We start from the raw sequence: 144179 nt of genomic DNA on the forward strand, positions 1-144179 counted from the left end.
TCGTCAATTTTACGGACGCCATCACGAGTTGGTTGGCCATTATGGAATAACCGTTTCATAGAGCATAAGGTTTTGATAGCCACAAAACCAGATTCAATCCACCATGTTTTTGTAAAATGTCCTGTACTTAGTCAGGAATATGGCAGTCGTTATCTTATAGTTCGTTTTTATGTATGTTACATTGTCGTTTATTTTTTTTGTTGCACTTCAGTGTTCGTTGTATTCCTCTTATAGATGGTGATTTTTACTCGGTTACAGTTTGTTAACTGGATATGTTTTCTCTCAATCAATTTATATGACTTTTGAATAGTGGTATACTACTTTTGTTTTTTTCAGGAATAAGAAAAACAAAAAAAATCATGCAGGGTGTACTTTTAATTTTGAGAGTCTATGAAAAAGTTCTGAGGCCGAAACGTAAAACTTGATAATTGTGAATTGTCGGTAAAATTATTGATATCACGTCAATTCATTGTCCTTTCAATTATAAGTGATTATCTATTTGATCGGTCTGCATAACTAGGTGATATTCAAAAACATTATCTTATGCTGAGCCATGGAATAAATTATTTCCCTCGTCTGAGCCAATCAGAATCTGGCATTTTGATATGAACTGTAATGATTAAATAATATGTCATCTGAATTGCATGAAAATAGTACTTGTTTATTACGAATGAAAACCTTTGATATGATAAGTGATAATCCTTTAAAGTGATATCGACTTAAAGGTTATGTTCATATTTGGTCTATTATATACCATACCTTTTATAACATACAAATTTGATACGTTTTGCAAATGTCTTTCACAGATTCATTTTTCATGTAAGCAAACAAACAATTTCAAATAAAACAGAAAAATCTTAAAAATTGTCCTTACTGGGCAATAAATCCCATTGGAAATCAAATGACGATTTTAGTCGTTTTACTTCTTGTGTTGATCTTATTCATATACTTTATGCTTATCAAAGTCTCTCTCTTTCTTTTAAACTTGTCTAGATAATAATAAAAGAAAACTAATAAAATTCTTCATTTTATGGCATAAACTCATATTAAAAGTTCTCTGACAGTCTTGAGGTAAATAGTAGACATATCGATATCCCATTATGCGTTTTTTTGCACTTGCTTGCTTTACTTTTTCTAGTTTTTATCTACATCGGGTTAAAAGATAATAGATTGTTTGTCTGTTTGTCATTCATTTTAAGCCATGGCGTTGTCAGTTTATTTTCGATTTATGAGTTTCACTGTCCCTCTGGTATCTTTCGTCCCTCTTTTTCAACTACTATCAGTTTTTATAATCTTCCGTATTAGTTGTTTTATCGTTCCAAACTCATTTTAAGCCTTAAAACTTGAGAAGCTGCTTATCTTCTAGGTTGCACTTTGTAAATACAGCTGTTTCTCAAACGACGCCTCTTTTGTGGAGATTAAGAATATTCATAGAAAATTAATTTTCTTTACATACTGGTTCCCAGTTATGCTCTCTGTGTTCCATCTCATAAAGACATAACTTGGGATTGTTACCAGTAAATATACATGTGCATATTGTTTACATTGAAATCTTTGGTAACCCTTCATTCGAGGTAGAGGTAGTTAAGAAAATTAGTGTAAGTTTAAACTCTGAAAAGTTCAGGGCATATAAACGTTGAAAATATGCCGCACAACGCTATATTTTGACCTTTGAAAAATATTGTAGTGCATATGAACTTTCAATTCTAGGATAAGATTTTTTTCAAAACTTCATAGTAAAAGTGGTACAGTTTTAGCCGTAAAAGGAGTTCCTATGGGAAATTGCATTGTCAATACATAGAGAAATGCAACCTCTAGACGCACTGTATACAATTGTACCAGAAATGGTGGTCAGTATAATAATCGTTATGCTCTCATAAGTAATATAAAAAAGAAGATGTGGTATGATTGCCAATGAGACAACTTTCCACAAAAGACCAAAATGACACAGACATAAACAACCATAGGTCACCGTACGGCCTTCAACAATGAGCAAAGCCCATACCGCATAGTCAGCTATAATATGCCCCGATAAGACAACGTAAAACAACTCAAACGAGAAAACCAACGGCCTTATTTATGTAAAACTAGAGGCTCTAAAGAGCCTGTGTCGCTAACCTTGGTCTCTGTGAATATTAAACATAGCAAAAGATGGATTCATGACAAAATTGTGTTATGGTGATGGTGATGTGTTTGTAGATCTTACTTTACTAAACATTATTGCTGCTTACAATTATCTCTATCTATAATAAACTTGGCCCAGTAGTTTCAGTGGAAAATTTTACTGAAAATTTACAAATTTTATGAAAATTGTTAAAAATTGACTATAAAGGGCAATAACTCCTTAGGGGATCAATTGACCATTTCGATCATGTTGACTTATTTGTAAATATTACTTTGTTGAACATTATTGCTGTTTACAGTTTATCTTCATCTATAATAATATTCAAGATAATAACCAAAAACGGAAAAATTTCCTTAAAATTACCAATTCAGGGACAGCAACCCAACAAAGGGTTGTCCCATTCATCTGAAAATTTCAGGGCAGATAGATCTTGACCTGATAAACAATTTTACCGCGTATCAGATTTGCTCTAAATGCTTTGGTTTTTGAGTTATAAGCCAAAAACTGCATTTTACCCCTATGTTCTATTTTTAGCCGTGGCGGCCATCTTGGTTGGATGGCTGGGTCGCCGGACACATTTTTTAATTTAGATACCCCAAAGATGATTGTGGCCAAGTTTGGATTAATTTGGCCAAGTAGTTTCAGAGAAAAAGATTTTTGTAAAAGTTAACGACGACGGACGACGGACGACAGACGACAGACGACGACGGATGACGGACGACGGACGCCAAATGATGAGAAAAGCTCACTTGGCCCTTTGAGCCAGGTGAGCTAAAAATGAACGAAAAACAAATCTGTAACACATAAACAAACGACAACCACTGAATTACAGGCTCCTGACTTGGGACAGGCACATACATAAATAATGTGGCGGGGTAATCATAAGTAATGCCTAGTTTGACGCTAAAGTTGAAATGGAATTTCTAGTACAACTAAGTAATAATGAGCAAGTACAACATCAATGTATCTGTAAAAGGAGAATTCCCCGCGGTTATCATCAGCTCATTAGTTAGTGCTTCAAAAATGACATGATATATAAAAAGTAAAACTCCTTTGGAAAACTTGATCTGAGATCAATGTAGCTACTTTTTTGTTAGGTCCCTTTAGGTTATATATACATAGATTATTAAGTATTCAAGTTCTAGTATTTATTCTATACCGACTTTTTGTTTTATTTGATGTTCATATTAAAAGCATTCCAGAGACAGCAAATGTGTACGTGTTCACCATCTGAGGTTCAATTAACTCTCTTGCACCAATTGTGAATATTTACATTGCATTGTGCACTTTAATCAAATAACCAGCAGCTGTGTAAATTTAATGCATCGCGATGATTAGAAAACAATTGAACAATTTCATGTTTGCCTAAAACGTAAAATGAAAGAATTAAACTGTTTAACGAGTAAAATTTGTAAATGCCAAGACATCATACAATCTCGTATTGGGAATATTATATGTGTACCTTACCGATTCCCACATTATATTAACCGATTTACGGGTTCGATAAAAGCAAGGCTTAGCCCTTAATTCATCACAATTCGAATTTAGTAAAGACTGATTGGATATACTCTATTGTATTATGTTATGTTTTTATAATATAACCCGATCAAATTTGTTGAGAGGCCATGTGTTCAAAGCATGTTACATAATAAATGACGAGTATCAAATACAGTACCTTTATCAAATATCAATGTTATGTATATTAACATTCAAACTTTAAGTACACTTTATCGATGGATGTATCCTTAAATATTCACTGATAGCTTATAATGTAACTGCAATCGTGAATTGTAAAATAGCAGTTAAACATAGGTTCAGCTCTTTGTAAAAATATACAATTTTTTAGACTGATTGGCAAATAATGGATTTGATTGTTTATTGAAATAATCAAAACTAAGTGATTTGTTGTATTATTAAGACTGATTTATCCTATACAGCATGATTGTGTTTGGTGGAATCAAATTGTTCACTAAGTAATTGTAGGGGAGATAACTTTTAAAATACATAAATTTTTATTAAGGAATTAATAATAGTGAAATTCTTATTATTTTTGCTTCTGGCAAGAGGCTAGACTGGTATTTGTTTAACGAATATTTAATTTTTTTTTTACACATATCTTATTTCAAAATTCTTTCTTTTAGACTTTTATTAGCAGGATTGTTTTGGAACTTTTGGTACGACTGGTAAATTGAAACATAGCCGGTGACCCAACATTTGTTTTTTACTAACTAAAAAAAAAAGAATAGACAAAAATACATTGTGCCAAAAATTCTGCTGAAGGAAATATATACCAAAGCTCATCAACAGAAAATCAATAAAACAAAGCATATACAGTTAATGGGTGGTTCAGCATCCCTTACTTAACTGAATAGTTTTAAAGAAGCTTCATATAAAGTTTACATCTAGCTAATCCTAAATTGACTTATATCTATAAATTGACAATGAGGGTCGGTTGAAGAACAAGACTTTACGACAAAAGCGATGATTTCAGCTTCACAATTGTGAACCTTCCATTTATATGTAGCAACATTCCAGCAGTCCTTACATACGGAGTATACATCTCTCACTTGATACGATATTCTGGGGCTTTTTTCTTATAATGATTTCCTAGTTATATTTTTGCTACTCACAAGGAAGCTATTAAACCAAGAGTTCCAAATGGTGGAGATGAAATCATCCCTTCGTAAATTTTAAGGACGCCATCACGAGTTGGTTGACCGTCATGGAATAAGCGTTTCACAGATGATATCGGATATGTTCCTTATGTCGCAACTACAATATCCTTCCCTTTGCATGAATGTGACCTACCTAATTAGACTATTTTACCGGATTTTAATAACATTAAAAACGCGACGGGTGCCACATGTGGAGCAGGATCTGCTTACCTTTCCGGAGCACCTGAGATCAACCCCAGTTTATGGTGGGGTTCGTGTTGCTTAGTCTTATTTTTTTTAAGTTGTGTCTTCCGTACTATTATGTGTCTGTTTGTCTTTTTAGTTTAGCCATGGCGTTGTCAGTTTATTATTAATCGATGTGTTTGACTGTCTCTGTTGTATCTTTCGTCCCTCTTTTAAACTAATTTTTGAGACCACAAATCTCCCTTTGGCATGCCTTTTTGACGTTTTTTGTGCGGTATTTGTTTGTGGCCTAACACAGCAAAGAATGCTACGCTCCGATATAAAGGAAAAGCCAGATAAGAATGAATTAAAACAAAATCCGTTGTAAATCTTATCTATAAAGAAGGCGAAATATACCAAAGGGACATTCGAGTCCTTATGTTGACATCAAACTGACTTATAAAATCACCAGCTAGAAAACTGAGGAATAACCAACACGATCAAAACCAAAGACAAGAAGTTTTCTCAGGTTCTCCTAATAATTTAAAATTTAGATAAGCAAATTATTTTATAGTTATATATTAATTGTTAACTGGATTTCTTTGACTTTAAATAAAGTACACACATGTTGTTGCCTAGAATTATTGTCTACAAGTTTGGGAAGTCATGCATTTCAGTTAATGAGGGCAACTACTATGATTTTTTTTATATTCTTCCGTATTATTTTTTTATCGTTCCGAACTCATTTTATACCGTAAAACTTGAGTAAGCTGATTATCTTCTAGACGCACTTTATAAAATTGTAATAAAAATGATGGTCAGTATAATATTCATTTGCTTTCTTTATTAATGCCTTGTTTGACACTAAAGTTCGAAAGAAATGTCTTACACAATTAAGTAAGAAAGAGAAGCAAGTACAACATACATCTATCTGTAAAATGAGAATTCCCCGCGGTTATCATCAGTTCATTAGTAAGTGCTTCAAAAATGACATTGTATATAAAAATTAAAACTCTAGCTTTTGAAAACTTGACCTGAGATCGATTTAGCTTCATTTTTGTTATGTCCCTTTTGGTGATATATAAGGTCGTTTTTTCAATAAAAGCGTTCCTTTCAGACCTAAAAAAAATGGAAAATCAACTAGTCTAAAAAAAATTTTTTTGAATACCTCTATTATAGCCATGTTTGTAAACAAAAGGTGCAATCTTAAATACTCTTTAAAATGATATTATTTTCATAATGTGTGTACTGTTTCGTAAAAGTCCCCTACGAATCTGCTTCTAAACACACATATTTTTGCAATTTTAAATGTTTCCTAGAGACATTCCTGTTTGTTAACTTTATATACTAGAAAAATCTCATTTTTTTCTGAATTGGAGAACCATTTTTTATCGATAAAGATTAGACAGTACTTCACATATGAAGGTACAACTCATGTTACGTACTGGACATTTTGATGCGTTTCGTAGTTGACAAAACCGTTTCGTAGTGGACAAAAAGTTTCGTAGTTGACATCAACCCTATTCTATGTTAATAAAAACATAATAAAAATTACATGAAACTAACCTTTGTTATTTGCTTTGCACGAATATAATTGAAAAAAGAGTTAAAAAGACTGCATGGTAGTGGTAGTGTCCACTACGAAACGTTTTTCTCCCAAACTTGTTTCGTAGGTGACCGTTTCGTAGGGGACATATTCACATGTTTTATTTTTTTCTCACAACCCCTATATTGCAATAGTAACAAGACTGACTGTATTCATCAAAGCATTATTAAGCTGTACACTGATATTTTTTTTCATAATTTTAAAACCAGTTACTGAAGGAGATTTGACCCGTTTCGTAGTGGAAATTTACAAAAATACGATATCACTCTGGTCCATTTGATGTGCTCAATTTTTCTTACCAACAATTTAATTGCCGTTATAAAAGCATCACTTCTTTTGTAAGACCCTAATGTTTATATCTCTTGCAAACAAAAAATTACATTGATTTTATAAAACTGTTTATTAGCAAGTTTTAATGACTTCGTTTCGTAGTGGACATTGTGTTAGGGACACACCTTCTGAAATAAAAAATTCTATGTTAAAAGCTGTTTATTAAAATATGTTGGCTCTAAACATACTTTTTAATTATTAAAGAACTTATATTAAGTAAAACTAATATTTATTTCTACATTTTTTTACGATATTTTAGAGTATGAATGTTGAACAGGCGGTCTAGGGACATGCCATTTTGGTTGTTTTGGACCATTCAGGGTTTAATATCTTATCAATCCCTCTAAAAAATAAACTGTTTCTTTGCTTAAAAATTTTATATCTAATTCAATGTACTGACTGCACAAAAAATTACTTGCAAAGATCAAACACATTTTTTTTAAAAAGTGGTTCGGTCAAGAAAGTACGTTTTTATTGAAAAACGCCCATAAATAGATTATCAAGTATTCAAGTTCTAGTATTTATACAATACCGGCTTTTTGTTTTATTTGATCGTTCATATTTAAAGCATTTCAGACACAGCAAATGTGTAAGTGTTCATCATCTTAGGTTCAGTTAACCATCTTTCGTCAATTTTGAATTATATATTAAAAGTGTAAAGGCAAGTAATTAGTTTTTCTTTGTTAACGATATTCAGTGTGTATCCAATGTTAAAAGTGTGTCTGTATCAAATACTTGTTACTTCGTTTATTCTATTTTTTTACCTTTCAGATATGTTCATCCTTGGCATATTAAAATAATCAATTTTGTGACTCTTTGATTTGGATTTTCTTGATTACATTGCATTGTGCACTTTAATCAAATAACCAGCAGCTGTGTAAATTGAATGCATCGCGATGAATAGAAAACAATTGAAACATTTCATATTTGCCTAAAACGCACAATGAAAGATTTAAACTCTTTATAAATAAAATTGGTAAATGCCAAGACATCATACAATCCGGTATTGGGAATATGATCTGTGCAGTCTACCGATTCTCACACTATATGTACCAACTCACGGGCTTGAAAAAAGCAAGTCCTTAAGTCATAACAATTCAAACTCAGTAAACACTGATTGGATATACTAGTTTAATATTGTATTACGTTATGTTTTTATAATTAAACCCGATCAAATTTGTTGACAGGCCACGTGTTCAAATTATGTTACATAATAAAGGACGAGTATTAAATCTAGTATATTTTTTTTTTATTAAATATTGATATTATGTATATGAACATCCAATATGTTATGCCATAATTTTAGTTTTTGATGAAGCCGTTTTTTTCTTCATTTATCTTTAAGTATTTACTGTTTTAAAGGAAGATTACATTGTAAATGTATATTGCAATCTTGAATTGTAAAACAGCAGTTCATAATACATGTAGGTCCAGTTCTCAAATCTCCAAATTTTGAGATAGATTGGCAAACATTGGTTACTAAAATGTTTATTGAAATAAACAAAAACAAGTGTTTTTTGTATGATTCAGACTGATTTAATTTTGTTAAACTTGGTACCTTTTGTTAGCTATTATTCGTGTGTTTCTCTGTCCTATCTATATGTTCTCCCATTTATTTGTATTGTAGTCCTGTCATGTAATGTGGTCAATTTAATTTTATATATTTAACATTGCCATAAAAGCGACAGGTTTGACATGCCACAAAAACAGGTTCAACCCACCATTTTAAGATTTTTTTCTTAAAATGTCCTGTACCAAGTCAGGAAAATGGCCATTGTTATATTATAGTTCGTTTCTGAGTGTGTAACATTTTAATGTTGTGTTTCTGTTGTGTCGTTGTTCTCCTGTTATATTTGATGGATTTCCCTCAGTTTTAGTTTTGTAACCCGGATTTGTTGTTTTTTTCAATCGATTTATGAGTTTAGAATAGCGGTGTACTACTGGTGTCTTTATTTATATATGATTGCGTTTGTTCGAATCAAATTTACAACTTAGTAATTTCAGGGGAGATACCTTAAGGAGCAATTTTTTATGAAGGAATGATAGTGAAATTTTTAACTGTTTGCTTCTGGCAAAAAGACAAGTTCACATATCTTATTTCAAATTTTTTTGTTTCTTTTAGCGAATATGTGGGTTTTTTTTATGAGCAATCTTTGTATATTTGAACTGATCACACGACTTGTAACTTAAAAAAAATAGCGCTATGACCAAGACATTTTTATTAATTTTTTTTAGAAAAAAAGTATGGAAAAAAACTTCATTTTGGCCAAGTATAAGATAATAATAATTTTATCTAGGGAAATATAAATCAAGATTCACCTCAAACTGAAGATTAGTAGAAAAAAAGGATGTACAAAATGTACAGTAAATGGGTGGATCGGCATCCCTCACTTAAATTAATAGTTTTAAAGAAGCTTCATATGGAGTTTACAGTTTAACTTTTCCCTGAAAAGCCCTGACAAGCAAGTTTTCTTTGGGTTATTTTGTTGGTATCTTTAACGAAACATTTTGGAAAAGTCTTGAAATGAAAAAAAACTTTTGTCATCTACGTAATTTATAGCTATAATTATACATAAGTTTGTTTCATCATTCATCAGCTCGTGTTATAATTATTTCGGTGAGGCATACGAATACACAATTAAAGGCAGATGCATGGCTGTATTGATGTCACAAGCGGTAATCACCATGTAAGCATAATTAAAGACAATCAGATATGTTCAGTTTCCCCGCAAATTTAAGAATACTACTTGTAGTGCTTTAAAACTATTTGTAGTATTCACTAAAGCACATGTGTTTTCTAAAAGTCTTTGTTCTGTTGTCAAGCATTGGCGATCAGAGGACCTGAGAGTTTTATTATATATAATTGATGATGATTTGTGTAAAAGTTTAACTCGAGATCTTTTGTTGATTAATATCCTGCAGTTAAATATTAAATCTCGAAGAATCTTTTGTAAATCAAGAGAACATTGTTTACATTCAAACAAACTCACAATTTACATGGTCGACGATAGATTTTGAATAGGACTTGCGCAATTCTACATAGGAAGTGCCATTTGATGAAATTATTTGTTTCTAACAGCAAGACGATTAGCGAAAATTGTTGTCAGAATAATTTCTTGTATGACTATAGTTTATGTAACATTTGCAGAATCCTGAGTATAAATACATGCATGATGATGTTTATTCTAACTAGTCTTTTTTTGTGGAATAAAGGAATATTAATTTTCTAAAATTAACATGAAATTGTTTGTTTTTTTTTGTTGTTGTTTTTTTTATAAAATAATGGTCGCTTATTACATTGAAAACAGATCGTACTTGCCTGACAAAATAGATTATAGACAAACTACATACGCTAGCAAATATATTTAGTACTTTTTTTGTTCATTAGTAAAAATAAATTATGTGACAATCAGAACAACGGTAAAATCATCCAAGTCCATGGCATAGTTTCTATTGAGGCAACTTTCTAAATCGGTGTTTGACCACTAAAAAATGGAAAGATAAAGAAATATGAAATGTGACATTAAAACAAAATTGAGAATAAAAATGGGGAATTCGTCAAAAATACAACAACCCGACTTAAGATCAGAAAACAGCACACGGTCTGCAACAAAGCAACAAAATCCCGCACCCGGAGGCGGACTTCAGATGGCCCCATGTAGATGGTTCAATACATTTAGTCGATCATTACCTTTAATCACGTATTCTCTATTATAAACTGCGTGAGGTCAGATTAAAACATTAGTCAAACTTTGTTTCATAAGAATTGTCAACGTTGATACAACTACTTTTTTTATTTAGAAACGTTATAAATTAGTAAAACATTCTTTGGTTACATCTTCTGACATCAGACTCGGACTTCTCTTGAACTGAATTTTAATGTGCGTATTGTTATGCGTTTACTTTTCTACATTGGCTAGAGGTATAGGGGGAGGGTTGAGATCTCACAAACATGTTCAACCCCGCCGCATTTTTGCGCCTGTCTCAAGTCAGGAGCCTCTGGCCTTTGTTAGTCTTGTATTATTTTAATTTTAGTTTCTTGTGTACAATTTGGAAATTAGTATGGCGTTCATTATCACTGAACTAGTATATAGTTGTTTAGGGGCCAGTTGAAGGACGCCTCCGGGTGCGGGAATTTCTCGCTACATTGAAGAACTGTTGGTGACCTTCTGCTGTTGTTTTTTTCTATGGTCGGAATGTTGTCTCTTTGGCACATTCCCCATTTCCATTCTCAATTTTATTTATTCATCTGTATGATACGAAATCCCTTCATCAACTCTTTGATGAATCTTTGATGGGTTGGTATGTATACATGGATAGTTCAAAATTTTGACTTATCATTCGAAATCACTTGGTTCAAGAAATATAATCACAAATGAACGACCCACATCCAATTTGCAGATAAAACTGTCAGTTTGTAATTAGTTTATCTATGTAAGATGTATGAATACACAGCTACGTCCGGTTCAAGCGGAAGTAATACATCCTAAATCTGGCGCAGAGAAAGGTCATGATCTCTAGACGTACGAGATAAACTTTTAACTCCAAGAGGTCCGGAAGTTGGATGTTGCTTGACACAATTTCTGTTCTATATCCTCGGTGATCAACTTTAAATAACCTTTCTATTTAAATGTTGTTATTCTCGTCCTGAATTTGTACATATGTATGAAATATTTGGCACTGGACGTTAATCAAACAGCCTTGCGGTTTTGCCCTAAAACCATCTACTTTTGGCAACATTTGGTCTTTTAACGATTGTAAGGCTTTGACTTAAAGTTCTAAAATCTTATAACGGTCAATAATTTGTGCGTATGTACGAAATATTTGTCCCTCGGCGTTTACAGCCTTGTCGGTTTTGAATAACCAACTACTTAGCTATATCGCGTCTTTGAACGGCAGTGAGGCCTTGACTTCAAAATACTTCAAATACTAGATTCTAATAAATAGGTCAAACAATTGTACATATGTACGAAATATTTGTCTCTGGACGTTTATCAACTACTACTTAGCTATATCTTGTCCTTGAACGGCAGTGAGTCCTTGACTCAACGCATTTAAATATTATAAAGGTTAAGATATCGCCCGCATGAATTCTTAATTACAAAATATAGTAATTGACATTATTTATTTTTGTTTGATTCGACATTTCCTTGATTCATACACGTGAGATAACCTTGCCGAATTAGTACTGCAACCAGAGTTCATTTTTTAAAACTTTAATGGTCCGGAAGAACACACACCTAAATTATATATCGATGGAAAGAGGAAAACGTGTACAATAAGAAAAGTTCGGTCGTAAAAATCCAGAGTGGTCACAATTTTGTGAAATTGAGGTCAAAGGTCAGACCTAAAAATATCAATATTTCAACCACACGGACAAAAAGGAGAAATATTCTGATATTTTTTCAATAGAATGCTACAAAAACGATTCAATCATAAGCATATGATATAAACGATGTTAAAACGACAAATTTGACTACTTATATGAAGAGCTGCCATTACAAAATGGCGTTGATTTGAAACCTTCTGATTTTTTTCCTTTTAAGACATGTATAACAAAAGAAGAAGTGGCCTTGACCTTTTCACATCCATAAACTTTTACATTGTGTATAGTATTTCACTATAGTATATTACAGAATTATTTTCTAAAGTTTAAAACACCACTTTATCAAATTATTTCAATATTTTTTCTATCTTTGAAAAAAACTAAATTCAAGCGCTGAAACAGTGTTTTTAATTTTGCATCTTAAAGGTTGTGTATTTTGTGAAAATTAGTATCTAGTTATAGATAAATACATATTGTGTGTTTGCAAAGTCTGGACAGAGCAGTTATAACACAAAATATACTATAGTCACCCGAGGCGAATGCGAGGTCCCTTTTTTATAAGAACAAGTTAGGCGCAGGACAGAGTTTGTTCAAAGCAAACACAGTTTTTTAGTACAAATGCTATCTGGAGCGTAAATACCGTCATGATTCGGTCAAACTCGTCAGATATAGTCTTACCTTTGCATAGGAAACACAAAAGAAATGTGAGTACAAAGTTTTGATCAATGTTCGTGACCCATATTCCCATATGCACATGCATGATGTATCTGCACTGCCAATCCCAAATGTAATGGGGCGAATGTTGCTACAGAAACGATTGATTTTGTAATAGCCATACGTTTACGAATTTTTGTTATCTTTAGGGACAATATACGGTTCAGAAGCGCCTTTGTGTTATTTTTCATCAATTAACTAACAAATGAATTTTTGAGCCTAGGCTCCGTGTTGAAGACCGGACCGTGACCTTTAATGGTAGCATTGGCACACATATCACATCTTCCTATATCTATTAACAAGCTATGCGGGCATCATTTCCATAGAAATACCAAAACAAGGACAAAGCTCATAAGAGCACTGGTGGCAGGGTGAAGTAATTGTTCTTCTTTTAATGTATCCTTGATATTTTTAGACACATCTTGGTGTAATTCTGAAAGTCTTAACATAGACTTCAATTTTCCTGCAGCAGATATGGCATCTCCTAAATTGAGTTCAGAGCTAAACTCTATATTTCATATCCCTTGGCCCCACTGTGTCTGAATTGTAAGGTGTCACAATATCTAGTTAGTTCTGGAGTTTGGCAGTTTGGTAAGCATCAGAGACAATCTTGGATAAAATTGATCGGTATATATAGAGGATGTGCTACATGAGAAAGGCTTTTTCTTATGGAAGAACAAATCACATCACTAACAATCGTTATTAATGAACTGACAGCAAGTTCAAATTCTAATTTTTCAGTAACTGTTTTACTTAATTGCACAGGTGTTGACTTCAATAAGTACTTGGTTATGCATGGATAAATGATTACTCACATTAATAAGCACAACTTAAAAGACTGTCAACACGTTTAAAGGACTCAGTTTTGCGTAGTTTTCTGGGTTTTTTTTTAAAAGGTTTTTCTTTTACACAAAAACCCTGTTTTCATATCCAAACTACAAGGAAGAAACTGAGCGAGAGATCGTATAAAAGTTTCAGGTTGTGAGGATATATGTCGATTAGTTTGATCACATATATGGATTTCTGTTGTTTCTAATTTAAAATTCCCCAAGGGTGACTGGGGAAACGAAATATGGTCACTTGGTCTTCCCACGACCGGCAGTAAAACGAAGTGGGGCGTCCGTTTTGCTGTGCGGGATGTATCAAGTTCGCATTCACGTCCGGTCAGAATGGGGACGTTAACTCCGATGCCTCGTATAAAGGGAGTGTCACGTTCTTTGCACGTTAAAAACCCTTGCATCAACTCTTTGAGGGGTCCGTATAGGTGGCAATTTTCCATTGGCAGTCTAAATTTTCCCGATCATCATCCCGAATGGCCTCTATTATGACAAAACCTACCTATTGTTTTTATTGTTAACTTGTTCTCATCCTGAACATGCATGAAATATTTGCCACTGGACGTTAAGCAACCAACAATCAATCAATCAATCTAATCTAAAGATGCACACAAAGTTTGCCTTCTGGTGCAAGTCTCATAACATCACTGATGATTCGCCCACGGAAAGCAGAATATCAAGAGAAGTTAGTTTTAGCATCACCTTGTCACACACCAAATCTCTGCGAAACTTCAATAGTACTTTTCCCCGACCACTTGCATGCATATTAATTGCTCTGAGGTTAAACATTGACATACAATGTATTTTCACACAATGTCAACTATAGTCATTATCCGGAAAAACCTCTTATCCGAAGGATTTGGTTAACTTTTATATAAAGTCAAAATTTTATTAACAAAAATATAACTTTTTTACAGAAAATACACGAAAGAACTACTATATATATTCAAATCACTCAAAAATAAATTAACTTCTCCTACAAAATCTACATAATCACATAGAAACTATCAAATTGATTGTGAAGGAAAAAATAAATGGCGGAGCTGATTGACGGATAGGAAATTTCCGTAATTAAAAAAGGTACAATGATGTTTTTATTTTTGAGTTTTTGACAAAATTGTTTGGAATTTGCCCAACAAAATTTGCATGCAGTATCGCAATAATATGTTTTGTCGTCTCAAATGTCAAATACTGTTTTTGAATCATATGTTTTCTCGTTTTCAAAGAAAAACGCGTTAAATTACTATCTAAAAAATCAGCCAACTTTAAGTTTGAAAGTTTTACTTGGAGATGGTATTATATTTATGTTTTCATCATTCCGATGATCCTTGATGATATGTGCATAGAAAATATTTAAGAAAAAAGCGGAAAATTTAACCAAAAAATATACTTTTGGATTTTAAGGTAACTACCCAAAACCGTAAATTGAGAGGTACCCCCATTAAAGGGATAAAAAACAAAAATGTGACCATAGAAAATTTTTACGACCCGACGGAAATTAAAATATAGATATTATTCTATCATTTAAAACAATTTGCAGCCGTGTGTTATTCCGGACCATTAAACTCGTTAACTAAGCGTCTTTTTCGATGTCAGTTGCAGTACTAAATTTAAACAATAGGTATAAAATATGTTTCTTTTTATTGTGCTAGTGACTTTGAACTGTGCATAAGCACGGCCGACACTCGGCTAACCGAGAGATTGGTCGGTTAATCTATATTGAGTATGCGGCTATATGGGCGATTGGTTTGATAATCGGGTTGGTTAAATACGTCTGTTAAGAGTAAAACGCTTAATTTAATGTTAAACTCTATTAAATATACAGATTTTTGGCATGTTATAAGAACCAAATCAAAAAAAGAAAAGTGTCTGACAAAATGATATCTATTATAGAACATTTTGCACTTGTAAAAACATTTCTTAGTCTGCGCAGTTTTCAGTAAAACCAAAAGGCGTCGCGCAAGTATGTAGTATTGATGCTTGTACGCATAGCAATTAAAAAAAAAAAAGGCAAAACAAACAAATTAAGATATCATTTAAAGGACAAAAAATAGTACTGTGGTTCTAATAAATAAATTGACATTAGTAAATATTTCATAATTGTAAAAGAACGTGAATAATACCACGTTTTAGTGAAAATTATGGGAATAAAGTCTTACTCTGTTAATGGGTTGGACAATTGAAATTGTGTCAGTTAAGAGTTATTTAGCCACGACAATAATATTGCTACCTTTATATTTTCCCCTTGAAAAATTTAAGAATGAGATGTTCCTGCGTAAACAAAATGACAATACGGTGCCAAAGTATCGTAGAAAGAGCATTTTTATTTTGACTTTCTTTGCATTTTATTGAAGGGTGTGTCACCGCAATATAGCGTGATATGGATTGGCCGCTAGAATATGCATGATTTTTTTAATGACGTTTTCAATCAGCCTTAATTTTTGTGTCTGTTCGAAGTACATGTAGCACGTTCTCAATTCCGACTGAAAGTGTCTTTCTAATAAAACACAAGGTACATATAACGTGTTCTCGTTCACATATGAACATGATATTTGTCACTGGACGTTAAACTCTAATTCGACAGCATCATTCACTTGGTTCTTTTCTTCTATTACTTAATCATATGTTGTTTACAAATCACTCTAAAGAAGTAAACGGAAAGGAGCGAATGCAGCTACATTTGGTTATTTTAAGTTTCAATTCATTTTATTCTGTTTAGTTCCTTTCTACATAAGTGCATAGGAGAACAGTTGTCTATGGTGGCCGGTGAAGTCCATTTTGCGTTTTTGCGATTTCGCCTTTCATATTCTATAGGGCGAAAAGGCGAAATCGCGAAAAGGCGAAATCGCGAAAAGGCGAAATCGCGAAAAGGCGAAATCGCGAAGTCGAAAACGCGAAAACGCGAATTCGAAAACGAGAAAACGCGAAGTCTAAAACGAGAAATCGGTTTCGCGTTTTCGCGTTTTCGCCATATATAGAATATGTAAGGCGAAAACGCTAAAGCGATAAAACGCAAAATAACAATAGCCTGCCACCATAGTTGTCCGCATGTAAATTTCTAGAATTTGTCACCAATATAAGTACATCGCAATCCGTTACTGTTTCAACAGCCATCGGTGTTTCATGTGTGTATTCTTATACAAGTATTATTTTTCTCCCGTTTTTAGCAATGTATCACTCTTTACTGTCCTTAAATATTATTCTATATTCTGTGTTTCCATCCAGATTCTCGTCTATACCATGAGGGTCCGGATTGGGGGTATTGTTTATTTCTGTATTCTTTAAATTATTATGTCATTTTTTTCTACATTTTATTTAATTTAGTTTTTAAGTTTAAACATATTTATTTATAGTGGATTGGGAAACAAGTTTTGCAACTTATATTAATCCCTTTCCACTTTACATTTTATTTATTTTACTCATTATTCTTTCTTTATTTTTCATATTTTGTCATCCCAATATGTATTACTTACTGATGTTTTAATAAGTAACATTACGACGTTTATCTCTGATTTATATACTGATTACCAAATTGAATGTATATGACAAATTTGTGTCATTTATGACAATTAAACAGAATCAACATGATATATGCGATCATTCTTGGATGAAATAAATATTACTTTAGTATTACACTTTTTGGAACCATTTTTATCAATTTTCAATTTCATGTGTTGTTTCCGTATATGTTATGTTTCATTGCTCATGTGTTGTTTTCGTGTATTTTAGCCGCTCGTCTTGAGCCTACTCATTTGATCAGATAACACCCTATATAGCAATAAAATTATACTTGTATTATACTTTTATTGCCATTCATAACTCTTAACAGACCAATTAACAGACCGGGTTTTATACATCCGACCCATTAACAGACCAAGTTTTAAATAAAGATTGATTTATGTCACCAAAATACAAATTTTCGTGTAGATTTTTCACACAATGATATCAATATGGTTAACAAACATAATGCCTTTCTTTTTTCGATGTTCAAAATATCGAATGCAACTAAATCTAACTAATATGTCATTTTGTGTACATTTTATGTGTGTAGAATGTGTATAAGTTTACTGATGAGTAACCCGCCTTTTCATTTTATAGATCGTACATCGAAGCTAGAAAAATAATAATTACACCACTGAACTCAGTACATTGAATTGTTTTGTTAGACATGAATACTTTTTATGATGAAAATATATTTAGAAAGTTATACAACAAAACATGCTGAACTTTCAATGATTTTCCCGATAAAACCTGATTAACAGACTTTAGCCAACCCGATTAACAGACCAACCGCCGATATAGCCGCATACTCAATATAGATTAACCGACCAATCTCTCGGTTAGTCGAGTGTCGGCTGTGATACGCATGTGCATTCTACTGGCATGGGTTCAACTATTTGGACGTTTAAATTGTAAAGTTAATTAGCAGGTCAATAGAACATCTTTCTGCCTGCAAAGATAAGCAATAGGCCAAGTTCGCATCTGTCAACATGTAAAGGTAATTAGCATGCTAATTTTATATCTTGCTACCTCAATTTCTACCTGCAAAGATAAAAAAAAAACAAAAAACAGGCCTACATGTAGTTCACACCTGTCTACCCGTTAACTTCATAATCAGTTGAATTTCACATGTGTTTTCCTTGTAATGGTGGACTTTCTAAATCTTGCTAAAACAGAGGTCGTCACCTTTTAACCTATCATAGGTTGATTATTGAGCGATCAAAGGTTTATGATCTACTTTTAATGTTCATTGCAAGTCTTATGGGCTCTGCTCATTGTTGAAGGCCTTATGGTTACATATTGCTGTACATTTTTGTTTCAGTGAGTCTCTTGTGGAGAGTTGTCTCATTGCAATTCATATCACATCTTCTTTTTTTATAAAAAAAAAAAAAAAAAGGCTAGATTTCAGGACCTGAGTTTTTCTTCTGATGAACATTTTCAATAATAATTGAGTATTTGTTTGATTGCGTCCAGTGGCAAATATTTCGTGCATTTATCGTACAGTCAGCAAATATTTTTCAAATTTTAATTAATATCGTACAGTTAGCAAAAGCAAACATATTTTAAATTTTTCAACTCTTTAGTGATCAAATAATTGTTTATGTGCTTTACTGAAAGTAAACAAAAAACGTATGATAGAAATAGACAATCAGATGAGAATAGGAGCGTAAATTGAACATTCGTTGCATTTGAATATAGGAGACAGAACTTAAATATCATTAACGTCTTTAAACAAGAACACCAATTACGTCTGAAATTCTCAAAAAAAAAAAAAGTTTTCCATAATTATGATGACTTGAATTGTTAGTGCTAAAATACACCGGCTTTTGTAAACTTACACTTATCAAAGCTTCCAATGGTTTTTTTTCCACAATTAGTATCTCCATAGATTAAAAAAAAAGTAGGAAACCTGATGTTTATGGACAGAACAACGTTAAAAAGTATTTGTATTTGTAGGACGAAATCAGACCCGTTTTAGTGACCAAGATGCATAAATTTATCAAACATTTCTGTGAATTCCAATGAGTGTATATGTAGCAATTACTTTGATTCGTAAAAGCAAAACATGCGTTAACTTGTGTCAATTTGACAAGTCTTATACCATAACAAGAGTGTTACTTTTGAAGATATGCAGCCAATAAGGAGATGTTGATAAGGGGAAAATCATCATACAGCTCATCATAACAGAATATCAGAAAATAACTGAATGCACACGGTTACTGGAATTTTAATATATCTATCAAAATACGATAACATTAACGAAATTTTACACAGCAGGTCATATGTAACTAGATATTTGAGCTTGTAAGCTTGTATTTGATTACAAAACTATTTTTGCCTCACTGATTGGTGTGTCTCATCTGTAAGACAGTTTGCTATGTCAACCTACTGGTAACATATGTTAGCTTTTTCGCAGAGATATTCCATTATGTTAAACCTGGATGCGATATTAAATACTCCTCAGTTTTAATTATTGCTTTTTTGTTTTTATCAGAAAAATAATAAAATTTAGCACAATATGAAAACCACGAGGTAAAAAAATGGTCATAAATTTAGAACATTTACCTTTAAATTTTTTCATTGAACGGATCAAAATCACATTTTTGTTTTATTCTTATTATACGATCTACCGCAACGGCTACCTCAACGGAATAAGCAATATTGTGTACACTTTACAGACAAACGTTATAGTAATAGATTACTATTATAAATTTATTTCATGTAAGTAATGAACAATGTTTTTCATTTGTATTTATATCCCAATAGTCTTTGTGTACATTTAAGATACAAGTTTTGACATTACAAACAGAAAGATATTTCCATCTATACTTCAAAAACTGTTCTATACATATTGTCCATGACGATGTTTCATATTGCTTGAGCGTATAAAACTTGTTTTTGCAATATCATCTTTAACGTTCTTGTCACTGTTCCATGAAGATACGCGCTTCATGTGATGTGTATTATGTTGTGATCGTTCGTTTTCATTTGCTGTAGACCAAGTGGTGTTGCATGGAATGAAAATTTTTACAAACTGTTGTCTGAACCTCTGTCCGGTTACGAAATACAACATAAAATTTACAGTATGATTGGTATACATGAGTAATTCTGTTATCGTTCTGATTAAGGAAAATGTCCAGTTTTCTTCTGGTGAGTGGTTTTCTTTATTCCAGAACACTACAGCTATCATCATTATGTTCATTGGCAATGTTAAGAAGAGGAAGGAAAATGATAGTGATAACAGCATCAATGTTAGTTTACTATTAGCTCTACGAGTTTCTATTTTCTTTTGTTTAGACGATAATAACAGTTTTTCTCGCCTGCGCCTCGCTTTACAAACTGTATTGATAATCATAAAATTAACAGCACTTATGATCACGAAAGGAAGGAAAGAATAAATAATTGCATCAACCCAGGGCCACACCGTGTTGATAAGCGTTGCATATGCCGGTGAAGGTGCGCATTCATATTTTATAGATGTTCCTGTACCGTTGGTTGCTTGTATGCCAACTGACCACAAGAAATGTGAATTTAATGAGGCAATGACTGCCAGCACAAGAATAACCGACAATTTTGTTCGCCGAGGAGTACATATCATAGAGGTCTTTAAAGGCATCTGGACGGCAATCCAGCGTTCAACCGTGACGGCAATTATCAACCAAACGCTTGCATCACTACTGAAAAATCCGACGAAGACGAACAATTTGCACAACCAATCAGCCTCGTCTTGAATTAATATACCAGTTAATTGCTTAATCCAAACTTGTAATAAGTTAGTCATCAACAAAAGTATATCCATTACAGCTAGCACATACAGATAGTGGTACGTTGACACTTTATGTGAATTTTTCACCAAGACGACGAAAGCAAGTATATTACCAATGGTTCCTAGCACAAGTAATAGTGGTGATATGTACAGTTTCAACATGTCGTCAGTTGCATCCAATTCACCTGAAGATGTGTTCGACTCGTTATAATGCAGATTTTTGATAAGGCTGATAAGATCATTTTGATTTTCAACCGAATAGTTCTGCTCTTTGAGAAAGTCCAGTATATAGGCTGCTTTCTCCGGCGATGTAATATATTTCAACAATATATTTGTTAAATTAGTCATGTTTCCTGCAAAAGATATTTAGATATATAAAAAATGTGCATGGCATGATGATTTATAATCTTGAGTCATTTCTCAATACAAAAATATCTGTTGAGCATATAGACGTCAAGTTCGCATTCGTTTTTTAACAACAAGGTAGCGATATGTACGTGTAATCTGAATATGCAAACGAAATGAATAATATGCACGAAAACTGTGGTTATCAGAAAATGGTTACATAATCTTAGAAAAATGACAAGCACGTGCAATTGATTTTAATATCAATAATATTACGTCAAAACGCCTTTATCAATGCATTCATTACTTTAGGAATATTTATCAAAAAGTAGTATTTCAATATTCAGCCCCATTCTACTATTTAATACTGATAGCGTTTGACATTTTTAGCCGAACAAATTTATCCATTTTATATACTTCAATTATTGTATGCTGGTTCATATTCTGGACGCCAATCTTTGTTCCTTTATTATATAATTCACTAACAAAACAATTATGAAGCTTAGAAATGGAAAATTACTAAATACTAAACTTGTTCAAAGGGTATCCACACGTCTCAATCTTCAAAATCGGTTATCTAAAAATACTACCATCGCTAACATTTTTAACAATAAAAATCGTGGTTACCCTTCTATCGATAAGTGTCATGCCAAAAAATGACTTACATGTCCCCGTCTTTCCACCAACAATACGGTAAGGTCCACGTTTAATGGTCGCACATTTTCTTTAAATTTTGAAACTGATATAACTTGAAGAACAAACAGTATTATTTATTTACTCACATGAAACAAACCGGGGTGTGGTATTCAGTACGTAGGAGAAACTGGACGATATTTATCTAAACGCACTCAAGAACATCTGTATCGTTTTAAAAGACCCAATAAATTCAAAAGTATCATTTACCAACACCTTAAGAAGCACAACCATCCTTTTAAATATTTAGCAGTTCAACCTTTAGAAGTAGTAAATAAGCAGCCTGGTGAATCGCATTCAAAGTTTGTACGATCACGGAAAATAATTGAATTAAATTGGATTAAAAAATTACAGACAGTTTACCCTCTCGGTCTAAATGATAATATCATGGGAATTGGTAATATATCTAGAACCAATTCCGTTAACATTTTGGATATAGTTTCTAAAACTGTTCGTAAAAAACGTTCTCACGGTCGTAGAACAAATCGCAATCAAAGAAAATTTCGGGCCAATCATACCAATATTTCGGACCTAATTTCTATTTCAAAAAACAACGGCAGACATTATCTGTTAACAAAACTCTGTTCGTTACCGGTTAATAAGTTAAATAAAATTTTGGAGGATTGCAACACAATTTCATATAGCAGTCCTAAGTATGAAATTGTTCAAATTATTATGGCATATTGTTATTCTAAATTATTTCCCAAAATTGATCGCCCTGAAGATCATAAAAAACATTTTATTAAAATTAAGTATGTCAATAAAGGCTTTGATTTTGTAAATATTGCCGGTATATTTAACGACCATTCTGTTAAAGAACAAATTCCTGGATATTTTGACAATACTGAGCTACCTCTTATTTGTTATATTTACAAGAAATCTACCCGGAAATTTGTGTTTAACTATAGTCAATTGTGTAAAGATGTTAATATCAGTGAAAATACACCTACTTCATGTAATTGCAGTAATTCCGAACATATTTATGGACCCATTTCCCATGTTATAACAGGAGATCTTAACATCGTTCAAGACCGAGAGTTAAAATCATTCCTCAGTAAAGGACCTAAATATCGTCCCCCGTCAATTATTAATTGGAATGAGTGTCGTAATATCATCCACGACTCACTCCATACTTACTGTATGAAATGGATAAAACGGGAAAAAGCTGACAAAAAATCTTTGGACTCTTTTTTTTAATTCAGTAATGAAGATAGTTGATATACGTATTCAACATTTTAAAGAACATTTTACTATAAACAATAACAACAATAAACCTATTTCTCGTATCAAACATAAACTAAAAGAACTAGCCAAGGAATTTGTTTTTGTCCCGGCAGATAAAGCTGCTAATAATATTATTATTGTTTGACGTAAATTTTACATTGAGGTTCTGAAAAAGGAAATCACCAATTCACCAACATTCCAACTTACTCCATTTTCAGAAAACGAAATCTGTGACAAACATAAACTTTTAGGCACCGCTTTACAAGCAGAGCCAAATACAATGAAAGTCCCAACTATGTATTGGCTTCCGAAGCTACACAAAACCCCTTACAAATATAGATTTATTTCGTCTTCAAGCCATTGTTCAACTACTAAATTGTCTATTCTTCTTACTTCTTCACACTTGGTACAATTAAAAACCTGATAATAAATTGTTCAAATAAGGCCTTCGAAAATAGTAGAATAAATAACGTTTGGAGTGTCAAGAACTCGTTGGAAGTACTTGATAAATTGCATGCTTATATTGGTGATTTTGAATCTGTTCAGAGTTTTGATTTTTCTACCCTGTATACCACATTGCCTCACATTCTCATTAAGAAAAAATTCACACACCTAATTAAATGGGCATTCAAAAAATCAGAATGTGAATATATATGTTCAAACTCTTTTAGGTCATTTTTTAGTAGCAATAAACAAAAAAACTATGTTAATTGGACATGCTTTGATACTATATATGCCCTTGAATTTTTACTAGATAACATTTTTGTTCGCTTTGGGGATTCCGTATATCGTCAGATTATCGGAATTCCAATGGGGACTAACTGTGCACCACTTATTGCGGACCTGTTTTTGTATTGTTATGAGTTACAATTTATGACAAAAATAAGCAAAGACCCATCGAAACAACATCTGATAAACAAATTTAATAATACTTTTAGATATTTGGATGATATTTTGGCTCTCAATAATGACGACTTCAGTATGTATATTAATGAAATTTATCCTGTTGAACTTACTTTAAATAAAGCTAATACTAACAATGACCACTGCCCTTTTCTCGATCTTGATATCTATATCACTAATGGAAAGCTGAATACTAAAATTTATGATAAAAGGGATGATTTTTCATTTCCTATCGTTAATTATCCGTTTTTAGATGGTGACGTTCCCTTGTCACCATCTTACGGTGTTTATATATCTCAACTTGTACGATTCGCTCGTGTATGTAACAATGTTTTAGATTTTAACGAGAGAAATTTATGTATTACTGAAAAATTATTACAAAACATTTACTAAATTTTATCATCGGTATAAAGACATCATTCGTAAATATAGCTCAACATGCAGACTTCTAATACGTTCAGGTATTTCACATCCAATTTTTTATGGTAATATTCTTTATAAAGCACAAAGGTGTCAGTATTCACCTCAGAAACTTACAAAACCTTTGAATAGACGTATTAAGAAGGGATATAATTACGATACTGTTGTCAAGTCATTAAAGATTGCATATTTTGGCGTTAATATTGAGTCACTGATAAGGTCTTTGCATCGGAACTAAACACATTTATTCTAAAAACAGTTGTTGGCATGACACGGGTTATGTTCTTCTCATATATGTTATGATGGTATGATACTAAACCCCTAACGGGAAGGATTTTGCCTGATGTTCATATGATGAAATCATAATCTTTCAGTCAGTTTAGTTGAAGTCTGGAGCTGGCATGTCAGTTAACTGCTAGTAGTCTGTTGTTATTTATGTATTATTGTCATTTTGTTTATTTTCTTTGGTTACATCTTCTGACATCAGACTCGGATTTCTCTTGAACTGAATTTTAATGTGCGTATTGTTATGCGTTTACTTTACTACATTGGTTAGAGGTATAGGGGGAGGGTTGAGATCTCACAAACATGTTTAACCCCGCCGCATTTTTGCGCCTGTCCCAAGTCAGGAGCCTCTGGCCTTTGTTAGTCTTGTATTATTTTAATTTTAGTTTCTTGTGTACAATTTGGAAATTAGTATGGCGTTCATTATCACTGGACTAGTATATATTTGTTTAGGGGCCAGCTGAAGAACGCCTCCGGGTGCGGGAATTTCTCGCTACATTGAAGACCTGTTGGTGACCCTCTGCTGTTGTTTTTTATTTGGGCGGGTTGTTGTCTCTTTGACACATTCCCCATTTCCATTCTCAATTTTATTGCAATATTTTATTGCTTTTAAATTGATAGTATGATCGTAAGTTTTTTTTCCTTGTCTTTTTCTGAATTTTTCATTGTTCAGTACGTCGTCTTAAATAGTTTCGATGTTATGTTATCTGTTAACAACGGTTTATGTTTGCTTTGTAATAGCTTCATACATTGTTTAGATGGCATTAAACAAGAGAGGAAGGTGAATTCTAGCCCAGCCATATACACATGTATTGATGTTGATCATGTCTTGATGTTTTCGAGTGTCGCATATATGTAATGTTCTTAGTTTTTTATGTGTCGTATATGTTATGTCCTAATGTTTTTTATGTGTCATATATATCATGTCCGAATGTTTTTCATGTGTCGTATTTTTCACGTTCTAAAGTTTTTCATGTGTCATATATGTCATGTTTAGATGATTTGAATGTTTTTCATGTGTCGTATTTTTCACGTTCTAAAGTTTTTCATGTGTCATATATGTCATGTTCATATGATTTTCATTTGTCACGTATATGTCATGTCCTAATGTTTTTCATTTGTCGTATATGTCATGTCATAATGTTTAAATTATGTGTCGTATATGTGACCACCGGAGACGACATCCGCCGCTTTCTACAGGAGTTCGTTTTGTTCAGTCATTTGCATTGTAGACTGTTGTTTGTTTATTTTTGTGTTTTGGGGTTTTTCCATGAGATTGTCAGTTTGTTTTCGACTTACAAATGTATACGTTGACTTTCCATCTTGATCTCTTACGCCTCTCTTTTATAGTATTGGAAGGTTTTAGAACGTGACATATTATATAGACAACTGGCGATTAAAAATTGTACATGTCATGTATTTTGTCCCATGTGTCTTTTTGTTTAATTTGACATTTGGTTGCTGTCTCATTAAAAGATAATGACTATCTCCCTAATTTAATGATGCATAAAGTACAATGTAGCAATATCACTCATATTGTAATATAATAGTAACTTTACTCACATTAAAATACCCCTGACGTTGTCAGCTCATCTTTTTACCATAAAGTTTTTGGGTGAAATACCATCTGAAAAAAACAAGAACCATATAGATTGTTTTCCTTTTTTTGTTTTCAATTTATCAAACCAGCTTGAATACTAGACTTGTTGACTAGGTCAAGTGATTGTACTAGACGCTACCAGTACTAATACTCAAGCTTTTAATTCTTTTAAATGATACCAATAAGATCGTTTTCGGTTTCTGTTAAGTGCTTGTTTACTGGACTCGTGTACGAATAATGTCTGCAATTTCGATATATATATTGTTTAGTTAATTTGTCTAACAAGTTTAAGACGCGGACCATCGATCATTGTCCAAATATAACAAGACAGAATTACTTTTTTGTGTATTCTGATTCCTTATACAGATGCTTAGTCTGGCTCTAGATAATTAACTGTTTTTCAATAGACAGCACAACTTGTCCTCGTAGATATGTCATTAATTACCATTGACAGATGTTTGTTTCACATGGTTAGAAGATTTGATTTTACAAAACGGACTTTGAAATGAATAATTATACTAATCTATCAAAATGTAACTTGAAAGGTCAGTCTGGTCATTAGAAGCATTGTTGGACAGGGTTAAATGCTGGACATTCAAAAGTGTACTCATGTATGTACTTTAACGAACCTGCTGCTTAAATGTGTGCTCAATTTATCAGGAGGAAAACATTCTGATGCAAATTATTTATGAAATAAATCAAAATCAAAACAAAACAGACATAAAAGCATTGCTGAAAGCGATGAAATTCTGGACATTCAATAGTGTACTCATATATTTACTATAATGTATATGCTACTGAATTGAGTGCTCAGTACATGCGGAACAAAAGTTTGGGAAGAAAAATATATATATGAAATAAATTTAAATCAAAACAAAACAAAACACACATAAAAGCACAGACAAATATGTCTTAGATGTTTACTTTTTGACAGAAAAATTGCAACCATTGTCAAAAACAACAAAAATAGTATTCATCAATTGAAACTGAACTGTTAAAAATGGTATAATTTAAGTCAAGTTATTACAGAAAAAAATATCTTGTATTCATCAGTTGAAACTGAACTGTTAAAAATGGTATAATTCAAGTCAAGTTATTACAGAAAAAAATATCTTACTGTTGCACTTGGTAACATGAACATATTCCTAATCCATATATTTAACTTAAGATAATTACTGATGGAACTAATTTACTAATGTAGATAAAGTCCATATATTCAAAATACAGAAAGACTTTCCTGAGTTATAAAACACATCCATGAATGACCACATGTCAATGTTTAATATGTCCAGTTTTTCTGATCATTTGTTTTGAAAAGTGAATGAAAAACTAATAGGGGAACAATAATCAATAAATTAACTGCTGTGTTCGTTACTAAATAATTACAATTTAAAAAAAAAGGTCACGATTTGTTTAATTAAATAATTAATAATTAAATGAGTGATAAACTCTTATTTTGATTGATGCTAGTCTTCTGTTTGCTTTCATAATCAGTGACGGTGTACTGCAATAACGTTAAATGTCGTAATTACGTTCAATGTCGTAACAGTGTAGTGTGTTTATGACATATGTCATATCAAAATTTCATAATATCTTTTGCGTAGAAATGGTGATTAAACGTGGATCTGATTTGACGAGTAACCATGTTTGCATCAAAAGAGTTTATGATCGAACACTATATTTTTTATACACTTAAAGAACTTAATGCAAATAGTATTGCTTTGTCGTGGTTGTCAATCAAATAATTGTCAACAAACGATAATCTTATAGAAAAGCAATTATTTACAACGTAAAGGTACTTCTGACTTATGTTTTCAAATACACGTGGTAAGAATGTCAAGTTAAACACGTTTTTCTATTACATAAAGGCAAATAAAGCGTATCAAAAGAGCGCAACAAACTCCCAGCTAAGAAAATGAGGGATGATGTTAGTTGTTTTTGCAAGGAATCAGGAGTTGAGATAGCTTACATTTTGACAATTTGTAAATACGTTATAGATGCAAATGAACATATCCAGTGGTAAAATCAATGCCAAAAAAATAAAATGTATCTGCCTTATCCTTAGGCATTACTAAATTCATAAACTATCAGTTCTTGAAAATTCTATAACTGAAATATCCACCATACGTTAAACGACATTAAATTGACAACGAGATCATATGACAAATGATGTACCATTCTGTCATCCAAAGAAACCACACATCATAGGAAATGAAAATATAATATGAACTACTTGCACCGTACGATGATGTTCAATCTAAGAAGGATACTATACGACAAGTATTATAAATTTTTCTTTGGAAATTAAAATGTAAAATAAAGCCAAATAAAACAAAATGGACAACAAATATTCTAATTCTATAATAAATAACGATGATATATCATTTTTTTACTTTTTTTTCACATAAATCCCTCTGGAGGTTGTTTTTTGTTTGATATTATTTTACTATTAAACAATTGGTATCCGTATTCATTGATAACCATAGAAGGGAAAACACAAATACAATCCAAATGTGAACGTTTTCTTGAGGCAATGCTGTTGAAAGAATTATTGTAGGAAAGTTTTTTTTCAACTAGTTTACTGAATTGAAAATTAGTTCTAACAGCAATTATGCATGGATCGCCAGTTTTGATTGGACGACGTTTGCCATCAATGCCATGGTTGACTGTCGGGGAGTCGTTAGCAACAACGTTCCACAGTCTTAGTCATCATTTACGGGAATATGTATACACGTATTATTATAGTTGAAGAGTCAAATCCACAATTACCAGTGGTAACTCATCAAAGAGAATGAATGTACTGTTACTCCTTAAACTTTTCGCATGTTTAAAAAAAGATATTAGCATTTATATTATACTAATGTTTCTGTAATCTGTATTAAAGGAAATTAAAGCAGTGAAGCGAAACTTTTTGTATCATTAATTATTTACTTCACAGGGCTTTTTAGAAAGATTTAATGCTATGCAAATGTCATCTTGTAATTATTTTTTCCGAAACACTGAACTTTTATAATATAAAGACATTGATATCTATTAAATCTTATTCTTAGGACATTAGGATATTTGTTTTTATTCGCCTCATGTTAACACGATACCTTGAAATTAATATCTTTTGTCAAGAAATTAAACAAACTTTCGTGTTCAACATGTTCAATGTGATTTTTGTATAATGATTAACACTGTTTTGGACTATTGAAGTTTTTTTTAATGTAAATTTGAAATTCTACAAAAGAAAGAGATTATTTTTATAAAATATTCACAAGTTGAAGAAATCCTTGTATCAACTGAAATTAATTGTGTTTATAACGAAACGTGCACGAATATTTTGATACGTGTCTCTAAATTGATTCATAGTTGATATTCCAGCATCCAACATTTCTGGTTGTTTTGCAATACTATTATTGGGGTCGTTGAAACTCAAAAGTCTGCTCATGTCTAACCTGCCTATAGTCACCCGTTTTCATATGTGAATGTTTTTTTAACCCTTTACCCATATCAAAGAAAAGTTTTGTGTAATTACCAATGAGACCATGAGATAAATGATCAATGGACAAGGATGTAAAGAGATACAAGTCACCATATGACCTTCAACAATGATCAAAATTCAGTACATTATAGAAAGTCATAAAATTGGTAAGCGATAACGAAATATAAAACTATACAAGACCAAACAACCAACCACCTCATTGATTTAATATAACAAAGTCATACGAAAAAAGGTATGGCTGACAATAATCAAGAATATCATGGACTTAATTTCTGTTAAACCTTTCAAATTTGGATAAATATTGTTTTTACTAAATAAACATGATATAACATATTTATTCACAGTCAACCCCCTAGTTTCGATGTGCATAAACTGATAGAAATCCATGAACAAAAAGAATAAAATAATGTGTAAATGTATTTATCCAACCTTTATTATAGATGCTATAAGATTATTTTCCCAATTTGATATGACCAAGAAACCATATGCCATTTAGGACTAGCTCCTCATGTAGCTGTATCAAAGAACTTAAATTATCTACAAGTGTATCAAGCCAAAATATTAATATAACAATAAGATGATCAAGGATTATATCCATATCAGGCCTTGCTTGTGGCGTATATAATGTTTCCTTTTTCTCTTCAAAAGAACACAGGATTGGTAAGTTATAAACGTCTGTGTGATGCAGTGTAAAATTATTCACAAATGATTAAAGCTATATAAAGGCAAACACAAGCTTAAACTATTCTTCGTTGATGAACATGCCAAGAAATAAATCTACATTTAGTTAAAAGTCAAGTTTCAAGTTGAATATATCGTCGTATTTGTCATGGTGATTTATTTTGCCTTCAATGAATACTATAGAGTTTCATAGAAGATTATTCAACACAGCACGCACAATTTCAGGACCGATATAGAAAGACAAATTAAATAATCTGTATGTTCATATATCACTGGAAAATTATATTACATGCTTTTAATTTTCTGTAATCAGAGATTAACATTGGCAACAACCGTCTTTATAAAAGTGAAAAAGTGTTGAATACTTTCATAAACGATAGAAAAGAGGGGGGGGATATACCAGAGGAACATTCAAACTCCTAAGTCGATAATACACCGACAAGAACATGGCTAACATAGAAAAAGATACCAACAAACAAAAGTACAAAAAACGCAACATAGAAAACTAACGCCTGAGCAACATGTATCGCACTAAAAACTGGGGGTGACATCAGGGGCTCCGAAAGTGTAAGCAGATAGAAAAATTGCAATATACATGTACATGACTTTGTACTCTCTCGCTTAGTTTTCTCGTTGCATTGAAGACCCATTAGTGGCCTTCGTCTGTTAACTGCTCTTTTAAGTCGGGTTGTTGTCTCAAACACATTCCCAATTTCCACATCAATTTTACAAGACTGCCTAACAAAAATATTTATAATTGAAACTGTGCTTCTTGTACAGAAATCATCTTGTGTGAATATATATTGACGTCCCTACGTTTTATGATGCTACATACAGGTCAATATATGTATCCCTGGTGTCGAACTTTGTAATACCCCGAGGTACAACAAAAATTAAGTACTAAACGCCCTAAAGATATGATAACGACGGTCGGCGTAATGCTTCACTTTATATTCTCATTTTGCTCCCCATAACTTTTAAGTGGCAGTCTACATAATAGTTGTTTATTTACGAAACGTGTTTTCTTTGCAATAAACTGTGTTTATTTCCGGTAGTTAATGCTCTCAATGTTTCTACTTTAGTTTGTATTGGTTAATGATGAACTAGCATAACAAACACATTGTTATGTCAAAGCATACGTTTGATTTCATTAAATGCAAACTATATAATCTATATATACTTTCTATTTTTACATGTGCCAAGTTCTTTGAAATAAAAATTGTATTTGACAAATAATGATTTTCTATTGGATATAGGTATTTGTACATTTTAGGGAGAAAGCACCAATTTCGGTCCATACATAAACATTTTTTCAAATATTTATGTGAATGCATGAAAATATGGTTTGTAGCAAAATCTATCTTTAGTGTGCATAAAAAGACAATTAACAAATTTTTCAAATTTTATTACTTTTTTTATTTTTTTTATTAAAAAAGACCTAATTAAACATTTTCCACTAATTACATTGTTAATCTGGGTATTCATGTCACGAGTTACTGGACTTGCAGGGATTAAATGTCAGAAAACAAATACACTATGTTTATTTTACAATTTTTTACGTTATTTTATTCACAAGTAATGTTTTAAAAAACAACTAAAAATATCAGTTATGACTTCGTATCATATGTTTGCTGACCATGACAACAATATATATTGTTTAGGGAGTATATTGTTTAGGGAGAAATGTCGAAAGCTATCTTGTCCAATAGTCTGTATATGTACATTATATTTTCTAAATTAAATTGCATTATGCTATTTTTGCTGAACCGTTTTATTCGACCAAGATCTTTGAATACTAGTTAAAGGATGGTTGATCATATACAAAAGAGAGGCGGAAGATATACAATAGTTCATTTATAACTAGTATTTGATGTTTTCCTGAAGACAATTTGTAGTTATTATCAGACACAATCCCGTCATATCTATAATGGTGGTAATTCCGTATACAAATTGCCTTTTCAAGGCCACAAGAACCGCGAGCAAATGGTATGTTTGAATACAACCAAGATAACCGGTGGCGGATTTCCTAGTCTATGCTGTTTTGAAAACGTTCAAATATGCAATTATCAGAATAAAGCTACAGAATTGTGTTGAATCAGCAGTACACAAATGCGTTTTTAACAGTTCAATGACTCTTCCTTACAATAATAAAATTCTAAAAACTAGAAGATGTGGCATAATAGCCATTGATACAGCTATCTACAAAATGCAAATGAGAAGATGAAAACCGTTGTAATTTTAGTGCACCAACTGCACTTTGGACAAATATTGTATTTTCAGTGATGTGCTGTGGTATGTTGCGGAGAGAATAAATTCCGTCCATGTCTCGGTAATAGAATTGTGAAGAAAAATTTGCTTAAAATTTTCTTTTATTTTTCATTGAAAGAATTTATTAATGAACACAAAAAAAAGTTGATGTACTGGGAAACACAAGAGTTTTCAAAAATCATTTGATAACGATGAAGAACTACTTAAAGCAATTTCAAAATCGTTCTAGAATGAAATTTCATAAGGTTTTTAAACAGTAATTAGGAAGCAGACCGTGTATGAACATCTTTTATCACCATAAGGAACTTGTCGTTAGGACTGTCATTTAAGTGAAAGAAAAATAATAGTTTCCTAAACATTTGTTTGTATTGAAAAAAATATAAGAATTCTACGCTGATAATTGATTGTGTACTACCATGACCCATCCGTTATTTACAGTACAGATGATGCAGTTTAAATAAACTCATACTGGGAAGAAAGTCATAATCATTTCAGTATCAAATTTGTTCGTTACAGATTTTTTTTTTTAGAAAAGAACACCATATATTTATTCATTTAACCAATAGATGCGAGATAAACATTATTGGGACAGCAAACTTACAACTCATTGACCAAAACATATCTGGATATAAATACTCGATTTTCAAATATATGCAATGTTTGATAGGCAAATAACGTGATCAGCCTGTTAAATATTTATACTTTTGTAATGGAGTATTATGATTACTTTCTAGTATATAGAAATCACTGATTTAAAACAATGAGTTTATTTATGTATGTTTCTAGTATGGTTTCGATTGTTAAATGTGTTATGTTTTATCGTTTGTTGTCCAAGTGGTTATGAAATTGACTTACTATACAATCATTGTCATATAACCGAATATGCCTGTTATACCGAGTGTGAATTTGCATTACTATACGACGTGTCTCGGTATTTAGTAAATCCAATTTAAAACTAGTGTGTCTGCTACGGTTTCGGTTAAATACTCTGTTATGTATTATCATTTGAAGTTCAAATATTCTATAATTGCCTTTTCATAACATCATTGTCATGAAAATTGTTCGGACGAGTATTGTGAAAGTAATTACATCTGCACGTCAGTTGATATCTTGTGGTGTTTGTCGTTGATGGATTATGTTCGTTGTTGTTCTGTTTGTGTTTGTTTTTGTTGCACTTCAGTGTTCCTGTTGTTCATTTGTTTTCTTCTTATAGTTGATGTGTTTTCCTCGGCGTTATAAACCGAATTTGTTTTCTCTAAATTGATTTATGAATTTTAAACAACAGTATACCACTGTTGCCTTTATTAAAAATGTCTATGTATAAAATACAATAAGTGTTATTACATATTTTTCCTTGATACGCAGTTTCAATGTTACAGTAATACGTGATGGATTGCTGTACATTAAGTATTTTATTAAACAACATTGAAAGAGTAAAATAACAAACATACCGTTCACCAATGGAAATTCCAAACGAAAAGTACTTTATAAAATTGCAAAATCAACAACTCAAACATATCAAACAAATGGATAACAACTGTCATTATCCGCACTTAGTACAAACATAAACTTATGTAGAAAATAAATTGCAATATATAACAAATGAATTTTAATAAAACAAGCTTAAATTTGAGCTTATAAGAAGTTGTAAACGAATGGTCCGAGACTATCAAAGATTTGGTATCAGATCAAACTCCCTAATAGTTTAAAATATATTAGTGACTATTAGTCCAACGACAGGGTATTGTCGAAGTGATTATTAAGTCAATTAAACAAGAAGATGTTCTTTTACAGAGATAGTTACCATTTACGACCAGTCTTGAACATCAAAACACATTAATATAGGTCGTAAGTGGTTGATAGATTCAATCGAAAGTATGTTTAGTACCAAATCAGGACTATAACACTTATTAAGCCTTCTTTTCAATTAGAATTACTTCAAGATATCTTGTCCCCAGAGTAGCTAGTATGTACCATGATTATCTACATCTATCATGAAATGTAATTCATTTGACAGTCCCTATATCTTTTCACCTGCGACCTCATCCAATTTGTAGTATATAATGATCACTATGTAATTTTTAATGATGTTTTTCTGACAGTTTACCATATAAAATGGTAACTATAGCATTAAACCCAAAAAAGAAAAAAATGCATTCATGAGGACGCTTAGGTCGTCGGTAACAGTTACATGTAGGTTTGAAATTACACTGGGTAACCGTTTACTAATTTTCTAGACTATAACTGATTAGTATGCTGATCAGTAACCGTTCAGCTATTACAACCAGACTTAAGAAACATAATTGTGTTTGATGTACCAGGAATATGATGATTTAAACAATCAAATGACACCTTCCTGTAATAACAATATAAAAAAAACACCAATGTACTGCACCAAATGCACCTTTCGACAAATGTATTTTAGGTGATTGTCGACGTAAAAATGAAAATACGGAATTCTGGTCATGCCTTGATTATCAAATAACAAAGAAAAGATTGTTTTAAATTTTCTTTGATTATCAATGGAATTTGATTATATTTAAACAAAAGTCTACGTTATTTATAAACACAAACATTTTCACCAATCTTGTAATGGTAATGAAAAAGTACGCAAAACTATCTAAAACTCATAAAAACATTGTATATAATGGATTTAATCATTATATAATATAAATTTGCCGTTAGGTTTAACATTCATTAGAAATAGAAACATTCGCTTTCTTCATTTATGAAAGTCAGTACTTGCAAACCAATTCACATTTGTTCTTAATATTCAACATTGTTTGAATATTTATATTTATTTTCCAATAACAAATGACGCTTGTACTTCTGTGACCTATCATTTTAGGTACAGATAAAGATGTTTATGCATTTGAACCAACAGATCGGATCTATATCATTGCAAAATCAAACCAATAGCAAATCAGCACAATACCAACACACATTTGTAAAAACTTAGTTGTCACCTGAAGACAACTTTCATTCAAATCGGGAGAAAGTGGTTAATAAATTTGACAGACATTTTCTGATGAATTTGCATATATCTCATCGCCGATATAGTCTGTCATGGAACGTTATAAAGTCGTAGGAGCAACTTCCTTGACGTAACCATTAACATTGTTTCAATTTGATAAAAACGAGTAATTACAAAAATAAAAAGATGTGGGATAAATGAAATTGGTCCAACTCTCCACAAGAGACCTACTTTTACAGATATTGACAACTATAGATATAGGAAGATGTGGTTAGAATTAGACAACTCTCCATCCTTTTTAATTTATTTTACTTGTCAATGTATGTGGTAGATACAACGCACGTCTGACGTAAACCGTTGTGAAAAATAGCATATATGAGTTTATCCACATTTTTATCTAGAATACTGATAAACCTTAAAATGAAAAATGTATTGCAGAAATCATTAATGGGAATACATTTCTACAGTTTCAATTGTCAAAAAACGGAATATTGATATATAAAGGTAGGATATGAGCTGAAGTTTCAAAATCTTCTGATTTATTTGAGACCAGTATAAAATAAATTGATGCTGTCTTTTGCAACTATTGCTTACCGTCCGGTATTGAAAAATAAGCAAAACCAAACAAATATAAGAAGCTATAGTAGGTCCCGACATTATAAAATATGACATGATGTAATCGAAAAGTCTAACTGCCTGAAAAGTAACATCCCCAAAAAAACTTAACCCCCATGACCAAGCATACTAGCAAAAATGAAAGACAAATATACACAAATGCATCATAGTACAATAACACAATGACGGGATGTATAAGTACTGAGACACGTATGATTTATAACTGGCAATAAAAGGAAAACAAATATGAAAAAAAAACTTTAATAAAATAAATTCCAAGCAACGTAAGCTTCTTACTCGAACATAGTAACTTACCAAGTATTAAGTAGTACAAAAATGATAGGATATATCTAAGAGGGACAAAAGATACACGAGGGATATTCAAACTCATAAATCGAAAATATTCTGATAACGCCATGGCTAAATAAAGGCAAATAGACAAAAAAAGTACACAAAACAAATTATAGAAAAATAAGGAGTATGTATCACGAACCCAACCAAAAAATATTAGCGATCTCAGGTGCTGCTGAGGGATAAGCAGATCCTGTTCCACGTGTGGCACCAGATGTGTTGCTCATGTTAGTACACACCCTGTTATACGTCTTATGTGGTAGGTCACATTCGTGATGAGGGCCGGGATTGTAGTTACGACATAGGGAAAATATATGCTATCAGCTGGAACGTATATTCCGTATTCCATATCACCCCTAGTTTTTGGTAGGGTTTGTGTTGTTTATTATTTATTTATCAATGCGATTACCATAAACCTAGAGAAAGTTGATGAAACATTGTCTTCCCACTAATATACAACTTCAAGGAATAACTTTAACTCCTGTTTCTACTGGTTCTAGTAATTTTATTCATAAATGTTTGTCAACGAAAATATTATATAGAAATTAACATCATGTTCAAAGTAAAGAAAACAAACAAACAAAGGTCTACAAACCAATTTCAGATAACAACACATAACCAATTCAAACTTAAGAACTCCAGAAAGATGAACAGTTATGTTCTATGTGTGTTCGTCACATAAAACCATAAGGTTTATTACACAACTAGTGTATACTATAATCATGGTACATGTGCATATGAATAGAATATAATTAACAGTGATACTTTTTTTCTGCGACGAATGTGCACTTTAACAACAAATGTCTCTTCAGTTGTGTTCATGGCCAAACTAATTTCAAAATCTAAAACTGATGGAGAGCTTAAAATCATAATATATAAAAGGTATAGCCAAAATTTGACAAGTAATCACAGCGTTGCATGCCCTTACTGAAACTTTGCATATGCACATATTTCAAATTGAAATTGTATAGGAAATAGATATCAACCACTATAAACGATTTCTGCAAAATATGTTTCATAAGAAGGTTGATCATCGTAAAAGTCATATACGTGGAATATGAAAGGGAAGTCAAAGGTTGTCATTTTCTGATTTTACTCTTCTTTTCCTCACCAGAATACGCTTCAGATACATTTGTAGCTGCATGACATATATACTTATATGAATTGAGAAAGGATAAATTGGATTGAATGATTAACTTTAGGTTATAGTTATTATTGTTGATAATCTTATCATAGATACCATGATTACATTTGTTTACGCCAGTAACGCGCTTTGTGTACAAAACACGGTGCTGCTATATTAAAATAGATTTGATAGGACATTTATTTTTGAATGAATGTGTCGTTGTCTCTTTTGGAGAGTTATATCTTTGGCATTGATACCACATATTTTGTTTTTTATGACCAGATTTTTAGAAATTCAAACACATATTTTTAAGACGTCTAGGCAGTAGCATTTATAGGATGATAAAGAAACCATTATATACAAGGTATTTCCTTATTAATGTTTTAAGAACATCATGAAAAACAATTTTATGATGTACAGTTTGCTTTACGTATTTTTTTATTATCATTACACGATTGTTGATGTTTATAAATGACGAAGACTTTTTTCAATAGGCTAATCCCAATGATAATCACATTTTTAAAACTTTAACAATCTTTCTTTATTGTTTTATAATTAAGACATGACCAGAACTCCTACTTTTTGCTTCAACAATCACTGAAGAGACACAATTCCATAACTAAAAGTGCTAAACTGATATCTATGTGTATTATTCCTACATCATGTTTAACTTATATTGCTATATTAAGGCTATCATTCCAACGTGAAATTACCGGGAGAATTAAACCATGTCAGGAGTGGTCTTATTGCAGCTGTACGGTTTATTCTTAACCAGGAATAATTATCGACACCAAGCATTATTACAATGTAATGACTTCATAAAAAGTTGATCAAGGATAATGTCCATATCAGGCCTTGCTTGTGGTTTTTCAAAAGTTCTTATTCTTATATTAGAGCAAAGGATGGGTAAACTGTAATATCTGTGTAATGAAGTGCAAACTTTCATACAAACGATTAAAATGATATAAAGACAAACACACGCTTAAATGATTTTTCAACAATCAACAATCCAAACAATAAATCTCCATTCAGTTAAAAGTGAAGACTTCAAATTGAAGGTAACATCGTATTGGGGAGTAAATTGGATTGAATATAAATGATAGATCTAGAACAAATTAAAGATTTTTTCACACAGGACGCAAAATTTAGGGACTGATATCGAAAAGTATATGTTATAATCAGTATGTTCGTATCACTGGTGAATAATGTTTCATGCGAAAAAATCTTTAAAAAGGATTAAAAATCTGGTTTATTACATGTTTTAAAGATAAAATGTGGATTTTCATTGTACGTCTTTTACAGAAAAAAATCCTGTGCATACATATATATTGATATTCTAAGTTTTATTTTGTTCATTGAATGTTGATGCATGTACCCGGGGTTTTAAAAAAGTAAAAACACAAAAATACTGAACTCCGAGGAAAATTCAAAAAGGAAAGTCCAAAATCAAAAGGCAAAATCAAAAGTCCAAACACATAAAAAAAATGGATAACAACTGTCATATTCCTGACTTGGTACAGGCATTTTCTAATGTAGAAAATGGTGGATTGAAGCTGGTTTTAGGGACTCCAAGTTTAGATATATTTGCCCAGATATTATCACTAGAAAGAGGTATATAAAATAAAGGTTTCTTTTTTTTTTATATTCTCTTTGCGCATTAGTGAGCCTTACTTTGTTCAATGAGCTATAGAAACGAATTATTATGTTTGAAATGGATTTTAGTTTCTGAAAGAATAGAAAATAAGGTTGATACCCAAAAATTAAATCATTTTGGTAAGGGCAGTATAAAGAACAGGTTGCTAACTTTTAATATTCTCTTTGCTTTCCGTACATATTCATGTTATAGTGCCAATGTACTTAATGAACGTTTGTTACAGATACGTGTTTTGCTCGCATTGAACTTGTTGTCTATACATTACTTATAATCTTACTGTTATTAGGAAATCTTGGTGTTCTTAACTCGCCATACCATAAGCGCATTAAAGAGCGTAATTCTGTTTAATGAGAGCTAGCAACGGAAACAAATTATTATGGCTGAAAATGAACTTAATTTGATAAAAAATATGTTTATGTTTGAAAAAAACCCAGATATGTATACTCAACCTCTATTTGTTCCTCCGATCGAATGAGTAATGCATTTTTTTTTTAAACTTATCTATAAAAGAGATCAGACAGAAAAAAGTATAAAACCTCAGTAGGAATTGTTATATAAAAAAGATGAAATAGTAGTGCTATTGTATTCACCAGACTACATGGATAATATGCCAGTCAATATTTTCGGAGACTTTTATCTCGGGCAATAGGCTTATGATAATTCTCACACTTTTTCATACTTATTTTACATTTGACAACAATGACTTCATTGAGTATTCTGTTTGCATGTGTGCGCTTTGAAACGGTTAACTCTGAAATGTCGTAAACAATTTGTTTAATTTTTTTGCGTCTTACGTCGCAATTTCAAATGATTATAATATTATATAACTTATAATTGCCAGAAGCAATTACAGCAAAAAAAAAATAAAAAAAATACGCGACATATTTTAACATCTAAAACAAAATAAATGTACAGTATGGGCCTATCTTCGTCTTCATAAACTGGTATATACCAGGTTCTATGAAATTTTTTTTATTGTATATCTTGTGCATGTAAATGTATTTTGTCTTTCTGATGGTGTATGTAAACGTTTTAAAAAAAATTATGCCTGGTTTTCAGGATAAAACAAATTTGTTGTCATTTTTATTACTTCGTGAAATAGCTCAACAAACCTGCCATTTTTCATAATTACCAGGTAATAGTTGTATACAGGTTTTATATACTTAAATTAATATTGTGAATGTGTAAAAATATGTTTTGTAGAAAAATTGATCTCGCATTCCTGACTTAAAAATGTTTGGTGATGGCTGTAATTTCACCAGACATTTTATCTTCTTGTAGGTGTTATGTGAAATAGCACATACATTACTTGAACACAGTACAACATAGCAACGGAAACAAATTATTTTGTCATTTTTATTATTATATTTTGAAAGATGTCTTCGTTGTATTGATGTCGGAAATTGTATTATTCTTTTTTTCTTTTTAAATAATATAAATCAAATATTTATTTATTTATTTTTGTGGAAAAGGAAGGGGGTATGTGTTGCTCAATTTTTAGCATACCTGACTGAGTTTGTAGTTTGTGGTTTACGTATTTTTAGCAATTATTTAAAAGTTTTTCATCGTCTTATGTGTTTGAATATTCATTAAATTTGTTAAACCTATTCCTGATTTTATGTCAATAATGATTATTGTTGTAAACGGAACATATGGAACAAATATGAATTCAAGTAGTTAAAAATGAATATAGATATTTTTGAATGAATTATTTTTGTGAGTACAAATTATAAAATATACTGAAACCATATTTGATTCAGCTAGGCCACCAATATAATGATTTGATTACATTTTGAGATATTATCTTCGTGCAATCAATCGAGGTCTAAACGTTGTTTTGAAAAGCTGAGCAATTTTTAATTAAGAAGATATATGTGAATCATTAGTTGGGTGTGCGGTTCTCGGGATGGTAAACTATTTCGTCGTGTTGCTAATTAGAAGTACACATATATTAAAATGATAAGTTGACAACATGTGAGACTATACCTCGACCTCTGTTTCGTTTCACAGATAGAGTTTTTATTAACGACCAGTATTAAACAATTTGTACCATTAATAAAGTCTCTAGTATGCAAATCGTTATAAAAGACAGTACCAAGTGAGGACTAAATCTTCTGTCGTTGACAATCTTTTCTATATAATGATATAACTCCGATAGGTCATTGTATAACATGTACCAAGCCATATTTTACCTTTGTTTATGTTCTCCAATTGAACTTGCAAAATGATTGTTGATCATACATAATGATACTTTTATCACTTGTAATTGATGTGTGCCTTGCAATAGTATTGAGTCTGTAGTAACTGATAGTAGATAATAGCTATAATTTTTGATTCCAACACACTGCTTTTTCAAGGTTAATATGACCGAGGACAACACAAAGATTTCAAGCTTAACAAAATGACAAGGAACAAGTTTAACAGTGCTGTTATAAAAAAAAATCATCTAGCTATAGACCAATCGGAACTACAGTAAAAAAGAATGTGGCCTTTCAAAGAGTTCAATGACATAACAACTATTTTACTGTACCTTTTACCTATTTCGTAAGATAGTGCCTCTAGTAATGATGAAGGTCATACTAGTGTACAGTATAAATAGTGATTATATTTTGATAGTCAATCCTTACGAAAAGTATGGGAAAATAGGGAAACACAGAAGAAAAACGTATTGTTACTTACTGTAAACTGCCTTTCATTTCACGTTCTCTTAATGAATAAGATACAATATATAAAGACAACCAGTGAAGATGTTCCTAATCAAAAACAGTACGTGAACATGATTTACGTTAGATTTCAAATATCTTAATAACGGTTTATCAAAAGGTTTTATAAAAACTTACAATAAAATTGGTATAGGAAGCTCCTCACTTCGTTTTAGGGCAACAGTAGTTAACCGATCTTTTCATCATGTAAATATAAAAAAAAAGACAAAGCAAAGACACACAAAATAGGATTATATCCAAAAGGAACGAGATCGGATGCGTCGAAAGGGTAGCCATTGTCTAAGGCTGTGAATGCTTTATAGAATATGTGAACTCAAACTTTATCAAAGTGACACAACTGGAAATAAAACACAATCAGTAAAGATATAAGACAACACATCAGATTATTTACTCAATTAGTGGTTTAGACCATGAAATGCATGCATGTCGATTTCCGTCGTTATAAGATTGATACTGAAATACATGTACAACTAAAACAAAATACGTAATAACGTATTATAGAATTCTTTTGATAATTTGTGTAAGTTTCTAAAAGTTGGAAAAGGGCAATTAAATTGAATAAAGCATTTGAAAACAATCATCTAAGCATCCGGGTGTCTCGCATAAGGATTGGGTTTTTAATACTAGATTCAAATATTGCATCGACGGTATATTCGGTCAAGGTAGAGAATAAAGTAGCTTAACGTGAGTGACATTATTCCTTGACTTCATTATCTACAGCATTTTATTTAGTTAAGTTAATCATTCAATCCGATTAATCTAATTATATTCATGTTTGTCGAGAAGCTAATTAAATCGTATTCTGGTAAACATAAAATCAGAAAAAGAAAACTTATGACTACCATTTCATATTACACATGATTGATTTTTACAGAAACCTTCTAATGATCTATGTTTCGCAGAAAATGATGACTATTTTCTATCCAGTTTCAAAATTCATACCCCAAAACGCCACCATAAAGGATATGCAGGTACTCCTTGTTGTTTATTTTTATTTGTACATAAAATCATGAAATTTATAATGACTTCTATTGACTTAAACCAGTTTCATTCTGACTCTGCTGGGTATTTGCTTTTTATGTCGTTACAAATAGCACTGTTCACGAAATTGAACAGAAACGAGTCGATCTTCAGTGAATGTTAAAAGCGAAAATATATGCGCATGCGTTTACATAAAATGCTTTTGCATATGTGAATTTTAACAAATCATGATAACCGCTTATAACATCATGGATATTTGTCAAAATATTATCAAATCTTTGATGTATTTGTTTTACTTTAAGATGATTAAATATGAATAGAAGTTTAACAGTCAAAAGGTAACTACTTACAGCAACAGTAGTGTTCCGCTGTTCAAAAAGTCATAAATAGATTTTAGAAAACAATCCGGATTACAAACTAAAACCGATGGAAGCACTCATCTATAAGAGAAAAACAACGGAATGATACAAACATTGAAACGCAACAAAAACAATCTAATTTAAAATAAGACATAGAATTCCCATATTCCCGACTTGGTACAAGAAAATGGTGGTTTGAACTTGGTTTTATGGCTAGTCAAAACTCTTGCTTATGTGACAGTATTATAAAATACCGTTGACATGACTACATAAGGTGACAGGAATATAATATAAAAGTAAATACATTACCCCACCTTTTACTTTGGATTCTAGGTATAACATAGACCAACAAAGGTGATGAAAACAAACCAAACCCGTGTGAGCTCTCAAAAGATTTAGACAATGTTTATCGTTAGGATAATTAAATTGATTTCACATTGTCCGTATCACCTGTACTTTATCTATAAAACATAAAGAAACATGAAAAGAGCGGCAGTATCTCATATCTCATCTAGCATGTCATATAAGATCATTAAGTTATGATTTCAGAAGTAAGGAATTACCTCAAACGTTTGTTCTTTAAATTGACTATTTTCAAACACATTACCACCTTAAGAAACTTCACACAATTTCAAATGCACCTCTATAATTGCCAAACAAAATAGATGAGTAAATGTAGGGATATGTTCAAGCGAATCTAGAATACTATACAACGGTACTCCTGGTAAGACATGCAGACGTTCAAACTTGTGCAAATACCAGCTTTTAGAGAAACCATAAGACTTCGTTTTATTCATAAAAAATAAATATATATTGACCGACAAACAAAATAACATTAAGATAGAACAGAAATAAGCTATACTGAACATATTTCTTTAAAAGACTGACGACAGATGCAAGACTAACATTTCTACATTTGAAAATGCCTGTACCAAGTCAGGAATATGACAGTTCTTGTCCATTCGTTTTTGATATGTTTTGTTATTTGATTTTGCCATGTGATAATGGACTTTCCGAATTGATTTTCCTCTAAGTTCAGTATTTTTTGTGATTTTACTTTTTACTCTCGTCAATCGAAAATAAACAATACTACAAAAAAGACTACATAGAACACCAAAAGTTACTATATGTTTAGACGATGGTTAATGATTTTACTCTCAAAACGTCAAACATAATATTACCATTCGCATGTTGCTTAGAAACATAAACTACTCTCGTGACCAATCATTAGAAATAATTGTTTTAGTCATATAAGTCAATGAATCATTTCTTTTTGTAGTCCTTTGATTTGAAACAAATAATTGGTAACACGAAACATTCTCATACATTTAATTGAATGTGTTTGTCATGATAATAACATGTGCTGACTTATCATTCAGATTTGTGCTAATGATTTGCATCGTCATTAAAACGGATTGATGTCTAAAAGATTATATTTTCATACAAAAGCAAACTTATTTGATACAACTGATCGAACAGTTGACTATTCATTATTTAATATAATTTTAAGATGTCATCAATTACAAACAATACAAAGATGTGATGTGATTACCCATGAGACACCTATCTATCCACCATAGTTCAAATGAAGTTAATATAAGCAATTATATGCAAATTTAGTGCCTTCCACTATAAGAAAAGCTCATATCGTACAGTCGGCTATGTAAAGTCCCAAAATGAGAAATGTGAAATATGACTATGGACTTTCCGATTAGATTTTCCTCCGAGTTCAGTATTTTTGTAATTTTACTTTTTATACAAACGTGAACAAATCCGCATGTTTTTACACAAACACATACTACAAATGTGATTCACGAAACCATACTATAGTAAACCAAAATTAGGAATCGGCTTCCATTCTGTAAAACAAATTACATAGTACATTTCTTTTTAGGAGCAACCGACTTATTTTTTTTTTTACTTTTTACGAATTATTTGATGTGTTTATGTGTGTTTGACGATGTTTGAAATGTAGATATGTAGTTCATTAACATTTTTATAAAAAAAAAAAAAAACTGATTATAGCAGATCAAGCAGCAACAGAAAGATATGAACAAATCCATAAATTATCTTTATTTTCTCATGTATACCTTAATGATTCAATCTTAGTTGACAGCATATGAAATATCAAAATACTTATGAATTAAAAATCTAATTTAGATTTGGGTTAATTAACTTCTCTAGTAATGATAACTCTATCTAAAGACTTTAATATAATAAATAATAAGACAAATATTCACCATAGTTCAGATGAAGTGAACATGAGCACTTATGCGCAACCGTATGGCCTTCAACAATGAGAAAACACATTCATTTTACTCTGCTATCCGAGGCCTAGACATGTCAAATGAAATAGACATTTTAAACAAGAAATACTAACGGCCTTATTCCTATTAACATTTTATGAAAAACATAATTAACAGACATGAACAAACGACGAGCACTAATGACTCCTGACATAGGAAAGACACATACTGAATTCGGCTGGTTTAAAAATATTTCTATAAAAATTGGTAGCAGTTTTATTACTCAATAGATGATGATTCACACGATATAGACGAGCTACTACAATAAAAGTTTTAGTTTCAAAAATGAAACAAAGAACGTGTATGGAAGAGGTAATGCATACTATTAATAAAAAAAAAGATGATTGAATTTTTGTATTTCACAATTAAATACATAAGATATGATATTGGTTACCAATACAATTATTGCATGCAACTTTTTTAAAATGAAAAGACAAAATACACTCCACAATATTGTAATTATAATGTAAATGTTAAAATATTCATTTATATATTGAATGTAGATTTCTTAAATTTCTTTCGGTTAAACTCTAATATGTTGAATTGTAATTCACACATGCCATATTCACTCCCGGTTTTTAGTGGAGTTCGAGTTGTTTCTTAATTATTATTTATAACTGTTGATGTACATGTCCTTTAGTTTTGTTAGTCTTTGTTTACTCCTTGGTTTTGATTGTTATTGTCCTGATATAAATTGCACATTATAATCTTTGTCACTTTGCTAATTGTTATGTGTATAGCGTATAGAGATCATTCATTTAGTAAATTGACATGATTTCCATCATTAGAGGAGAAAGCTACATAATTATTAGAAATTGATTTGTTTAGGTAATGTCACTCTGGTTTATTATCATTTCATGTCTACATATAAATGGAAAACCAGAGACGGGTTATCGTCTTGATATTAAGAAAGGTTTTTGATTCTTCAATGACTTTTTTGTTTGTTAAGATAATTTTCTAAAAACAGATTGAAACCCCAAATGCATTATTTTTGACAATTCTACTGTGTAAAATTTAATGACGTTCAATCAATCAGATACACTGTCCACAATATTGATGGTCAAGGGGGTTGTGGTGTTCTTTGAAGGAAACGATGCAAGCTTACCAATAACAACACTGGTCTGTCGATGATGGTATCCAAACTTATCTTGCAAACTTAAATGAATTGCACTCTTTGTATCTGAATATTTGCCTTTTATTCATAATAGATAATATAATACATTAACAAGTCTATTTAATAAAAAAAAATATTAAAAAATATAAAATTTTTGAGAAAAATATTGAAAAAAATATATATTTTCAACACAAAGTTATCATTTCAAGAGAAGTGTTTTACATAATCCATAAATAGTTTCATTCTTTTATAAACATTTAACAAGACCACTGAAAGCGAAAGCGATTTTAGAAAACGATACTATACTAAATAAATTTTCCAACATTCATTATTCTATTAATTCCCGTATTTAACAAATGCACTATAGTATATTTATTTGTATATGTTTTTCGAGATGCAATAGATTATATTTGTGTAATATTTGTATTTTGACATTGTTTCATCCACCAAAAAAAGAAATAATTGAAGTTATAGGATAGAGAAATAAACAACAATAAAGATAGTTTTTAAACGTCTAACAGAAAAATAAATCATAAAAATGTTACCGAAATGCTGTTCTCCAATGACAATTACTCGAAAGGTTATCTATTTTTCCAGGCCTTAGGTTTGATTTTAATTGCAAATAAGCTTTCTGTTTCCTTCTATTAACATGCAAAACTGAAAAAAAGTTAAGCACTTTATTCCCTTCATATTTCATATATGAGTCATTCATTTACTACAGACATCATTCAAAATTTAATAATATACAATTTTTACAAGACAAAGTATGACCACCCAATATTAAGAGAACCCTTTTAAAACAGTATCAAACGGCCGAAGCCGAGGTTTTAAAACCCATTATGAAGAAAAAACTTCATTACAGATGCCACAATTGAAATTTTGTATTTGCGGTCGACGCGCGTTTGGTCTTCAAAAGACTCACCAGTGACGCTCGAATAACAAGATTAAAAAAAGGCCAAAGGGAGTACGTAATTGAAGTGTTCTAAACGTTTTGTTAAATACAGTTAATGTAATCTATTCCTAAGGTAAATACTTAGTTTTAAAAGAAATATAAGTTTTGTAAACAGTTAACTTATAATTATGACCATATTAATCATTATGATAATTCCTGTCCACACTAGGGCTGGCTACTAGGTTGATGTTACCATCGAAGAAGAAAACAAATATATTTTAAAACTTACCATATCATTCCTTTGCCTAATATTCCAATACAGGTATTCTAATTATTTCAAATCATTAGTAATGCATTATTATGTCATCATGTTAGAATTTCATATTATACTAATAAGTACCTCTGTAATTTCCAATTTAACACGACTGTTTCTAAACTTTAAATACCTCATCAAATGTTATAGAGACACTGGACGTAACTGTAAGAACTGATTTCCCATTATCTGGTACAATTGAAATGATCAATACAGCTAAAGACAATTAAGACACAAGCTTCGATGTAAATCCGTATGGTATACCGCTATAATAGGATTAACCATGGTGATGATATACACGAGTTTTTTTTAAAGGGATTTATAATCTGAAAGCGTTCTTTCGTGACAAAGATATCTAACGTTTCTTAACTCCTAAAAACTACGACAACTTTCATTGAAAGGTCGCAATACTCTCCGTTTATACTTATCGTTCATTGTTAATCAAACTAAATAAGAAATGTAGTGAATGTGACTTAATTCATAATAAACGAAATCAGTAAAACATATTATCTCGCCCAGAATAAGATTAAATTAAATATGTTGCACACCCTTTTAATATTTTAAGATGCACTTCGTTGTTCAATTTACAAGTAGAAACTCGTTAAATTTCAGAAGAAATGAGAAGCTTTCTCATATATAGCAACAATTCATTTTTCTAGTATAGATATATATCTGTCCGACGATACAATATTCAAGAGTTTGTTTGTCTTATGATAATTTTGTTGATAAACGGTTGATATTTTAAATAATCTACTGGGCCAAGGAGTCTTATTGATAAAGGTATGATAATTTCTGTGGAATCTGTGTGGTCGTAATCATAACATTGTTGAAAAAACAGAGTACTCTGTTATCAACATTGATTCACAGCCCCTTCCACTTTTTCTTGTCCATAACATGACAACTAAAACGACTTATCAGGGAACCCGAGTTTCATAAATTATTGTTAAAGACGACAAATATTCACTGAAACCATAACATGGTAGACGCAAAATGTGCGATTTAATACAATCTTGGAGTTGTTGTTTTATTTCATTTTGTTGGCTAGCATGATAGAATGCTTAGTTTAAAAAATTAATTCTGTTTGTTAAATGTATATCACATTTGTTTTAAGAACTCGGGGCTATTTAATATATGAACAGTTATAGAAACATTTGTCTGACCGCACAATGACCTTAAGGTGCGTATGATTTTTTTGTCACGATAAAGAAAATCGAAGGACGGAGCGTATAAAGATGAAAGTAGCAGCTGTCAAGATGCTAATTGAGATGGTCACGAGAACAAAGTATATATTACAACTAGTAAGCATTTCAAGCTGTCCAGGGTCATTAGATGACAACTTATTTTTAATATCTGATATTCCGTGGTAACTTTCTATTCCTTTTTTTCATAAATCACTAAGAAATGTCATCTGCTTGAGTCGTTAAGGACAATAGTTTATGTATTCCGTCCATTCTTTGATATTTGAAGCACTATAAATTTTTAATAATGAAGCCTTAATTGACGGAATTGCGACGAATGACAAAAAATATATTAATGGACTACTTATGACTTGAAAAATCACAATGTTTTAAAAATTGTAAGCTTGAACGCGAAATAAGAACTTCAAAATGTATAAGTTGTGGTAATAAGAAGAACAAGAATCAACAATCGCACGACAAACATCTTTAATCAGTTATTACCACAAAAGCGGAAATCCAGTGATGGAGAGTCAAATGTGATTCGAACTTTACCCCCCACCCCACCCCGACCAAATGTTTATTCATATGACTGTACATGTCAAATCATAAGAGGATGTCGTTTTTAATATATTAGTGTAATATTTTTCATTTTAGAAATTTGATGAGCTGAGTGTGTTGATGGCAGATAATAATTGGTACTTTTATTTATATAACTTTTTACCCAAAACAATTTACAGGTTGACATACACCAATAAACGAATTTGAGCCTAGTAAGGTCGTCTTGGTCTTAGTCGCTCGTACTAGAATAAATAAAAAAAATATTTTCAGAATTTCCGTCAATCATAAGACACATCCAAAATGGTAAATTCTGGAAAATTTAGTCAATCCGTTTGCAGACAATTTAGATTTTTTTTTCTCAGTTTAATTTCAGACTGTTTAGTGGTTGACATTAACCTATTCAGACCAAATTGTACCAAGTCAGGAACATGACAGTTGTGATCCATTCCGTTGATGTGTTTGAGCTTTTGATTTTGCTATTTGATAAGAAACTTTCCGTTTAGAATTTTCCTTGGAGTACAGTATGTTAGTTATTTTACATTATACTGAATTGAGTAATCAGAAACTGAATTGATTCCATTAAAAATGTATGAACAACAGTGAATTAACAACATTCCATAACTTTCAAAATTGAAATAAACTGCACATGACTGATAGGTTTCATAACTTTCAGATGATATTATGGTCCAAAGAACAGACTAAAACTCGTGCATTAGTGATATTATATGACTTAGGTCCATTCTTCTTGACATGAGTAGTATGAGTGTTTTTGTTTTGTAAAACAGAGGTCATTCCAAAATAAAAATAAAAAAAAAAAAAAAATTAAAAAAACAGTATACAAAATACAACATATACAACTAAAGAACCAGAAAAAACGAATACAATCAGGTGTAAAAGAGGTATGGAAGATACCAGAGGAACAGTCAAACTCACAGATAAAAAATAAACTGACACAATGCCATGACCGAAGAAAAGGGAAAGGCATTGTATCCAGACGCATTAAGGGACACATAAATCACTGTTCATTCTTACATTATAATTGAAATACACAGTGGATCTATATAAGCACATGTAGTAAAGTACACAAACGTAGTAACCCATATAATGCCTTCAATACAATGATACCATTTTGATCGTATGATGTCCATTGTGGTACTCAATTACGAAGAGGATAACACGGGTTTGATATGTGGAATGTAGGGGGTTAAAATAGAGGGAATGTGGGATATATGTGGCCAAAAAGAGCTATCTGGGAAAAAGAAGGAACAACTTAGTAGTAAAGAGATTGTGAAATAAGCATCGCGTTTCGTAACCTCATTATCTGACCTTTTTTAATTCTAGGTATTATTATTTTTTTTTAATCAGTTGAAATTATGATAGAACAAAGCTTAGTATGATATAAATACAATTGAGAATGGAAATGGGATATATGACAAAGAGACATATATGCATGTCATATTTTCATTTTCTACAGTAAAGTGATAAACTAGTATTTGTTTAAACTTAATCCAATTCCGAAAATCGAATGGTATTACAACATGAAGTATTATCAAGAAGAAGTTCTTCATTACATTCCCGTTCTAATTTATAGCTATTGTATTGCAAATTAAAAAATAAGTTAACTCAATCTAAAGATATTTTTTCAATAGTTTCTGAAGAGTACGTTGCGATATAATGATTTTTATTTTTGAAAACATATTGTAGAGAGCACATTTTTTAATGATGTTCTGTCAGAAGTGTTTACAAACTTAATGAAAGCACTTGTTATATACGATGTCAATTCAAATTTGGTCATACCCATTAAAGGGTGAAATTACCAGTATGCAAGTTCGTTGGACATTTATCGACGTTTTTTGTCATAAAGTCTTCTTAGTTATGTCACCCGATCGACAATGTCGGGTGACATATTGCTTTTCCTCTATTATTATTATTTTTCTTCCACCTAATTTTGTCCGGCAGTTTTCTCAGAGCCAAAGGAACCAATCTGAATGATAGTGCACTATAACAAGGAACCCTGACTTACCAGTTGCAGTGCAACTTTGGAACTAAAAAATGGCTGCCATCACCATGGAAACGGAAAAATGGTGAAAAAATATAATTTTGGAGTTAGGTGAATTGTTTGAGAATGCTTAACCTTAAAATCTTTAGATTTTAATACTTTATTTTAATACAATGTAGGTGCCCACTATATACTGCTTTGGGATGATTTTGGCAATCATTGGAACTGCTATGTTGCCATGGATACTACACCAAAAATTTCCAAAATATGGAAATGCTCCAAATTTTATAAAACTTCACAGTAACGATGAGCAACATTGTAAGATGTGGAATTGGGCTTTGGAATTTTGAAAATATCTGCCGTTACCATGGAAACAATACAAAACAGTCGAAAAACCTTAATGTGGCAATAACTTTCTTAATATGGTATGTCAAATGGATCGAAACTTTGATGGTATGGTCCCTCCCATGTACCAATGTGGTATATGCCATTAAATTTTGGGAATGGTCTCTGTTGCCATAGGAACCTTCACAAATGTCAAAAATTTCTAAAATTTCAAAATGCTTCAAAATTGATGAAACTTCATATGATTGTAGACTGTCAAGTCTGCATGAGACTTTTGAAGTTGGAATTTCTAAAATGGCTACCGTTGCCATGGAAACTGGAAAAATGTCAAAATTCTCAAAATGCTTTGAACTTAATGAAACTTGATATTATTGTTACCTGACAAGTAAAGATGAGACTTTTGACTTTGAAATTTTCAAAATGGCTGCCGTTGCCATGGAAACAGCAGAAATATAAATTTTTAAAAATGCCCTGAATGTACTGAAAATGTACAGAAAGATGTATTGCCATGCATATATGTGCATTCATTGTTAAACAATTTTTAAATGGCTGCCGCTTAGTGGCAATTGGGGGAAGGGTGACATCCGCTATTGCTTGCAATGGCAATTCTAGTTACATTTGTCCTTCTTTTTTTGAGTTCGTGGCGATATAATGATTTTTTTTCTAATACATATTGTAGAGAGCACATTTTTTAAATGATGTTCTGTCAGAAGTGTTTACAAACTTAATGAAAGCACTTGTTATATAAGTTCCCAATACAAATTTGGTCATACCCATTAAAGGGTGAAATAACCAGTATGCAAGTTCATTGAATATTTATCGACGGTTTTTGTTGTCATAAAGTCTTCTAAGTTACATTTGTCCTTCTTATTTTGATAAGAATTGACACTACTACAAGTGCCTACAATCCGTGTGCATGTACCTACCAAAGTTTGGTTCTACATATAACGAATGAATTTAAAAGCATATAGTATGTGCATACAAACTTTATTTGTAAAAAGTAATTAGTTCCTACCATTATAATCGTTTTAAATGTGATGGTTAATCGATTAAAAAGCATTATGTTTATATAAAAATAGGAAGATGTAGTATGATTGCAAGTGAGACAACTCTAAATCCGAGTCAAAATGAGAAAGCAGTTAGCATCTATAGGTAAATGTACGACCCTCAACAATGAACACATTCTGTGTAGCATTATCAGGCTATGAACTGACAAGTGTAAAATAATTCAAAATAGAAAACTGGCGGCTTAATTTATGTAAATAAACAACGAACGAAAACAAAAAAATGATCAACAGAAACAAACAACAGTCACTAAATTACAACTTCGTACTTTGGAACATGAGCATACATATTGTTACGAGGTTTGAAACGTTTGCGGGCGCCACCCCAGCCCCTTACCTTGGACAGGGATATAACAGCACATGCTTAAATTGTAAGAAATCAGAAAATAGATTCAAAGTAAACAAGTAACAAAAACAAAGAACGGATGTGGCAGGGTGTTAATATCAAGTATATACCCCTATAAAAAAGACACAAAGATCACTACTGAGACAATTTCCAGTTACTGACAACTAGTTCGAAGCATTTAACAACTTATATAAAATATCGATTACTACTTCCAACATTCAATGAGTTAAGGGTAAAGAAGTCAGTATCAGTCAGAAGAAAATATCCTTGTGCAATTTCAAAATACAGGTATCAACAGATGGGAGAGCCTTGACTGTCCATTTGTATATAACAATAATTTTAGTTTGCTTTTAAAAGAGGGACGAAAGATACCAGAGGGAGAATCAAACTCAAATATATAGAAAACAAACTGACAACGTCATAGCTAAACATAAAACGACAAACAGACAAATAATAGTACAGAAGATACAACATCGAAAACTAAAGACTTGAACCCAAAATTTCAAATAACGGATAACAAAATCAAGACTGATACCATTGAATTGTTTTTTTTTATGAATCAAGAAATTTACCCGGAAATTATCTAAATTTCCAGGTATGGTAAACAACATCTCCGTTAAACTTAGAATGTGTTTCCAATTTGACATACGTTTTCTACAGGTAGTGTCAAACTTCCATACACAATTATTTTAATGACACATTTTGTATATTTGACTATAATTTTGCGACTGCAAGTTATTTTCTTATTGATGGTTGATACATGAGTTCCCAAGAGAACGATCTTCTTTCCGCAGGAAAACTGTTAGTCCTAGTTAATAAAAGTTGGATTCACTTGAAGATACCACTTATTGGAGTCAAACTATTTTGGGATTCTTATCAATTCTATACATAACTTTTGGACTATTTTAAATCTCGGTCTATTTCTTAAATTTATTCTTGCATACTTTTGATTTTTTAACCCTGTATACTAACATTCCCAGGAAAATTTTAAAATTGTTTGTACGCACATTGAACGACAAATTTATGTGACGTATAAAATTTTCTGACGTCAGACACTCAAATCAATAAATGTGTTCGTAGAAAGTAGATGTTTTTGTGTTTTGTTAAATTGTTCCTTTTAAAATTGTTAAACGATGATGACTGATGTACCCATATTTTGACTATTATATTTATTGTGTCTGTTTATTTAACGCATCAATGTAAAAATATCGGAAATTGATGAGACTGTCATTAAAGTGAGAGGGTTAGCGCTATAGAACCAGGTTTAATCCACCATTTTCTACATTTGAAAATGCCTGTACCAAGTCAGGAATTTGACAGTTCTTGTCCATTCGTTTTTGATGCGTTTTGTTATTTGATTTTGCCATGTGATTATGGACTTTCCCAATTGATCTTCCTCTAAGTTCAGTATTTTTGTGATTTTACTTTTTTCACACATATGTTTTTCGTTAATTTTTTGTATATAAATAAGGCCGTTAGTTTTTTTGATTTGAATTGGTTTACATTGTAATTTCGGGTCCTTTTATATATAGCTGACTATAAAAAAAATAGGCTTTGTGCATTGTTTAAGGCCATACGATGACATATAGTTGTTAATTTCTGTGTCATTTGGTCTCTTGTGGAGAGTTGTCTTATTTTCAATCATACCACATCTTCTTTTTTATATTCACATCAGTGTTGACTGCATGGTTATACAGTAGATGAACTATTTATATCTATATAATTAAGAATTTTCATTCTTTCAACATACTATATCCATTACTACCAGCCAAGTAGCCAGTACTGGCATAAAAATAAAGATATTGTGTTATTAAAAGGAGTAGGTCCGGTAAGGGCCGATTTTGGCCTTACATTTTAGGTTCATCTGACTAAAGATTTTGGACGCTTTTTAAACACTCGAGTTTCTAATTCAGTTGATTAAATTAATTTATGCGATTTTATCTTATTTAGACATTATAAACGCGCGGATTCAAGCTGAAATATGACAAATCTATCAAACATGCCACAAAATGCTAATTTTCAGACGGTTTTTGTCAAAAATGAAAGTGGCCGCATCCGTGTTCAACCTCATCTCTTATATATGTTATGTATTATCACCAAATACAACTTACATTTCAATATTAAGAATAAACACACAAATACGGCCACTTTCATTTCAGACGGAAACCGTCCAACATTTAACTAAAATGCTAAAATTGTGAAGATTCCAGTAATTTAACATGACTAAATGATGCTAGTACCCAATATATGTGCATTGGATTGTCAAAAACAGCATATATTTATGTAGCAGAAGCATTCTACTTTCCAATAAATGACTTAAAATTTACATTTTGACCATTTTGTAAAACAGCTATATTTTGAGGCCAAAAAGGTGTCTTACTGGATCTACTCCTTTGCTGTATAAACCAAAGTTTTTTTGTTTTTTTTAGATATTTCAAATTAAGGAAACATCTCTTTCATGCGTAGCACTGATTCCTTATACGTCTTTGTCTATACTTTTATCAGCTTTTCACTGTTTCGTAAGTTTTGGTTTTTTATTGTATTTTGGCCTCGTTAGTTAATGAAACAGCCTTTATTGGAGTTAATGTGGTTATTAGTTTTACAATGTACTAGTAATTAAGTCGATCGTGTTATAATAGTAGATTCTTTTACATATCTCTTGTAAAAAGATAATATTTTTCATTTAACAAGTCCAATGAATAAGAGTATGGTGAAAAGTTATAAAATAGTATTTTGTAAAGGAAAACATGTTAATTTTTTTTTGATGTTTAACTTGACAATTGTATCTACAATAAAGTGAATAAACTGGTGGTCATATGTTAATCAGATGTTCTTCACTGTCATCATACTAACTGTTTCGCTTGTAGGATGTTAAAATAAGTTGCCTAGGTATATTTAAGTGCTTTTGATATTGTGATATATTTGTCTATTGAATTCCTATTCTTTATTTATTTATTCTACCATTGAGATAATCATCCTACAATATCAGTTTGAATTAATGAACATACAGTTGACAAAGATAAACAATGAGTATTATATACCTTTCTGATTTGGAAATCAATCTAAAAACCTTGAACAATGTTTAATATCAAAGAATAAGTAAAAAGAGTTAAACTATAATAAACCTAATATGTGCAACCAAATTATAAATAATATTTAGAGAAAATGAAATCAGCCCTTAACAAATTTAAAGCTACCGACGCGCTTTCTAGATCTACCCTTATCAGGAATACTGTGACCGTAATCTGCATGTTTCCCACAACATGTCTTTCGGTTATTTGTGCTCGATTGCTACATAATGGCTTATACCCCGCATATTGGTTTAAGCATTTAAAACATTTTGCTACTTCATTTGTAATGTGAGCAAAATGCAAATTATATTGAATATTCAATGGTTTGGCTTCAATGTCAAGTAAAGGGCTTATATGAATCATTTAATAAACTATACTTAATTGATAAGAGACAGTGTCAATTCTGATTGAAAGCCGTATCTTTCAATCTAGATGCTTTTCATATTATTCAAACACTCTTAGGCGATATTATATTATATTCAATTAATTTTCTAATGGATCCTATTATTATAATTGATAGTGGTGTCAACTTCATTGTTAGAGTGTTGTATTGTAGATCTGTTTTGAAATGTACTGTAGTCTGTAGTAGCTCGGATTTTTTTTAGCATTTAATGTGATGCTTTATTATCAGTTAAATGTGAATTCAACAGCATATTTCAATGAATTATTTAATCGAGATGGTATGATACCAGACAAATACAATAAGTGATTGTATAATGTGAAGAATAGATTGATTTGTATTATATTTCATCTAAAGTATGTCTGAACGAAGATTTTAATAATACAAAAGTGTCATACTATGTAATTTTATACTTCTATTGATAAGAACACTAACTTGACTAAATAGCTGATATATTCAAATCCAAACTCCCACTATTTTTTAAATGTGCGAACCCTTGAACAATTTGGACAAATCAGTATATTAGGCGAAAGATGTCATTTAGTCTCTGGTGGACAGTCGTTTTTATATTTTTATTTAATATTGGCAAAATGTACATCAAACTTACACAGATTCCTCTACATGACGATAATTAGCCACCTTTTATCATGTTTATCATTTGTTTTGAACTTGATGGTTGTTTTTTTTTAGTTTTCACATACTGATACAGCGACTTGTCCATTTTTGTAAATGAAATTTAAGGACAGCAAACGAAAAGTATTGTTTGAAAACTCCTACATTTTTGTCCATAAGTTCTAAATTATCGTGAAACAGTGTAAGAAAGTACTTTATAATAAGTAACATGCTAGCATGCTAATGTGCTTATAATTTATTATCAGAGAAGCTGTACAAACTAATTAACTGACGTCATCATGTGTTATTAGCTCATAATAAAATAAGTTATTTATTGTAAGCTGTTTCCTTGACAATATTCTCGTATATTACCTTCTCCTTCTATTTTATATTGATAATTGTGTTTCTCTTATTTTTGTTTGCAAGTTCTATAACGGGCTTAATATGCTAGCATAAAAAGTTGAAAGCTCTTTTTGTTGAAACATATTCTTATTTATATTTTGAGCAAATGATTCTCATAAAGTTCATAAAAATTTTATTTCGAGGCAAATATACTATTCCTTTCATTTGTAAGAATGGAAAAAATTATTAGATCGACATCAAAATCATTTATTGCAGCGAGTGTATTGATAAATGAGATTCATAGGAGATATAACTTTCGTTTTTGGATGAACTTCGTCAAAGGAGATGGTTCACTAACTCATACTTTTGACCCTCAAAACGTAAATGTGAGGCAATTTCTTTAAAACATATGGCATAATGCTATAATGTCCTATAATTTTTCAGCTATAAATATTTTTCACAAATTGCGCCACTGAACTGATAAAAAAGTTGTATTAGTTATAAAATATTTCATCAAATGATTTAACTCTAGAAAGTAATCAACGACCGATTAAAAAAAAATAGTTTAATATTGCGTGTAGAAGAGAGACGAAAGATAACAGAGGGACATTTAAACTAATTGGTCATAATTCAACTGACAACGTCATGGCTGAAAAAGGAAAACACCAACACATAAAAAAGTAGTACACATCACACAACATAGAAAACTAAAGATTAAGATACTCGAAATGTAGAGCATGCGTAAATATTTCAGCAAAAATGTCGATATTTTAAATATTGGATTATTTTTATATTATTTCATTGACCGATGAAAATAAAGTTAAAAATAAAACTGTTCTCATTCTTTGTATGCAGTGTCTACGCAACGCCTTGACAACTCTCACTCTTGTATGCATCACATGAGTTAAATTTTCAGATCCTTGTAGAATTATTATGTTTTAATACACGAGGTAAGCACGGTATTTCATGGCAACCAATGCAATAACATCATTTATCCTAAGTAAGCCTAATTTGAGCGACTTGAATTTTACTAACAATCATTTTTCAGGAATGAAACATAAAGGCTTAAATGAAGTTCGATAGAAAATAGGTAGCGTTAATTTTCTTTTGTAATTAAACTTTGGATAAATTTATAGCTGAATTTATTAGTTAAACCTCGTTGATATATGCGATATATACGATGCGTCTTCTCAAAGTATGGCCTGAAAATATTTCATCAAAACGTTAATACAGATATGTATTCTCAATTCTGTTTTCGAAGGCTTGTCTTTTATCTCCAGTTAAGAAATATATAGTTCTAAATTCTAATATATATTTATAAGATATAGGCTACTTTTCACATAGAGTAAAGATAAAAATCGACCTCATAAATAATTACGAAACCCTGTCAGTTTTAATTAAAAATAAATAGTTTTCTCATATCAAATTGTCCAGATTCAGTAACACTTGTAGAGGAAGTTTTATAGCTATGGATTCGGTATGAAGTCTTACTTGCGTATTTTTTTCTGTGATCAAATTGAAACCTATGACTGCTTTTGTACGGCAACATGGACCGCTGTGCTATCTTGTCCTTTTTTTTTATTTATTTCATTGATAAAATATGAACGTTTTGTTGCTAAAGGAAAACTGTTCGATGTACAGAACTGGATTATTGAGACGTAGTACCAGCAAATTTAAATCTTGCTTCACATATGTTGCTACATCAATTAAACGTTTATCAAATATTGCAAATTGTGGAATCAAGAAAAGGTTTCCGGCTAGAGTAAAATCTGGAGAAAGTTAATTGTTTGCAGAATACTACTACCAGCTGTTCTTACTGGCATACATCTTTATCTAATTAACGTTCATCGATTGCTCAGTTAATCAATGTTATGCCATAACAAAAACGGATGCTCAGCTTTCTACATACAAAATTTAGCTTCAAACGCGTCTACTAGTAACATTGAATCATTACATTATACATATAATTGCATTTTTTTTATGATAAAATGTTGAGATTATAGTCGTTAACAATGAACACATAACACTGGAATATAAAAATTTCTGATTTAAAAAAAAATATATCTCTAATGTATTTTCCAGATTTACTGATTTTGATAAAAATATTTATAAATAATCAGCAATGTAACCATGTTTTCAAACTATACATGTATACATACGATATTAAAGTTTCATTTTGTTCAATTAGTTGAAATAATGTTTTATTATATGTACCACCAATCTATGAAGACAAAACTTTTTGTTTCTGTCATAAGTCTAATATAACCCGCTAAATTATTATTATCTGTTGGATAATACAAAAGAAATGGCACACTGTTTAGAAGTTGCAAACGGTTAATTTTCTAAACCGGCCCATTTTTGATAAATAAAATATTGGCATTTTTGTTTTTATTAAAAACTTTGACAAAAACATTTTTGATATACCAATTACCCATATATTAAACCAACTTTTGGGAGCTTGAACATTTTACTTAATTTTAGGCCTAAAATTCAAATAACATTTAGGAATTTCAGTTTTCTCATTAAAAACATTGAACTTGTGACTATCTCTTCACAACTGATAGGATGTGTACAATGAACAAGTTTAACAGATCACAAAAACTCTCTCACTTGTACTGAAATATGTCAATACCAAACATTTTATTCTGGGAAACTATTGTATTATCGAGAGTATTTTTGTATCATTTTATTAAATGATCGATCAATCTCTGACATTGCTAGTTTAAATCTTTCTATTTCTCAAGCATAATCGAATTATCAGATAAACCCCCAGAAGTCGTCGTTCATTTGATTATTATTTTCTATCTATCTTTGTCTATTATATCAAGGACCTTAGATCCACTCCGTCTATATAAACACGCTGAGATTAGTTGTATATCTTAATCATGTTAATGCATTATATTTTGGTTCAATTTATTTACATAATATTTTAAGAGAATAATCTTACTGATGATGGAATTGAAAATTTCTGTCTTCTGTATACATGAAAAGGATTGTTACAGGACGTCAAGAGATAAAATTGTTTTGATAGATTTTCAGACATCAATTTTATGTCATCTACTTGTCTTTATCTGTGCAAATTTTCATACGATGACTGATGGAAAGTTGTAAGCATATTTCCTTAATAATAAGTGGAAAACACTTTTATCTATTTATCATTCAAAGAATACAAGACTGATATATATAAAGGGCTTCTGACTTTGGACATGCACAACAATGCGTCGAGATTTTTAACATGTTTTGTGAAATCTCAATCATCCCCTTCACCTTGAGCCAAAGTAGACTAAACATACACACAGCTAAATGCACAGTAAAACTCACTGGAAATAATCCGAGTGAGAATGTAAGAATTGGAAACATAATTTAAATAAGTACTACTAGCAGTTACTAATCTGTCAATTTTTTTTACCGTAATTACACTCATAGGAAGATTATTTCTTAATCATATGATGTTGAAGAACAATCCCTCACTTAGGGGGCTTAGTATCATATCATCATGAAATATACGAGATATATATATCCCGTATTAATGTATAATATGTTTGCGTTTTCTTGTATATGTTGTGTACATTTTTTTATTTTGTACAGGTTATTACTTACTTGTATAAAGTTTTTGTACAAGAAATAACCTATACAAAATAATAATATGTACACGACCTATATACTGCATACCGAACGACCAGTGCAAGCGTGCAATTCATATTAAATTTAGATGTTTAACAACTGAGGTATGATAATATAAAGATGTATAATACCTTTATATGATCACTATTTAAAAAAAGATGTCGACTGATTTTAATGAATTAACTCTCCACTGGAGATCAAAGTCATGGATGTTTTCAACTACACCTTATTCTTTATAATGAATTAAATACATGAATAGTTTCAATTTCACTGCATCAGATGTGCATTTTGACATTCTTTAGGAATACATATTTGAAAGTCTAGAACCTTAAACAAGCTTTTTTCGACAAACCAAAAACGGACACAAAATAAAGTCGAGCTCGGACAAAGTATCAGAAATGAACAAGATGTTGAAAGCTATAAATTGCCTTGTTCATATGTATTGTTGAAGGCTTTCACAACGTTCACAACGTTTACACTGACAAGAACATACACATGAATTGAACAGAAATACTTTCAAAATGATGTTCACAATTAAGTGTGAATATGTTTTAAGACCGTCTTCTGTTTCTGCTTTCGTTATAAACATAAAACTGCAAGTGTTGTGTTGCCTGTTCAAAGTAATTTTTATCTGTTTAAACTTAATTCTTCCTCTGATTGGCTAATTGTGTTCAATAGGCAACCACTGAACTGAGTTAGAACAGTTGCATTCAAATTCAGTGGGTTTAAACGTTTAAACAGGTGCAAACATTCCACTTAACCTGAGAAAGTAGTGTAAAGATTAAAGATCACTTTTTTGAATTCATGATCAACTAAGTTGCCGCTTTCATTTTATTATATGCATTCATTTATATTTGTAAATTTTAATAATTAAATATTTATCAATAGTTGTATATTTTCTGTATGGGAAGACTACTTGATGATCACGCTTTTATATTTATACTTTTACTGTTGGTTTCGTTTCTTTATAGAACATCAATTCTATGTTTGAAATATAATAGTGATTAAAGATACCAGGATTATAATTTAAAACACCAGACGTGCGTTTCGTCTACATAAGACTCATCAGTGACGCTCATATCAAAACCGTTAAAAAGCCAAAACAGTACAAAGTTAAAGAGCATTGAGGACCAAATTCCGAAAATTTGTGCCAAATACGGCTAAGGTAATCTACTCCTGGGATAAGAAAATCCTTATGAAGATCAACAAACGACTTCCATTGTAATCAAACTTTGAATGCCGATGTTTAACAAAACTAATCAACTCATACTGTACGTCTTATATTTCTTTTTCATTCTAGTATTTGAAAAAGTTACATACACATTGCAAGGTCATTATGATGAATCGTGATGCATTCTTTGAAAAAAAATTAATGATTGTTACAAGAGATTTTTGATTAATTTCATATAAATGTATCGGAAATTGCACTACAATTTTTCATTAAATTTGTGTTTTTTAAAAGTGTATGTGTCGATTCAACTGTTCGCTGCTAATCTAAAAAGGAAACAGTCAATGAGAAATTAAGTATTGAATATCGTGTTAATAAACATGTATTGCTTCGTTTTAACTTTGCTATACTTTACAAAAAGGACTGATTAATACAACTTAAGGTAACAGCTGATAAAATTGGAATTTATTTGTATTTATTTTAAGGAAATTGGAGGAAGTTACTCATTACTGATGCTCCAATCATACAGGATGGAACGCAAATCAATTATGAAGACCATTAAAAATGATTTTAACATTATTTACATAATATAACAGATACATTTTCATGTTGTCACTGCTGACTAATGGGCGTATCATACCGTTGAGAAATAAATGCTTTCAAGCTGTGGCATCGGCTCAATAGTTTTATACTTTGTTAGATAGTAGTTTATATTTTAGACCGCTAAAATGATTTTCCGTCTTCATATGACTCGTCGTTAGTGCCCAAATCAAATCAGTTGAAAGGCCAAATCAATTTAAAATTTGAAGAGTATTAAAAAAAAATCCGAATTAAAAGCATCGTACATAATTTGGCTTATGCCATTAATACCTGGGTGTATAACACTTTATAACTTAATTTTTGTGTGAAGTAATGATCGTTTAAGGCGAAGTGTACGTAATTTCACGCCTCTAGCGGAATACGGGATCAATAACGTTCGACGTTAGTTACACAAGTTATCTCCCTTACTCCAAGAAAGGACACACGAAGGAGAAACTACTTCGTGCGGTCTATCATGAATTCAACAAGCACGCATGTGCTATCTTAAAACCTAATCATGATAAATTATCTGAATTACTCCAGTTAGAAATCACAGTATTCTATTGTTTCGTGCAGACTGTTTTTGCTTTAGACGCGTGGGACATGGAAGGCATTTCGTGTAAAACCTATATTGATATCAACCGCCTCACAACAGAATTATAAACAAATACACATGTGACAATACTACTTCCATTGATATCAAATTAATTAAAATGAAACCTTAAACCCAACAATATCGTTTTAAAAAGCCGTAGTTTTGAACGAAAACACACAGTACTCCACATAAAGTTTTAGGTTACGAACAATTAATGAATGACGTGTGAAATTAATTATTAGATTAAAAAAACGTTGACATGTTCGTATTTTGTGCAAATGAAAATTTTAGGACATGATTTAAATCCCTTTTAAAAAATAAGACGATACCGAGAGAATCGATAATTTGACCACTTAAGTGCAACACTTAATTAAGTCGGAAGAACAAAGACGGAAAATAAACAAATTAGGTCCCCAAAAAATACTCAGTAAACTAAAAAGTGATCACTCTAAACATTTATCTTAGAATAAGTAAAAACTATATCATCATAATCATTCAACTCCCAGTTATTTTATTCTAAAGTCTCAATTCAAGATTATGAATGAGTAGAATAAATTATTACAGTTAAAGAAAATTGCAATTTACTTCCTAGTACATCTTTTGGCTCCTAAAAACAGACTACCACGAATCATTATCTTCTACGGCAGATTAAGAGGTCAGGAAAGTTTTGTGACACTGGTAAATGCAATTTAATGTTTAGTGGAATGAGAGGTGAAATGAGTTCTGACTTTTAAATTTCGATAGCATTTTTAAGATTTTTTTTTAATCTAACCGAAGTCTACTGCAAGGGATGCTTAAACGACCTCAATGATTATCCAGGAAGATATCGCACTCGGTCAGCTCTAGGCTTTCACCAATTAATGATAATACAAGAATTGAGAAGTCTGTGGTGTACATGTACTAGTCCAAAAATATAAGAATTTGGAGGTTCATATCATTTACAGTCAACGTTTTTTATCGGATATTTCTTTTTTTAATAATTATCAACGTTGACCACCTACCCCCCCCCCCCCCAAAAAAAAAAACATCCGATAAAAATCGTTGAATGTAAAATATTTTAAACTCCAAAGTCTTGTATTATTGGACTAATGGTTTACTGGTTGTTATATTCACTTTGGATCAAGTCTGTCACTTCACTACATGGTATTTGGTTTTCACAACTATTTTTTTTATGAATAAGGCTGTTGAAATTTTTCGCATTTTTCATGTCGGCTGAGTATTTTGTGGCCTACACGTTATGCTTTTGTCCCTTTAATTGTTGAAAACAGTATGGTTGTTTATAGTTATTGCTTACATTCTTATAACATTTTATAAGGTAAATTTTCAAAGCATCGAACATGATACATTCTCATAAGGTCGCATTCTTATATCATTAATTTTACACCAGTTAATTTCAGGTATCACACTATATTCATTGCTATTTAAAGCATTTCCCTATACAAATTTTATTGCATAACACTGGGTATGTTCCGGCCGTTATTGCACTAGGTATGTCGATCTCAAAAGGATCATATAATGTGTAGGTTTTCATTTTGAATATACATGTATGAAATATCTGCGACGGGAAGTTATACCAAATACTCTGATCTTTTCTATTTTGTTAAAATGTATACATAAGCGAGTCCTTCTTTTTAACCTCATTGCGGTCTAAAAAATTCTGAAGATTAAATGAAATCAACACGTTTTAAATTTCAAGCGTCCGAAGCGCTTTTCTAGATTAATCTAGATAAGGGACACTAAAGGCAGAACATTTTTAAGCCACGGATGTATAAGAACTAAAATAATTGAAGAGCCATAGTAGGCATTATGGTTATTGTTTAAATCCGTGTTACCCCAAGGGGGACTTGGGAAACACAATATGTTCACTTGGTCTTCTCCCGACCGGCAGTAAAACACTTGCCGAAGTGGGGCGTCCGTTCTGTGCGGGATGTATTAAGCTCGCAGTCACGTCCGGTCAGAATGGGTGTAAATGTTTTGCCTCGTGTAAAGAGAGTGCCACGCTCTATGCCCGTTAAGAACCATTGCAACAACTATAATTTGTCGGTTGCGTAGGTGGACTGTTGCTCGGCAAAATTTCTGGTCCTATCCAATATACCCTCATTTTCCAGTGGCACTCCAAATTTCCCAGACCATCATCCCAGATGGCCTCTGTTATGAACAAACTTCCTATTGTATTTATTGTTAACTTGTTCTCGTCCTCAACATACATGAAATATTGGCCACTGGACATTAAGCAACCAACAATCAATCAATAAATTTTAATCCTTGTGTGTGGATTTTTAACAAATAATGCATGGAACAAACACATATTTTCTTATGTTACTGAAACTTCATTTCAGCAAAAATTACATCATCCTTTGTCATTTAGTTAAAGAACAAGGAAAGTGATCGAGACGGGAAATTTTGTAAAATAAAATATGTTTTGGCAGAGATGTGTCGATCATGAGCATGTGTGTAAACAAGACTAATAAAATAAGTTTATAATGTAGACTATATTGTGTGCAAATCCTCAGATTAAAACCATGCAGGAATGATAATATGCAGAAAATAGGTCTACCTTTTTTTTTAAATACAAACATGCAGAAGTAAGATTGAAAACAAGGTGTATATACTTTTTTTTTTTGAATACAAACATGCAGAAGTAAGATTGAAAACAAGGTGTATATACTTTTTTTTTAAATACAAACATGCAGAAGTAAGATTGAAAACAAGGTGTATACCTTAACCGATCCATTCATTCTGACAACACTGTGTTAACAGGGACAAATTCAAACTCGATATTTGATTCATAACAGAATTGAACAATCTATACAATCATTAAAAAAAGTTTGGACATCACTTTAATGTAGAAAAGATGAAATTAAAGTCTACGGTAAATTTCTTTCATTTTCTGTAAATTTATTTACAAACTTGTATTTTCTTTTGCGACAGAAATATTCTTTAAAATTAGTTAGCTTATTTCCTCATCAATTTGTAACGCTAGATCATTTGTAATACATAGGAAAATGGGTATAAATATACACGCACGACATTGCTACGACATTATACGGTATAATAGAGTTACGACGTAGAAGTTGTGGCGACGTTGCAGTAGACAATGACGTCGCTGTATAATTTTAATGTTCCGGCTAAAAAACCAAACTGCTGTTGTTTTTTATTTGGTCGGGTTGTTGTCTCTTTGGCACATTCCCCATTTCCATTCTCAATTTTATTCAACAAGGAGTAGCGTAAAAACTAGCACGGTTGCTAAGGACTTTCTTTGCACCGATGGATTCGTCTTTCATTTTTGAATCGTAAATCAATTTATAAACAAAATCTGTTTGTTGACCAACAAAATTGAAAATCTTGATAATGTAAAAATATCTGTTAATTTTGATGATTTTCCCTATATATCCTTTGTGTTTTTGGAGTGTCATGTTGTTAATTTCAACGGCTCGTATCTCAAAAACGAAACGGTTACCCCCTTTTTTTATTTTATTTTCTGGTGTAATTTTTTCATATGTGAAATTTAAAAAAAAACCACTGTGTAGTTTAATTACGTACACTTCGCCTTAACATGTTTAAGTGATATATCATGTCAAAATTGGGAGGACAGTAAAAACATCTAAAAGAAATGGGGCCAAAATGGAAGAAACAAGTTACTATGATAACGTTCGTATCAAAACGAAAAATTCTTGAAATTTATCTTATGACTTGTATACTTGATTACAACGGAGCACCTGAGATCACCCCTAGTTTTTGATGGGGTTCGTGTTGTTTAATCTTTATTTTTCTATGTTGTGTCATGTGTGCTATTGTTTTTATGTTTGACTTTTTCATTTTCAGCCATGGCGTTGTCGGTGTATTTACGATTTGTGAGTTTGACTGTCCCTCTGATATCTTTCGTCCCTCTTTTATATAAACGATTCATGTATAAACTGATAACACAAATCATCAAAGCATTCTTTTCTGTCCCAAGCCAGGAACTTTTATATACATTTTGTGTACTAGTAATATTCAGTGTTATTTGTTGGTTGCTATCTGCCATGATTATTTTCCGCTTATTGTTTAATGTATCACCATGCTTGTCTCTTTTCTTTTAAATTATATCACATTTTGTATGTCTTTCATGTCACCTCAAGTGATAAAACACCAAATCTGTCTCCGTATTAGATTCAATTATATGTTTTCGTTTAAAACGCTTAATTTTAGTTTTGACATGTACTATTTGTCTCGCCATGATCATTACGTATGTTCACGTTCGGTCATTCATCGTTTTTTACGATTGTGCCCATTATCATATTATATTTGCACAGATTCTGTTAACGGGTTACACACATAAATTACTTAGCTAACTCGTGTAAACATGTAGATTACAACCTTATGAAGGGCCACGCTAAACGTCTGTTCATAACCGATATTTCCTCAGTTTGCAGTGGTTCCCCTTATTTCCTACCAATCATCCAGGCCGACCGCGTATTGCACAATGCATGACATACCTTTTCGTCATGATACAAATATCTGACACTGATCGCTTACCAAACAATCAAGTGGTGAAACAATCACTAAAAGTATATACTCATTGAATAGATTAGTCTTAAATTAACTGAACGTAGAATTGTATATGACAAAAGCAATGTTTGTCGTTTGAAGCCGTTTTATTGATACTATTTATTACTACAGAAATCCCACTCAATTTATTTTTAAAGATCTTGATCAGGTATTTCATTTATACCTGGAAATGGTAGACATTCTTCGAAGTGATACCTACCATTCAAATATATGTTGCATTCTATTTCAATAAGTAATATTACACAGCAATTAACCTACAGACGGAAAACAATTATTTGTTGAAAAAATATACAATTATCAGAGTCGGAATAACAAGTTAATAACATATGATTCCTAATAGGTCTGTCAATTTTACTTTGTCTAGAAAAAATATGTTAACTTAATTATCTGTTAGCTGACAGTGTCATGTTAAAAGTACAAAGGTTGGTTTCATTAGAAAAATGATGTGACATTTAATTCAAAGGTAAAACGAACACAAAAGAAAATTAGTCTAAGCTACATGAAATTATCACATTTTTTAATGTAAATTATATACTGTCATGAAATGTTACCTGCTGTAAGAGTACAAATGATTTTACATATCGTGTTTTCTTTTCAACAAAACGAATACAAATAATGTTTAAAGAAATTTCAACACAGTATTGTTTTGACTTTGCTGTATGTTAATATTTTTATCACTTTCCATCTATTGTAAATTTTAACTTTGTAAGTTTACCTCTCTCTGTCGGAAATTATATATTTGTACTTTTTTATTCCATTTATTCAGATTGAGATTTTTAAAAAGAGGATTGGGAGATCTTAAAACTGATTTTAACACCTTTATCATGTTCATATACACGTGTGTCTGTCCAAAGTCAAGAACCTTGTCATTGAATACAATAGTAAAAGTTTTTGCAATTCATTTTCATATTTGGATCAATTAATGTTGAGTATACATCTTTACCAGTATATGTTCTATCCATTCATAATTTTTGACAATCGGTTTGATTAAGTTTGGCTGATTGTATAAATCCAATACATAACGAGTTAATTGAAAGTGTTGACTTTTTAGTTTTTGGGATGTTATGTTTCATTGTCATTTTACGACTTTTTATGATTCGTGTTCACACTTAAAATTTTCTTTATATTGCTTTCTTACATTTGGTTGTTAGTTTACCTAGCAAACCCAAGGTTATTCTAGACATATTTTTTGTGAATATTAAAACAATCAGAAGTTCGATATTTCATTGAGAGAAATTTGTGGAATTTAAAATGGCATATGTAGTTATGATTTATATGAGCCTTTCTGTAATGTTTTCATTTATTCATTGGAAATACTATTACTGTTTGTTTTTTTTTCCTTTATTATTTTTGAAAGGTTCCACTAAAAATGCCTTTCTGCAACAACAAATTTGATAGAAAGTAAAATAAAACAAAAAATCGTTGTTCATATAACAGACGGAAGATACCAGAGGGATTCAAAACTATACCTTATACTATTTTATATTTAACATGTTTAACAATTGTATATTTTCTGGTAAAAAGAAAACGCCAATGTCTGAAATAATCTCAAATTTCAAATAACTGCATTTCATAGGTAGACGTAAACATTTTGCTATTATATTCATTTGTATTTTTAAACTTTGATATACATTCTGATCTTTATCACAAAAAACAATGATTGTTAATATTAGACAAAATATATTTGCAAACACGAGTGTGTCAACAATGGTCAAGTTTTTATTCTTTTAAATGCAGAAGGTTTTATAATCTTCGAGATTTTAATGTGGTCTATGTCATACATTTACTCGAGTCACAGACTAGGTATTTCCCTACACAATAGCGTTTTCGTTTTGTGTATAGCTATAAGCTACTTAATATTATTTTTTACATAAATCTACAATAAAAGCGACGACAAGTTAAAAAAACAAATTTAGAAATATTTTGTTTTGTAACTTAAAATCCGGTTATAAATACGTTCAGTTATGTAACAATCCGAAAAAACGAGTAAGGGATTGTGTTTATTTTTAGTAGAACATATTCGAGTTATGTCATACATCAAGTTTCATAACCAATTCATTTTAATACATTGGGCAAATTTGAACCATTCAAACAAAATAAAATTTAATGTCAATGATCTGTTTAACAGATCATATTTGTCCAAAATGTATGGCGTTCATATTCACAAGTAAAAGTTAAAAGTATCAGGTCTAACGGAAAAACAGATTGAACTTTATAAAAATAAATTTTAATGTTAGATCGTGTTTTGTTTTCAACTGATGTTAATCTTCCCTGGACTCTTTTAACTTTAAAAGTATAAGTTATTGTGATTTACTCCTTGGTATATCTCGTGATTTTTTAAATTTTATATGACTTATTCGTTATGAATCGTCCTTTCTGCTCACTAAATTAATATAATAGACTTCGTTTCTATTATTCTTTTATCGGTTTGATTGGATTTGTCAACATCTGTAATTGGTTTTAACATCAGTTTAGTAGGAGTGTATATTACTCAAATGTTTACTTGTATATCTATTGTATTGCTTATTTGAAAGAAAAAAAAATGATGGGTAAAACAATTGTAAATTTATCCATTTTACAATGTATACCGCCAATACTTATATATATAATAGAAGTCTCTGAAATAATTTAGTTCTATCACCTGAATATTGATTTGTTTTTATTATGTAACCGAACCATCCAAAATATGTTCGGATACAAACACAATAGCGTCACCGTTGAAATAAACAAACTTCACAGTCACCTACGTATAAACCAAGTTTTTGACAAGGACAGTATTGATAATCTACAGGTAATGTCAGAGAATACCATAATTTACGCATTGTATGCCATGCATATATATCAAGATAATGTCAGAGTATACCATAGCCTACGCATTTTATGCCATTCATTTATATCGAGAAAATGTCAGAGTATACCATGGCCTACGCAATGTATGACATGCATTTATATCGATATAATGTCCGAGTATACCATTGCCTAATAGATAATGTAACTAAGTAAGATTATAAATCCACAGCTTTATAACACGTGCATTTGTATATTTATTTTCAATTACGATCTTAATAAAGTAATAGTAGTATACCGCTGTCCTAAAACCGATTCATTAACTTTGTTACAGAATTTTTAGTGTGACATACATGTATCTGTTTAAAGGACAACATATTTCTTTAGTTTGTTATTGCTTTCAAACTTGTTATAGATAACGTAAGGATTACATGTGACAGTTTTTGTATATTTAAAATCACCTGTAAAACATAAGACGTAATCGTTTCAGTACGACTGGCACAAGGGTTCCTGCTTTTATTTTGTATAATATACGAAGATGTTGTGGGAGTGCCAATGAGACAACTCTGCATCCACGTAACAATTGCTTTTATTTAATATATTCATTAATCTAGAAAAAAGAACCAAACTGGTATGAAAAAAACTACCTGCATATACAATTCTTATAAAAGCCTGCATCTATTTTTGAATTCTACGCACCCTGAAACATTCAAATGTTCAGGTAATGTGTTCTTTGATTTTTTTGTATCAAAATAAAAATTACAAAAAATAAAAATTTCAACGTAATGCATTGCTCCATTTGTGCTTTTAGACACATGGATTTTCTACACTGATATCGACAAAATATATGTATTAACTCAATAAGAAATATACGTCATTATATCTTCGTATTTAAGGATTTGCTATCATGTATCTACCCTGATAAAATATGCATGGCAGAAGAAAAACTATGTATCAGTTTTACATTTAATAAACTTATACAGGTTGTGGTTGAAATAGTCATTATCAATTGAACGCCTTTTATCATAAACTTTTTTTCATTTTCAATGATCGTTTTTATCAACTTCTGTGTGTCTTCTCGCGTATCTTTCTACTTTTGTATATAGATAGTGTATTCCCTGATATTGGTGTTTTTCGATCGTCAATATAAATTATAATCTATATACATGTAACGTTTCTTGTTGTAGCTTAATAACAATTTTTAATGAAAAATAATTTAAGTTTATCGATAGAAGAAACCTTCTGTGTATCTTTTTATATTACGAGATTAGAATTTTCAATCCTATGATTATGATAAACTATCAATCACAAATGTTCGGCTAAAACCACAATAAATTCAACGTTGAGATTAACATACATTATTATCATAAAACGTATTGTCCTTGTTTTTTCTTCAAAGGACAATATATTAATAAGTCTGTGGATTTTTTTAGTATTCTTTGTGATACATATTATCAAGACAAGATCAGACTATTTCATAAACTATAAAATACTATAAATTTACAAGAAACACTTTTTATCACCAGAACTAATGCATTTGTATATTGTCTAGATTGCCATCTGAACCAGTAAACCAACATAATTTTTTATTGCCACTGATCTTTTTGATGGACAATAGCTTTCTTTAATGTGGTATTGCATTAACACTACTAGATGACAATTAATATATATTTTTTCCTCACACATATAAGTCACATCAATTAGAGGTTTTTTTATAACCCCCGCCTAGACAAGTTGTTAATTTGTCGTTACAACTTTGTAACAGATAACATAACGATTACAATTACCAGTTTATTTTTTTAAACACGAATAACATCATTTATTTCAAATCACTAGAATTTCATAGACAGTTAGTAGTACAAAACAGCCGACTGATTAGTTCCTGCTTTTTAATTTGGGTCGATACCTCTGCTGGACGACTATTATTCAACAAGTGTATCATCAGCTCAGTGGTCAGTACTTCGAATATTTGAAATCGTGAAGCGATTCGGACGCATCAACTTTATAGTGTATATTTTAGAAGTCAGTACTTCGGTACTACCATGATATGATAGATAACGAATCTTTATAACTGGTTCGGTTCTTAAACATCACTGGCTTTCAACTATTCGACTTTAGGTGTTTTTGCTAAAGGTAAATCCAGAAAATCAACGGATGCGTATCAATATACAACGTGTTAATTTTCCTGTATAAAGCATTGAGGCGATACCTCTGCTAACAGATTATAAGTCCCTGTGGAAATAATAAGTTAAGTAGCCAGTACTTTGGTACTGACATGACTGATAAAAAACTTTCTAAAATTGTACATTTTAGATTTTTAAATTATAACGAGACGAATGTTTCGACTCTATCAGGCAAATTTGACTTTAAATCGATTTAGTCCTTTTTTCTATCTTTAAACGCTCTTGTTAAAAAAGTAATCCAAAAAAGTGCTTAGAACTTAAGAACTTTTAAACGGCCTGTTTTCATTCCAACAGAAATGGGCCCGGTTGTTCAAAAGGCTGGATAAAGTTATCCATGCGATAAATTCTGTTTCCACTGGATAACTTTTGTCCACTGGACAAATTCGGTTGTTCAAAAATAGTTCAGTGGATAAAATAGCTTAACCACGGACAAAATTTGTTCAGTGTCTTGAGGTTCGGATAAGTTCTTCTCCAATGGCCAAATAGCGTAGAAGTTTTAACAATTTTGCTTTACCATGATTTGAAAAGACCTACTTACAGAAGCTATGCCATTCCAGTTGCCACACCGATTAAAATGTGTCTTATATGTTTTTTTGCAGTTGCATTGTTTGTTATTGTGTAATTAACATTGAAGTGAAAAAAATCAGTTGGGACAAATTTTAAGAACGCCTTTTACTTTGAAATATTACATGACGTCACAAAAGGTTTGACGTAGGAGATTCTAGGCCAACGCACCTGTTGATGAAAAATTAGATACGAGTTGTTTTTCATATCGTATGAATTTTCCAACTGTTGAAAGCACAATAGAAGTAATTAGAAATTCTTGTCAGTTCTCTTTTTAATCAAAATTGTTAGAAATGTTAGATAAAAGAGTAAAAAAAAAAAAAAACAGTAATATTTGCAAATGGTTTACAACAGTTTAATTTGGATAGTTTATGTCTTTCTCTGATCAGCAAATGGAGACCCGATGTAAGTAATGATATGATAATATTTTGAAAATAATCACCACATTTTTCCTATGGTAAGTTCTCGACAAAATTTTTTTACAACCGTTAAATGTGCACCTTTTTCGTGTTTTAGAATAGTCAGTCGCAATCCTTTCGACGCGCAGCATATTGTCTTTCACACAGGAAAAATCCGAATAAAATTATACCCTTTAAGAATGATATGTAAATTTTAAGATTATAAATTGTTATTGTCTGTGAGCTGCAACCATGCTGGCCTAAACGATTTCGTATCAACGCAAATTTATTTTTACCATTTGAAAAAATGTGTGATTTGCAATTAAATTTTTAAGGCAATATTCGTTTGTTTTTGACGAGGGAATATCTGATTGAAAGAATAAACTAGTTTTTTTTATTTATTTGAATATGTTAACTAGTCATTATGATATTGCAATTTAAGAGAAGGCATTATTGATTGAATGTTGATGTTTGACCGTCCAGTGGCGCACACTTCATGAATATTTTTGACAAAAGGTGATATAGAGAATAATTTTCAGACAAGAAATACGAAGTGGCACATGTTTCCATTTAAAAGAGCGGCTTAAAGGCAGAGGATAATTACAAATAATAATAGAAATATCACTATAACCATGACACATAATTAGTGTCGCAGGGATATTGGATATTTTTGACCCCGATTTTTGTTTGATCTTTATTACTGTTACTCTTACAAAATTAGATAATAAAATTTTGAATATGGTGTCTTAATTCTTTTGTCTTATGAACTAAAATGTAAGTAGTTATTATACAAATGTCAGGCGGGTACAGGTAAGGGCGTAATAGGCGTACGCCCCCCTTTAAAAAAAATTAAAATAAAACTTCATTGAATATGTCAATTTATCATATTCATTAACTAAACACATACTATGATTGCTTTCTATATTAATTCGGAATCACATGGACATTTAACTCAATTATGGTATTAAGATAATTGACGGTTATACCACGAAAAATCGGCATTAAATGGTTTCAATGAATGATCCACTCTAGTCAAACCATTCATTGAAAATGAGAGTCCGGCAGTGTCTCGGTGTTCATTTTAGGTTTGGCGTTAGTCAATCTAATTAAGATATAGATCTCCGATTTCGTAATAACGTACATGTAGTATAACGAAATCGGAGATCTTTATTTTAATTAGATTGTGCGTTAGCATGGATAATGTACATTTATACTAGTACAAATGTATCATGTATATTTGGTATAGCAGTTTTACTTCCCAATTTGGAAATCCTTTGGTAGTATTTTGGTAGTATCATATTGTTTCAATATATTTTAGTGAGTAATTAAGTGACATCATCAGACCTACATTTGGCATAAAGTTCAAGCACCATATTTATTCATGTACCATGTTTCACTTATCGGAACTAGACAGTGACATGGTTGATTAAAGGAGTTGGTCCGGTAAGGGCCGATTTCGGCCTCAATTTTCAAGTTCATCTAACGAAAGATTTTAGACACTTTCCAAAGGCTTAAGTGTCTTCTTCAATTGATTCAATTAGTTTATGTGAAAGATTTTAACGTATTAAGTCATTAAAAACGCTCCGATTCAAGCTTAAATATGAAAAATCTACCAAATATGCCAAAAATCGTCACTTTTCAGATGGTTTTTGTCAAAAATGAAAGTGGCCGCATCCGCGTTCATCCTCAACCTTTATATATATTATGTATTTTCATCAAATACAACTTACATTTCAATATTATGAATGAACACGAATGCGGCCACTTTCATTTAAGACGGAAACCGTCTAAAATTTAACTAAAATGCTACAATTGTGGAGATTTCAGTAATTTAGCATGATCTAATGATGCTAGTACCCGGTATATGTGCATTGTATTGTCAAAAACAGCTCATATTTAAGTAACAGAAGCATTCTACTTTTCAATAAATATCTAAACGATTACATTTTCACAATTTTCTAAAACTGCTATATTTTGGGGCCAAAAAGGGGTCTTACTGAACCTACTCCTTTATTATTGCTGCACAATAACGTCAATTTTCAATATTCAATCATTTTGTTCCACATTAATGCCTACAATAATCAATATTTAAAACAAACGAACTTTATACTTCTGTGTTTGTTTGTTTTGTATCATGTGTGTCGTTCAAAGAAACCAGAACCTAATCTAAATTAGAGAGATATTTATTAGTCTGGCTTCTTCATAATTTGATGTTAAATTGTTGAAACATAGGAGCTTCGGAGCTTCCACATGGACACTCTACCAGGGCAACCATAATTTCGCCTCCCGTTAATAAAATCCTTGTATTTGACTATTGAAATGTTTAGTAACGCCTTTTCCATAGGACTTGGAATTTCTCGTTATTGAGTTTCTGCTGTAAGTAAAGGCAATAGTAGTATACCGCTGTTCAAAACTCGGAAATCTATGGACAAAATACAAAATCGGGGTAACAAACTAAAACTGAGGGAAACGCATTAAATAATAATAAGAGAACAACGACACAACATTAAAATGTAACACACACAGAAACGGACTAAGCATTAGACAAAACCCGATGAGAATAACAAATATAACATCAAAACCAAATACATGAATTAGGGATAGAAAAGTACCGTGACACGTCTTATAGTAATGTGAATTCACACTCAAATATAAGAGAAAACAAACGACTCAATGGAAACACAACGTAAAAACGATAAACACACAGAAACGAACTATGATATAACAATGGCCATTTTCCTGACTTTCAATTTTATCAAATGAGTATAAACGATATAAATGATAAAACTGAAGTCTTAACCAATTACAGAAAACAAAACCCGAATACATAATACAAAGACCAACACAGAAAATAGACACGCCCGACTTAGTCCAGGCCTAAACGCTAAAAGTCATAAAATGACGTCACATACGAGGTGGTGAAAAGGCACAAAAATTACGTCACATTTGAATTTCTGAAACAGCACAAAAATGACGTCACATTTCAAAAACTATATCTCAAAAATAAGAAAGAATTAGGATTGATTTAAGATTATAATAGAACTAAATACTGATATTAAATTCAAACACAATGCACATTGCAATACTTGTTAATAGCAATTAAGTATATTATATAAATATGTCCGGTTTGTTTTTAATCTAACTTCAAACGTAAAACATCGTACAGATTACGTTGAACAAAATCAAATCTATTAAATGAAGGCGGTGATTAATTTTCTTTACCATAACACATAAATATATTAAAAAAGACGTCAACAAATTTGACAAAATCAGATGAGAATTACAAATATAACATCAAACTTAATACATGAATTTGGGATAGATAAGTGCCGTAACACGTCTTATAGTAATGCGAATTCACACTCAACAAAACAGTCACAATCGGGAATAAGTCATGTTCGGTAATTAAAAGATAAGACGACGTAATGACAAACCACAATCCACCATGTGTATAAATGTCCTTTGCTAGTTTGGTCAAAGACACATCGTATGGATCAACTAATTCGTGATGGTGTCCATAAAGTTAATGGAGTGTCAATTTTAATCTGTCCTCCTCATAACTTTGTTGAAGCAGTTTCAGTGTAAGGAGCACACTTCTGTATATGAAGTCTGTATAGTGTGAACAAGCACGAGAAAAACGTATTAATTGTGAGATGTGGCAGAGGGTATGTTACTGCTGCGAAATGGGAAATTGATAATTGGGAAGTTGAAATCGTCCCGTTTATCATAGATTTTCGTATGAAGTCGTCCATCTGCGTCAATATTAAGGAAAAGATCAAGGTATGAAGCAGTCCTTCAGGTATCAGTAGTATCCTTAATTTGAAGTTCGCTGGGATATATGAGATGTAAGTATTGGCTGAAATATGGGTTATTCAATGATAGAACATTATCAATATATCGGAAAGTAAAATTAAAGAATGTCGCAAGGTGCTTTTTCTTTTTGTCTTTTAGAAGGTTCTGAATGAATTCTGCTTCATACGAGTACAAAAACAAATCGGTCAGCAGGGTTGCGCAATTAGTACCCATTGGAATACCGACTGTCTGTTGAAATATAAATCCTCCAAACTCAACCTATATATGGTCGATCAAAAAGTCCAGCAATTTGATGATATCATCTTCAGTATATTTTCTGGAAGATTCAGTGTGATTCTTCACAAAATATGAATTATTAGAACCCAAAACAAAAAATTTGTATCTACGATTCCCATTTTTATAGAAAAATCTCTGTTTTATGAGATGGTGAAGTCGATCTTTCAACTGAGCATGGGGAATAGTAGTGTATAGCGTAGAAAAATCAAAAGTCTTTATGTTGCTACAAAATTGCAAAGATTGTGATCGAAGATTAAGCAGTAGATCTTTCGAATTTTTGAGAATCCACATCTGGTTAACACCACTGGTAGAATATATCTCATCACAATATTTTTGAAGCCCATCTTTAACTGAAAGAATAGTAGTCAGTACTTTAGAAAGATGTTTAGTCGAACATTTTGAAGAACCAGCTATGTATTGTTCTTTATATGGAGTTTTGTGTAATGTAGGTATCCAGTATAATGAAGGTAACTTTTCTTCGTTTTCTTTGATGTTGATACCAAAAGAAAGAAGGATTGATTTATGATTTTGTAAAATTTCGTCCTTGGTAAATGATAATAAAGAATATGTTGGGTTACCAGTAGTTTTATTTATTCCAAGCTCTGTTGTGAGACATTGCAAATAATATTTTTTACATATGAAGACAATATTATTTGAGGCTTTATCTGCTGGAACACCATATTTGTCATGCAAAGAGGATAAAGCATCCACAACATCAGGATTCTTGAAAGGGTTAGTAACTCTTGTACTCATATAACATCGTAGTTTTTGTATGCGCCTCTGAATGCATGATCGAATAGCTTTGATCCATTCAGACAAAGTGTCCAGTTCTGGTTCGTTTTGTTCGCGCTTTACCCATGTTCTTGCATAAGAATACATCAAATCATTTTAATATAACATAGACAATTAATGGAGAGAGTTCGCCATATATGCATATTTATTTATATATAAAAAAGGTCAACCCCCGTCCTTTTAACTATAAAATATACATGCTCCGAGTAAAGACCGTCCCTTTAGTGCATTTCATACTTATTTCAAATTTTTGGCAAAAATAAGGTAAAAAAAAAATCATTAAATTTTTCTAATCATTTTCGCCATCAATGATAATAGTTGCCTTTAATGTTAACGTGGCACGCCATACTTGATAGGAATGTGGACGTGAAAGAAAGCACTTTTCTCAAAAGCGTCATTGGAGACGAATAGCCTAGTTTTACATTCCAGGGCGACGACTTCGTCATTTATAAAACAAAATACATGTCTCTGAAGGTAAAGATGAACTAACATTTAATATAAACATAAATATCCGTCTGTTGAATAAAGAATTTTTATGTAGAAATGTGGTCCTGTTAATACCCCAGTCCCACTAGGCCACGATCGCACTACGATCTGTGAAAAAAATGCAAATTTTGATGATCGTAGTACGATCGTGTAGATCGCAGTAAGGTCGTATCACGGTCGTGGTGAGGTCTTCAAGATCGTGATGAGCGTGGCCAACTTTGAACATGTTCAAAATAATCGTGGTGCGGTCGTGGCCAAATCAGGTCGTAGTAGAAGCGTAGTGAGAGCGCACTACGATCGTAGTAAGATCGCAAAGGTCGCTGTACCATCGCAGAGAGAGCGTAGCGAAAGCGTGATTCTGTTCGGAGAAAATGCGCCACGATCTCATTTCGACGTTATTACGACCTCACTACGATCATGACGTTCTCACCGCGACCAAACTACGCTTCCAGTACGACTATACCACGCTGTTCATGACCATAGTACGATTCTAGCACGCCCTTGCCGTCCTCATCACGCTCTTCTCACGACCTGACTACGTTCATACTACTATGAAGACAGTTTTTGTATCTTTCTAGATAAATATTGCCAGCACGGCTTCGAGTGGGATTCCGTCTTTTGGAACGATTCACAATGCGGGGTACTAGCTCTTTATTCACACACAAGTCGGCAGTTCAATACAGTAAACATAAAAAAATTGGTAAAGTCCAAATTCATTTAATAAAGTCCAAATATAAAGTATCAGTGTTACAACTTAGTTAATTTAAACCAAAAACAATGTATATGAATGCGATGGAAAATCCGAACGCAGTTCATGTGCTCTCATTGGCATATCCAAACGGAGTCCCTGTATATAAATTTATCTTTCTTTAAATACCAAATAGCGTTGCTAACAACAAAGTTTGTAATGGTCATTTCGTCAACAGATTGATTACGTTTATCAAAGAGAATTACGATAGGTGATCAATCTATCGGTGAATTAAATTGTGTGTGTATCTGATATGACCGAATAAAGTTGTATAACGAACTTGTAAGATGTTTGCTTTAGCTTGGAGTTTAAAAGGTTATTGACAAATATAAATTAATAATCTTACATGTTTCAGATGTAAACAAATATTTCGGACATGTGAATTCATAGCGAATTTTGAGATCATTAATAGTATAGAATACATTGAATATGCCTGCTGCATACGAAATGTACACAAAAGAAGTCAATACAATTAGACAGTTTGAAATATAAAATTTAGTACCAAAGTAATGTGTGACACTACGACCATTATTCTCATTGTCATTTTCCCATAACATATATTAATTCTCTCCAGGTTTTGTTTGTCTGTATGTAATTGGGACTTCGTGTCCATTTTCTCTAACGGCTCAACCATGCTTCTTGTATTCATATAGATTAGACCGTTGGTTTTCCCGTTTGAATGGTTTTACACCTTTTATATCTTGCTGTTCGGTGTAAACCAAGACCGTATCTTGGCCTATAATTGTCACTTTAAAAAATTGTTACTTGGATTGAGAGTTGTTTCATTGGCACTCATACCACATCTTCCTATATCTAGTGACACATCTGTTTCATATCTGCTATCGTTCACTAAAATATCGTCATTTCAGCTTTATGGACCAGCAATAGGTTGTAATTTAGGTCGGATTGGTCGGCCGACATCTCTACTTGATCAAGATTCGTTACTTTCAGAGCTCCATCTGCCTCTACATCAACCCTTACACCACGCCCATCTGTTCTAGTAGATTTTGGTGGCTTAATTGTATTTTTGTCGAGAAATCTACGTATTAATTAGAAATAGAACTGAAGGAATGATACTGTATTGATATGGAACACGATGTTGACGTTATTGCTGAGAGCGTAGTAAGATCGCGGTTTGAACGTAGTGTAATCGTGATAAGAACGTGCTATAATCGCAGTAGAAGCGTGGTAAGATCGTGTTGCAATCGGATAACTCGTGGTATGGTCGTAGTGAGAACGTGATGAACGTAGAAAGATCTTGATAAGCGTAGTAAGGTCGCAGAATAAGCGCGGTGAGAACGTGTTATAATCGTAGCGGGATCGTTGTAGAAGCGTAATGAGGACGTAGTAGCATCGTGAAAGCTCATACCGCGACCTCACCACGATCTGAATTTAATTTAGATCGCGGTGAGCGTGGTGCGATCGTGGTCTAGTGGGACTGGGGCTTAAGAAACAACCATTCTGCGGAGATTACATGCTTAACAAAGTTTTGCATTTTTTACGCTACAAAAGACATCTTCATGCTTGACATGATTAACGTCTGTGTCACAGGGTTCTTAATATTGAAATTTAGTAAAAAAAAAACAACAACAAATAAACTGTTTTAGTATTCATGAACAACTTATCAAATAACTTCATTTACATTTCCAAATTTCTTTGAAATTTGTCACAGTTCCTTCTGATTTTCGATCAAAATTCGACAGTCTGCTAAAATGTCACTTTTAATCCATGAATATTAAATACGGGAATATCCAGTTTTCCTGTCTCAAATATGTTTAAATTTAGCTCCTAAAGAAACTTGCCATTCATATCTAGCATGAAGATAAGTGAATAAGTTCTTCTTCGAATCCATGAAATAATCTCCGGTCAACAGTTCATTTGAAATTTCGATGATACAATGAAAACAACGAGTACACAAAATTGCATTAATTTTGTGCTTAACCCATCAAACGATGAAAACGAAACTCACGAAAATTATGGCCAAATAAACAATAAAACTTCAGATATTTCTACATCTTTTGGTATCTTTTTTATAAAATTCACTCATACAGTTAAAATGTACCTCGTAATATTTAAAAAAATAAATATCGATTTTAGTTGAAATGATATAACATTTATTGAGTGAAAACACACTTTCCCCCCACGACTGTAGATCCGAGAAGGATGATGTTTTTCCATCTGTTTTCTTTTAATTTTTAACTATGAAACAGAGCATGAATGATAAAATTAGAGTTATCTGGTTATGGGAGATGTCCTCCGGATAGCATTTTGTCCAGTGGATAGCTGGACACTCCTTAACCAGTTTTCGAACAACACAATTTAATCACTGGATAGTAATTCACTGGATAAATATTTATCCAGTGGATAACTTTCTCCAGCCTTTTGAACAACCAGGCCCTGGTGTTCAAGTGAAAAAAACTACTAAGTGCAAAAATTACTAATTTTCACATACTTTCTAAAAACAGTTTGTCGTGTATAATATGCACAAAATGCAACTTTGTATAAACTTCCCCTTTGAATATATTAAAAAAGTGTATCAATATTAGTTGTTTTATTTGCTACAATTTAATATAATAAAATTGAGAATGGAAATGGGGAATGTGTCAAAGAGACAACAACCCGCCCAAATAAAAAACAACAGCAGAGGGTCACCAACAGGTCTTCAATGTAGCGAGAAATTCCCGCACCCGGAGGCGTCCTTCAGCTGGCCCCTAAACAAATATATACTAGTCTAGTGATAATGAACGCCATACTAATTTCCAAATTGTACACAAGAAACTAAAATTAAAATAATACAAGACTAACAAAGGCCAGAGGCTCCTGACTTGGGACAGGCGCAAAAATGCGGCGGGGTTAAACATGTTTGTGAGATCTCAACCCTCCCCCTATACCTCTAACCAATGTAGTAAAGTAAACGCATAACAATACGCACATTAAAATTCAGTTCAAGAGAAATCCGAGTCTGATGTCAGAAGATGTAACCAAAGAAAATAAACAAAATGACAATAATACATAAATAACAACAGACTACTAGCAGTTAACTGACATGCCAGCTCCAGACTTCAACTAAACTGACTGAAAGATTATGATTTCATCATATGAACATCAGGCACAATCCTTCCCGTTAGGGGTTTAGTATCATACCATCATAACATATATGAGAAGAACATAACCCGTGTCATGCCAACAACTGTTTTTAGAATAAATGTGTTTAGTTCCGATGCAAAGACCTTATCAATGACTCAATAATATAAGCATTGTGTCTATAGTTGTGTACAGCTGAAGCTTACATCTAATTTGAAATTTTCGTTTAAACTTGATATCAAAATTCAAAAAGTATGATTGTTTTCTCTTGATAATATACACAAAAAGCTTAACACAAACATAGTAGAAGGATATCTCTATTTCAATTGAAATTTGAGATATATATATGTTGTTAATGAAACAATCACCTTTTATAAAAACTATGTTACTGTTAATTTTAGGGGTTTGGTTAACACCTTGTTTGTTTTTTGCATCTTTTTTTGGCATTTTGGCTAAAGTGATATTTTCCATGACGTGACTGTTCATGTACCATATATAATTACAAAAACATAACATTGCTGGTTGTAACATAGTATTAGTTTTGGGAATAATTTTGAATTAAAAATTTATAAATTTACCGGTAAGCGAAAACATTAAGATATCTTCGATCATTAATACTCTTTGAGTTGTAAAATTTCCAACTTGAATTTTGAATCCGCTGAATATAAACATCAATCATTTATTTACAAAATGTTCATCTTCAAATATAATTGTGTTAAGGTTGTGATTGATCTATTTGGTGGACAATATCGTAACTAATATGTTATAGAACTTTTTATTATTCTTGATAATAATATTTACAACTTTGCTATGGATACCGTACGTATGTTAAAACAGTTACAATTTCTAACCCACGATGTTAAAAAAATAATCGTATGCCGATTCACTTAATTTTGTCGTTGGAAATATATCTTAAAATCAAACATTTATATAAAAGTTATGCCCCTTGTGCACTTTTATTTCTATAATTTTAAAGAAACACGTGTTTTAAACCCTGATATCGGTTACATGCGTTAAGTTTTAGTGTTGATCCTGAGAGATGCTGATTTGTTTCAAAAGAAAACATTTGTCATCATTATTTTGTATTTAACGATTTGTTATGATATATATCTTTTGATAAAATACAAACCATGCTTAACGAAAACATGATAGCAGAAACGCAAGTTATATATAAATTGCAATTCAAGTCATTTAAACAGGTTATGGTCGAAACAATCATAATAAATTGAGCATCTAGTAAACAAAAATGTAAGTTTGAGGTTACTATTAGTTTTTTTGTTGTTAATCTATTGCTTTTGTCTCTCTTCTCTCTTTTGTTTTGTGTCATATTGAAATCTTCCTTGACATCATATGATCATGATGATTTTGATTTTATGGTGTTTGTTCGTCAATATATAGTTGATTTTTTCAGAATTATTTTGTCGTTTCTAGTTGTAACATATTATGAGTTTATGAAATAATTTTAATTCAAATAGTGTATTTGTATCGATGAACAAAAACTATTAAATCAATATGCGTTAATCTAGCTGTATGATTTTTTTCCTTGAACTTATGATCTTGTGATTCTGAACCGTTCTGTTCATAATACTAGGCTTAAGACACATTGTGTCAATATTAATTGAGATTAACATACTATATAATCCTTGTATATGACAACGACTTATATACATTAATTTGCAGTATTGCCCGAATTCGAATTCTCATTTCATGGACAATGTCAGACTAATCTAGTCCATGAAAGCATAATCTGAATGTTTATAATTCATTTAAAAATATACATTTACCAGAGAGGCGAAAAAAATCAGAAAGACATTTAAACTCAAAAATCAAAAACAAACTAAAAACACCATGACCAAAAATGACAAATAGACAAACAGACAATCAATATTAAAAACGTACTGTACAATACAAACGTTGTGTCCTTGTTTTTACAAAGACAATGCTTAATAAAGTCAACGTTTTTTTTAGTATTTTATTTCATACATTAATAATCCAGACAACATCAGACTATTTCATAATCGATACAATACTATATATAATATTTACCAATCACGCTTGTTATCAACATTTGTATAACTAATGAATATATTGTCTAGATTGTGATCTGCACCAGTAAACCAACACACTTTTTATTGCTACTGGTGTGTTTGATGGACATATCCCTCTTTATTGAGTTATCAACTAACAACAACCAATTTACATAATTAATCATTATTTTCCTTAAACCAAAAAGTCATATAACTTTTTAAACCCACCTACATAAATCACCATTTTTTCATAAATAACGTAAGGATTGTTCGTAACAGTTTAGTTTTTTTTATAAACATGGGTAACATTTTTTTTAATACATGGGTAGCATTTATTTTCTATACAACTTGCAACTTTACAATTTCATACAATCTATCCGTTGAATACATATTAGTCCAAATAGTTATGACATCTTGAAAGGCTATTAAATTAATTTGTTTTGACGCCTTACATCGACGTCATAACGCCGAACTCATATTTTCATTTGGATTTTGAGAGGGAATTTACTGATTCATAAAAACGTTTAGCTGATTTATCCCCAAGATGCTTCATTTCGGAAGTATAAAATATATTTTTGAACCAAAGTCGGAAAAATTCAAAGGACCTGAATATCCAGATAGTATAATACAAAGGTTCCAGAAATTCGAGTCTGTCAAATTTTACCGAGTTTGGTGCAAGAATCATTTGATAATCTCCTAAAAAGAAATCAGATAAACGTTCTAAAAAAATCAGTCGACAAGTTCCCGCCTCGGATGGAATTGTAACTTATTTTATTATTACTGTAGGGATTAATTGGAAATATTTTGCACAAACAAACACATAAAAGGTAAGAAATTTTATATAAGCAAAATCAGCTTTCGGCTCAATATTTCTCGATGAAACTTTATGTCAAAATACAAAAAAATAGAAGTTATCGATATTAATGCACTGCTTCATGTGCACTTTAATTTATATATTTAAAACTCACTTGTTGAACACCCTGATGTCAGTTACGTACATATTTATTTAATAAAAGAGGGACAAAAGATACCAAAGGGATAGTCAAACTCATAAATCTAAAATAAACTGACAAAGCCATGGCTAAAAATGAGAAAGACACTCGACAAACAATAGTACACATGACACAACATAGAAAACTAAAGAATAAACAACACGAGCCGCAAGATATAAACCAAATTAGAACGATGCTGGTTGTCTTCAAAATAAGACATGCGTCATCTCAAAATAGTATTCAACGATTTGTTATTATATATTTCTCTTAATAAAATACACAGCAAGCTTAGTGGTAATGTTCCAGACCATATGAGTATTTGGACCGTACGCGTACGGTCCGGACCGTATGCGTATACTCGTACGGTCCGACCATATGCGTACGGTCGGACCGTATGAGTATACGCGTACGGTCAAGCTGACCAGACATGTTTTGAGATCATATGGGTTAATCTTTAAACAATCATTTATTAAAATCTTTATTTTTAGTTATACAAATTGTTATTATTACAAATAGATGGATGAAGTAAATAAGCGAACAATTGACATTAAATATTTGTTTAATTGTATATCTGAATCCTATTTTGTTATTCTGGCCCAAGGTGAGACTAGTCTTGCTACCACAAGGAACGTCATATTTTTTTTTTTTTACATTAACATGTTTTGTTCATGCATGTTCCTTTGCATATGCATTTTTTTGAAAAGTTCCTAAATATTCTATAACAATTGTCCTCCCACATTATGTTTACTTCCGATAACTTCAATTTCAATGAGCATACTGGGCTGCAATTAATGAATTACTGACATGCTAAATACAGGAGTTAAAATATTAAGTTTTTATTTCAATTACTATTGAACTTTTTATATTAGTTTGAGATATAAGTTATGTTGATCTGTTATATACATTTGTATCTAATAAACTTGACCAACTTCTTAATATTAGTCAGACCGTACGCGTACGGTCCGACCGTATACGTATTTTGAAAAAGTACGCATACGGTCCAAATACTCATACGGTCTGGAACAGTAACACAGTAGAAGACCGTCCTATTTCAATTGACATGTAGGATATATATAAACAGGTTGTGGTTGAAACAATCATCAGCATTTTACTTTTATTTGTATGATAATTTTATTTTAAATTTTTGTATAATGGGTTAACATTTAACTGTTTTTACATACATATTTCTTTAATGTTTTTGCAACTGTGATGATTTCATAAATAATATAATTTTATCGGTAGGAGAGAGCAATTAAATACCAACTTTCATTGATATCTTTAAGTTCTCTTAGATTTCTAACTAAAATATTTAATCCTTTGATTGTGAACTACAAACAGTAATCGATGCTCGGCTACAATAATAATGATGTCAAAGTTGAGATAATTGTACTACATAATCCTTGTTTAAGGCAACGATAATGTATACATTTATTTACGGAATATTTATGTATACTATATTTAAGAAATAATTCATTGAAGCCACAGATTGTTGGAAATTTACACATGGCCTGGGCCGTGATATTCGATTTTTATCCTGAGCGTTAGCTTCCATGAATTATTTCGATTCTAATAGGACAAATACGGTCATTAAAATACTGAAGCGAGGGTTGGTTTGGTGTGTGTGGCTGATCTTTTTTACTCCCTGTTAAATAAAGCTCAAATATCTTAATAAATCCGTAGCTTGCATGGGTTATTTCGTGATTACAAGCTAGTAAAAAAACTGTTTAAATCTTCTAATTCTCAAACCCAACATTTGCCATTTTTCACTTACATGATTTTCTCGTAAGCTTCCGTCAAATCCAAAGTTTCGTAACTAAGGAGCCGCCATGTTGACTTGCTGAAATTAGAAAATATGCAAATAATGCAATAGAATAGAAAACAAAACAAAACCTACCTCAAAAATCAGTTTTGATACAATATCATACGAATTTCGATGGTTCACGTAACAGAAAACTTTCAACTTTAGCAGTTTCATTTGTATGACGTCATGTTTTGAAACGACTTAAATGCGCCAAAACAAATAATAGACTTTCGCGGAATTTTATTTTTATGAGCTCTTGTGCATTGCTTCTTTTTATTATGCATCCGAATAAGTATAACATATTTTGTCTTTTTTTACTTGCACTTTTTAAAACAATAAAATAGGTTCCAATACATGTAGATTTACGTGGGAAGTATATTGTAACAGCCATTATTATGTATATCTCTGAGTATGCGCTAAGTATAAATATATCGAGAATTTTATCACAGTGTTGTTTACAAAGCGAAACAAGCACGTCGTATTAGAATATATATTTAATTAAGAGACAATGTCAGACTATTTCATTTCATCACAGCACAAGCACAATGTCATATCCCGTTAAATATTTTAAATTTACAAGTTGCATTATTTAACCACAATTTGTATATGCTCTCAATGCTATCAGAGCTAATCTAACTGAAGAAAAGTGTTATAATATGTCTGAGGGAGCGAAAATCAAGGTTATAATAATACTTATCGACAATAAATTCTACTTTTAATTAGTTATATAAAAAAGAAGATGTGGTATGATTGCCAATGAGACAACTGTCCACAAAAAACCAAATGACATATACATTAACAACTATAGGTCACCGTACGGCTTTCAACAATTAGCAAAGCCCATACCGCATAGTAAGCTATAAAAGTCAGAGTCTTTTTCCTATTATGAAGATTTTGAACAAACCATACTTGACAAATTCGTTACAGTTGAAATAAACTTATGAAACATATTATTTTGTTCTCCGAAATAAAATAAGGTTAAAACAAGATCAAAATTGTAATAAAAGAAGATACACACGTACCAACATTCATCTGAAATACTATCACGATGCTCATTAAATTTATACCTTTTCTCGCCTTTTCACTTTTGAATTCGATCGTTACTGATGGGTCTTATGAAGACAAAATCCGGGTTTTTTTCATCAGTTTTTTTCTTTATCTTATTTATAATCAAGTATATACACATCCAAACATTTATATCCAAACGTATAATAAGTATAAAAGCACAGAGTACTACATTATGGAATTGACATTCATGATGACACGAGGTTCCACAATAAAGTGACAGGTACATAAAAGAAATATTTGATAGATCTTGCTAGAAATCGTGTTTTCATGATTTTAGCTTAAAAAAATGTAATTAGAAGTATTGAATGCTTCTTTTTGTAATTTCACAGGGTTGTAAAAGCGTTGACCGTGCGCACATTTTTAGAAAGAAGTGCTTTCGCTCTTCATATAATATGTACTGCGGTCAACGCTTTTACACCCCAATGAATTTACAAAAAAGAATCAAACAATTCTTGAATACTTAAGATACACATCCTTAAGATATATTCTCTTTCATTACAAGAAACGTAATTGAGAGTGGAAAAAAGAAGATACGGAGACATTATTAAAAAAATATGAAAACGTCAAAAATATATTGAAATGCATATGTATTAAAATAAGATACGAAAATCAAGATTGCTAGCATTGTCGTTCATAGTGTTTGCTCATTTTCAGCGTATTACTTTAAAATGTGATACGAACATTTTCTTCATATACACATTTTTCTCGCATTTGTCTATATTTGTTAGTTTATATTTTCCTGTGTTACTAAAAACGATTTACTCTTAATTGACCGTTAAAGAGTTTGTGTAAAGGCTAACCATATCGACTGGATGATGAACAATGTTATGTTATCTTCATTTGATTGATATCTTCTTTGCAATTGGTTTTTAAATCATTTCATATTTACAAACGTAAATAAATTTAGTATTTAGAAATCTTTAACTTTACATTTAAAGTAATTTGTTGAAAAGATTTTTCAAAAGATTTAAAGGTCATTTTGCTCTCTCCTATATTTACGTCCACTTTGTTTAACATCGAACAGTTTTCAAAGAAATGTGTAAACATCAAATAAGTTTATAATACGTCAGTACATCAACTAATATCTATAACAGAAAACTAAATTTGGAAACTAAAGTACGAAATACTAGCAAATAATATGTAAATAAGTGCAAAGGAAAGAATTCAAATTAATCAAAATTAGTTTTCTAAATTAAATGAAGTTTGTTTTTATGCAAATACACATAATGTTTAAATAGTTATAAACAAGACCTACCTGTTGCTTTCTGCATTAACATCGATATCCCAACTGTCATATCTTACACTAATTAATTACATGCTGTTGTTGAATCTTAGTAATCCGATTTAGATGATAGTCATATGTCCTGAATTTCTATTCAGATATATTCAGCTGCAATCTAATTCACGAAAATACGAAACTGTGTGGAATAAGAAATGACTTCTATTATCGCATAAGTAGATACTGTTATGAATGATCAATAAATATCTTGATAATAAAGAAGCTTATTCAAAAACCCTCAGTTATTAACATTATATTATTTTGGAAACTTATATAAATCTGTAATTATATTGACAATATGCCTTGTAATTTTCCTGTATAATTAGTTATATCTTGCAACTGAAGAGAAAATATCGAAATAACAGAGACACTTATTTCCCGTAAACTTGATATTTAGGAGTTCTACATTTCTATACAGTTAATATGTTTTCAACTGTAAATGTAACCAAACACGTCAGCTTCTATCCTCTATATTTTGTTTTAAACGTCTTTCCTTGATTCTTATATTTATATATACCTGTTAACTAATAGTAAGATCTGTTTCGAATATAAATGAAGTACACACAAGCATGCAATAAGGGAATAGATATAGATTCTTACCAGCAATTTTTAAAGTTTTTACATTGAAGTCATTGATTGTGACTTTTAATATTAAAAGTGAATTATGTACACTTAAGCATGATTTGGTATATTTGATTGATTGATTGATTGATTGATTGATTGATTAATTGAGTGAAGGTTGCTTTACGTCTACTGGCAAGTTTGAAATGCATGCTTAGGATGCGGAAATTTACAAAACATATAAGTCGGAAATATGTGACCATAATGATTAAAATTATGAAGTTGTGATAGGTTTAAATTAAAAATATATTCATAATTTTATATCATACAACTCAAGTTTCTTTAGTTATTTAACACTATTTATTGTGCTCGATATTTCAAACACATATCAAATGCAGAACACTGAATGCTAAATATATTGCAATGGACACCAAATATTATTTCTTAACGAAATTCCATAAAATGTAATGAGTTTACCTACAAAATAATAGTGCAATTGTTGCATATTCTCGGGTCAAGTGTCGCAGATTCCCGAATCGCGAAAAGGTTTATTGACCACAGAATTTTCAGTAGTCCTGTATCTTTGTGTTACTATGAATCACGAAAAATTGAAAATTTTTAGAGCTTTGAATATACTGCTTCAAAGGACAATTTAAAACTTCTATCGCATTAAACCAAAAGGGCAGTAACCCCTGACTTGTACTTTTTTAAAGCTTATACACGTCCTTAGTAGTTTACCTTGAACTTCTCAAACATATCTCAGATATCAGATATAACTTGATTTATTAATTATTTTACTTATTCATTTATTTAATAATTGCTTCCTTAGACACATATAGTTACTCTCAATTATGTCATTTTATTTAGCTTCACATATAAACGGTTAATAACTGTTATATTATTAATTCAAAGATTCTATTTAATTTATATGTTTTATCAAATATGCTATTAAAACGAATAACATGAAAACACTTCCAATTTTCTGGATCATTACTTGTGTTTCGCATTTCTTTTCATACAGCAAATGCTTCTAGTCATCATTGATGGATGGTGATATACTTACGCTGGCTTTATATCAGATAATATCAACAGTATTTCATAAATTGTAACTACACAACAAGGTGGAGTATAATTGCATTTCCTGATACATGAGTTTTCTCGAAAAGATAGAAGATTGCCGATTTCACAATTTGCATATGTGAACATGGCACAATTCGCCTTTTCAAATTTGAATGATACTGGACAATAATTTGCAAGTGATTTCTAAATATGGTTTTAAATAATTAAAAACTAGCCAATTATATATATAACAGATACTTGGTCACACTTTTTTTTTGTTGATATTCCTCTTTTATTTAATACGTTGAAAACAATATTATATGGTTTCTTATAATTTTAGTTTTTTCTCGTGTAATTTCTTGAAATACTACAACACACTACCTTCAACATATTGTGTTCTATCAATAACCAGTTTATTATTCACGGTAGTCATCATTACTATATACACAAAATAAGGTATTTAATTTCGTTCCATACGGATTTTCAATTAGAATTCTTATGATTACTTTTCTTTTGGTGAATTGGCAATGATTCGTTTGCGCTATTACATGTACCCTTCTCTTCAATGAGTATCCCTTTTGATGAAATCAAACGTTTGTCGGAAAAACAGGTCATTTTTTGTAATCGTCTCATAATGAATTTAAATGAACGGACATGGTACGGACGACCTTTCTGGTTTTGTGACAGATCCGGTTTTATGAAACATATGTTCAAATTTCAATTGTATAGAAAAATATAGAAAAAGAGATGATAAGAGAAAAGTTAAGTATAAATAGACTGCAATTCTGCGTGACTAGGCAAATGTGTATCTGTGATATCTAATTTAGCAAAGGTTCGTATGGTTTACAGTAGAATAATTGTCTGTAACACACAAATTAATTAAACTGCTCATGATGTTGCCGTGTAAAATATACGACGAAACAATATTCAACGGCACTCTTGTATATCAGGGAATGATATATTTTGACCATTCTCCCAAAAATTGTAAACACGTTATTATCAATTATTGTTTTACCTACATCTTGGTTTTTTGTTTATCATAATGGTATAACGAGTTAAGTGCATTAAAGCTGTTAAGCGGTAAAATAATGTCCAATTCCCTCTCATTAATAACCAATCGTATGCAGATGTCTTAAATCTTATCTTAATGTTGTTTTATAAGAATAAGTTGTTGATGGCATATCATTGATAGTCTTTGTTGAAAAACAGTAAGTGATCTTTCTATTAGGAGATATTTATAGATTTTAATATGGTATGAACACGTTTTTGTTAAATGTTGGCTTCTTTGTGTCATTGGCTTATACCTATATATGCTTTGATCAAAACAAATCTATAAACATATATACAATTATATGTCAACATGAAATAGCAAGGTTGAATTCAATGACTGTGATACCATTGGTAAGTGAAAAGCGGTAGAATCAATCACGTTCCAAAAGAATCAAATTGGATTTCAACACTGTACAATCTTTAAAACACATCGTCGTATCATTAATACAAAAACAATTTCCTCTGGAAATTACACATGCATGATTTATACTATAAGTATGCACTTTCGGAGATAAAAAAAAAGCCAGCTTTACTTTGTACTCTAATTTTATGGCGCTTTAGACCAAACCTATACAATTTGATTGCATATCCATGAAGCTAGGTAAAACACTGTTAAGCGCACACTATAAATATAAAAATAAGAAGAATGGAATGTTGCTTATAAAACAACTTGGAGTTTCCGACAGGTACGGTTTAGTGATATTGTCCTATTGATAGAATATAATATATGTTTCAATAAATATACTTATCAGTAATGGACTTATTTTAAGATTGTAATTAAATCATAATGTTAAAAATTTTCTTCATTTATATCCGCTTGGAAAACTAAAACATGTTGTGCTAAAAATGTATTTTGCTGACATATGATTTATTACTTCCGTTCATTTACAGTGTTCATGACCTTGAATGCCAATGCTGTGGTTCTGAGTTTGAAATCCCGCGAAGTTAAGATGTGTTTAATTCCTATCTTAATTGACTAGGATTTTCATTATGCTTGCCGAAGGTCGGGAGTTTCTCTATCCCGTAAACACCAACAATCAATGGTTTGATATATGGTTAACGCTAGAAAATAACTTTTGCTTGTCAGAAGAGTTCATGTGAACTTCTGATCCCAATCATTATTAACATCTTTACTAGTCATAAAAATGTTATAAAACAAACTAAATATTTGTTATACTTTCAATAAGCTACACTCCAGTAGTCCATTTCTTCTGTGATGAATGGTTTTTCAATATGCTGTAATGTTAGATTCACATGATTTTCTCAAATGTCCCATACATGAACGAATAGACTGTCCTAATTAGGAAAATAATATAGAAACAGAATTGATACTCTATACTAAAATAATCGTAAACCAAATAAAGCAACAATAAATCGTCATATTTAATTAAATTCGTCTGAAACAGCTTTCTGTCTTTATGTTATATAATTATGATATACAATGTATAACTATGAGGGATGTATATCAAAGTCGTATGATAGTTTGGCTATTTTATCTTTGTTTGAGTATCAATGATGAGTCCTTGGCAGACGAAAAGCGCGTCTTGGGTATAACATGTTAAGTCTGATATCTTCAATCACTGACATCATTGATGATACTTAAACAAAAAGTTTCTTTATCACGGTTGTCAATAACCACTTTACTATCTTATTACTATGTATGTACATCCAGTTGCATGTAGTTATTTACTGCTTTTGTTATCAGTTATACCTTTGTTTGTTTTTAGAGTTTATTGTTTTTTCTCTTTGGTGTTTATTGTATGATCTTTTACTGAACGGTTTAGTTAACTTATGATTGATATTAGCGAGGATCTGAAATATAGGTTATAATGAATACGTAGCTGTAAGTCATGACTCAGTTGTCGTATATGTATGTCATATTCAAGGTTCAATGGCTTTATTATTTAGAAAGGTGTGAGTTAAAGGCAGATCTAGAGCTTGAAATGTTGTTTGCACAGCTGTTTTTATCGACTATTGTATGTTTGTCCTCTACTTGTATATCTGTAGTGTTTATTGTAGTGTTTATTGTATGGTTATTGTCTTATTGTCGTTTACCATACATCGCCTTCGGCATCTATACTGAGAGATAGTTAATAAATGATAGTAGGAAGACCGAACCAGACAAATATTCGTCACCAATCATTCACCGATCAGTCAAGTTCGGGTCAACCAGTAAAGTCTAAGGTTGCAAGTATTGTAAGTTTGATATGGCTAGTAATAAAACCAATAAACCCAAAATTGCTTCCTTCAAAATTGAACACACTATCATTAAAATAACCGAAGAGATTCAACAACAATCTTTAATAATTATTGTGTCGACTAAATCGGACTTCGTCTCTTAAAACAGTTAAGCAGGAGGTAGATAATTTGCAACGAATTTCATAAATATAATTAACCATTTATTGTAATGAAAACAAAATCATTTGAAAGGTTTAGTCAAATCGTATTACATTAAAACAAACACAATGTCAATCGACATTGCAAAAAAATGATTAATGTGGACTAAACTTTTCCTTTTTTTCCTTTTTTTAACATAACATACACAGAGCCATGTAGATTTTACTGCTTCTTGCACAATTTATTTGTGACAACGTCTGGAGCAAAATGCATTTGTCTTAGTTATTAATATTGTATAATAACAACGGCCTTTTGGACATGCAAAGCAAAAATAAATTACTGACGAAGTTATTGAAATGTCAATAAATCCATGCTTAACGTGTAATCCATGTTATCCTCTACGCAGCACAGGAAACAGGATAGGACAAATTACTGGTCAAAGAGGGATTTTATATAGGGAAAACAACTCTTGATAACTATTTACTTGTAGAGGACTGTGTTTTAAATGATCCATATTTAACTACAAGTCCGTTTTCTTTCCGTCTATAACTTAATTGCAACATCACTTGTCGATTGCTGTTTTATTCGTTTTAAGTAGAATATTTGCAGGAAGCTTCCCATGAAACACAAAAATGAATTAGATAAATCCTTTCACACAAAATTATTGCCTTGAAGTTCTTTTTTCTTAATTATTTCACATTTTGTAGTCATGATCATGATACTAGTAATTGTATTCATATTGCAATTAATTGAAACTAATTAAAGAACTTCGCATATATACAACGATGCCTATCTGTTTTGTTCCTCGGCTGAAACTAAGGCAGTGTTATGTAATGTAATTCGACTTCAATTTGCGTATATATTTATTTGAAATGCTGTGATAGTTCGAACGTAGGAACACACATACACATGTATGTGTAGTATTTATGCGTCGGTTTATTCAAACTTCAGCATTATAGTGTTATATTCTTATTCTAGTTCTGGCTTCCGATGTATTTGGGTGCAAAATGTTTTCTCTACTTCAAAGACATGTAGCCGCCTATGATTACTTCTTCCTGGAAATTTTGTCGCTGATTATTTTTTTAATTCCATAACATCATTAGGGCTGTAGAACTGTAGTACAAATTTAGAGTTTAAATCATTTGTTCAACTATTAGTTTTTGATAACAATGTACATCGCAGCCAGTTCCTATACAGCTTTTATCATGTGGATGATATATTTACTTCAGATAAATGTTGTACCAACCAAAATAAATGAATAAAAAAGTAAGAATAGCTTGTTGTTTTACTTACTGTCAGTAAAAAATTGAGTTTAATAATTTTTTGAAGAAGTATTGCACCGGCACGTGTATAAAAACAGCAAATGAAAGTCAAATGTCTGTAATTTAGATTAACTGTTTCAATAGAAAAAAACATATTATTAATGAGAATAGAAGAAAGAGGTAATCCGCGTTAGTTTAATTTGATATCAACACAAACTTAACAAACTGTTTTTGGTACGGTCTAAGAAAGGAACATTTAATGAGTGGTAACAAATAATATAAACTATTAAATCTAGAATTTTGATTTACATGTCTCATAACACACACTCATTTTGTTAAATAAGCATTGGTGCTCCACAATGGTGTTATGCATTCGACCTATCTACTGGTTTTGTCTCGTGAGTTTTATTATCTTAAAAAAAATATATAATAAATTTGCCGTACGCATTTAAAATGCATCGAATATCATATAGAAATAACTAATAAAAAAGATTTCTTTTTGATAAAATGTCATATCTGAATGACAATAGTAATGACTTAAATTTAACCTATGCAAATAATTTCGTTTCAAATGCAATTTTTCTGTATACAGTTCTTACAATCTGTTAAAATGGAAATTTATGATCAATTGCAAAAAGTCAGACGGAACCCCAAACTTAATCTGCGTGATTAATTATTGCTCATCAAATTGCAACAAAATTAAAAGCAAAAGCTTACTTACTTACTTACTTACTTACTTCCTTATTCTGCTTGGTGAAAATTAATTAGTATCCGTCAATACTATAGACAATTCTCCATGAAAAATGGTAGAAGTAGTTCATTAAAACATTTATGGACAACACTATATATATTATATGTCAAAGCTTACTATCAATCGTAAATATTTATTTTCCCTGTATGGTTTAATAATAAACCAGAAGCTTTTATTAATGCACAAATATTTCAGCAAAGGAGAACTTTTTTGTGGCGAGTAATTATTCTGATCTGAACAGGGTTTCAGTGCAGTTTTAATTGTAATTGTTTTTCTTCTGTTTTTAAGATCGATGTTACAATTTATAAATAAACCATTATAGGTGAAGGTAAGGCCGAACATCAAGCTATAAAGGGGAAAAACAAAGTGGAAAACCGTTCAAACAAGAAATTACAACAGTCTAATCTATTTACGAAACGAGAGACGAATAACTATTATGAACCATATCAACAAACGACATCCACTAAACAATAGGTTCCTGATTTAGAACAGGTGCAAACAAATACCGCTGGTTTAACGTTTTAACAGGCAAAAACATTTACCCTTACCTGAAATATTAACATCGCAGCTTAGAAGGACACACCAGACATTTTAATTAAAATGGCTTCACTTAATCAAAAGACATTTTAACATAGAATTTGAAATAGTTTGAAAAAATCAAAATATCCCAGAGTAGAACAAAACACTTCTCGGAGTATTCTTAACAATGCCTTAGATCATGTACCAACTTATTGTAAAGGAACCGTAGTTTAGTTTTGAAGTTTTGGTTATTAATTGGAAACGCTATTAAAACGCCATATTGCAACCTAACTGTAACAATAATGTTGTTTGTAGAGCCCCTAACTTCAAAACGATCAATGTTAGCTCATTGATCATTTGAATCAAATGAGCATCAACGGTTGTCAATTTTATTTCAAAAACATATCGTTTATTGTTTTAATCGTGGAACTAACATTAATAACTGTTTTGGATACAAGATTGTCGCATGCTTTTAAAAATTGCGATGCTCCTCAAATCCGTACTTAAGCGTTTTTAAAAGTTTGTGTGTGTGTGTGTGTTTTATCGATTGGATGAGTGCAGGTTTCTCGTCTACATCAAACAAATTTAATCCCACCACAGTGTGTTTGTGTCTGTCTTGAATGGGGCAGATAATTCAGTGTTTCTTGGTTGTAGGTTTTTATTATCATAATTAGTTGAATTTGTTTTTGATTACATAATTCCTGGTTTTTTTATCTCAATTTTGTTTAATTTTCATATGGGTTTGCCTTTTAAAGCTTGCTATGCAGTGTGAGTTTTGTTCATTGTTGAATACGTACGGTGACCTTAGATTCAAACATCAACTTCATATGGTCTATAGTGTATAAGGTCAAATCAAATATCTTGTTTTACATTACAATAACCTGAATTTATTATACAACATTCTCCCGTGACAATAAAGGACTAGTACATTTCTAAAGTAAGACACATGTTGCTGTTTGCGGAATTATTTCTTACGACAAATTCATGCGGGATATAAGTAGACTTATTTATAACTAAAATGATTTTGTGTTGCATTCAATGAATAATTGAAAACGATGTTCTAGAACCATCTACTATAACGTTATCAATAAAATTAACACCTTTAACTCCTCGAATTGCACGTAGCATATCTTGATTGCTTCCTTTAACATGGTATTGTCTACGTACTTAATTACAAAATGACGGCGATGTCCTTTTCTAATATTACTATTACAATACAGAAAAACAATAGTTGATTTTGCATAACCATAGTTTTCAATTCTATCAGTAAGATGTATCTCAAGCTACAACACCGTAAGCTATTTCTAAATGTAATTTTCAAAATTACCTATTGAATTTGAAAGAACGATTTATTCTGTATCATCAACCCTATAGAAATATTTCTGTTTTCTTCCTGTTTTTCTCACTAAATTACTTTGATAAAATCGATATAGCTACTCCATTTTTAATTAATTGATTGTATTAAGATTTCATCATATTACTCAGTTGTATATGATATTAATGGACTTCATTAAGTTTAATTCTCAAAATGTATGATGCAACTCTTTCAGAGCATTTAAAGATTGACAATTTCAATATATCTTGGGTAGATTAATATCAGAATTAATGGGGTAAAATTGTACAAAAAATTTCTGCAAGTATGATGTATTTCAAATAGATTCGGCCGATAATTCTATCAACGTGTGGCTTATCGAAACATTTATACTGTTTGTCAGATTCGCATTAAATGCATTGATATAGAACTTTATGAATGTAAATCTAATTTTCAGTGTATTACTTGTTAATGATATAAATATAAATCAGATACAATACACTAATAATTTAAATAACTACTGGTCACGTGCAGCCTTCAACTATGACCACACGCAATATATTGTGCAGTTTAGTTATATGTTTACGGCTCCGGCATGACAAAACCACTTACCCAAAGAAAACCTAAGGCCTGTTAAAAAAAATAAAAAACAAAAAAGCACAAAACAAATCCAGGCCTTGAAGGCATAAAACTTTGCCCAGTGCTCTGAGCACAAAAATCATGCTCGAAACATGAAATCCAGCAATTTGATTGGTTGATTTTCGAGTCTGAGTACAAAAATCATGCTCGAAAGTTTTATGACCTTGAGGCCAGGTACACATATAAAATGGTAGAGTTCAACATGTTTGTGAGCGAGTAATCTCCTCCTTACCTGTCATAGGAACAAACTATACAAATCAGTATCACATCCTTTCATACATTAGAGTGGAACGAAACACACCAATCAAAAATTAAATTAATCATTAATATACTAGAACGATCTAAAAAAAAATGGAACATTCGTCTGAAACCAGTTTCGAATAATAAAACATATTGTTTCTTAAACTAAAACACCAATACAGTAATGTTTTCCGAATTGTTAGAATGCTTATTATGGCACCACTATTGAAGCATTGTTTACAGCTTTTGGTCCCGACTTTTAATCAATTGTTTACCTTATATAATTAATCTTCGACTTTAAATTTCTATATTTTGAAAACTATTTACTTAACAAGACATGGCACATTAAGTATCAATGTATTCGTTCAATTATATAAAAAAAAAAAAAAAGAAACACCAAGCAAAACATTGAACTAAGTTACTGATTTGATTGTTTATATGTAACATTATTTACCGATAATAGACAACGGACACATAATAAGCAAAGGTATTTAATTCACCACTTTCAAGAGAAATCTTAAAGAATACTATTGTATAACTACAACTTATTTGGTACAGTCAGAAACTGTGTGTCCCCAGGGTATTATCTGCTGAGTAGGTTATACTTCGATACTGCTTTTTATGATTTATACTTCAGTCATGACACATTCTATACAGCTATGAAATTATAAGCCCAATGTCATTGATTAATTGTCATTAAATATTAGATCACTTTCGGTTTATTTCATCGTTAGAAAATCGCATTTTATAATCTTTCAATACCATACTTAAGTAAAATTAACCGTTTCGAAGTTAAATCAACGAACCAAATACTGCCATTATGGTATATACAACCGATGGAAATTTGGAATCCGAAACAACATACTTAATTTTACCCTTAGATAAATCGTTTTTGTTTATGCCTTCTGAGTTTTAATTTTTGGCGTTTATTTAACTCTTTACACAATTTAAGAAACTTCGTACTTTTTTTGGTCTTTTTTTAAAACTTTTTTTTAATTAGAGCGTCACTGATTAGTTTTTATAGGCGAAACGCGCGTCTGGCGCTAATACAATTTTGTTAGTCCTGGTATCTTTGATGAGTTTATTTACTATTTTTTTAAATACAATGCTGTTTTATTATGTAATTGGTTTATAACAAAATTGAGTCATTATATTTGTTATCATCATGAAAATTAAGACCTTCAATGTTATACCACTCTTGGGAAATTATGCATTATTTAAAGTCTGGTATCTTGTCACATGAGATAATAAGCTATATAGAGAGAAAATGTATTCTAATGAACTATTCGTAAAAGACAATCATTATGACACCAAATTATCTCTTGCAAGCTTTGTAGAAAGATAACTGGATATACAAAAAAAAAAATATAATTATTGAAAAGTACAAAAGACCATATCAACTTTCAGCACCTGACGCCTACTACGAATAGCAAAGGTAATTAAGGAAAGTAAAAAGGAACAACACATGGTACAGATAAATTGGGTAAAGGCACATTATCTGGTGATGTTGAATTAGTTTCGATTGCGTGCAAACCGTAAATCGGAAAACTAACACACATAATTTAATGCTTGCAAAGTCAAGCTCCGTACACGATGGCCACTAACTGAACAAAGAAATATAGTATACTAAAGCGATTTATTTGAAATATGAAATTTAAGCTCTAGCAAAAAAAACTCTATAACGGGAAGGTTCAAACTAAATCATATTGACTTGATTTAGGCTATCATCATCTGGCTCCGACTTCGCGCACATTAGGCTATAGCTTTTGGGATAAATTTTGAGAGCAGTGTATCTCGAAATTATGATAAATGAGAAGTTTTCTCTCTCTTTAAGTACAAACATTGCACTATAGTATATTATATAAAACAATTGTCTTGTGACAATTATGTATTTCTGTCTTCATCAAACTGCTCATGACTGCTCTTTAGAGAATATTGATAAGCTACACCGTAAATCCTCATGCAAAAAAAATTTCCTCAGGAAATTACACATGCATAATTTTTGCTACAAATATGCACTTTTATAGAGACATAAAAAAAAAAGCATTACTTTGTACTCAACTTTAATTGCTCTTCATCTCACTCTTTCAAAATTTGATTACAAAACCATAAGTCTAGGTAAACACAGTTATTCTAAAATACTAATTATAAAAATAAGAAGATATGGTATGGTTGCTTATAAAACAAGTCGTCTGAATCAGAAACCAAACGTTATATACGGTTTAGAGATAGTGCCCTATTAATACAGTATGTATTTCAATCAATATAATATAATAACAGCAGTGGATTTATTTTTATATTGTAATTAAATTATAATGTTAAAAGTTTTCTTTCCGTAGATCCGCTTGAAAACCTACACCTTTGCACACCGTTGTGTTAAAAATGTAATTTGCTGACAGATGATTTATTACTTCCGTAAGGAAATAATATAGTCCGAGAGGTTTATTTACAGTTATCATGCACTAAAATGTCGACTTTGTGGCTCTGTATTTAAAATCACGACTCGTTAAGTTGTGTTCGATTCTCATCTTAATTGACTAGGATTTCTATTTAGCTTGAATTACTGAAGGTTAGTAGTTCTCTCCGGGATCGCCGGTTTTCTCTACCAACAAACACTAAGAATAAATGCTTACATATATGGTCAACGCTAGAAAATTGCTTTTTCCTCTTAGAAAAGTTCATGTAAATCTATGGTCTTAATTATTATTAACATCTATACTAGTAATAAAACTGTTATAAAACAAAATAAATGTTTGTTATAAATTCAATTTGTTACATTCCAGTAGTCCATTTCTTCTGTGATAAATGATTCTTCAATATGCTGCAATGTTAAATTTACGTTATGTTCCCAAATGTCCCACACATGAACGACCAGACTGTCTTAATAAGAAAAGTAATTCAGGAAACAAAATTTATACTCACGAGAACGCTATGTATACGAAAAGAAACATTAAGCAAATATTGCAACAATAAATCGTCATATTTCAATTATATCCTACTGATGAAATAACCAATATGCAAATCTCACAATAACATGTATTAATAGTCATGAGATTGTGTTAATAATAATGCCAGACGGGAGTTTCGTCTACATACGACTCATCAGTGACGTTTAGATCTAAGTAGTTCGAAAGCCAAACAAGTACAAAGTTGAAGAGCAAAAATGACCCAAAATTCCCCAAAAATGTGTCGAATACGGCTAAGGTTATATATGCCTTGGATAAGAAAATCCTTAGATCAAATGACTGCCATCATCATCAAAACCCTTAATGTCACAACTTTTCAACCGATTTTATCGTATATACCCCCCATTTTTGTTATAATATCCTGTATTAAGTCAGACATATTGCAGTTGTTATCAAATAGTTCGTTTCTATCTATTTTGACGATTGTTTTTTGTTGCAGTTCAGTGTTTCTGTTGATTCATTACTTGTCTCTTATAGTTTGTAATTTCCCCTCGATTTAAGTTTGTGACCCGGATTTCATTGTGCTAATTCGAGTCATCACTATTGAACAGCGGTAAGCTTCTCTTACCTTTATTTATTTTGGTTGGTTTCATCCTGTGTTGTTATGTATAATGACTTGTAGTTGTATTGTGTTGCTGTATGTCATTTGTGTTGGTTTTTTTCATTTATCATTTTATACATAAATCAGGCCGTCTTTTTTTTCATTTGTCGTTTTTTTACCTATTATAACTTATCCTTAGCTTTAGGGTTTGTCCATTTTCAAAGATTGGTATAGTTTCCTGAACGTAATTCTAAAGTAATTGTCAGCTGATATGAATGATGTCATACTGGTCGTAAGTACATATCTGCGACTGTAAACTGAAAATGAAATTAAGAAAACTATGTTTTGTAAACTTTGAGTTGCATCCTTTATGCCCGTGTCTATATTTCGGCATTTGGTATTCCTAATAAATCATAACGTATGCCGACATAAGTAAAGTAAGAAGAAAATGTGTGCTTAACATTCGGTGGAAATGAACATGCATTTGCTTGTCAAAACATAAATGAACAATGAATCTTCCTCTCTAAAGTGAGTAACCGACAATAAATAGCGGGAAATAAGGCGCACTATTTGGATTAACGTTCGATACCAGATAAAACAGTTATTCTAATTTAAAACAGGCCATCTAATGACCTTTCATAGATTTTTGGTAAGGTTTTAGGCAAGAAACAGATCGTTATACATTTCAAATACGGACCTCTTGATCTCTTTTTGAACCTTTCCTATCAGATCGGACTTGCTGTTCACGTACCAAACTAAAAAGGACGGCTCAATATTATTATGGATTAAAATAAAATAATAAAATGAATAAAAAAAGTTGATGTACTAAATTAACCCTTTGGTTTGGATTATCATAATATCATAAAAACTGAAAACCACATTTTTCTCGTGAACCGCATTAGGTATTCAAATATTGAAATGTAAAAGTTAATGTTAGACCTTGATATCAAAGGTAGTATAAGCTATTTCTGATTTTAATTTCCTTTTACCTTGTTTGTTTGTCATAAGATTGTAAATTGTAACTTATATTTGCCTCTCACTGGTCAATGTTTAATTCTAGGAATTTCCTGGAAAAACTAATTAATGGCTAGGTTACCACGCTTTCAATATGACAGCGCAATCTACATAGAACGAAAATAGTTAGATATAGACATAAACAGATTCTTAAAGTATGTATCTGTTGATTGTGAATGTTATATAATCCTTAAGAAATGAATTATCCGTAATTTGATAGATAAAAAGACCATTTATTCCGACGAAATTAATTTCTAACTAATCCTATTAAATTGTAGTCATTTATTCTTTACTCATCTGCTACTTTATATTACAATAAAAATTACATCTAACTTTTAAATCAACAACAAATGTCCTGAAACTATAACAGGGGAAACAATGTCATTCACAATTATTTCAAAAGGCATACAATAAAGTACTAGATCTTATTTGCCTCTACTAAAATTTCAAATCTTTAAGTACAGTATGGAAAAATGTATGTAAAAGTACAGAACTGCAATTCCAGAAGTACATTATTGCAATTTAAATGTACAATATTCAAAATCTAAAAGAACAGTATTGCTTTTCTAAAAGTACAGTTTTGAAAATCTTAAAGTACAGTTTTGAGAATCTTAAAGTACAGTTTGAAAAATCTGGCAGTATAGTTGTGAAAATCTAAAAGTACAGTAATACAATTCTAAAAGTAAAATAAAAACAGTATTGGAAATCTTAAACTAGAGTATTGCATTCACGAACATGTCTCCCGCATTCTATTTTTTTTAATAATAAACGGATTGTGTTTCATGATTCTTTTATTAATATTAGATATAAATTTACTATTATATTTCAACAATTACCATTACAGTGAGCCTTTCTTTATAACAACAGATAAATGTAAATTTGATTTCTAGAACCCTGATTTCAATTTGTACACCTAGTTAATCTTTTACATGCTTTCAATATTCTGACAGGCCTATTATTTCATTATGACCAATTAGAATATCTGAAATATCTAGGGAATGAACAGAATAATGATGACGAGGACAGTATAATTATGAGCATAACCGTATTTTGTGGGTCAGCTTTGATTATGGTCAAGCACAGTATACAATTTCTTCAGCGTTTCTTAACATAATGTTTGGGAGTTGGATTGTTTTTTATAAATGAGTCTCATCTTCCTGACTCTATCATAATTTGGTTGACGTTGATGGAGTATGTCTGTCAATAATAACCACAAATTATTATCACTTATCATAGCCACAACACCATCCTCGTTCGTGACATCACCCAATTAGTATATGATCACATTAACGGATTCAAATTTACTGCACCATGTAATTTAAGCATTTTACCAATCACTGCCTCTTCAATGATGCTCGAGGCAATAAAAAAACGATCGAGAATTATAAGTTGGAATAAAGACGTTTATCATATGACAATAACTTTTCTTTTTTTTTCATTTGCTAAAAGCATATGAAATCCTCTTTGATAAAACGTTATATTCACCGCGACAAAAACCACGAGAGGTTAATATAAGATTTGGAACAGCGTCTGTGTATCTAAATAAACATTTTCCAAAGTAAAGTCAATGACGTAGGTAAATTCCTGTTTGTCTCCTTCTTTTTCTTGCGTTTGGTTTTGTATTTAGGTTCTTGTCTTTCTGATTTTGGTGTTGTAAGTATACTTTATTGACTATTTTGAGTAATGAAAATAAGCGACTGCAAAAGCATATGATATACTTAGTATAAAACAGGCAGCAGTTTTAACAATATCTTGAACAAATACAAGAACATTAAAGAAGATAAAAGTCATATAAGTAAGCAATTGTTGACTTTTGATTTCAGTTGATGCAATGATATATCAACCCAAGATATATGATATTCACCCTCGGACGTTTGCCTCGGTGAATATCGTATATCTGGCGTTGATAAATCATTGTACGTTTCTTTGTGCAACGTTAATTAAGAAATACAGCTGTCCTTTTATCATTTTAGGATGGTATTAGTTTTTATTTTGCCTCCTATACATTTTTTTTTTTAACATTCATAAATTCTTTATTGCACTCTTTGCTGTTTTAACAAATTACTTAATGTACAGCATTCCATCAAGTATCCCTGTTACATACAATTATAACTGATATCCAGGGAGAATATACAGTAAAACTTATCTTATTTTATACATAGCCATTTAAGACATTTCTATTTTCTATCATTACTTTATAAATAAACATAATATCATATAAAATCTTATCGAAGTACTTAAAGATGTTACAGACCATGTGTCATTGCGTGGTTACTGTTTCTGTTAAATTTTGTTAATTCGTACCTTTGGATTTATACAATTCTTTGGAAGTGTTTGTTAACACTAAAGAATGGTAAGTAAAGTATTCTTTTTGTTTGTTTCTTATAAGCTTTTGTCATGATTTTTGATTTTTCAAATTTGACCCAAATTTTATTACCTGTGAACAGTCTGTGACCTGTCTTTGACCTTTATATTGTAAACATTAGAATTATCCTTATTATTCTTGTACATAATATGTTCATATAGTTTCACATAAAAAAAGAAAAACAGCATTCAACATATGAAAATGTACATAATCTTTGTTGTACATATATAATAGAATACATGTTGAATATTGCCTAAAAACTATTTATTTTTTTTTTACCTTTATCCCCCCTTTTCTTTCCAAATTAATTTTATACTTCACTTTCATGCATACATAACTTACATACCTACATGCATGCATTCACACTTACATATATATTCATTCACACATATGCTCTAGTTACATACATACATGTTCACACATATAACATGTATAAAGACGTTTACAAAAAGATGCATTCACATACATTGTACATGTATCTACATGTGTTTTCATACATTTTTTGTACATAGACACCTATACTTATATTATAGTATCATATTTTTTTTACTAGTCCACTGGTGAAATATTGAAAACAAGTACACAATATTAACATTCTAGAACATACATTCTGTTTTTTTCCAAGAGTTAATTTTGTTTATTTCAAGATCTGCAACACTTTTTTAAACATTTTGTTTATTTCCATATTGGCCGTATAATATAATTCAACTGTACTCGAGATTTCATATTTAAAAATTGTTACTATATCTATTTTTTTTGCCTTATTATTGGATTTATAATTTGATTTATAGATGGAAAAAAACATTAAACTCAGCAAGTGATTGAGTCCAAAATAAGCATCATCATGAATCTTGTATCCTATTACTAGAGAGTGTAGGCTTATAACATGTTTGTCAATACCTATTTTGTTAAATTTATCTCTCATTGATCTCCAGAAGTTTGTGTTATATGCGCATGTGATGAAAAAATGTTTGTAGTTGTCTTGTTCATTACAATATGAACAAAGGCTGTTTTCAGAAATTTTCCATTGAAGTAATAGCTCTTTATTTGCCAAGATGAAGTGCATTAATTTCCACCTGAACATCTTAATTTTTATTATCTTTTAAGTATTCAAAAGTGAATTTTATCGTGTCTTTGAATTCACTATTTATATTTCCTGTATGTAATATCTTTTCCCATTTCAAAAAAACCAATGGGTGTTTCTGTTTTTATTCTACTTTGCACTATCTTATAAATATCTTTATTATTAATGCCGAGTATATCCTCATGGTCTCTTAATCTAATTTTTTCTCTGTTAATATTTACTTTAGTTTTGAATGATCTCTCAGTTTTAAGCTTCTCCTCCAAGTTATTTGGTCATGTTGGTATGGCTTTTTTAAGTTTTGAAAATTCAGCAATCCAATTACTTTTGTTTTTTAGTTTTAAATTGATTACTTTTTCTGATATTTGTCCTCTATTATCAATTATGTCATTTATAAATAGAATATCACTTTCAATCCATTTATCAAAAAACAGACATTGTCCTTTAAATTTTATCAAGTTATTGCCCCATATTATTTGCTTTCTGATCTCTAAAAAGTTCCATGTTTTATTATTTTTAGCTTCATTCAGATTTACATGAATCCATGATATTATCAGTTCTTGATAAAATAATGGTGTATTGTTCCATATTTTTTTGTCAATTAATTTTATATTTCTTATATTTATCTTGAAAATTAGCAGGTATAGTTTAGGCAATACTGACCAGTTAGCATTTTCTGATTGTATTATTTTTTTAATCCATTTTATATGTATTGACATTATATAAGACTCCAGATCAATCATTTTTAAGCCCCCTTCAGCATAATTTTTTGTTAATATTGACCTCTTTATTTTATCTTTTCTGCCATTCCAAACAAACCTATAAATTATATTGTTGATGATTTGCAACTTATCTTTAGTAATAATACCATTAGTAGCAAAATAAGTTAAATTTGGTAGCAGAAGAGCTTTTACAATTAAAATTTTTCCAAGCAATATTAAATTTCTTTTAGACCATCTGTCTACAAGTTTTGTAATTTTATCCAAGATTTTTTCTTATCATATCCAAAATAAATACCTAGACTTTTGACTGGTTTATTTGTCCAGTTTGTATTTTCATATTTATCTTTACTGCTTTTTAATCTCCCTAACCATATTCCTTCTGTTTTATTCCTATTAAGTTTCAGCCCTGATAGACTTCCAAATGTCTCTATTATACTGAGAGCTAGACTTATATCTTTACGAGACTGAAGAAATAGTGTTGTATCGTCTGCTAATTGACAGATTTTTAAATTACAAGATTGTCCGTCTAATTTTATTGTTATTCCCTTAAGTTCTTTATTTTTTCTTAATCTTATGGCCATTAATTCAACAGTAATAACAAACAGTAACGCAGAAATCGGACACCCTTGTCGAATACCGCGGTATATTTTAAATGGACCTGAGACCCACCCATTATTCAAAATACACCCTTTAATATCATTATACATAGTTTCAACCCATCTGATAAATCCACTTTTAAATCCAAACTTTTTGAGAGTTTCTGTCATAAAGATCCATTCTAAGGAATCAAAAGCCTTACTGAAATCTAGAAATAGTACTGCTCCTTCTATGTTAAATTTATCTGAATAATCAATTATGTCTTGAATTTGCCTTATATTAAAACCAATATATCTATTCTTTACATATCCAGTTTGGTCTAGACTTATAATAGACGGTAGAACTTTTTTTAGTCTTTGTGCTAACACATAAGCCAGTAGTTTTGTATCTATGTTAAGTAATGTGATTGGACGGTAATTATTTAATGAAAGCGGGTCATCTTTTTTATATATTAAGGAAATCGCACCTTTTTTTGTGAATTGTTAAGTTCTTTTTTTCTCATAATTATTATTGAATACTTTAACCATAATATTTTTTAAATTATTCCAAAATTGTCTATAAAATTCCACCGCCAGACCATCCAGGCCAGGGGATTTATTTAACTTCATTTTAAAGATTGATTCTGTACATTCTTTCTCAGTTACTTCCCCTTCACATTGATTGCTTTCTGATTCATCTAGCTGTTTTGATATTTCTGTTTCTGTTATATACTTCTTAACCTCATTATCACAGGGATTAGTTGATTCATAAAGTTTTTTATAGTATTTTACTTCTAACTCTAAAATTTTATTTTGATTTTTAGTAGCCAAACCATTTTCATCATATAATTCAGTAACAACTTTTTTGTTTGACGACTCTTTTCTAGCCCCAAGAAATATTCACTCTTTTTTTCACCTTCTTCAAACCATTTTACCCTTGACCTTATTTTTTGACCTTTAATCTTATCTTGATACAGAGTGTCTAACTTATTTTTAACATTCTGTATTTCTTTTTGTAATGTTTTATTTATATCAGTACTATCATTTATTTTATTATTAAGGTTATTCAACTTTGTTTCTAGAACATTTATCTCATCTTTTCTTAATTTAGCTTTTCTTTTACAATAGTCTAAACTTGCATCCCTTACTTCTATTTTCAAATTATCCCAAAGAATCCCCAAATCATCACAGTTGGTTAATTCTTTTTCATATTTAGATATTAGCTTTTTAATAACATAAACATATTCTTCATTGTTCATTATGCTAGCATTTAACTTCCAATACCCCCTTCCTTTATTTCCTCTTTCAGTATTTATTTTGAGTGACACTGCATTATGGTCAGTTATTTTTTGGACAATAGGTCTAATATCACAATTTTTGCAGTTTTTTTGTACTTCTTTAGAAACAAAAAAATAATCAATTCTGGTAGCTTCTGTTCTATCTTTCCTACACCAAGTAAATTGTCTAGTATTTTTATTTTTATTTCTCCAAATATCAATTAGTTTACATGATTTTATAAGCCCTTTTAAACTTGTTACAGGTTTATCAAATTTTTTGGAAGATTTAGTTTTATCTTTTGTATCTAGCAGTGACCAAATGTCATTAAAATCACCTCCTAGAATGACTTGCCCGAGTCCGTATTTATTAATAAACACTTTTATTGTTTTAAAGAAACTATTTCTTTCTCTTAATCTGTTCGGAGCATAGATATTAACTAATGTGTAAATATTTTCATCAATTTCAATATTAATCATAATGACTCTCCCTTCTAAGTCTTTATGTTCATCTATGTATTTGAATTTGGTTTTATCTTTTATCCATATCGCTACCCCACGTGAATTGCTTGTCCCGTCGCTTCTAAAAAGATTTTCACCAAATTCCTTTTCTAACGTGAAATTCATTTTATTTGTAAAATGGGTTTCCTGTATGAATAGAATATCATTTTTTTGTTGATTCGACCAGCTTACAATTTTACTTATTTTTTCAGGTTGTTGCAGGCCATTGGCATTGACCGTGCTTATATGTAGACTATTCTTCATTTTGGATTAAAAAAAAATTGATTGAGCGTTTTATCTGGTAAGTACCATTTTCTAATCATAGTTTTCAAAATATTTTCCATATATAATATACAGCTGTTGCTATACATTTGTATATCATTTTTATACTTTGCGTTTTCATAGGGCTTTTTATTCATTTTTTGGCAGAAACCTTTTACCATATATGTAGCATTTTTATAACTTTTAAATGTATGTTTACAGAAAGGTTTTTAATGGCTTTTTCTTTTAATATACAGGTATATTTCCTGAGTAATTACAAAATACGCTTTACTGATTCTTACGGATTAAATTTTATCGATGTACCTTTAAACACTTGTCTAGCTTTTACTACCGGCGATTTTTTGTTACGGTTTATCGTACATTTATTTAAATTTGCTTGCCTCTTTACGTATGTTCTAGATTTTAACCTGCTGTTATTAAAACTCTTCTATTGAGTCTAATGTTTAAGGCTGAATCGAATTTTGATGATTGTTTCCATTGTTTTAATGATTTACACTCATTATAAACTATGTTATAAAATTTAATAGACAACCATTTAAGACATTCGTCAGTAGATCTTGTTGCAAGATACAAAACTTTTGAAATTGATTTAAAAGTCCGTTCAAGGTCGAATGACCTATATTTACTTGCCCACGTGACACTGTATGTAAACACAAACAAGTGTTGACACACTTTTTTTTAACCACAAAATAATGCATGTAAACTTAGGCGCTTTTTGGCACCATATGCAGTTATCAGTACTCTTTTCATCATAAATATGATAAGATAATTTTATCACAATACATATCTCTAGAAAGTATATCATTAGTATTAATAGATATAAAAATGTCCATACATAATAGCATACATATACATATAAATTTCTTATAACAAAAACATGTGATATATAGTATACTGTTTTTCTCAAAAATAGCATTTTTAGAGCTTTTACTATTAGGCAAAATATTAAAAACCTTTTCTGAAGCTAATCTAAGTATTGAATGTGTGCTTCTTATATATTTTACAAACAAATTTAACATTATTATCATTTGACAAGTCATAATTCGCTTTGAATAGAAAAGATTTGTTTTACTCAAATTTATTAAATGTAATTTATTCACTATCTTAGTACACCTTTGTTCTATATCAGAATCTTCATATTTTATTTTTACTTTTTTCTTTTTCTTTTTCAGGTTAAACATTTCAAACAGGATTAACTTCAGTAGAGTTAAATAATCTGTTGAAACTAGACCTTCAATTCTCTTCACAACTTGCTGCAATAGAATACAGCTTACATCAAATTTACAGATCAAACATTTTAGATAGTAATTACTGGATGATATAAATAAAAACAGTGCTGTACAAACTATTTTGTGAGACATTTTAACATGGCAATGCATTTTTTTTTAATGTTTATATATAATTTTTATTAAAAGTATTTCTATCTAAAGTTTGTATTTTTAATATCATCATCATCAAGCTAGCGTCTCTTCTTTGGCTTCTTTGCATCTCTCGTTGCGTCATGAAGATTTTCAGTTGGCGTCACAGGAGATTTTTCAACGTTTGGATTTTTATTTCTTAACTGTTTAGGCGTATCATTAATATTGTTAGTGCTGTCTTGATCTCTGCCTTTCGTTGATAGATATCTTGTTATGCTTTCTTTGTGGCCTGTGTTTTTGTTGTTCTTTGGTGTTTGACCTTGTTGTTTTTTGGACAACACACTTTGAGTTTCAAGGATTGACTGAGACTGTTCTGGATTGTTATCCGTCTTCTTACTTTCCTCGATACTCATTGACGGCTTTGTTATATTTTGGGAATTTCCTTCCTCAAGAGACTGATTGTTTTCACCTGTGCAATCATCATTGCTTTCATCATCATCGTCATCATCATCATCATGATTTTCTTTGTTGAACGTGTTATTCATTTCATCACCATCATCATTTACCTCACTATCAGAATTCATATTTTCTGTACATTCAAATTGTTTATGCCCAAATTGCCCACATTTTTCCAGCCATTTGGACATTCTCTTGCTGTATGTCCTTCATCAAGGCACTTGCTGCATTTTGTACTTGGCCTTGTTGTATGAGGTTGACCATAATGATTTATGTTGGCCCAGTATTTCCCAACCTGCATAGTTTTAGGTAAGGGTTGTTCAAAAGTTTTGCATATCAATATGCGGTCACCATTTTTACAATTTGTAATCTTGTTGTCTATTCGGAGCCTCTCCCTATAACAGCTAAGAACCTCACATTTACTGACAGAAGTTTCTAATGTTCTTATTATTTGGTTGTCGTCTGCTAAGAGGGGAATGTTTTTTACCCGTACTCTGATTGTATCTTCCTGTTCACGAAAATACTGTACATTTCTAGGAATATGATTGGTTAAAAGCGTCCTCGTGGAAACCGTGTATATTTAATATTTTATATCAATAGGTGTATTACTATGAGCTTGTTTGATTAACAGGTTTGTATCAATAGGTGTATTACTATGAGCTTGTTTGATTAACAGGTTTGTCGACTGATTGCTGATTGTTTGATATCCACATGCCTATCACTAGTAGCACGATTTCAGTCTGAAACGGTCATTTTGGTCTGATCGTATCTTAATTGACTGGATTTACCGCTAGAGGAAAACGTCAAGATTTGTCAGATCGTTCAGTCTCCATTCGGATCGATAGTCTCATTAGGTAAATTAGTCCCGTTAAGGCATGTCAAGATATTTAAGACTGTATCTTCTAGCGAGCTGTTTAGATCCGTTAAGACCGTGTCAGACCAAAACAGACCATGGATACAAACTGACGTCAAGATGTTGTCAGACCGTGTCCAGTCGTGTTCAGATTTTAATAATTTGGACACAAAACGAGTGAAACTTTCCCATTATTTATCAGGGGTTGCTCCCCTTTCAAGAATAAAATAAAACTGTGAAAGAAGACGATTTTTTTAACTGAAAGTCTACCACGTCCCCTTAATCATGTTATTTAAATAAAACAAATATTCAATTTTAATTCGAACTTCTTCCTATTTAATTATTTAACACTGTTTTATAATTATATAAATAAAAAAAGTAGCTCAAAGTCATACTGCTGCACAAATCGCCGCGAATTGACTAAAAAAATCAACAGATTGCCGAAATAATATTTGATTATTGAATATAAGCACCTGAACCTTTGTATTTAATGGTTTACAAGTGATTGCAATACGTTTTATATGCAATTACAGACTGCCGTACGTGGTGAAGAATTTGTCATTCATTTTTACACCCTTATTTAATAATAACGGATGTCGGCCGTGAACACTTGAAAACGTGATCTTGATATGTTAAATTAAATTTAAGATGTAACTATTTTTAAATATTGTAAATGAATGCATTATCATTTATCTTTTATGTTACCTATATAAATTGCATTTGAGTAAATTTGAGGCAGGGAAAAAATATATAGATATAACTCTGTCTTTTATCGTTTTCTGTTTATTGTCATGACATTGTCCGTTAACTTTATTTTTGCCAGACTCATGCGTTTGACTTTCCATCTTTATTTTTGAATGTGTCTATAATTCGAGAGCCTTTTGTAAAAAAAACTACATACCAGAAGCCTTCGTTAAAAAATAAAGTTTGAATATTATAGCAGAAAAAGGCTTATAAATTCATTCAAATTTATATTTGAAATAGGATAAATAATCAAGAAAATGTTTATAAATACGTCAGACACTGTACTTAAAGTACATTTAAAGACCAGGTTACATATATATTACATGCATACAGCATAATAAAGCTGGTTTAATTTGAATGACTATCCATTAGGGACATTTTTCGACGATAATTAATCAAATCTGACAAGTTTAATTAAAAACGGAAAATAATTCTTCGCCCGTAAACGATTTAACGTTACCGTACCCTCTTTATTTTTGTTGCATTCATGTCGCATGTGTGTCGGCAGTGTCAGCGCTTCTAATAGCTAACTTATTTTACATAAAATCGTTGACATGGTAGAAGGAAACTATAGTACAATATAAGCTGAGCTGGAAATTGCAATTGGTGAGTAGAAATGAATATTTTAATACATGTCTATCAGAATAATCATTGATCATGGATCATCAGACATCACCCAAGAATTTGAAGGGAAAATGTTCACATTTGTTAAATTTGTGCATACAGGTATGAATCGACGTTCCAATACTCCACACTCTTGGATAGTAGCCTGTTCAAAGGCAAAGTAAGAATTTGGGCTTGTTAAAAAATTGTTCCTGTGATTGGACCCCCCCCCCCTTTTTCATGTTTTTTGGAAGATCAATGCATGATTTAAAAAGTTACATATAAACTAGTATGGATTAAACCTCCTTTTAAAAATGGCGGGATCCACCCCTGTTTATTGCCTAACATGCATTGACATGTGGGGTATTCACAATGGTATGGTTGTGCGGGATGGCCTATACAACAGTTACAAGACCTAAACCCCTGATCGAGTAATCCTATATATTGTATGTTAATGTATTGATAACTGTCACGTCCTAAATTTGCATGAAATATTTGTCACTTTTTTTTTATTAACCAATAACCAACCAATCTTCACATGTTACGATGTAGTCCGAGACAAGCTTGTCTGGCAAAACAGCCGTTTGGACGTCAGAGTAATCTCAGACTAGTTACGACGATGATATAAAATTGAGAAAGGAAATGGTGAATATGTCAAAGCGACAACCACCCGACCATAGAGCAAACAACAGCCGAAGGCAACCAATGGGTCTTCAATGTAGCGAGAATTCCCGCACCCGTAGGTGTTCTTCAGCTGGCCCCTAAAATATGCATAATAGTACAGTGATAATGGACGTCATACTAAACTCCGAATTATACACAAGAAACTAAAATTTAAAATCATACAAGACTAACAAAGGCCAGAGGCTCCTGACTTGGGACAGGCGCAAAATTGCGGCGGGGTTAAACATGTTTATGAGATCTCAACCCTCCCCCTATACCTCTAGCCAATATAGAAAAGTAAAAGAATAACAATACGCACATTAAAATTCAGTTCAAGAGAAGTCCGAGTCTGATGTCAAAAGATGTAACAAAAGAAAATAAATAAAATGACAATAATACATAAATAACAACAGACTACTAGCAGTTAACTGACATGCCAGCTCCAGACCTCAATTAAACTGATTGAAAGATTATGTCTTCATCATATGAATATCAGGTACAATCCCTCCCGTTAGGGGTTTAGTATCATACTATCATAAAATATATGAGAAGAACATAACCCGTGTCATGCCAACAACTGTTTTTTTAGAAATAAATGTGTTTAGTTCCGATGCAAAGACCCTATCAGTGAATCAATGTTAAATCCAAAATATGCAATCTTTAATGACCTGACAACAGTATCGTAACTATATCCCCTTTTAATAAGTCTATTTAAAGGTTTTGTTAGTTTCTGAGGAGAATACTGACATTTTTGTGCTTTATAAAGAATATTTCCATAAAATTTTGGATGTGAAATACCTGAACGTATAAGATGTCTGCATGTTGAGTTATATTTACGAATTATTTCCTTATACCGGTGATAAAATTTAGTAAATGTTTTGACCAGTTTGTGATATCGAAAACCCTGGTGTAATAATTTTTCAGTAATACATAAATTTCTCTCGCTAAAATCTAATACATTGTTACATACACGAGCGAATCGTACAAGTTGAGATATATAAACACCATAAGATGGTGACAAGGGAACGTCACCATCTAAAAATGGATAATTAACAATAGGAAATGAAAAATCATCTCTTTTATCATAAATTTTTGTATTAAGCTTCCCGTTTATGATATAGATATCAAGATCGAGGAAAGGGCAGTGGTCATACCTATTTATATAGCCACTGGTGGGTGATGTACAATAATTATAATTTGTCACATATGTGTTATGAATACCTTCAACATGTTCAAGGCTTGGATTTATATATATGCAATAACCTCAAAATTGCCCGGGGCAAAAAAAAGAGTATATTGATATTGTGCCCTGACATGCCTGATTCCAAATGATGAGACAACATTGCGTCCTTAACAACAATTTTTAACACTTTTCATCTTTTGTGATAAGAAATTTAAGATTTTACCGGGTATGATTCATTATTTTATTATAAATGATTTGTTATGCTCTAAATTTTGTAGATCTTAAATATATGTTATAACAAGAAAAAGAAATTATGTTGAAATTTTTATTTTTATCTTTAAATTTTGTATATTAATTATTATTCACTGTCATGACTGTCATGACTAAATAAAATTAGATCCCACGCATGCGCGGCATAGTTACTGTAAATAAGTGCCGGACACGTTATCATCAGTATGTTGATGGATTATAAAGAAGAAGAAGAATCTTATAAATACTATTTGCTTTGTCACCATGTCACGTTGGTAGTAATATTCAACAAATTCTATTTTAAAATAAAAAAGTATTATAAATTGATCACAACAAGTATAGTGCTATACAATGCTATAGCCTCTATTAGACAGTAACCCTTCAATGAAGTATACACCTAAGAAAACATTGATGTAGAAAGAGAGAACATTTTGTTTTAGAAATAGAACCTCAAAAAAGGGTTTTATTCTTCTTCTCATAAGGGACTTATCAATTAAATTGTATAAGTCATAAATTCATTTCTTTACATCATTAAACTTTGTTGTCAAGCAAATTATGATTGCTAGTTTTTCTTGTAGATAAATTATACAAGTTTATATATAATAAATACTTTATTCTTAATGTATGTTTTTTTTGTAGATAAGATATCACATTGGTTTGAGCATGATTCCCAGCCAGATTATGAAGCGGCATATATCATGTATAGCAATGTATATATAGGAAATATATAGTGTCACTAAGTTACTCTCATATGGTACCTCATTTGTACCTGTAGCTATAAATTGTGAAATGGTGGATTCATTCATAATTTTGTGTTACTTATTGGTTTGGAAATGACGTTGATAGAGCTAACAGCATTATGTCATGATGTACAGTTGATGGGATGATCTGATTGGACAAAAAGAGAATTGTGAATTGAACAAATAGCAAACTTACAATTCATAGAAAAAATATAGGAAATACAATGTACTACATTACTTGGTGACAGAGCATACCTTTGATATATATATATATATATATATTTGAAATAAGTAATATTAACAATTTGAAATAAAGAGAATTTAAAGTTTTCTAGGAATATTAGTAGTGCATCATATCTTAATTCCATGATTATCTTGGATAGTTATATTATTAAGAATAGAAAATTGGAATAATGGAAATTTCTAGTTTCAGTGAATATCAATCATTGTCAATACTAAACGTGCAGCATCATGATCATACATCATCTGATTCACCTTGGATAATTATTCATTTGAAATAAGAATTTGGATATAATAAGAGTTTCTATGCTGCCATTGCTATTGTTGGCTACATGTACAACCAGGGAGTGTTAAACCTCCTTTACTTTCCATGAGGGTCTGTCACGGTCCATCACTATTTGTTAGTGTCATATATATGCATGATGATGGAAGTTTTTACCAACCTAGACAAGCTTTAGTTTACAGCCCTGGCATGGTTGTTGGTTAGAGTCGAATGACAGCTTGCTGTATAGTTATAATAGTCTGAATGTATCTACATGTATTTTAATAATCTTCTAAATTACTGTTCATTCTGAAACTGGCATTTTATAATAGTAGTCAAACATATTACACAATACATGTACTTCAAAGTATCATTTTATTTTGTCTCGCCTTACACAAAAGTCATGAAAGTTGGTTGTATACAAGAAATTTGTATTACAGTCTTGGGGTGATGATGTAAGCTATTTTATAGAGCTTTACATTTTAAAAGCTAAAAGAGCTGGATGTTTCTTGTCTTGTATTCAGATGCTAGTAGGTAATTAATATGTTATGATGTTTCAGTTTGCCATTATATGTACATTGCACCTGACCCCATTTTCATGGTTCAATGACTGCATGTAAAATATACTGTTACTTAATCAATGAAATGCTCTTTTATACTGTATATTTTATATATGTAATTGGATACATTTTATTGTATATGAGTATCTTGAAAGATCTACTTGTCTATCAGGTTGGGTTGACCTGACCTTGACCTTCATAGATAATTTAAGTGATTAAGGTTATTTCAGTTTGATACAATGTTAACATGGTTAGGTTTGTTTCTCAGTTTATACTTCCTAATCATGCTAATAAAATTGACACTGGAAATGGGGAATGTGCCAAAAAAGACAACAACCCAACTTCAGAGCAGACAATAGCCGAAGGTCATCAATGTTTCTCATAAGCTATAAGCTACATTGTACATGTATAGGATCACTACTTTTGGCATAATTATGGAATAAATGTAAGTTGTACATGTTTGACATTTTTGAATGGCTTATTTCATCTGACAATGACACCATTTTCATGGTTTTTATGTTTAGTCTTTTTCTCTGTTTCTATGGTTACTATAAACGTTTAACCATAAATTTGGGGTATGGAAGAACTGTGAAATTCAAAAATTCATGAAATTCATGAAATTATCTGTCCTATATCTGTCTGGCATGGTTATTTTGACTGGACTTCATTTTAATGGATTATTGATAATGTAAAGTTTATGTGATACTTATAGACTAGTAAAATCTTCTTATTTCAGAATTTCAATAAAAAGATCATGAATAAGTCCACATTTAAAAGAATGTCTGTTTCCCATCCCAGGGGGCTTATTTTTTACCTGGGTGTGGGGAGGGGAAACAAACAATTTTTATTTTGGCCTAAGGAGATATGGTGAGACGACTATCAACCATTTAAACCATGTAGACCAAGTGATTTACTTGTTAGTCACTATATAATAGGTCACTGCACACCCTTCAACAATGACCAAAAACTAAAACTTTATAATGAGCACCCTATAAAAGGTTCAGCCTGTAATGAGGCATCTGACACAGTTAATGTAAAATATTCAGACGAAAAACCCAACAGTGATGACAATTTGATTTATTATACCATACCCTTCCCCCCTCCCTTGAAGTTAAATGTCTAATCCCTTGGTGTACTAATATGAATAGTATTTTACTGGAAATGTTTCGGAAAATAGATATTGATGCTAACGTAAATATTTTATCCAATAAAAAGACAGGAAATAAGTCGGTGAACCAAAAAGTTCAAATCTAATTGAAAATTAAAGTGCCCATGAACTCACTGATCATGCACGAGTGATTCTATTCATAAAAAGTGTCCGTGTAACAATTAAGAAGAGTCTGTGTATCATCAAAAAGAGTCTGTGTAACACCCCTTAATGTACTGTTTTTCTATAGCTCTGCAAGGGGGAGGGGGGTCAAAGTCGTTCAAAGGTCACTGTACGGCCTTTAACAATGAGCAAAATCCATACAGCATTCTAGTACGGCATACGTTTTACCTCAGTGAACTCACTGTCTTGGTGATGTATCAATCATTTGCTTCAGGTCGATCCATTTCGCATCTCGTCATGAATATGCGTGATATATTTGCCACTGGACATTAAGGGAGCAATCAATTTATCAGTTTCATTTAGTGATGCATGCTAATTATATATAGTTCTCAAATGATAATTGTCTAAAACTGTTTCCATTTTTGTGTATTTTATTTTTTAGCGTAAATTTTAGAATTTCTTTCCGAATCTTTCTCTTTGCATTTATTTGTTTGTAAACATTTAATAAAGTAGTCCATGTCAGGGGTTAGATTGTACACAGCCAATCTAGGACCAGGGCAGTAGAACAGAAAACAGTCTCCATTGTATACATACATATGCATTTATGTTGAAGCGTAAAACAACGACATGTAGTTGAGCTCGTTTTTGTGAAACAATTACTGTCAAATCTTTATATATATATATATCTGGTAAAGTTGTCATAAAAGCAAAAACAGACGAAAAAGTTGGCAACAATTTATAATAAGACTAAACTTATTTTGGCCGTTTCGTTTCTTCTAAAGTGTTAAATTCAAGTTGACAACCATGCGACTGGCTTACTTGGAGATTCAGGTGACCTTTTTCGTTTTTTAGAAATTTCAATCAAAATTCGTATATCCCTTCAACGATTTATTCAATTTTTTTTAACGTATAGATAGCGCGAAACTCTCACTACACCATGCATAGACTATTTTTTTTTCGACCAAATGCGGCTGCTTATTTATACAACCGAACAACCAAACGTCCGCACCCAATTTTAGCAAAGATATACTGTTTTATGCGGTATTTACAAATAAATGGTTTTATAAATATAATTTACAGCATGATCTAATACATCTATGCAACATACATTTAGGCGAGTCTTCAAAAAAAATAGTTCATTTCACTATTAAGGCAGCAACCATTTGATTTTCTTGGGGGGGGGGGGGGGGGGGATTTTTTTTTCAAACATTTTTTTGGCGACAAATTTTTTTTCTTTCAATATTAGCATTACATATAGTGTCAGCTGAGGGTAAAACAAACATTTTTTTTCTCAGAGTCAAAAACAAATTATTTTTTTTCCAAAACTCGAAACAAACTTTTTTTTCCAAAAAAAAAACATAGCCCCCCCCCCTTTCCACCCCCAGAAAATCAAATGGTTGCTGCCTAAAGCTACCGTTTAATCTATCTTTGAATTCAATTAAAAACAAGTTCACATTTTTTTTTAACCCTAATGTAACCGTATGTTAAAGCGTTGTCATCCGTATCAATAAATTGTTTATCAAAATTGAAGTGCATGAGTATTATTAACGTCTGGGATGAGTGTGCGATTTCTCTGTTGATGGGAATAAACAAAATGTAGCTGAATTTGTATTATTCAAATTAATGAAAAGGCAAGCTAGTGTGTGTTTAAAATGATATTGTTGGAATGGATTTATAACATTAAAAATGTGTGTAACCGATTTTAGGTTGACTTGGACTGCGAATTTGAAAATAATCTATTTGTGAAATCACATTCTTTAAGATGACATATTTTGTAAGTACGTTAACCTTTTATTCTAATTATAGTATCTTTGAAATGCATTTTATAGCTGACTATGCGGTATGTGCTTTGCTCATTGTTGACGGCCGTACGGTGACATATAGTTGTTAATGTCTGTGTAATTTTGGTCTCTTGTGGACAGTTGTCTCATTCGCAATCATACCACATCTTCTCTTGTATATTTATATAGCTGTTTCTTACAACTGTCATGTGTACATGTTCCAGGCTCGTGCCACTGAAAGAGGTCCCTTTTCAAGTTTAAAAATAGGTGAATAGGTCGGGAAAACTATCAGAAATATATATGATAAAAAAAACAGTAAAGTTCCCACTACTTTTTTGGTAAACTTTCTTGCTATTCCCGAATGTGTTTTTGTGATTTATGCAATTTTATTCATGGACTAGCTAGCATAAAGAATTACATGTACTTTAAATGTATAAAATAAATTTTTTCTACAATGATATATAATTAGGAATGGAAATTAAAAGCCTAATTCAAAAACATAAAAAGGATTTTTTTATTTGTATCTTTAAATATTCTCGAAAATAACTGCGTTTGAAAGCTTCTTTTAATATAATTTACACGTATATCGAAATGTGTTCATACCAATTGTCCCGCTTAATACCGAACCCGCGTAACCTTAAAAATTAAGACATTACACAATCAAAACATTACAATTTTGTTTATTACAGATATATTTTATCATATCCACGGTTGAATGCACAATATCCCCACCAAGAGAACCGTCTACGGTTAGAGGTGGGACGACAGCCTAGATGTCGTGTGCAAAAATAATAATCACTTGGTACGGTTTCAGCTTGCGTATTGTAATTTTAAATAGTATAGATCGATTCGTGTTTTAAAATCAAACAAACGCTACTGCTTGCACTGATGATCAAAAATTACTTTTATATATATATATATATAAAAACAATGTATTTGTTACATGTTATTGGCAAATTTAATGACCATTTTAATTCAAAGCTTGGATTTGCATCCTTCATTCTCCAGTACGTTTGAATTTCTACATACATCCAGTCAGTAATTAAAGTTGTGTGTTAAACGTCAATACGAAAGCAAACAATCCATAGTAAAAAAAGATATTTAGAGGGCACATATGAATCTTTCGTCTGACAGCACGTATACACCACAGTTATCGTAAATTATATAAACATATAAAAAAAAAATCGTTTTTTTTTGTTTTTTTTTTTAAGACAAAAAAGAGAAAAGAACTGATAAGTGCGGGTAATCCATGCGCCTTGCCTCCTTCATGTTTCGATATCTTAAAAATTAATTATTCTTTTATCTATTATAACACGTGAAAACTACACCGGTGAGTTCCATACATGTCATAAACTTACAGCTGGTCCTGAACATGCATGAAGTATTTGCCACTGGACTTTAAACAACAATAAATCACACTACAACTTATAGTATATATAGTTGTGAAATACAAAATGTATATTATAATGATACATTTAGATGAATAAACAGAATACAAATACACACTACTTTATATAACTGACACAATTTAAAGGAATACTCTCTAAACTATGTAGAGAAGCGAAACGTTTCTTTTGAATACTAAACAAACTTCCTAACAGGGCCGTCCTAACAGTACATGTTTTTTTAATGGTTTTACATGCGGCGCTCAAATATTTTGCATGGTCTTTTGGTATATGATATTGTAAGAACCTTTAACGTTTAATAGATTCACATTCGTTACTTTGCTCAATATAAAAAAAAAAAACATAAGCATTAATTTATATTAAAAACTGAAGGTCAGACATCACTAATACGTGTTCATTCATTCTTTATTAATGTTTAGACCTTTTTATCAAGAATGATGATGAGAGTAATTGTAAAATATAATAGGCATGTACTTTCTTACGTTATGGATCATTGATTTTGTTACCTGTTGACCCGGTTGATTACTAGCACGTGCCATTGAACTCGACCGTTTTAACTAAAACAGATTTTATTTCAAATCAACGCCATATATATATATATATATATATATACAAAGTATATACAAAGTACTATATACATATTATATGGATAAGAAAATAAATATTATAAGGATATATTGTTTGAATGAAAATTTTTATACGGTGATATTTTAACACCGTCCCGACAGAGACTGAATGCAGTATATGATCAGGTTTCGGGATCCGGGAAGTCTTTTTTCGAATTTCCGAATGTCGGGAATATTTTTTACCAACTTTAATAGAGTAACTCGCACGAAAAAAAAAATAAACATACCAAAAAAGCAACAGCTTCAACGGTAAACTAGGACATATATCAACAGAAAACGAATTAAAGAAACTCTCATGCATAAAACAAAAATATGCATGACTGTGTTAATTTGCCTCCGCTGCATTTCTGTGGATTGTCTCATTGGCAATCATACCACATCTCCTTAACTTTTTTAGGTTACGTTTAGGATTTTCCGTTACTAATCTTCAAATACAAAAAAACATTTTTACCGGTGTTCACAACATTTCAAGGTTAAATTTATGGCATACATTCTGGTGTGTATACAATTAACGTACGTCCTTGCATTTAACTATCAATATATATTTATATAAACTAACATTTATTAAAAAATAAACAACATATATATATAGAAGAATAATTTATTAGTTTTTAACAAAACAAGAAAAGAAATAAAGAATTAACACAAGATTTAATCTTTTTTTTTTTAATTAATCAAAATATACTTCAAATTCTAATAATAAAATACATATATACATGTATTAATCTAAAATGCATTATCGAGTAGAAGGGGCGCAACTCGTGGTATCAAACCGGTATACTGAACGGATCAAAACAGGGTCTGAAAATTTTGAACGTTCTTTTGTATCCATGGTCTGTTTTGGTCTGACACGGTCTTAACGGGTCTAAACAACCCGCTAGACGATTCAGTCTTTTCCGTCTTGACACGCCTTAACGAACTGATTTACCTGATGAGGCTATCGATCTGAACGGCGACTTAACTATCTGAAATATCTTGACGATTTTTTCTAGCGGTAAATCCAGTCAATCAAGATGTGATCAGACCAAAATGACCGTTTCAGACTGAAATCGTGCTACTAGTGTATTTTTAGGACGAGGACAAATGTATTATAGATATGAGAAGATGTGGTATTAGTGGACAAGTACGGTCTTTAATTTGTAGAAATGATGAAAAGTTAAACATCGACTGGGTTGTCTGATGGTAAAATAAGTGCTTAACGTGAAGAGAGAGCGTGCCACTCTGTCTACACATTAGATTATATATTACGATTTCCAACGGAACGTTGTTAAGTAACTTTACATTACACGCAGTAGCAAGGACGACCTACTCTAGCAAACAAAACGTTTATGGTGCACACGCGAAAAAAACATGATGGATAAGTTCAATTTATCCGCCCACAATACGATTGAAATATATCATTATTTATTTTTTTATATTGATTTAAAATCTGCATACATTTTCATAGAACTAACTGACAACGGTTCAAAAAGTAAAACACCTTAACACATTTTTATCAAAACGGATCAAAATCGAAAACATGTTCTCTTACAATAACAGATAGTACCAGGAAGTATTGACAGTTACTGAATACGCGTTCATGTTTACTTAGATACAAGAAGATGTGGTATGAGTGTCACTGAAGCAATTCCATCAAAGTCACAATTTGTAAAAGTAAGACCATCATAGGTCAGGTTTCTTCATTAGCACATGTGCAAACAAATGTTTTAATAGGTACCAACCTTTACCCTACCAAAACAAAAGTGTAACATCACATTATAGAAAGACACACTATAACTGACTTAACTCAGTCGAAAGACAAATGTGAACATATACTGAACAAACAAATTTGATCTACAGTTGGGTGCAGACCAAGCATTACATGTAGACGGGCCGAAAAAGTTAACGCGGCGTTTACTCGCGTGCACTTCATGTAAACGCCGCGTTAACTGTGCGTTAACTCCGAAATTGCAGTAGACATTAAAAGTAAACGGGCGTTTACTTTCGCGTTTACCTCCGCGTTAACGCAAAAACGGCGCGTCTTCTAATTTTGTAAAGAGTAAACGGGCGTTTACTTTCCCGTTTACCTCCGCGTTAACGTGGGAAAATGCGCGTCTTCTATTTTCCTAAAAAGTATAAACGCGCGTTTACTGTTTGTAGTAAACGGCCGTTAACGCAGATTGTCATCGTAACCTGGATACACTGACCTAAAATATGAAATGATAAGGAACATCAAATTAATTATTTGTCCGCAACAACCAAAACTGACTATATAAGCATTTATTTATGTAAATCTATGTAGCCGCATAGTAAATGAGTTATATTTTCATGTAATGATTGATTGTATAATAAAATAGGTAGCAATATTTGAATATTATGAATGAAAAAATTTTGTTCGCATCAATTTAAAGGGCCAGCATATCCTTTTTTTATTCAAAATATTGAATCATAAACAAACTTCAGTAGTTTTCATACCTCAGACTGACTCATATAATAAAATTTTTTGTCCGCAACAACCAAACTGACCATATAAGCATTCTATTATGTAAATCTATATAGCTGCATAGTAAATGAGTTATATTTTCATGTAAGGATTGATTGTATAAGAAAATAGGTAGCAATATTTGAATATTATGACTAAAAAATTTTGTTCGCATCAATTTAGAGTGCCAGCATGTACTTTTTTATTCAAAATATTGAATCGTAAACAAAATTCAGTAGTTTTCATACCTCAGACTGACTCATATAATAAAATTATTTGTCCGCAACAACCAAAACTGACCATATAAGCATTCTAGTATTTAAATCTATATAGCCGCATAGTAAATGAGTTATATTTTCATGTATGGATTGATTGTATAATAAAATAGGTAGCAATATTTGAATATTATGACTAAAAAAATTTGTTCGCATCAATTTAGAGGGCCAGCATGTCCTTTTTTTATTCAAAATATTGAATCATAAACAAAATTCAGTAGTTTTCATACCTCCGACTGACTCATATAATAAAATTATTTGTCCGCAACAACAAAAACTGACCATATAAGCATTTAATTATGTAAATCTATATAGCCGCATAGTAAATGAGTTATATTTTTATGTAAGGATTGATTGTATAAGAAAATAGGTAGCAATATTTGAATATTATGACTAAAAAATTTTGTTTGCATCAATTTAGAGTGCCAGCATGTACTTTTTTATTCAAAATATTGAATCATAAAAAAAATCAGTAGTTTTCATACCTCAGACTGACTCATATAATAAGATTATTTGTTCGCAACAACCAAAATTGACCATATAAGCATTCTATTATGTAAATCTATATAGCTGCATAGTACATGAGTTATATTTTCATGTAAGGATTGATTGTATAATAAAATAGGTAGCAATATTTGAATATTATGACTAAAAAATTTTGTTTGCATCAATTTAGAGTGCCAGCATGTACATTTTTATTCAAAATATTGAATCATAAAAAAATGCAGTAGTACCCATCAATTTAGAGTGCCAGCATGTACTTTTTTTATTCAAAATATTGAATGTTGAAACAAATTTTAGTAGTTTTCTAACCTCAGACTGACTCGAATTTTAACCAAAACAGACCACATTAGCACTATATATAGCTGCATAGTAAATTAGTTTATTATATCCATGTAAAGATAGCAATATTTGAACATTTAAATTGACGCGATGACCGGTACAAATGTACATACTTATATTACCCTTTATCGATATCCCTTTCAATACACTGTACAATTTACGTCTTTTTTTTTATCATTTGTCAAAACATGCTAAACAGAATCTTATCATGTAAATCCAAGGCAAACAAGGTGAATTTCGATTAAAAATAATGGTTTTAAATACCCCGAGTTATAGTAGGAATTCGAAGAGACAATTATGAATGGGGAACGAAACAATAAAAACCATGATGTCTATATCCCATCATATTGAAATATTCTCCCGATGTCTCGGATAACCTTTCTTTTCGTATCGATATTTGCACATGTAACTTTTGGAAGAAAAATATAGAAAATCTGCCTATCAGTAAAGTTAATGGACTTAATGAAAGTGATTTTGTGTAATTTAATATTTCGAATTAAAAGAGTTTTTGAATTGTTCTGGTTTGAAACACATATACGTAAAATATTAAGACTAAAGGTCGTTTTTATAAAATAAATGTGCAAATGAACTTGAAGTTTATTTCTAAATTTACCCAATCAGTTAACGCGAAAAGTAAACGTGCGTTTACTTTCAAGTGCACGTAAAAATATACTTGTAAAATCTGTACTAAACGCCCGTTTACTTTTAAGTGCACGTAAAAATAAATTTGAAGAATTCTGAAGTAAACGCCCGTTTACTACTGACTAAACGGACACATAGTAAACGCCCGTTTACTAAGGTAGACATTAGAAATTTCCATTTCAGCCACGTTAACGTAATTATAGTAAACGTGCGTTTACTAGTAAACGGGAGATTTGAAGTTAACTAACGAAATATGTGCACGCGGCGTTAACTTGCGTTTACTTTATGTAATACTTGTTCTGCACCCAACTGTATAAGAAACAATGAAATAATGTGTATATAAATAAGTCAACAGCAGTATACAGCTGTGAAACGAAAAATAATTATAGAAAGTAAACAATACTGGGAACTGATAACCTTGTCGCTAAGTAAAAAGATGTACTTCTTGTCTCCGTATGGACCTCCTTTATTAGGAGCACCAACATGAGTAATGGCGTATAAAGGAGGACATTTGGAACCTCTATTGGTACAGATTAATGTGAGCATTTTCCTACCCAATTCCCTAGCCAGGCCGTGACGGGTCTTATTACCAGAAAGTTAACCTTCCCCAAACATAAAACAATGTAATGAAATAAAACATAATAACTCAAACACTCACCTGATTCGCTCAGTCCTCAAAGTATTAAAAGTTCAAACTGTTACAGGTGTATATTTTCTATGTATCAAATGTCCTTTTTTAGATATCTGTGGTTTTTTTAAAATAAAATGTAACAGGGTCAACCGGATGCCCCACAAACGCCTTGGCAAAATACGTCTAAGGTAATAACGAGGAATCGGTTAGGACAAAATCAAAACTGACACTGTCAAATGCCCTGCTGTATGAATGGTAGAGGAAAGCCAGAATTTCATACTGAAAAGGATCTCGGAAAGAAACTGCAGATCCATTAGGAGAACAGCAAGAAATCTCATACTTCAAATGATAGGTCTGATAGTTTGCAATGGAAACTACTAATGGATCCCACATGTCTCGAACAAACCTGCAGAGGTTTTCTTCAACAAGAAAATAATGACCGAAATTCAAAGTATGTAATCTATTGATGATAATAATTTGCCATTTGGATGATGTTGATGGATTCTCTCTGCAAATATTTCACGTCCGTTCTCATCGTAACCCCGCCCCCCCCGGCTGTTCCGCACAGGCAAACACGAATAATTCTGTTGTTATGTGGATAACAGAAATGTGATAGGTCTGATAGTTTCCAATGGAAACAACTAATGGATCCCACATTGGCAGAGCACATGTCTCAAACAAACCTGAAAATATCTGCAGAGGTTTTCCTTAACAAGAAAATAATGACCGAAATTCAAAGTATATAATCTATTCATGATAAAATGCAAACACGAGTGATTTTGTTGTAATGTGGATAACGGAAATATTTTACACAAAATTATTTTTTTGTTGTTCAGAATACGAGAAACAAACGTGAAAATTTATAGTCCTACTAAACACTTATCAGCTCTGGTATATTTTAAAACTAGAGAAACAATAAATAATTTAAAAAAAACACACATTACAATTGTATCAACAGGTCAAATTATCAGAAAAGTATGACTTGAGAATACTCGCACTTACTGAAAGCTAGTTGAAGGCCAAAATCAATTCATAATAAAAAAAATCGTTCATCATAGTCTAAACACACATTCCAAGGATTTAATATTTAAACGTCATGGACAGGCTATGTCAACAATGTATAAGCTTTACTTGGTTTTACTACAGGTTCTACTGACATACTTTTTTGTAACATGGGAAACTTTGTCTTGAAATTGATGATTTTGTCTTTTGAAGTATTTAACTTGGAAATCAGAAATATGAAACATGACATAAAATTGAGAATGGAAATGGGGATGTGCCAAAAAGACAACAACCCGACCATATAAAAAAACAACAGCAGAAGGTCACCAACAATCTTCAATGTAGCGAGAAATTCCCGCACCCGGAGGCTGGCCCCTAAACAAATTATACTAGTTCAGTGATAATGAACACCATACTAATTTCCAAATTATACACAAGAAACTAAAATTAAAATCATACAAGACTAACAAAGGCCAGAGGCTCCTGACTTGGGACAGGCGCAAAAATGAGACGGGGTTAAACATGTTTGTGAGGTCTCAACCCTCCCCCTATACCTCTAGCCAATGTAGAAAAGTCAACGCATAACAATACGCACATTAAAATTCAGTTCAAGAGAAGTCCGAGTCTGATGTAAGAAGATGTAACCAAAGAAAATAAACAAAATGACAATAATACATAAATAACAACAGACTACTAGCAGTTAACTGACATGCCAGCTCTAGACTTCAATTGAACTGACTGAAAGATTATGATTTCATCATATGAACATCAGGCACAATCCTTCCCGTTGGGTTTCCAGTCATTCTGTTACAACTTCCTGAATTAAGACATGCTGTCTTAATTAAAACTTATATTTCCGTTAAAATTTGACTGTGGTGAACAAATGTTTTTCGTTCAATGTACATGCCTATCCAACAGAAGCAGATACTTAACCGCTTTAAACTAATCTATATTTCACATATTTCACTTTGTTTTCTTCAATCAAAATTTTTTTCGATGTTATAGATATCTTTTATAAAATTATTAGTCTGTTATTTTGCAATCAAATCTGTCTGAAAATAAAACGCTGAAGGTATAGTATCTCACAACTAATTTAACTAAAGTTGTTTCCGCCTGTATAACATCAAGCTATAGACTTCCTTTGTTCTTTTTTGAAACTTGAAAAGTTTCTTTACATATTTGTATTGATTTATACGGCCTACAAATGTATCAGTTATGTTTTAAAAATGCAGTTTCTTGAACATTGCTCTCTCGATTGGTTTTATTTGATAAAAAAACATGCATTGCGATTTTGCAGCTTTTATAATCTACTTGAAAACTGTGTATTTTATTTTTTTCGACGTTAATTAGATAAGATAGAAGGTTGTTTTCTTTATTAAGCTCTTCTCATGTAATGATACTTAAGCACATATCATACATCCGATATGGCGATTGATCGTATGAAAATATGTTAAATAACAGAATCTCAATTCCAATAGACTAGATTAATTTGAATACTTATATGTACATTAGTAATAAAACAAAGTGAAATTCTTTTGAATACATAAGTAAAACCAAAACTTCATACACGATGCATAACCTATAGGTCTTTCACGATAGTATAAAATTGTATTCTAGGACATATTACAAGGGGATTTAAATACATGAAGGTGATGAATTTCAGGGGAAATTTCAAGACAATATCAGGTTCGTCTAACTGCCTGCTTATTGATTTTGATCACACGACTTGATAAGAAAAGCTTAAGAGAAGAGTAAATACATTTCGAATTTCTGAGCATTATATGTGTTTGTATACATTTGGTCTTCTTTATTTGCACAAAGATAAAATAGTTAGCTAGGAATAAGGTTGATGAATATAATCATATGTATGACTCTGAACTTAAGTTATAAAATCATACGTCAATCATTTCAGATGTTATCCTTTTTATAGGTGAATAAGAATATGTGGTAAAATTAATAAGCAAACATACGAGGTGCACTCGAACAGCTATATGTTTGCAAAAGAGTTTTTACAACGAACTGGTAATAGAACAGGTACTCTATCAGTATAGATTAAAAGTAACTATTTATAAGACTTCAAAAGATTATTTTCTCAAAAATATGCGATATGCATTTGTTTCATGTAAATATACGTAGATATATCTATATAGTTTTATGATAAAACATATCAAAATCATAAAGAAAATAGTTTTCTTTGCAAAAGTCATATTGAGTATGAAAAGTACGTTACAATAAATTAATTTCACATCAATGGATTTCTATAATTAAATAGGCAATTAATATATCATTCATAATTGCATTACAGTAGACTTGTTTTGGTGCCAATTTTGAAAGCAATGCCTCTACCTGGAAGTTTGTATTCTTTTTACCTATTCAGCACTTCAAATATATCGTTTAATTGTTCACCTCTAAAGTGTTGTCATAAACAGGTTCCCTTATACATCATCTTTTATCTTCATTTAAACAGATTATGATCTAGTCTAAATTTCACAAATGTGAAATAATTACAATTGAAAGAAGGGACAAATAAATTTACTTTAGATAAAAACCATTCTGATTAAAATTAAGATCCTGTATCAATAATCTGCTTTCTTGGATCTGAAAATGTTCTGGCCTAGCGAACTAGTGCTACATGTAGTTAACATAGTTAACATTGTTAATACATGTATAATCTTACAAATAAGATGTATTTGAAACGCAAACTCTAGAATATATCTGATTAAAATGTGATTGTTTATTCACAATACATGAATATTTAGTTAGCAAATGACTACCTTATGCAATTACTGTTTTACGTTTTTACTACACCTGGGTTTTTTTTATTAAGCATATAAGTATGCATATCAATTTATCCTCAAGATTAAATTTTATAGATGAATGGAACAAAATTTAATGTCCAAAATACACATGTAGGTTCAATTTTGCCCTCATCAATTGTTCATATATGCAACTCAGACTTTGTAAAACGTCACCAGTATCTGAGTAGAATGTTGATGGACCAGGGGTATATCAAAAAACGTTCGTCTTTTTTATAAAAAGGTTCATTGGAAGGTACATAGACTTGTTGATAAATACCAACTTCACGAAAAAGAACGCTAGTCTTGTACTATAGATGCTTGGTACTGACGCAGTTCATCGTCTTGGTACAGTTTTAAATAATTCTTTTATTTGTCTTTATGAATATTACTTTTACTGTTTAGTCTGTTTTTGCTGATATACATTTTAAGTGGCTCTGTTTAAATCTGTTTAATTCACCATTTCTCCATAAGAATACGCATGTACCAAGTTAGGAATAGTTTTTAATCATTAGTTTGACGTGCTGAAGTACTTAATTTTGTTTTTTGATTACCACCTTTCCGTTTTGAATTCTCATTGGACTCCGTTATTTTTGTTATTTTACTTCATATGTGTTTGTAACGTGTTTAGGTCACAGTGTATGATTTTTAGACCAAATGTTATTCACAATCTAACAACGGAAAGTGTAGGTGTTCACACGCCAGGTCCGTAACACTCGTTTGCTCAAAACCCTTGTTAAGTAAAATAAGAAATTGCAGGGGATTATCTATGTTTATAGCAGTATAAATAGTATTTAGCGTTCTCATGATAGAAAGAAAAGCATTCTGAGTTGTATGGGCAGAATATTTGTTTAACATCTACTTTTTTTTATCTTTACACAAAGTTTTTGAATATATTAAAACATTAACATTTGTTTATAGATACATCAAATACCGGTATCTCATCCCGGTCTCGTTAACATTATTATAGAATATATATTATGTTTCGTAATGTAAGAACACAAATTTTCATTAATCCGGATAAACTGTATTAGTTTATGTCTCCACATGAACGATTTTGGTCGTCTTGTACTGCAAAGAAAAGTCTGATGTAGCGCCCAATTTAATTGTAAATAGATAACAATCTCTAAATGCGAAAAGGGACTGCAATCACATTGCTTTAGTTTTCCTCGTTACATTCATGATCATCACAATGTTAATGCACGCGAAATGGTGATTTTGTCCAGAATTTACAATCAGATGAAGGGCTGTGGTTACCTTTAATAGCTATAATTGTAAAACCTATATTATAATATTTTTGTCTGAAAAGAATTTAATCAATATCACGAAAAATGTATTTATCAGAGATGTGCCAAAAAGGACAACGAACCGTCAAAAGAGCATAATACACCCATAACCACATATGGGTCTTCAATGCACAAGAAAATACTGCACTCGGAGGCAGGTTTGTACTGACATTTCAAAATAATGTTCTTATATATATAATGCAGTTGTAATTTTTGTTGTATCATAAAACACAACAACTTTGATAAAGCAAGCACTAGCAATATCACCATTATCGTAACATGAGGAAGCAAGCGTTGTTTGTCTTTTCACCTTTTATCAAAACATATACATTGTAAGAGCATTTAAATTGGCTTTGTATGACATCATTTTTCACTTTGTTAATTTCATTAATGATGAAAAATTGACCAAGAACACAGGTAATACATAGAATTATATGTTCTTGTTTTCTTGTTGACTTCCTGCTAACATTAATTTCAAAATCTAATTCACATTCATACAAACAGATCGTGTGATTATCATACTATGTATTATTATATATAACCTTCAAAGGCTAATCACCTAGTTACACTAATGTTATGCTACAATTTAAAAGCATGCGTAAAGTGAGGCATATGTAGTTAGTATGATGTCCATTTTTCCTGAACTAGTACACATTTGTATTTAGTTGCATGCTGAAACCCACCTTCGGGTGCGTGATGTTCTCGCTGCGTTGCCTATTCAGTGGTGGCCTTCAGTGTTATTTACTCTTTGTCAGCTTGTTGTCTCGTTGACAATTTCCTTATTATCATTCTCAATTTTATCACATGACACTTGTCTCGAATGTTTGTTCCAGAATTCACAATCACATCATTAGTCTAGAATTTAAGTGACATGAATTTGAATGCCAAATTTTGAAAATAAACTCCTATCAAGATGGTCACGATTTAAATTTCGAGTTTACATTAAATCAGACATGCAAAGTGTTTAGTCTAATGCAAATTGAATTATAAGAGAATTTTTACACACAAATATTTTAACAGCTTTCGCGTAGGTAACTTGCATATATCAAAGTCTGCAGTTTTGTTAAAACCACCAGATTCTCGAGAGTTGTATGACGTTGACGGGTTTTATGTTCATGATTATAACTAAATTAATAACTTAATTCCGTAATAAATGTAATAAATGAATTGTAAAACAAAACAACATCGTATTAAATAATAGTTAAATGATAATAAAACTGAAACTCAGTAGGCAGAAACACAAACGATTTGTCGAAAGGTAAAACTAATTCTAAATTAGTATAAATGTACTACAATCTAAATGTTTTATATGTATAAAAAATGTATATAGGTCGTTTATTCTGATAATTACCATAATGACAGTGTGTGGTTCGTTGATAAACACTCGAAACTGGTAACTAAATTCATTCTAAACTATGTCTGGTAAAAGAAAGATCGTTAAACGCGAAATTTTCAACGATGAAATAAACAAATAATGGTCTAATATTTAATAAAAAATTGACAAAACATTACCAAAATACAAGAAAACCAATACCGATCTAGATGAACTCAAACAGTTTAAAACCAGATTCAAATAATAAAACACCCAATGTTTCTCAAATTAACATATCAATAAAGCAATGTTTCCAGAATAAAGTGAAAGCTTATAATGGCCACACTATTAAAGCGTCTTGTAATTATTTGGTCCAAATGTATTATCAATTGTTTGCCGTAATCAACAATCGACTTAAAGATTTCAAAATTTGAGTTCAGGAATGTTTTGAAGGGTTGTGTCGTTCCATTCTAACATGTCAAAGAATGTTATACAAATTTGTATAGTTTGTTCTATGAAATGTTTGTAATTTTTGTCATGCCGGGTTTGTAATCAGCCTACTATACGGTATGGGTTGTGCTCATAGTTGAAGGTTGTACGTGACATATATTTGTGTATTCAACAATACAGTGTGTATATTAGTATCATTGACCATCTTAGCATTCGAATTTATATTTATATTAATTTTATAATGTTCTCTATCTATGCATTTAATACGAATATGACAAGTTGGATAACTGTTTCGATACGCCGAACTTTGATTTAATTATCACTTGAATCTATTCGAAATATTATACATTAATAGTTTCATTGTATCACGTTACCCCATTAACTATGATAGTCATCTACCCTAGATAAATTGAAATTGCCAATCATAAAATGCTTTCCAAGAGCTGCTTTGTACATTTTGAAAATTAAAATAACAGGAGTGCATAATTATGATATACGACGGAGAAATATGATAAAATCTTAATACAATCAATTAATTATAAAATGGAATAATTATATCGATTTTATCAAAGTGATCTAGCGAGAAAAACAGGAAGAACCATGAAACATTTCTATAGGGTTGACAATTAAGAATTAATCATTCTTTCAAATTCAATAGGTAATTTTGAAATTATATTAAGTCTAGAAATAGCTTACGGTGTTGTAGATTAGGATTAATCTAACTGATAGAATTGATAACTACGGTTATGCAAAATATTTTAATTGTTTTTTTTTTTTTATTTTAGTAGTAATTGTAGAAAAAGACATTGCCGTAAATTCATAATCATGGGCGTAGCATACACAATGTTAAAGGAAGAAATCATTAATTGTTACGTGCAATTTGAAGAATTAAAGGTGTTAATTTTATTAACAGCGTTATGGTAGGCTGTTCTAGAACAACGTTTCAATTATTCATTGAATGCAACACGGAATTGTTTAAGCTATAAATTAGTCTACCTAATCATGTATATCCTGGATGAATTTGTCGTGAGAAATTAATTACGCAAACAGCAACATGTATCTTACTTTAAAAGAGTACTAGTCTTTTATTGTCATGGGAGAGTGTTGAATTCATGTTATTGTAATATAAAACAAGAGATTTGGTATGGCTTTTACACTAGATACCAAATGACGTTGATGTTAGAATTTGTTACTGTTTAGAATAGAATTCGGAAATCCGTTTGATATGCCACCGCTAAAGATAGTTACTATACAAGAGGGGCGAAATATACAAGAGAGACAGTCAAATGCATAGATCGAAAATAAACTGACATCGCCATGGCTTAAACGAAAAAGAAACACAGACATATAATAGAACACAATACTCAAATAGAAAATTAAAGACTAAACAATATATAAAAATAAAAAAGTATTGTTTTTGGTGAGCCATTTGGGTCTGCAATAATCCAAAAGGATGTCTATAGTAGGGAAAAATATTGATAACGTATATACCTGGAGGTTATATTCAATCGATCGTGGGATAACAAAACATAATATTCTATTGGGGTTGATTTCTTAAAGATGATTTGTGTATTATTTTCATTTTAATATCTCCAAAATAGAGATATGACGTATAAATAAATGCTCGCAGTTACTGAACACATGCGCAAAAAATTTAATCTGCTGATACGCATATCGGCAAATAAAGAATAATGAGATAAGGTAAGGGTTATTGACAACAGTGATAAAGAATACTTTTTTTTTAAGATACCAGGCTTAATATGTTATACGTCAGACGCGCTTTTCGTCTGCCAATAACTCATCACTGATACTCGAACAAAGATAAAATAGCAAAACTATAGTACGAATTTTATATACATTCCTCATAGCTATACATTGTATATAATGTATATAACATGAAAGCAGAAAGCTGTATGAAAATGAATGAGACGTGTTTGTGAAATTTATAAATTGGTAATTTCTCAGACGGAAATAATCAAAATATATGACGATGAATTGTTGCTTTATTTGCTTAATTATTATTTTCGTAAGGATAGCGTTCTCGTGAGTATCAATTCTGTTTCTATATTATTTTATGTTCTTATTCAATACTCCAAAGGAACATAAAGCATTTATAAAGTAAAACTCAAAACCGTTATATGGTTATCAGCTAAACAGCTAACAGTAAAACATACATGTATCATATAAACTATTTACTACATAACATACTATTTACATTCCTATGAAGTCTTAAAATGGGGTGGGTTGTTGGGAAACAAAAGTGTACTGTCGGATAGGCGAACCTCGAATGACAATTCTAGACTTTAATACTATAATTTTAGCGCTAACATTCTAGCATGAAGTTATCATGATATATATAACTTAAACCGGTAGTAACTGACTGATTGTCCAATTAAATTAAACATAAACATGTTTTGATTTGAACACACGTGCTTAAAGTAAACAAATACACGTATTCCCGAGTAACCTTTATAAATACATTTTCTAATTAGGGCAGTCTGTTCGTTCATGTATGGGACATTTGAGAAATAATGTCAATTTAACATTTCAGCATATTGAAAAACCAGTATTCAAAGAAAAAATGGACTATTAGAATGTAACAAATTGAAATTATAACAAATGTACAGTTTGTTTTATTACAATTTTATTGCTAATTTGATGTTAATAATAATTAAGACCAAACGTGCGCATGAACTCTCCATAGAGGCATACATTTTAGCATTGACCGTATAGTAAATCATTGATTGTTGGTGTTAATAGGTGAGGAAACCGGAGAACCTACAGAGAACTACTGCGGCAAGCATAATGGAAGGCCTAGTCAATTAATTAGACAGTGCATTACATTTTAGCATGACAAATTCAGTTTTCCAAGTGGATCTTAAGAAAGATTTTTTTTCATTTAGGAATGACTGTAATATTTTTTTCTTTCGATGAAGAAATAAAATAAAAAATGTGGTGCACACTGAGTAACCCGCATAGCGGGTTATTTGAAAGCGTGCACCACATTTTTTTATTTTACTTCGGATAGGCAGACAACATATTACAGTTATTATAAACAAAACAACGTCAGTCAATCAGAAGACACGTTACATCCAAAAATTATTATAATTTAATTACAATATGAATGAAAATCAAGCGCTGTAAATGACATGAGCAACACGACGGGTTTCACATGTGGAGCAGGGTTTCTTACCCTTTGGGAGCACCTGATATAACCCCAAATTTTTGCTAAGTTCGTAGTTTTCTATGTTGTGTCTTGTGTTCTAATTTTGTTTGTTTCTCGTTTTTTATTTTTTGCGTTGTCAGTTAATTTTCGATTGATTCCATTATCTATTTACAGTTTATGTCATTTGTTCTCTTTTTGTATGTTAAGTATTTGGTATATTTCCTGAAAAATCTAACTATTACTTCCAAATGGTTGTATATAAAACATTTGACGTCTTATTATTATTAAATTTAAAAAATCATCATGAAGTATAAATAAGATGAACACCCTAAACGCATTTGGTAATCAATTACATTATAATTTGCAAATATTTATTATTTTATACATCTAAACATTAGTTTCCAATATTTAGCAGTATAAAATATAGGAAAGCATATCAAATTGTCTGGTTTAAAACAAGTGGGGCAAGTAAGAATATTTTAGGAATCTGATAATGAACAATTATTCTACAGTAACTCATTTGAATACTTACTGACGTTATGTTGCCTTTATCATAGATGGACCATATTTTGACCAGACTATTTCAATATTTATATACCATGACCACATTAGTTTATAAATAAGCTGCATCAAGAATTAGTATTGATTGATTATAGTATGGAGATGATGATATTACCGTTTTAATATGTACAATAAAATTATATGCATACGATCGGTTTTTTATTTTTGTTCTTGTATACTTATGTGCTTTGGTTGATTTAAAATGACGTCGATATATACAATGAACGCAACTATACATATCAGTCATAAGTTGTTTAGTGAGACTTTTTTTATAATTTAATTGACAAGAAGACCAGTTATACAAACAATCATTTTACCAAAATACTTAACATTGCTTACGACTAGAACAATCGAACTTTTTAACTACAATGTAGGATCAAAAAAGTATCTTCGCAATTCACAATAGGATTGTAACATTCATTTCTCAAAGATTTTTAGTGCGTCATCTTGTCAGAATAGAGTTATAACTTCATATGCACATAATCATGATAAAAGAAAGATATTTACAGTTGAATGTGATGCTAGTTTGCCCTTTTTTTCACTTAAGGGCCTATTCGAAGTTTTTATCAGAAGTGCCATACTTTTTGTTATTTTAATCTTAATAGAGAGTAAATCAAATTGGTCGAAAAAAATAGGGGGTCCCGGACCATTTAAGCTCAAAATATTACTTTTAAAGAGGTATGTAAAAGGGACCGTTTTTCAATGAAATGATAGCGCAATAGAGGTGTTGACATATTTTTATCGGAATATCAAAAAATCGTTCTATGACACTTGGTCCAAAACTGTTATATATAAAGCTGATATATTGCTTCAAAGAATGAGCAAATAAAAAACATAGGTCACCGGGGAAAAAAAATTGGCCTTAAACCCAACATTTTGGCGGGAAAATGGATGATATACGGTGAAATTTCATTTTGAGTCTTTCACAGATACACATAATAACGATAATAATTTGTTAGTGACAAAAGTACAATAGTTTAACATTTTTAATTAAACAAAATATTTAAAAAAAAGTAAAAGTGAATTTACGACACAGACTTTTCGTGTTCATGGTAATTCATGCATGAAATTATGCGCACTCGAATAAATCCACCTTAAATCAAATAAAACAAAAAACATATATGCCTTTTCTTCGGAATTAAAGACATATTTTCCATAACATTTTCCATAAATACACCAGGTCCTATATAGACTGATGTATTTATAGTTCCTTCTGTTAGTGCCATTAATGTACACCATTCAGAATGATAATAGTTTTTGACATGTGTATTTTCATTTATATGTAAACTTTCAACATATATATAGTTCGGTTATGTATGCACCATAATTCAGTTTGGGTAAAATCAGCTATTTTTTACTAGTAAAACCAATCAATAGCCAGCTAATGTTGACCAGTTACACATAGATGAACAGTAATGTAAAAAAGAAATAGTATAAAGAAAAATCCTATAAAGGATTGTATCTTTTCGTAGCACCATTGTAAGGATGTATCGATACACAAAATGTATCGATCAATTGTCGTAAAGGAAACTTTAAGTTTCAGATAAAGCACCAGAAGGGACGAACAAAAGTACAATCAGTTATGTCTAATATTCATATCGTTTTAGATTGCTGCCGTTAGAACTCAACTATGATAAGCATTCAGTTTAAGGAATTTATTAATATATACAACATTTTAATCAGATTGGTACAATAAGATTTGTTTTGCATCAATATATAACTTAATTTTCCTTAATGATAACTCGAATGTGACATTCCAATTGATATGTGTCATATGCCATTCCATTTAAACTATAAATTAAGTAAGTCTTTACCGACAAAGGCATCCTTTGGTTATAAAGATCACCACCATTTCTTGATTTCTTAGACGTAGATTAATCTAGGTATCATCATTACAACAAACACAGGAATTCGACACGTTTAACTTTTAGTTGTCTTTTTACATTTCATTTTCACTAAACGTTATATGAGTTAATATTAACGTAGGCATCTTTTGATTAAAAAGAATACCGTTAATATGACTTTAGAATTTGCCTCGCAGTTCAGTATTTTTCTGATTTGGCCTTGGAACATTTATAGCCTTGTATGTTTTGATAAAAAAAATCAAATCAAGCTATAAAAGAAATATAATTTCAAATCTTAATTACATTTAATATCATATGTATAATTCAACATTTAATGTTGATACTTGTCATTATAAAGTTATTTACTTCGACTAAAGATGAAACGTGGCGAATTCACTGGTTAGGCTACATGATGATGACACGCAAAAATAGCAAGACACCCCGGTATTCTAGATATAACAAATGTAATCTATGTATTACTAGTAAATAATTAAGCCAGGGATTTCTTTACCACAAATTACTATAAATCTTTACTAAGTTCTTTCATAGATATAACGATTTGTTTTTGAAGTTTGGTTGAACCTGTAGAAAAACTTATTTCAATCGGGATAGCACATCATCATTATTACGGATATGTTGAAGGCCGTATCTTGACCTATAATGGTTTACTTTTTCACATGTATGTGAGCGCTAAATCCTAACCTAACCTGATACTGTATTGAAACAGTACAACTTAAGCACAACATGTAAAAGGTTCAATTGGCTATTATTTACATATCGGTATTACTGAGCATAATTAAAAAATATCGGGGTGAGCTCGCATGCTCCGGACGGGTAAGCAGATTATGCTCAATGTGTAGCTCTTGTCGTGGTGTTCATAAATCCAGAGGTTTGGGTTTATTTGGTATTTCACATTCGAGAAACAGATGAGGGGGTTGTGGTTACGTCAACTGAACATATCCGTTGTCCCCTGTGAAACAGATATTCCAACAAGCATTGTTTTTTCAGTGCGATGTATAAATCAGAGAATGCAATTTATAAACATGAAATATTGATATTCCTTTAGGTTCAAATGATCATACGCGATAAAAAAAAATATCAGATAATTCATATTTTTTAGAATTTATGCTTTGTCGCTTCGTTCTTTCCCCCAAATTCCATATAACTTTAGTGTCAGTTGATTTAACGTGTCTCATTAAAGACAATAACGTACAAGTCTTTTAAATTGTGTCGAGTCGTCTGATTGACAACCATACCACATTTTCTTATTTCTATATACGTTTTTGTTTTGCATGTTTGATATCTGTCCCTTTGATATCTTTTGCCCCTCATTTAAAGTATAGTGTGCCAGCAATTAAACACGCTTGAGAACATCAAGCATACAAATACGTACATCGAAAGCTAAGTAGACACTTTTAACAGATATCTAATCCGCTCATCACTAACAATGGATACTTAATGGAAAATAAATATTCCTTCTAATTACAGAAAATAACTTAACGTTTTGTAAGATTTTAGAGTCAAATGCAGCTTTAAGACTTCCTTGCATTATTTGTTTTCTTCCTGATTACAAAGGCAGCCCAGGAGAAACTAATTTTTGGTCTGTTATTTGTCTTAGTAATGTTATATCGTATAGCGAGTTGTTTTTGCGGAATGTAAATTTTCGGTTATTTTCGTGGATAGAACAAAATCGTCAAAAAAAAAATCCGCTAATTTGAAAGTGCACATGCAAAGGTATTGATAAAAGTTTTGAATCCATCAAAATATTTCGAATACCTTAT

General features: G+C 31.1%; 2 protein-coding genes across 3 annotated transcripts; both read right to left on the minus strand.

Moving 5' to 3' along the window:
* Nucleotides 1-19486: 19486 nt before the first annotated feature.
* On the minus strand, nt 19487-91308 carry LOC139524156 (growth hormone secretagogue receptor type 1-like). Of its 2 annotated transcripts, XM_071318765.1 has the most exons (4): nt 91062-91308; nt 88709-88774; nt 26475-26538; nt 19487-21394 (listed from the first exon to the last, which is right to left on the minus strand). In XM_071318765.1, exon 4 carries the CDS (start codon nt 21387-21389, stop codon nt 20118-20120), a length of 1272 nt encoding a protein of 423 aa, XP_071174866.1. In that variant the 5' UTR covers nt 21390-21394; nt 26475-26538; nt 88709-88774; nt 91062-91308; the 3' UTR covers nt 19487-20117. The 2 variants fall into 2 exon arrangements, with proteins under 2 accessions (XP_071174866.1, XP_071174867.1); XM_071318766.1 differs by lacking the exons at nt 88709-88774; nt 91062-91308 and adding an exon at nt 48332-48460.
* A 22287-nt stretch (nt 91309-113595) lies between these two features.
* On the minus strand, nt 113596-114141 carry LOC139525179 (putative neugrin-like protein DDB_G0288135). The gene has a single exon (XM_071320368.1). It carries the CDS (start codon nt 114139-114141, stop codon nt 113596-113598), a length of 546 nt encoding a protein of 181 aa, XP_071176469.1.
* Between the last annotated feature and the right edge of the window lie 30038 nt (nt 114142-144179).

Source organism: Mytilus edulis, chromosome 5 (genome assembly GCF_963676685.1).
Source record: "Mytilus edulis chromosome 5, xbMytEdul2.2, whole genome shotgun sequence".
Classification (NCBI taxonomy): domain Eukaryota; kingdom Metazoa; phylum Mollusca; class Bivalvia; order Mytilida; family Mytilidae; genus Mytilus; species Mytilus edulis.

Excerpts from the sequence above, each read along its gene's own strand:
- LOC139525179 (XM_071320368.1), bottom strand. The coding sequence starts at position 114,141 with ATGTCCAAATGGCTGGAAAAATGTGGGCAATTTGGGCATAAACAATTT.
- LOC139524156 (XM_071318765.1), bottom strand. The coding sequence starts at position 21,389 with ATGACTAATTTAACAAATATATTGTTGAAATATATTACATCGCCGGAG.